Source organism: Ctenopharyngodon idella, chromosome 18 (genome assembly GCF_019924925.1).
Source record: "Ctenopharyngodon idella isolate HZGC_01 chromosome 18, HZGC01, whole genome shotgun sequence".
Taxonomy (NCBI): Eukaryota; Metazoa; Chordata; class Actinopteri; order Cypriniformes; family Xenocyprididae; genus Ctenopharyngodon; species Ctenopharyngodon idella.
In genome coordinates this window covers 3,118,572-3,239,559 of record NC_067237.1, presented here as the reverse complement: position 1 = coordinate 3,239,559, position 120,988 = coordinate 3,118,572, and the positions used below count along the sequence as shown (strand labels likewise).

General features: G+C 37.7%; 1 protein-coding gene across 2 annotated transcripts; it reads right to left on the bottom strand.

Moving 5' to 3' along the window:
• Positions 1-23,729: 23,729 nt before the first annotated feature.
• Positions 23,730-118,590, bottom strand: clmpb (CXADR like membrane protein b). 2 transcript variants are annotated; one of them, XM_051870461.1, is made up of 7 exons: positions 118,056-118,590; positions 47,965-48,122; positions 42,463-42,658; positions 39,820-39,987; positions 36,455-36,577; positions 32,339-32,480; positions 23,730-31,398 (listed from the first exon to the last, which is right to left on the bottom strand). In XM_051870461.1, exons 1-7 carry the CDS (start codon positions 118,084-118,086, stop codon positions 31,059-31,061), a joined length of 1,158 nt encoding a protein of 385 aa, XP_051726421.1. In that variant the 5' UTR covers positions 118,087-118,590; the 3' UTR covers positions 23,730-31,058. The 2 variants fall into 2 exon arrangements, with proteins under 2 accessions (XP_051726421.1, XP_051726420.1); XM_051870460.1 differs by lacking the exon at positions 118,056-118,590 and adding an exon at positions 51,177-51,390.
• Between the last annotated feature and the right edge of the window lie 2,398 nt (positions 118,591-120,988).

Sequence of the window (120,988 nt, the reverse complement as noted above, 5' to 3'; positions counted from 1 at the left end):
GTTGGTGTTAATTAGTTGCATGACACAGAATGTGTCTTGTTGAGCCTTGATTAAAATAAAATTCTGGCATACAAATAAAGCAAACTATTTAATCGAAAAACACAACATGTGAAAGCATGGGGACAGATCTTGAGAATCTCTAAGTGCAATTGCTATGGATACCAATGGAAATGGGCCCATGCATCTCATTGGAGAGCTCTAACAGTAATGTTCATGTCATGGACAAGCACCAAGCATGTCAAAGGTCATCACTGAGCATGTTTACATGCACACCAATACGCTGAAAACTATTACAAATCAGCTTATTAATATATTCCATTTTACCAAATTACATGCAAACTAAAAACCTAGAAATGCAAGAAAAACATACAGATAAAGCATTTTGACTTTACCACTTATACTTCAGCAACATGTGATGAGAAAACATTTTTCATTCTTGGGTCAAGAAAGAGTCTTTCTTGACTTTTTCCTCCCCAACCGCAAAACACTCAGCCTGGCTTGATGCGCTTAAATCTGCAGTGAGGACGCTTTCCTTTATTTCAATAAGCCAATAAACGAAGGTTAAGCTGTTTACATGCTGGGCAATGGGGTAAAAATCTAGCTGTGTAAATCGGTTTACGCTTAAGGAAAATGGGTTAAAGTGTTTACATGACCACACACATTGTTGGCTTATTAGGCATAATTGGGTTAAGAACATACATGTAAACATGCTAACATGTTGCATGCACACAGACAGGTCTTAGCAGGAACAAGAAAGCAGGAACATGAAAAGACATTATATTCTGCAGTGACGTTCACACACTGTAATTGTGTTTGGATTCAGTACAGTCTGACTTCTGCAAGTAAGATTCAGAGGTCAAAGTCATCTTCACCCCTTGATTTATCCATTTATCCAAATGGGCGCCCTCACACATTCTTCTATGTGAAGAAGTAATGCATGAGATATAAAAAGATTTACTTTTCTTTCTGTCAGTTGCTTAGTTATCCATGATGGTGAAATTGGATTGTTCAGTAACCTTTATTACAAAGAAAGGTAGAGATGACTACCCAGTGTTGAAATATAATGAATAAAAGAGTTTGGAGCCTAAAATAAAATTAATTGTTGTGATACAATTCTTTCTTTCTATCCATCTATCTATCATCTATCTATCTATCTATCTATCTATCTATCTATCTATCAGAATCTAAATGTACAGTATAAAATATAGTGTGATTTTCTAAGAAGCACTACATATCTAAATTTGGAGTTGAAATAAAATCCTACCAGTAAACAGCATAAATACTGTCATTTTGTAAAAGTACAAACAAATAGTAGGGTCCAACAGCATAAGACCACATTAAAAATGTGGCATTCAAAATTTACACAAACTTGAGGAGTTCATGCAGTTTGAGTGCTGCTGTCATTAAACCAATAGGGGGACAAACCACATAGAGTAAGTGGTCTTAAAAGTTTTGCAGTTCATCCTCAACTTAACCACAGGCTCTACTGTTCACCACAATGGTAACAGAACCCACTGTAAATCCCAACATAACACAACAGTAAACACTAACTTATGTCTCCCTATGCTATGCAAAAACACACAAAATAACACTTAATTTCAACATTTATTTTCCTTATCCAGTCTGACGCAAAGCATACTGGGAATTAGAAATCTGCTGCTACTCAATCATATTAAGTTCAGCTTGCAATCACATTTTGAGTTCATGCAACTTTGATTAATATTTGAGTGAAACAAACTCATTTAATTTAATTAATTTCATTGTTCGGTTTTACAGTGTAGCTGACATCTTTGCAATCTTTAAGTAGGAGTGCTATGAATTCATGAAACGTCCTATGCATAGAAAAACCCTTTTAATGTAGAGAAAGTGCAATTCCAGGCTCCTCTGAGCTATATCTCAGTTAGACCATTTCCTAAATACATCCAGTGAAATGAAGGATAAAGAGCATATTCTCTACGTCCTGTCAGAAAAGCTTGTTTTAGAAAAAGAAATCAGTCTGGGTGATAAGAAAGTGCTTTCAGCCATTTCAGAAGCCTTTAACGTTTCTTTCATTCCCCTTTTGAAATTATATACTAACACCTGTGATCTGACATCATCCAGTACAGGAATATCTGAAGAAATCTGGCAGGGTGAAAGAAAAGTTTTCACACGTACACAGCACAGGAACATGATGTTTTGTTGAAAGATTTAAAATCGTATTAATTGCATGCATTCATCTCCACTGACACAAATTTACAGCAGATGCAATTAAGACACACTGTTATCCATGGCGAATTTCATGGCGAGTGTGAATAGCGGTTTTAAAATAAATGCCAAATAACACAGCATACCAGAGTGACTAAAACACACTTTGCAAGATTAGATATACTTGAAACTGTTTAAATTGTTTGCTCATGGAGTGAGCTGCATAAGCCCGCAAGAGCATATCAGGAATAATGCTATTCATTAAGAATGCAGAGAATGCAGGAGAAAATATGAGTGAAATCACAAAGCACAATGTAGTTACTGAGAGTAAAAACATGCCAGGTCATTATGCGGTTGCTAGGGTGTTCTTAGTGATTGGCAGGGCATTATGCGGTTACTAAGGTGTTCAGGAAGGTTGCTAGGTGGTTGCTGACTGGCTCAAGTAAAAAGAGATGATTTAAAGACTTTATGACATTTTGGTCACTTCAATTCAAGTTTATGGTGATCTTTTGTTGAACTTAGTATGATTGCTTTGAAAAGCAAGCGCACACCTCTTCTCAACGATTCGCAGGATTTGAGGTATCATTCATGTCTATATCAGAAATGCTGAAGGAAGAGTTGAGTGCTAACATTTAGATTACAAAACAGATGTTTTTTTAATGATAACTGGGATTTGTGCCTACATGAACCTCATACAGTACTTTTAGGAGGGCATGTAAAACGTGTTCCAGATGTGATGATGAAGATCATGCTTTTTTATTTGCTGTTGACTCAGGATTATTATTTATAGCATTGGTCTGTTGTTTTGCACTGTTGTCCAACAGGAGAATGGAGATAGATTTGCATATCAAATGAAATATCCATAATTTGGCATGAATGAGATTTGTGGATGGCTAATACTGAGAGACAACAATGAATCTTCTTTAGTCCTGTTTTCCATCTCAGACTTTGAGCGATTGTGTTATAAATCAATTTATTCAACACGCCCAATGCAGATATAAATAAGGAATTTTTAATTCTTTTCTGGGATAATGCTGCCAGTTCTGTCAGATAACAAAAAGAGTGGTAACATCTAGATTAACTGGTTTTATTCAAGTCAAAATTTTAGAAACAATTTTTAGAAGTGATATAACATAGAAATAGCCAAAATAATTTTTAAAACAAATTTTAGATAGTTTAGTATAATTTGTGTATTAAAACATTTCTACTACGGTAGCATTAAACATGAGTTATCTCAAGTATGTAAAATCTTTCTTTTAAAAATTACATTCAAAATTAAATAAGTAATAAAAACTTAAAACTAGCCTGTACTGAGATGACTTCCAGATGCATCCATACTCTTTCAAAATGGTGACATTGTAATTATGTAATTATGGTGCGTGATGCTGATTTAAGGGGATTTTGTGGCATTAGGAAAGATTTCTATTAAATGATCTTATTTATTATTTAAGCTGGCTGTCATGCCAATAAAAAAACTAAAAATAAATCATGAAAACTGACTTAATTATGAATATGATCTGAGTACACATCATCTGTATAAATAACCACAACACATTCATCTGGAATGTTTTGTGAAAGCGAGTGTGAAAGTTGTACAGTTGGTAGTATGAGCTGACAGATCTTCTATATGCAATACATGGTTCAAGACGGCAGCAAATCTAATGTTTTTTTTTTTTAAAGAAAAAAGGTATGGAGGGGCACAGAGCTTCCCCCTCCACCTACTACAGTATGCATGAAATCAATAGGATACAAGATCTTGGTTGCTGTTAAGGTCAACAGAAAAATAATGAGAATAAAGTGAACACAAAAGCTGATATTTTGTGAAAAATGAAATCATATTGCATTGTCAGCTGCTGACATCATCAAAAAGTCTCACAAGAGCTTATAAAACACTGTGACTGTGATGGGAAAATCAACCTCTTGTGGCCTTTCAATATCAAGGGCGGGTGATTCTGGCAATAAACAATGGCCTCGTATGAAAGAATGAAACTTCTTATGAAAGAATGACATTTCTGGCCATAAAGAGAATGTTATGAATCATTCTCAGCTTGACGTTCCGTTCCGTCTGTGTTGATCAGGAAGACTCTTGGAGATGAGGGGGCATTCGTCATCAATGTTTCAAAGCAGCCGTCAGCTACTGATATGTTAATGTACAAAGTGCCTGTGCAAATAAATCAGAGGATGTTTGTGCCCGATTCAAAGCTGCTTTATAACCATGAGCAAGAACATGTCTTCTGCATCTTCAGCTCAGCCACAGAAAGAACAATCTGAATATCCAAAACATCAAAAAAAAACCTGTGCTAAAATAAGTGTTTTAAACTTTAAACAAAATAACTGAATAATTTGAAAGTGCCCATACAAATACATGCAGTTAGGAAGGCGTAGGACGTAGCGTAAGCGTTTTGAAATGCGAGAAGCGCTACACTTTCTTCATAAGTAGAGTACAGAAGGCGGTCTGGCGGAAGCTAGATATTTTACTTCATAACTTGTTAAATATGGACATTTTTTTACACAAATGCATCGATTTGCTTCAGAAGGCTTTTATTGACACCCCGGAGCCGTGTGGAGTACGTTTTAATGATGGATTGATGTGGACATTTTGATGATGGATTGATGTGGACGTTTTGATGATGGATTGATGTGGACGGAGACACTTTCTTCAGCTCATACTCATTGTTCCACTCACTGCCATTATAAAGCTCGGATGCGTCAGAATCCTTTAATTATTGCACTTTTACAGTTTGCAGAATTCACAATCAAGCCTTCTGTCTCCATGCCAAGAGAACCCAATTATATTTTCCCAGACCAATTCTTAGAAACAAGCAAAGTCACTGGATCAAAAAGTCACCGACCCTTCCTTATTTAAACCCAGCAGGAAGCAGTGGCTCAATGCCCACTAAACCAGACACAGTACACTGCACTCCATACTACATTCATTCGATCAGAAAAAAATAACAATGTGTGTTTGCGTGTATTACTGCTAAAAAGATTAATAAAGTATACAAGTACATTTTTCAAGCAAAACATTTCACAAAAGAAGTTTGCCGTTCAAAAGAGAGGGGTCAGTATTTTATTTATTTTTTTTTTTTTAATGAATTTACTTCAACATTGATAATAATAAAAAATGTTTCTTGAGCAGCAAATCAGCATATTAGAATGATTTCTGAAGGATCATGTGACACTGAAGACTGGAGTAATGATGCTGAAAATTCAGCTTTGATCACAGGAATAAATTACCTTTTTTAAACAATCACATAGAAAAAAGTTCACAATATTACTGTTTTTACTGTATTTATGCTTCTTTTTAAATGTTCAATCTTTTGAACAGTAGTGTACTATTTAAAATTAGTGTTAAATCTGTATCATGTTGAAAGTTAATATAATTAAATACACCTGCACATCGGTCACTCTGATAGGACACCAGTGTGAACATAAGAACTGACTTCATACATCCACTAAAAAAAAAAAAAAATAATAATAATAATAATAATAATTCACAGAAGAACCAGATGTTTAAAAGTCATTGCCTCACCAGATTACAAAACTCTGAAAAATTACATTAGTTCTGAGAAATGCTCATAAATGTTTTCTTTGCAGATGCCACTTGGTTAAGTTGGCGTAATATTTGAATGCAATGAACCCTGTCCCATTTTTCTGCATTCCTCTGCAGTCTTTGTGCAAGTCTGACACCAAGTGGCTAAAAGGATTTGTTGCAGAATGGCCAAGTACCTTTTCTGTGCCACCTACCACAGTAACCAAGATTGTGTTATATTAAAAATGCTGTTCAATTATCAGAAATGAAAGACATTAGAGTGACAGCACAGAGAGAGAGAGATGATAGATAAATATATAAACATAGAGGCAAACTAAAAGAATGAGACTGAGTCACCAAAGGTAAATTAATTTCCATATATATATATATATATGTGTGTGTGTGTGTGTTAGCGCCTCACGGCTCTTCTCTTGTTCCCGCATCAACACCTTCTTGTTTGACTGTTCAAAGACTTTGTATTTTTCATTTTTTATTCAATCTCTTACTGTCCAACAAATCATTTAATGCTGTAAACCCCATCTAACCGTTTGCTGCTCCAGCCCACGAGACCATCACCAGCACAACCAGAAGACTTCTAGAAAAGAAGATCTAAGTCACTGGCCTCCTCTCATCTTTTGCTTTCTCTCTCTCCCTCGCTCACTTAAGCTGCCATGAAAAAGGTAATCCTGTAGTTCACAGAGCTCGGCGCACAGAGAGGACCTCAGAGAAAGAGAGTTGGAAATTTAAAATTCACAGTCGTGTTGCTTTGAAGTCGGCACAGCCAAAAGCTAATCAGAGAAAGCTGGCATGCTAGATTTGGCAGGATAAAGGTTTATGATTATGTTTACTGAAACCCAGCGCTGGGTCTCGTACCTCGAGGGCTTTAATTGAGTTCTCACAGCAGGCTGCCAACAGCAGAAGATTTGAAACAGAAAAATGAGGCCTACAGTAGAGATCTGTTTTGGTAGAATATGTCTCCTGAGGTAACTAGGCATATTAGCGCCTCATGACTCTTCTCTTGTTACCGCATCCACGCATTCTTGTTTGACTGTTCAAAGACTTTGTGTATAACTCCCAATGAGCATTACAAGAGTCTGTTAGTACAGTTCTGTTATTTTTCAAAAATGAAGTAACTTATCTTTAAAATGGAATTTTGAATGTGACTGTAGCCCCTAAACTAGTCTGAATCATAGATACGTGTATTTACTGTACTTATTAATTGCATTAGTGCCCGTCCACTTTTTCAGCAGCTTTTGTTCTGGTGACAAAAAGCCTTCTCAAAGAAGTTATAAACCAAGAACCAAATCAATTAGTTAAAAGGTGAATCACAAATTTACAAACTTTGATTTGAAGCAAAAAAGTATTTGTAAATCAGACAAAAAGACAAAGGCACAAGACTATGACCTTAACGGCTTTAATGAGGGAAAGGACTAAGGAAAGGTAATTGTGGTTTTTTATCTTGCAATTGTTCTTCAGCTTCTTTTCTCTGTGAGATATAAACACAATTACAATCAATAAAGTCCGACTTTATTTCTCACAATTGCGTGTTACAAAGTCATAAATGTGAGATATAAACTCACAGTTCTGAGGAAAAAAGTCAGAATTGTGAGTTTATATCATGCAATTCTGACTTTATACCTTACAATTCTGACTTTATAACTCACAATTCTGATGTTATTTCTCACAATTGCGTGTTATAAAGTCCAATTGCGAGATATAAACTCACAATTCTGAGAAAGAGTCAGAATTGTGAGATAAAAAGCAATTATTTTTTTGTTTTTTATTCAGTGGTGGAAACAAGCTTCTGTGTGTGTGTGTGTGTGTGTGTGTGTGTGTGTGTGTGTGTGTGTGTTTGTTTATTTTAAGTTAATTGCAAAATATGCACATATATACAAATATTAAAGAATATTTTAGAGCGTAGGGAGCATATGGTGGAGATTTCTTTGAAGAATTATGGGTATTATAGTTAATCCACTGTTAAACACAATTAAAATAATGCAAACGAAAGGCTTCAACAAAAGCAAATACCATTGATTAACAACCATTGCTCACAGTAGGTCTGTCTTGAAATATTTATAAATTATTGTTAAAAATCAATTCCCCTTTGGTGAAAATGAATGTTTTTTGTTTTTTTTGGAACCTGACTGTTGTACTCTATTAGACAGCTTTCTGGAATACTTGATTCTGATTGGTCAATTATAGCATTGAGCAGTCAGATATTTTCCTATATAATAACTGTATAACTGAATATATACCTGTGGCATCACACAATGGGCTGCGTTTACACACTCGTGTACTTCCCTCAGAAGTGTGTTCAACTTCGTCAAGTGGGCAAGGGTAGTTTATTTGGACAGACCCTCGACCCCTCGATTTCAACCGAGGAAGCGAGACTACTCATTTGTACACTTCAGGCAGATCCATAGACCACAATGCAACATGACTGTGATGTCACAACAGCAACTCGCACTCCGTAGCAGATTCCAAGTGATCAAGGGCTTAAAGAGTTAGCTCACCCATAACATAAATGAAGATATTTTAATGAAATCCGAGAGATTTCTGTCTCTCCATTGACAGTCTATGCAACTACCACTTTGACGCTTCAAAAAGTTCATAAAGAGATCGTAAAACTAATCCGTATGTATTGAGTGGATTAGTCAAAATTTTCTGAAGAGACTCGATCATTTTATAAGATGAACAGAGTGAATTTAGGCTTTTATTAAACGAACTGTGATTGGTTGCTTTGCATGTCAGTGAAATATCCTCTTGGCCAATGAAAGCCGCTATGGCTCTTTACATAAGAACGGAAGTTAGCTCATTGGCACCACCTTGTGACTAAAAATGGTATTACAATGACTAATGATGTCAGTAAAAAAATGTCCTTTTAATAGCACAAAATCTTAATTATTAACTGCATTTTCCAACTTTGAAGCTTGTCACAAAAATAATGACATCATGGACATATACAAGAAAAATATTAGGAGTAAAAGTAATAATTGTATATAAGTCTCCCCTGGATTATTATTAATACATTTAATTAGAAGTAGGCTTGTAAAATGATTCAGCAAAAAACAAACAAACAAACAAAACAAAAAACAGTGTATTTTTTTCCCTTCCATAATCTTTTTTTTCTCCTCATATGCCCTTGGAATTGGCTCCCCCAGTAAGCCGCTTAATTGGTCAATTTAATGAGAGTGCTTTAAAACAACCTGCTTTAAAAATATGAAAGAAGAACTTTAGACTCAATGATTGTATTGCAAGAGGGAAAAAAAGATTAAAAGATAACCAAAATCCACCCACTGAATAATATATCTCCCTCAACAATCAAATCAAATCAATCAAAGCATATATCAATGAGAGCAGAGCTAACGTTTTTTACCCTGGCACTGGCAGGAGGAGAGCAGTTCTCTCTCATACAGTAGAAGCTCATTTATTCTGGAGAGAAGACAGCTTGCACTGTTACAGGCTTTTCAGAGTGACTGATGAGTTCAGCTGAAAACAACCATAAATCTGCTTGTATAGAAATGTGAAGTTATGGCATCATGAGAGCATTGAAGAAAGTGCCAGATGTGGGTTGGGAAAACCGTGGCGTTCTTGTGATCATTATGCATTCAAGATGAACTTTCAAGGCAAATTTAGTTTTCAAAAGCACCCTAATATGAGCATATCTTATTCATATGCATACAGTATAGGGAGAATTGTTATCTGATTCCCATTAACAGTACTGGTTCCGTTAACAATTCTTTTAGTACTTTTGAGGAATATATATATATAAAAAAAAAAAAAAAAAAAAAAAAAAATTGCTATTCATTGAAAGAATCGGCTCATAAGAGTTGTTTGTTCGGGAATCAGACTACACTGGTCATAAAGTACAATATGTTTTTGATTCACTAAAAAGAACCAGCTCATAAAAGTCTTTTGTTTGGTGATCAAACCACAATGGTTGAGCTGTGTGATTTTGATTTACTAAAAAAAAATGTCTCATAAGAGTCATTTGTTCAGGAACTGATCACATGCACAGTTACTTCCTGGTTTTCCTTAAGCCAGTTTGGGCATTTCCGGTGTCATTCTGTACTCACTGTACATTGACACAAGACTTTTTAAAGTTGTATTTATATTTTAATGCAGTTATCACATACAGTATGCCTAATTTGCCAATAAACCAGTTCTATTGATTGCAGTAAAGATAAAGCTAATAGGAACATTTGAATAAGAAACGCGGTGTCTGTAATTAGACATGCACACGCAACAACATTTTTCCAGCACTTCAAATGTTATTTTTAATGTGATGACCACAAATATTATTTGTTCATCCTTCTGAGATCGTCCCCATTTGTAAAACCGAACGTTTCAAGATGTAGGAAATCCAATATTTGATAGAAAACACTTTTATTTAAAAATAAAACAGACATTAATTACTGTTATAACCATCAGATGGCGGCAGAGGAGAATTAATTGGCTCATAATAGCCATTTCCTTTAAGTTTTTCAATCAGTTTCGCTTTTGAATAAATATTAAACATTATAAAATCACTAGGTTTAAAAATACATTTTGTCAAGTATGAAGTACTCACAAAATCTCATGAAAAACAATAACTTTTCTCATAGGCGGAGGGTGAACCAACTCTAAGGTAAGGCTAGATGCGATTCCTCCATAAAAACACTTGTCTATGTCATGAAATAAACATGAAAATCGCCTATCAGCAACCTACACATCCCAGCATAAACGCAAAAAAATATGTTATCTTCAAATTCTGAATGAATTAGGCCTAGAAAGCGTGCATAAAACCGCTTCCTTTATAATCACTAAGCTGTCACTCATAATTCATCGCGATCTCACAAAGTTCTGCTAAACAATTAAGCTGACTGTACAATATCTTATTTGGCCTACATAATAACTATACTTTTTTGTTAAAAGTTACATTATAACGAGAGGATTTGAGTGTGCAGATCTCAGCACTGGACAAGAAATCATCAGATATGTTTGTGATTGGCTACATTGCTCAACGCTGCAAAAATACGTTGTAAATAGAAAAACCTGTTTATATTAGTTTCGACGCTCTCAAGAGCACAATCTCCAAATCTGTTTATGTTTATCTGTTTATGATGAGACTGAGAGCATTAGCAAGAGTGCAAAATTCAGTCAGAATTCCGAGTTCAGCTCGCGCACTGAACAAAACTCCGGCAATTCAGCGATGTCTAATCTGAACACCTCTGATTGGCCATTGCAATTGTAAGATCAACAGAATTGTGCGTGATTGGTTATAGAGCGCAATGCTGTAAAACACGTAAAAAGTATAACACAACATGAGCAGATGATCTATATTAAATGCCGCAATCGACACTTTATTTAATTTTCATTTTCACTTTATTACTAGATTTAGTTTAAATGTGCAGCTGCATTTTTGGCCAAGCCCTAGTTAATTTTTGACCCATGGCCAGAGGAAGGCTAAGCCTTCCCCAGCCTTACACACACTCTGCCTATGACTTTTCTTGTGAATGAATTACACAGAAAGCAAGCACCACTCTCCCTCCCTTTATATTCACTGACTGAAGCTGTCAGAAAACTCCCATTTTGTTCAATGAATCTAAAGTGCACAATAAATCAGTGTGTTGACACTTTTTTCACACGAAAGTGTGAAAACTGATGGTCGAATTAAATTTTGCCAAGGAGGAACACTGAGTGGGCAAAGTTACTTTTAAAAGTAATGCATTACAATATTGCATTACTCCCTAAAAAAGTAACTAATTGCGTTACTTAGTTACTTTTTATGAAAAGTAATGCATTACATTACTTTTTGCACTATTTTTTCCTCACCTGGGCTGAGCTTGCTTGTTTGTTTTTTTATTAACAACAAAAAAAGTTCTATTTTTGGCAAATGTAAAGGCCCTTTTACACCAAAAGTGAAATGAATAAGCCTCAGGCTGAAGGAAATTGTCACAAACGACACTCCGGGTTTTTTCCTGTGTTTTGCCTTCCCGTGGATTACCTTTGGACTGTTTATTCTCTTTGTGATTCTCTGCTGCCTGCCCTGGACTGTTTTCTATCATGGACTGATTTTTGATTGTTTGCTGCCTGCCCTGACCTTATGCCTGGATTTCTGGATTACGAGCTTCCTTATCTCTACTGTTGTGTTTGCTGGTGATTGACCTTGATTGTACGACCAAGTTTATAATAAAGCTGCAAATGGATCCTAACTTCGCTGAAGTTTCCTTACAGAAATGCATATTTACGCCTGTACAGTAGAGGGCGCAGCCCAAACAAACCTTTCAGTTGTGCTGCCATTCTGCATTAAAGAAGAATAGGATACAGAAGAAGAAAGTTCAATACTCTTATTTCTAAATCTAATCTAAAGTAATTTTTGCTTATTAGTATGGTTGAATTAGATCATTAAAGGTCAGCAGCAAAGACATTGGTTAGTAAAGGGAGATTAAATACATAAAGTATATTTGTGTCATTTAATATATTTAATTATTAAAGGTTTGAGTAAAATTCTGAGATTGCATTTCACTATTCCTCACATTTTGAGGAATACTGCCTCTGCACTTACCCTATTTCTCTCAACATGGGGACAGCTGTCTGTCAATAAACTTGCGTTACTTACTTGAAAAAATAACTTAGATATTTTGTTGTAAATTGAAAAAGTAATGTGTTACTTTACTAGTTACTTAAAAAAAATTATCTGTTTACATAACTCAAGTTACTTGTAATGCGTTACCCCCAACACTGGGCCTGACTATATTCTTTTTATAAACTAAGTATTACACTATTGATGCTGTTAAAGCTACCTCAGGACATTAAAGATACCGACACACCAACAAGTGACATTTCATCTGAAGTTTTCCGGCTGGCTTATATTATTGGGGAGGTTCTTAAGAACATTAGAGTGGTCTTTTGGTTCACTGGCCTGGAAAAGTTGGCAAATCCAGTTACTACTTCATATTCAAATGTGTTCATTATGTCAAATCAATACCTCAGAACCATGCTTTATTTCCAGGCCAGCCAATCAGATTTTAACTAACGATTTCTGCTAGCACTTGACATTTTTATGTTCAATATGCATCAGTAAAACAAGAATTGACTGTGGGCAAGCCACTAGCATATCATTAACCCAGTAATGAACGCTATCTTCTTAAAGTTCGCCTAGAGCTTTTGCTTTAGAATTAAAACCAATTACTGTGAGGCAGAACAAATCAAATGCAAAATGTCCCAATAACTATAAAGCAAAACAACTGAGTATGAGTGAAGAGTAGAGAAGGCGTTTCAGGCTCAGAAGGATCTGGAATAGAAATAAACTAAGGGTGCTGATGAGCTAAAGTGTCTCTGAAGAATTCTCTTCTCTATTACGGGACTTGCGATGGCAAAGAGGCTTAACAATATTGGTTATGGGATTTGAAATGATCTAGGGACAGGCTGCTTTTATTAAGCATGAGGAGGGAGTTATTAGTCTCTTATATCTCTCTTCTCTGTGCTTGAACAAAGGTGCCCTTCAAAATCCTCAGCCCTCAGCTAAGAAATCTATTTCTGTACAAGTCTTGCTATACTTGTTCACCTGGAATTTACATCCTGAAATGTGCCTGTGCGATCTCTGAAGAATCTTTAGTTGAAAGTCACACTCTCAACTGGCCTCCTGCATCAAATTCAAGGCCTTGATGCTACAGGACCACCTAAACACTCTCATTCAACTCCCACATTTCACACAAACACATTCAGTCGACTCTGTAATCTCGAACTGAGACTTAGATTGGATAATTATAGAGCCCTGCAGCAGATGACGGGAATTATGTATCATTATTAGGGATTCAGAGAGTATAATGCACCCAACAAATCATACAGCCAAAACAACATAATTATAACACTGATTTCAGAAAGAACTGAATATGATATAACATTAATAACAATTTCCATGGGTATTTAAGGAAGGAATAGTCAAGATGGACATATGAAATCACACAGAGCACTGCCCAAAAAATTTAAATTATGTAATAATATACCTAAATATCATTAATATATTGAAATATGCCATGTGAAGATGACAAATTCCACTGGTTATCGTGTCACATGACATACCGTATGAGAGTTACGCCAATGATTTAAATTGTGGCCTGTACAGAAAAAGAAATAACCCGCAAAACTTTATCTAACAAAACATTTTGATCAAAATATTTTACCATTTCAAAAAACATTCAATTTTAAAAACTGTTCCTCATACAAAGCTACTGTATGGCTTCAGAAGATATACAAACATCTTTTATGGTGTTATTTTTCCATTTTGAGCTTGACAGCCTGGCCGTTGTACGGAAAAGAGCAGCATTAACATTCTTCTAGACATCTAAAGGTGTGAAATTTCACAGACAAAAAAGATCAATGTGGTGAATACACACGTCCAACTTGAGCTAGCTGCCAAATCTGAGCTGGGAAATATTTTGCTTTCACAATTGGATTCCTACTGAAATTGCTGATTTCAGCCACAAAAATTCACAGTGAACACCCTATAAAATAAGGTCGTAAAACAAGGAAGTAGAAGTAGTACAGCTTTTTAATGCCATGTCAGCAACTGAGGCTATCTTCATGGAAAAACGGAGTTACAAAAATACAAGAGTTGCAAAAATACAATAAAAATAAAAACCAAACATGATTCTGGATATGACTCTACAAAGCCACTTCATTACAACCCGTCAAAGGCCTGCAAGTATCCGCCCTTCAGCTCAACCATTGATTTTCTTTCATTTTTGGAACCTCAAAAGCAGGACATCCCATTGGGAGTCCTGTGCGAGTGGATAAAATAATACGTCCAAACAAAAAGCCCAAGAGAGCCAGACAGCATAGTCCAGAATGATGGTCTGGAACAGCAGGTGTGCAAAGCACTCGTATGACCCACAGCTCTCCTGTCACAAAGCAAAGACAAATGGCAGGACATCAAGGGCCGAGAATAAATACGTAACAGCCACGCTGCCGCAAAAGGCTTCCGTTCAAGACCAAGGTACGGCAGAGGAAGAGCTAGCGGCAGATCGGTCACAGTGCAATGCAGCAGCACAATGAACATTTATAGTGACTGAATCCAAAAATGCCCATATTATGGATATGTATAATATGAGTCAGATGAAAACAGACAAAAAGGACCAAACAAAACTAAAAGAATTAAAAAAAAAAAAAAAAGTTAATAAACTTCACAATTAGGTGTCAGTATAAAGTCCAAGACCACTAGAATGAAGAGCAAGTGAAATAAAAAAAACTGATTGCACCTTTAAAGTCACCATGAAATTAAAATTACAATTCTTGTTTATATATATATATATATATATATATATATATATATATATATATATATATATATATATATATATATATATATATATATATATATATATAGAATATTGCAGTATTTTTTCTAAATGATTTTTCCATGCAATTTTTTTTTTTTTTTTTTTTTAATTTATGTGCCTCGTAATCTTGAATCAAAATAACTTCCCCTCCCTCTTGCAGCAACATCTCTTCTCTTCTCTGATGACAAGGGCGGGGCAACCTGTCACTCACATGAGACCAACCAATAGCAAACCACAACCATCCAATCAATTCCTCATGGACAAAATCGAGTCCCGCCTAGTGTTGTCAAAAGTACTGACTGCGATACCAAGTTGATACTGAAATTTTAAAAATGTGACGCTTTGAGCGCTGTTGAGCGGATTCGTAAACACCTCCGATTGGCCATTGTGTTCACGCGCTCATCAGATATGTCTGTGATTGGCTACAATGATCAGCGCACAGGAGCATTTGAAAGCACACGGGAGTGTTTGGATTTGAAAGTGTTTTAAAAGCCGGAGCAGGAGCGTTTAGAAACAGGTGGGTAATCACCTGTGTGAGCCTCATTGATGTCTATTTACAACATGTTTTTGAAGCAATGATCATTGTAGCCAATCACAGACATATCTGATGAGCACGTGAAAACAATGGCCAATCAGAGGTGTTTACAAATCCGCTCAACAGTGATCAAAGCATCGCATTTTTAAAATTTCAGTACCGACTTGGTATCGCGCTCGGTACTTTTCACAACACTAGTCCCACCCTACATTTGTTCTTGTATGAGAAGCCATTTCACTCGGATATTGCTCAGAAAAAAAGACTATCACAACTTCCATTTCATGCTGACTTTAAATTTCAATGATAAAAATACAAAAGAATAGTTCTCCAACTCTTTCTTGTTTTACTATTGGCTTCCTGCTCTGGAAAAGATGTAAGATGTTTTGTGGTTTTTGAGGAGCTGAGATTACAAAAAGTGTTTGAATATGCAGCGAACTAAAACTAAGCACTTTGGCCTTAAGTAATTAGATAGTTAAAGCAAAAACAGCAAACCACTGGTCTTTGTTAACCCCATTTTCCAAACTGCATTACTCAACAAAGTGCTGTGCCTGTAAACATTGGCAGGAAACCTGCCAGGCTGGCACTTAAGATCAGTCAATAACTACAAGTAATGTAAATAACAGTTACATAAAATCACTGTGTAGCATATCAATGCGCAAGATTGTATTAATGTAGACTCTCTTTTGGGGTGTGCGATATGTAACATCTATGATAATATCGTAGTTGTTGTTTTAACAATGTGGAAGCTGACATTATTGAGTATGTCACTTTGGACAAAAACAGTTCAAACATGCTTCAAAATATCTTCTTTGTGTGGAAGAAACACAATCATACAGGTTTGATTTGGGTGAGTAAATCATGACTATAAATCATGAACTATCTCTTTAACTCCAGTTGTATGAGTCTCTGGATTATACAGTTGCTGTCACAATTGCTTTGTTGACCGGTATAAGAATCATTTAGGTGACCTTTGCTTTTACAGTCCATACACTGTATTTCAAAGCACAAGCCCATGGAAAAAAACTTTAGATAAACAGAAAAGCCAGGTATGAAATCGCCATTAGTCCCTGAAAGAGCAGATTGGGTCCTAGTTATTGCCTTTCTGTGGGCAAACATATAAAATGTCCTAAAGAGGCCTAAAAGCTGTGCTCTATTAAATTGGAATGGATGATCACATCTAATGTTACAGTCTCATGAAGCATCAATACCATAGAGTGTAAGTCTCTAAAAGGCTGTTTTAAGCATGTCTCACGTGAGTGCTGCTCTTCAGGATCAATGGCACGGCTCAAAGTGTAATTTGTGATCCCCAACACGGACAAGATGAGATTATCGGGGCAAATTGATTTTCTTGTTGGACATGTCTCTGTCTAGCAAGAGTTTCAAGAAATGTGATGAAATTTTCAGACAGCTTTCCCTAAACTGAGCACATTCTTGAGGTGCACATAGAATAAGAATATTGGCTTTTCTCCAGCACGGTGGTGGTTTATTGACTACCATCAATTACAGGTCTGAGCAGGGGAGTAATAAAGCTAATGTATGAAAATGACAATAATGTCTGATGTGTCCTAAGTTTTCCTAATTTCTTACATAAATTGGACAAATTATTTGTATATTAATTAATGATTTAAATTATATAATATTTTAATAATATTAACGTTTTCTAACAATCCTACAGCAGTGTGAGTGTAACTTGTGTCTTACCTGTGCTGTTTTCTGCTCTTCCCAGGTGAGCTGCCGTGTTTCTGCACATGTGTGAAGGGTCTCAGAGTGTTCTTCAGCAAACTGTCCTCCTCCAGCTTCAGCTGGGGTATAAGGTGTCCAAACGCCATCTATCCCCTGTGAGTCTCTCTTTGAGTCCTTAGATCAGTGATGAACTGAGCAGAAAACAGGGTTAGTTTCGAGTAGTGCAGCTGTCATTCAGAGCTATAGATTAGCGCTCGCGCTGCACAGAGGAAACAGCACATATTTTCCGTCCGTGGCGGGACAGTAAGTGATGAAACGGCGGTGTGATGCTCTGCAGACTCCTTCATCAGCTTTTCCCAGCGGTTTAAAAAGGAGAGCACTCCATCCATCCGCCGTTCTCGGGATTACCGGGAAAATTAAAGGAGAGTGTCATGCGATCACCGACGCGCATGCGTGTCTGCATCAGGTGCAGCGAACTTCTTCAAGGCTATGAAATCAAAGACCATTTTTCTAGAAATCATATTATACTAATTTGATTGTTGTTGGATTACAAAAAAACACTAATGCTGTTTCTGGGTAAATCCGTTGTTTGTAAGTGTAAGTGTATGAAAAAAAAAAAACTTATTTTCTGTATTTAAAAATAATTTTTTTTAGGTTAAAATATAAGGTGAAAACAGGCCTGCAAATTTGCTGGGATGGCAAGAAGAGACTAATTTATTTGAAAATTAATGACTTTTTTATTTGTATTTTTTTGTGCCTTGTTTTTTCATTTATTTATTTATTTATTTGCGCTTATATATTTATTATTTATTTATTTACATTTTGGCATTATAAATGTATATTTTGTTTATAAAAAAAATTAAGAAGAAAAAGAAAAGAAATTAAAGGCCATGAAATCGAATCTTACAAAATTAATAATAATAATAATAATAATAATAATAATAATAAAAAATAAAAAAAAATCTACACAAATTTTAACTCTATGTTATGCATTTAAGCTAGTGTACAACTAAAAATTGACAAAATTATCCTTTTAAAATTTACAGGCTTTCTTTTCCACAAAAATGGATTAAAAATATTTAACAGTCTTCCTGCATAAATGCTGATAGTTTTTAAATATGTTCTATTTGTTTAAGTAATTAAAATATTTAAGTAATTTCTACATTTGGTAAACCATGCAAAAAGAAAGTCATAGCCTGTAAATCTGTAAATCTTGCTTTTGTGTGTGTGTGTATGTGTGTGTGTGTGTGTGTGTGTGTGTGTGTGTGTGTGTGTGTGTGTGTGTAAATTGCTATTTATTTTCGTTGTATAATTGCTATGCAAGGAACCTATTAAAAAAAAAAAAAAAAAAAAAAGAATTATTTTAGGTTGTCAAATGGCACAACAAACCTCATGAACTTGATGATAAATATTTATTTATTTATTTATTTTATTTTATTATTATTATTTTTTTTTTCATGAGTATTATGAATCAAACATAATACTCATGAAAAAAAAATATATATATATTTTTTGTTTTGTTTTTTTCCTACCAAATGTTTGGAGATATTATTTTGGAAAATAATTATAAAGTTTTTACACTCACATCATGTATTCAAGGTGTCAGGAATTTTATTTTTACTATTAAAAATATACTTTTTACTAGATGGTTGTGCCGCTTGACACATCTCGATATAATAATCAAAAGTTTGTAGAAAAAGTTTTTTTTTTTTTTTTTGCAAAGTTTTCTGTAATGCAGCTTTCCTTCCACATCCTTTCCTCTCCCATCAGTCACTAACCTCAAAAAGTATAATTAGGGTGAAAATTTCAATGTACTTTCCACAAATGGGCCACAGGTCTCTGGTGACAGCTCACTCAAACTAAGCCATTAATCTTTAGAAATGTAAGACTTGAAAGAAGCCGACCCACTGAACTCAATGAGCAACTGTATTTCCCTCATCTGACAGAGTTGCATTCATTTACACTCCAGAAGCCACAAATGAATGCAGCTGAGAAGTGAGCGGGCAGAACGGCGTCTGAGCGCTTTGTTGGCGTGTAGATTTTTAAAAGGAGGATCATGCAGAAAGGCTGTTAAATATAACATCCCATTAACTTCCCAATTTGACTTTATAGCTGTTGCATAATTAGGCGGCTCTACAGACGGTGAAATGTGCTTTAATTTGGGTCACAAAATGTGATCTTCATCATCCAAAGTGTCACAAGAGACAAGAGAAAAGAGATTGGAAAAAGGTAGTGTGCAAAAATACACACAGAATATGTGAATATGAGTGGTAGAAAAATAGTCAATATAGTTGTTTCAATATAATGTTGGTTTAAAGGGGTCCTATAATGCCCCTTTTACAAGATGTAATATAAGTCTCTGATGTCCCCAGAATGTGTCTGTGATGTTTCAGCTCAAAATACCCCACAGATCATTTATTACAGATTGTCAAATTTGCCCCTATTGGGTGTGAGCAAAAACACGCTGTTTTCGTGTGTGTCCCTTTAAATGCAAATGAGCTGCTGCTCCCGGCCCCCTTTCCAGAAGAGGGCGGAGCTTTAACAGCTCGTGCTTCGGTCGCTCAACAACAACAAAGCTGGAGAATCTCACGCAGCCAAAATGAGGATTGTCAGTAACGGTGTTCAGCCTTACATTGTTCAAACCGGAGTCGGACACTGATGGAGAGACTCAGGAAGAAGTTACAACTTTTAGAATGAAACTGGACGTTTCTGAATGGTTAGTGGATAAATTTACGTAGTTGCTGTGGAGTTGATTCAACTCATCGACTAGCATGTGCCGTCATGTTAATCTTTTGTGCAAATCCAGCATTTAATTGACCCTCGTTTGTGAAGCAGTCCGGCGTAAAATGATGGCATGAAAACAACACTCTACTACAACAACTCTTCCTCTTCTCTAAAGCAGCCCAACATGGCCTCACCCTCTTTGTTGTGTGTTGATATTCAACAGTGTTTTGATCTGCCTGCATTGACACCATTGTATGCGAACTGAACTGAGCTGGATGATGACATCACTGTTTACTCCAGTGCTGATATAGATAAATTAACTAAATTAATAACTATTGATTCTGACAAGCCGTGGTTTACAGTTACATTATTAAGCCATTAGATGGCGGCAAAGATTGTCTTTATGGTTTAAAAGCCGTGGCTTACAGTTACATTATTAAGCCATTAGATGGCGGCAAAGATTGTCTTTATGAGCGAGTCACTCGCAAAGACTTTTATGTTGAAACTTGTTGTGAACACGGAACAAGACGCAAATGACAAATGCTTTGACTAGCGCTGTCAGTCACAGGAAAACCCCTTAACTGTTAAAAGGACAAGATATCGCAGCAGACATTCAAACAGATTTTTTATTATGAACATAGGACTGACCTGAATGGATTGAATCAATACTGAATTTACTTAAGCTGGACAATGACACCATTTTCTTTAAGAGCTGATGTGCAGCCAAAAATTATTACAGTTGTCACTGTAAAGCTGCTTTGACACAATCTGCATTGTAAAAAGCGCTATATAAATAAAGGTGACTTGACTTGACTTGACTTCTCGGGGGCAGGGTTTATTAAAGCAATAAGCCCCAAGAAGCCGTGGTTTACAGTTACATTATTAAGCCATTAGATGGTGGCAAAGATTGTCTTTATGAGTGAGTCACTCACTCGCAAAGACTTTTATGTTGAAACTTGTTGTGAACACGGAACAAGACGCAAATGACAAATGCTTTGACTAGTGCTGTCAGTCACAGGAAAACCCCTTAACTGTTAAAAGGACAAGATATCGCAGCAGGCATTCAAACAGATTTTTTATTATGAACATAGGACTGACCTGAAGGAAAATGCTAAACTGAATGCAGATAATACACTCGGTCACCTGATATCTCTCTCACAATACTCTTCTACATAATACAGTAAGCTTCAATGAACAAAATCATTAGAGAACAAACATATGTTTACATTGCTAAGAGTGGTTGCTAAGACAGACGAAGCAACATATATACATTCAGTGGCGCAGCGATACTTATGTAATGCGGTCAGCTGTATGTTTTCAGGAATTTTACAATGGCTCAACCAATCAGAATCAAGGGCCAGAACTATCCGTTTTATAAGTAAATTTTGTAACCTGGGAAGAAGCTCGTTGTAGTCCCTACCAGCCATTTGTTGTAGTCCTTAAACAGCGAATTCTTTGAAAGAAAATATCTCCCTTTGCATTGAACTTTGAGCGTCGTAACTTTGCAGATGTTGTTTATGCTCAAACAGCAACATTACACACTAACTAAAGTTAAAAAAGTTAAAACCCCTTTAAATGAGAGTTTTCTTAGTAAGTGATGTTTTTTTCTCTGTGCTAGAACAGATGAACTGAAAGGAGCTTTGCTGTTTCTTTATATATATATATATATATATATATATATATATTATCTATACCTTTTATATATATATATATATACCTTTTTTATATATATGTTTTATATATAAACATATTTTATGTATTAAAGGGATGATTTATGTGAATGTTGTTCATCAGCACTCAGTATATGATCCCACAGAACTGGGAAAGCATCCTAGAATATTAAACCAATTGAGCCGCAGTTACGCAAATCAGCCTCCTTACACAATGGCTTAATTATCTTAAGTATCTGTTGGTTTATTTTTATTTTTGTTTGGCATTTTGGTTGAAAAATGTATTTTTGTCAAAATGGCCATTATCTGTAAATTTGGAGTCACTTTGACATTTCAAACACTAGGGAGCAGAGTTTTACAATAAATGTACCAATTGAGCTAACTGTATATATACAGTTTATCATACAAATATAAACACTAATATCTATAGAATAAAACATTAATTTACTATATTAATATTACAATAATAATAATGAAACACATAGAGGTTGGGCTCAAACCCTGTTACATTTAAAGTAGTCCAGGAAATAATTTTTATATTATTATCTTGTGTAGTATTCATGGTTTTAAGGGCGAGTCATGCAACCTGCCTAATTTGATTACATGACAAATTAATTTGCATTTGAATTTGTCAGTTGTTTTATATGTTATATATGTTTTGCTGCTAATATATTTATAATGTTTGTTGTTGTTGTTGTTGTTTGGATATGCCCTGTGTCCGAATATGCATACTACTTATAAAGTAGGTGAAAAACAGTACATGACAAGATTAGTATGTCCAAAATCATATCCATAAAACAGTATAGGCGAAAAGTACCTGGATGAACTACTACTTCCACAGAAATTTTGAAGTGCTCATCTGATGGACACTTTACTATGCCATGAGGCCACAGGAGAGCTGTGAATGATAGGGAAATGACGATGCCATAAATCACATTACAATGACAACATGACCAGATTTCATTTCACACATTCATACTATATAGAATGTACTTATCACAACAGTGGCCAAAAGTGATGTGAGGAGGGGATATTTGTTTTTAATGACCCTACAGGTTTGATTAAAACATCAAAAATATTTTATAGTTTTTAAATATTTTAAATATGAGAGAAGAACAAAACACTAAACTTTTTTAAGGTATTTATATGAGAAAATGATTTGGCAAAAAAGGCAAACTACAGCTACAGGTTTTATTTTACTATGCAAAAAAATAAAAGATGCAAAGAAAAACAAAAAGCTCACAAAAAAAGGCATACATTGACTAGAACATAATATGTTTTTAATATTGTTTGCACTTTATTTTACAGTACGCGCACTTCCGTGTACTTACAGTGTACTTACCTAAGAAAATACTGGGTAATATAAGGTAACTACAGGGGTTAAGTTTAGGTTTAGAACTAGTTTCATGGTTATTACCTAGTTATTACCCAGTTATTGTAATTACTATAATAAGTACGTAGTATGTACATAGGGAACAGGACTGTAAAATAGAGTGCTACCTTAATATTTTGTATATTATATATTACAGTAATATTCATAATTTCTTTGTATAACAGCCTGCCAACAATGATGTCTGCACAGTTTGGCATGTTTCATTGCGTTATCACAAATAAAACAATTGACTCCAGCTATGAAATATGCTTACAAAATCTTTAACAAATCCTTAATATTTGAATTAAAATTTTTCTAGGCTTTGGCCACTACTGCATACATTAACAAACAAATCCAGGCCTTCGACTGATGAAAGTTCCACTTCAAAAAAAGGTGTGTTTGAAAAGTCACGACAACAATGCAAATGTCATCTTCATTTAAATGATAATTTGCTGAATCAAGGATGCATGAAAATGGAGAACATTATCAGTGTCTAATGACATCAATTGTTTCACACATTTCACTATGTCTACATAATAGCTCAAATCAAATTATAATATTTTTGAATAATATTTGAATTATGCCTCTTTTGTTTCCAGCATCATTTCCACATGACTGCTCACGATAAAGGTAAATTCAACCACAAATATTCTCTCTCTCTCTCAATGCATGTTGTTTCACTTTAATCAAATAATGGGCTGCCAAATAGCTTGTCATTGAATATTTTATTTGCAAATGAAGTATTAATAACTCAGAGTCCGTAAAAATATACAATTTTTTACTTGTAGAGGGACATATTTACAAGAATGGATCTTCTTCAAAATGAACAAACTGGTTTACAAAACTCAAAATGTGTGCAACCACAAAGAGAAAGAAAGATCATGAGTATTTTCCCTTCATTCTCAGCAGACAGGGACTCTTGGGCAAATACAGGCCCAAGTTCCTACATTTACAACAGTAAAATAATAACAAAAACCCCTCAAGATAACAGAGGAAAGCACAGTAAATGTTAAAAAAGCAATGTGGGAAAAAAAAAGAGACAAACTCACAGAGAAGATGTGTCATATTTACACTTACATATTCAGCCGAATACAGGTATGAACACAGAAGCAAAGCATTCCCAATATCTGACCTGTAGGCCATAACATGCAATCCCTTTGCTTTTCCAATGGAAAGAATTCCCTTTTTACACCCCTCAAAGTAACACATACTGCTACAGTTTCTAAGAGGAGTCGAAGGAGCCTTTTTTAGACATCCAGCATTATTTTAATAACAACCATGTTGAGTAACAATGATCAGGCTACATAGATAGTCAACGTCTTTTAAATAAGAGCGTTATGTCAAAAATACCTTGCAGATGGACCTTAACTGTTTTCCTGGCCTGAGCTCCCTTTCAAAACTGAATGCCCTCATGCAATGTGAGCAACACTTCAGAATGCATTGGCGGCTCTAAGGAAGAGATGCTTTCTAAATACCACATTTAGCAGTGTTGAAATAAAAGCCACTATAGATTAATTGTCTGAGGAAATAGACCGGTTCTTCTTGTTGAGAGGAGAGGAGGCCCTCGGGAGGGCTCATAAAGGAATAAAAATGACCTTAAGTGCCAAAACATAGGAACGGAACTGCTGGAAGGCAGCTTTCAATCAGCCTTCCCAGTAATATATTGGTCTGATCTTGGCTAGTTTTGGTGCTGTAATGTCCAAAGGACCAACATAAAGGACCAACATAAAACAATGGCTCTGTCCCAAAACCTAGAGAGCTGCCCATGTAGGCAGCATTTTAAAGCTTTTAAGGCTGTTCCAAAAGGTTTCGAGATACCTTTTTCTGGCCCAATTGTAAGGCAGCATCACCTGAATCTTTATAATTCATTCCAATAAGAAATATGTTGATTAATAACTGAAACCTAACTTCTAACCACGCTTCAGTTTCAGCTCGGATGCCCGTCACCTATTTAGGCAGTAGACAGCAAGGCAGCATTTCATGTATACTTATATTGCAATCACCTTGATGCATTGCAACAACCAGAGAGAAAAAATCCATCCAAGATGGTAGACAAAGAGTGAAAAATGACTATAAGTAATTAATTTAATACCAAAATGTACCGATAAAAAGTTCTAATTAAAAATGTCTGTGCCTGCTATATATTTTAAACTAAGAGTATTGTGGTTTCAATTTAGCTAAACTCTTAAAAATCACGAGTCACCACATGAGTCTTGTGAGGTTGCATTTCAATAAAGTGCAACAGTTGGGTTCTGGAAGTAAAAATCCCATTAATTTTCTCCAAAGGGAAACTGAATTTTTATGATAACTTATAAACCTTTAAAGACAGACCCACTATGAGCTACGAGATTATTAATCAATGATATATGCTTTTGTTGAAGCCATCAGCCCGCATTATTTAAACATATATATATATATATTTTTTAATAAGCACATTTAAAGGGATAGTTCACCCAACAATTACATTTCTGTGATCATTTACTAACTCTCATATCATTCCAAACTTGTATGACTTTCTGTGGAACATAAAATATATTTGGAGAATTTTTTTTCCAGTGGAAACCAAGGTGGGAACCAAGACGGTTTGGTTACCAAAATCAATCAAAATATCTTCCTTTATGAATGATGATGAGTAAATGATGACAAATTTTTCATTTTTGGGTGATCTACACCTTTAAAGGATTAGTTCACATCAGAATTCAAATTTCCTGATAATTTACTCACCCCCATACCACCCAAGATGTTTATGTCTTTCTTTCTTCAGTCAAAAAGAAATGAAGGTTTTTGAGAAAAACATTCCAAATTATCAGGAAATTTGAATTCTGAAGTGAACTAATCCTTTAAGAAGAGAATTTGTGGTGAAAAACTACATGATTCTGTAAAGAAAGCTCCACCAATCAGAGAATCGCAACAAGTGGTGTGTTCGACTAAAAGCAGCGTTGCAGAGACCGATCGTTCATCAAAGTATCGTGAGAGCGATTCAAAAGCACCGATCGGTCTGCACAGCTCCGCTTCAAGTCGAACACACCTATTCTCTTAAGCACCCACCTACTCCCATGAAGCAGTCAATTAAGAGTCAGTTTTCCTACGCTTTCAAATGACTTAAATATGTGTTTATATATAGATATTTTGCAATAAAAACAAGATACTTTTTGTCCAATTTTCCAATATTTTTTGTAACATTTTTATTCACCTCGTAAGTTCATAACTACAGTAGTTGGATTGATTCATGGCTTATGTCTATTGGAAAAATGCTTCCAGAGCCAAGGCCGCTGAAAGTGCGCAGACACTGTTGCACTCTATTAAGATGCTAACCTTTGAGCCAGCTACCTATATAGGCAGTAGACAGCAAGGCAGCTCACTAGGTTTTTGGAACAGAGCAAATATATTAGACTACAGAGTTACTGCCTACAAAAACAGATGTATTGTGAAGGCCCAATTGGATGGGTTTGGTCTTGGTCTCTGTTTGAAGGAAAGGGTAGTGGAGAACCTCTGTAGGGTTTGGACCCACAGAACTCTGCATGTGTTCTCCTTACAATTCCCATCATTCACTCCCCACACTGCATGACAGCTCATCCATCACACTTACTGACAACAGTTCACCCAGCAACACCGCCTACACCGCCTTGTGGAGAATGTGGCTCTGGAGAGCACGTCTCGAGTGTGTCTCTATTTATGAGGTCGTGTTAGACTGTGCACACTTGGGAAGAAGTGTTTCGGTGTGTATCAAACACAATTGTTGGGGAAGGTAACAGGAAGGCGGTGAATTGGCATAGGCAGCACTCGGCTACACTACAGACTCAAATACATCTGCAACCAATAAGAATGATGAACAAGGTTATTCTGCTTGGCATATACACTTGTGAAGATGAAAGTGGCCCGAGAACATTGACAAGGGCATATGGGGACAGAGTGTTGGGTAATTGCGTTGTATGCTCGCTCATGTCTTATGGCTTTACCTCTCTTAGATATATTTTAAAAGTCCATCAATGGCAGATATACAAGTAGCCTTTAAGAAGGAAATGATTTTACTTATTAAAGGGAGCTTAGCGGGTCAGGGGCTACAATGACCAATTATTACTCTCTGAAAATGCATAATACCTCATCTACAACTTTATTATGGCCTATAACCCCAATCTTCAACCGATAACTTAAAGAATATTGTGTGCGTATATTTATCTGTATGTACAATATAAAACAGCATCATGACTACAGAGTGTACATTATTCGTGTGGCTGTGTTTGGACTGCCTCTTTGTGCCAGAAGGCTCTCCCTCCACTGACGGGAGCCATTTTACACATGGCTTCCTGTTTTTGTCTGGTACATTGCGAAGGACAAAAGCAATCTCAGGGGAAGAATTCACTGTGAAGGCACACAAAACAGGCAACTTGTCCATTTCAAATTTCACAAATGCACCAAGCAAGGTCTTCCCAGGGGCTTAGAGACACCGCTAATGGAGAGGGGTTTGACAGCGCTTGGCGGAGGAAGCCGTGGGGCGGCTGGCACAAAAAGGCAGCCATCTTGAGACAGCCTGTTGTTAGAGGGTCCTAGGAGAGTCCTCGGACGGTACCATGGTGCATACACAAACTAGAAGGAGTACCGCAAATCCGCACACACCATCACACACACGAATTTCACACACACTCTGTACATAACTCCCTGTTATGGCATTCCCTTTCATTTACTTATCCACAGTACTGTGAGATTATAGTAAAAAGTTACTTGTGCCTCATATGCTATTACGTAGTACCACTGGGTATTATAGAAAAGAAGGAAAAATATAAATAAAACCCCAAACTATCTTTGATTTATACACATTCATAGTATTCGTGACAGATTTTGGTTTCAGTATCATTGGAAATACAGCTGTAACAAATATACCGCGGTCGGTATGTAATACAAACTGAAATTGTCCATGAAGCGGTGAGAATGACATCTGAAACCAGACTGCGGACTTTCTGTCAAGTACGTACTCTCCATGTATATACACAGATGCAAAAATTCATATCAGTGTGTAACAATGCGGTCACCGTGATTTTGCCAAGTAAGACGTGTTCCTGGATCAACACATTTTGTTGATCCTGGAACAACATTCCTGTCCAAAAATTTAGTCCTAACCCTATCTCTACCCTAAACCTAACCCTACCCATAACTTATCCCTAAAATCAGAAGGAAATGATAGGTGAATAAAACTGATGTAGAAGCACCTAACCCTGGTTGTAAGCCTAAACTTAACATAAACTGTAAACTTGTCCCTCAAATCTGATTGGTTAATTGGAATGTTGTCCCAGTATCAATTTCGTGATTTTGCCAAGTAAGACATGTTCCTGGATCAACATCTTTTGTTGATCCTGGAACAACATTCTTGTCCAAAAACATAGTCCTAACCCTATCCCTACCCCTAAACCTAACCCTTCCCATAACTTGTGGCACTTTTCCACTGCATGATACGGCTCGGTATGACATGGTACAGCTTGCTTAAAGGATTAGTTCATTTTGAAATGAAAATTAGCCCAAGTTTTACTCACCCTCAAGCCATCCTAGGTGTTTATGACTTTCTTCTTTCTGATGAACATAATTGCAGAAATATTATTAAATATCCTTATGCATCCGAGCTTTATAATGGCAGTGACAGGGTTCAATGAGTATGAGCTGAAGAAACTGCTTCCATCCACATGCACCCATCATAAATATGTACTCCACACGGCTCCGAAGTGTTAATAAAGGCCTTCTGAAGAGAAACGATGCGTTTGTGTAAAAAAATATCCATATTTTTTCTCCATACCAAGTTATGAAGTCAAATATCGAGCTACCACCAGATTGCCTCATACTCATACTCATACTCATAGAACCCTCTCACTGCCATTATAAAGCCCGGATGCGTCAGGATATTTATTGATATTTCTTCGATTACGTTCATCAGGAACAAGAAAGTCACATACACCTAGGATGGCTTGAGGGTGAGTAAAGCTTGGGCTAATTTTCATACGAAAGTGAACTAATCCTTTAAATAGTACCACCTCAGTTGAGGTTCCTAGCAAGCCGAATTGATATTAAAATGTGATGTGTAAACACTGTAGATCACTGATTGGTCGGAGAGAATTGTCACTACTAGCGTCATTGGATTTGAAACACGAGACACCAAACCCACTAGATGTAAATAGTCAGTAACAGCCACCACAGTATTATTTGTTTGCATTACTTTTTTAAACGACTTGCTTTAAACGACTGTCGCACGCAACTTGAAAAAAGAAATGGCTGCATCATGGTCAGTAGACCAGGTGCAGACGTTCCTCTCATTGGTAGCCAAGGAGCGGATCCACGGTAGTAGAAGCGGTGCGACTATAGCGATCAGTGTATAATCCCAACCACTTTGAAGTGGTACTAAACTGCATTGGAAAAGCAAACCGAAAGTAAAGCGAGCCGAGCTGAGCCAAGCCAAGTCATGCCACGCAGTGGAAAAGCGCCATTATTCACCTATCATTTCCCTCTGATTTTAGAGATAAGAATGGTGTAGAAGCCCCTAACCCTTGTCGTAAGCCTAAACTTGACATTAACTATAAACCTTTCCCTCAAATCTGATTGGTTGATTGGAATGTTATTTCTGGATCAACAAGGATTTTGATCCAGGAACATGTTGTACTGGGTGAAATCACGTTCACTTAGTTGACACACAGGGGGAATTCACCAAGAATCAATTGCACCCACATTGTTTTAACATCTAATTCACTAATCTAGTTATCCAAATCACATAATAGTTGTAACAATTTAAACGCTGCAATTACGCAGGTCGGTTCTGAGCTCTAGGTTGTGAAGGATACAGCAGACTACCGCAATCTGGCATACCTTACTGGGAACGTACATACAGGAACTCTATGCATCTGAAAAGGTGATTAAAGTGCGCTCGACTGCATGACACTTTGGGATAAAATGCTCTTCACCATCATTTAATCATCATTTGAAGTCATTTGCAAGAAAATTTTCTTGGACAAAATCTCCTATACATTTCTTTTACCGTGTACTTTCTGTAGGCAGTAATAGCAAAACTTTGCAGCAGGCATATACAGTAGCACTGATTTTTGGTGAAAAGTTACATTAATTTGCCTGATTTACTTACTCGTTTTTAGGTTTGCACAAAAAAAACAAATGACAACGACATTATTTAAATACAGTTAAACTGGACAGTGGGTGGTTTTTGTGAAATATAGCACGTTAAGGTATAGCGCAACCATTCAGTGAATTCACCCCATAGTGTGTTCTGCATTAACTGAACCATTAAAGTCTCTCTATGCCACTACATCAATGACACGCTGTCATCCACTGGAATGTCCATCGAGGAGTCATCTTTTCCAATCACTTCAAGTTTTCTTCTTAGTGGTTTTGATAAGATTGCCTTTGATTTTGATGTCTGGGCCATGGTCAATGTTTGCATTGCATTCTGGAAAAAAATGAATGGGAACTTTGCAAATGAAATGGATTGTTCGTATTCCCAGAGCCGCCCCCTCGCTATCAACAGGTTCTTCCTTCATTTCTCTTCATAGGGGCAGTCGCTGGACCTTCCCCTCTCCATCGTGTTTCATCAACCCAGCCTGCCCTTGGCCCTTTAACCTCTCTGATTCAATAAATAAATAAACTGCACTTGGGGAACTCTTTCCACCCCACTGCCCACAAAGCCTGTAAGAGTTCAAAAAGAGAAGCAAATAATGTGAAAAAAGGGTCAGACTGTGCCATGAGATCAGAAGGAGAGAGAACCAAAGAATGAGAATAAAAAATTCTTGTTCTTTAGTTCCTGTCTTGTTTTCTTTTAATACATCAGAAGGGGGCAAGCATTTTGTATTTTCCCTTGTAAATATGCATTCAACTTTTTAGATTTTATATGATTGATTTTATTTTGACTTACATCCTTTAATTATGTTTTTATTTTATAGTTTTTTGTGTGTGTGTGTATTTTTTCCAATCGTAGTTGCAACTTTTGGAAGAGTCACTGTGGGTGTCTTGTACAGACGCCTGCATCAGGCTGCGTTTCCTTTACTCTCTACACTGTCTGAAAGGCCTTGCTTTGAGCCGGGACCATGACTCCTGCCGGGATGGCCATGCCCACCGGAGGGTTAGGGGGTCTGAATTTTGGGGTGGCAGGGGGTTCTGGGGTTTTAGGCACGACCTGCGTGTAGGCCGGGGGAGACTGGGGGAAGCCGTGGGGCTGTCCGTTCTCCTTGAGGGCGGCGACAGCGGGTGGCCGTGGACGTTGGCTTCGGGCTACGCTGTTGTGCACCATGGACTGTGTAGAGGAAGCACCGGAGCGGGAGCTGCCAGAGCGGGACGAGGAGAGGGAGTTGGGCTTCACCAGCTTGGCTTTTGGAGCTTCTGCATCCTCTCTACAAAAGTAATGGAAATAGAGATATTGGTTAGAGAGGTCAATATTAAAATAATAAAACAAAACAAAACAAAACAAAACCATTGTAGTCTGGACCTGGAGCAGCCATTGTACGTAAGTGCACTGTCATTTTAAATACATTTAAAATAATTATAAATAAATGTAAAATAATTATGAATACATTTAAAATAATGATAAAAAACAAATTAAAAATATTATACATACATACATATGCAAGAAAGAATAAATTAATAAATAATAAAAAAATAAATAAATGCCAGTCTTTATACAGGATCAGTATTTGTGTTTTACATTTAAATATATTATAATTTTATTTTCATTTTTTGAACATTTACTTAAATATTTGATGCTGATAGACAAAAAAAAAAAAAAAAAAATTCAAGAACTATTTACTCTATTAATCTAATAAATATCATATTTTTAAATAAAGAAGAGAGTTCAATAGCATATTAGTATTTTTTTTTTTTTTTTAATGGAACTGATAAAAGAAATTTCAGTTGTATGGTATCAACTGGATATATTTGGTATCATGACAAACATGGCAGGTTATAGACATCAGCAATTAATGTTTGCAGGGAATTTCCTTACTATAAGGTTACCTCCAGTATTACAAAACTAGTAAGTTAGTAGTAAAACTTGCTAAACTGGGATAATACTCCAAAACTGAACATAGTGAGAGATCATGACAGTCATTGTGCACAAGAACGGTCCCAGTGTAGAGCTTACTTTTGTTTGTGTGTGTTCTGTCACTATAGGCCTAAATAACAGCTGTCTGATGTATTATGAAGATTGTCCTGAAGACAATATCAAGCATATGTTCCATCCTGAACATATGCAAAAACCTAGTCAAAGTCGCTGCTCTAGGTAATATTAAGAGTGAAAGTGGAGCTATAAAAACACAATCAATACTGAGATCTCACCTGATTTCATTAGGTGTCTCCTCCTCCTCATATTTCTTCTTCTCCTTCTTGCGGAAGACCAGCCAGATGATGAGAATGAGAAGCAGAACTCCGAATGAAACGCCAACCACAGCACCAGCCACCACACCCATGCCTCGCACATCTAAACACACAGAAGGACATTTTTGTCATATTGTCACATGTCATTACATCACGTCGCATTTGCCACATTCATATAAGTTAAATAAATACATTTTAAAAAAAAAAAACTATTAAAAAATCATTACAAATCATACTATCAGCAAAATAATTTGAGTGAAAATTAACTTTTTTTTTTTTTTACATACAAATATGTTACATTTACATATACATAAATGTGTAACATTGATTTTACTCTGGAAAGGGGTGTTTATAGGCATGATGCAAAGCAGAGAGTCATTTGGCTGTGGTAAAATGACTTGTCTCTCAGTTTACATTTATATTGAAATGAAAAAAAAAAAAAAAATCCATACAGCCCTGAACATGTACATCAATAGTAAAATGATTTGCTACAACATAAAATGAGCAGTCATTATATTCTAAACCTAATTTCAGCTATGACTGAATGTCTACAAGCCATGTTACATTTTATTCAAATGTAATTGTTTTACACCAATGCACATGGATATAAATCATTTGTGCACCAACTTGGCTCTCAAAATATGTATCTGAAAGTAAGGAACAAATAACATCTGTTTGACATGCAATGATGTACTAACAAATATTGCATTTAGCCAAAAAAAAAAAAACAAACAAAAAAAAAAAAAATCACATAAGGTATTTTTCCTTCATTAAAACCCCCAGTCATATTAAAAGTATAATAACAGCAATTTTTGGTAACACTTTACAATAAGGTTCTATTGTTAACATTGGTTAACATTAAATAACATATTCTAAAGCATTTATTAAGCTTTCGACATTTACTAAATCATTAATAAACTCATAAATTGTATCTGTTAACATGAGATAACTTGAACAGTGAACAGTTGTATTTTTATTAACTATTAAAGCAAAGATTCATTGTTAACAAAGATTAATAAATACTGTAACAAATGTATAGCTCATTGTTAGTTAATGTTGGTTAACGCATTAACTAATGGGACCTTATTGTAAAGTGTTACCTTTTTTTTTTTTTTTTTTTTACATAAAGCAAGTCACCTCATGAGGCAGCCAAACTGAGATCACATGACAGTCACATCTGGTTTGTACTGGTGTCTGAAACTATATTGGACATTACCGAGTGCACTCATTTAATCCCACAATGAGCTGCAATAACGAGTGTACAACCGATGTACGCTCATCGGCTAGAGAATACCCATAATGTACTGTGAGAGTTGTGCGCCAAATGACTTCCCACGTTAGACCAGAAGATGGCGCCCACAGCTGAATCATCTATCTATCAATTTTCCAAACCGCTGGTCCAATGTGGGTACAGCATAATATCATACAGGTATAAATTCCTTTTTAATTCATTAACAAATTGTTTAATTAAGGTTTATACATAGTTTCCATAATAGAGTAATAGGGCCCTATTTTAACGATTAACGAAAAATGGTCGGCGTGCCTGGCATATGATCTAAAAGGGTTGTACCTAGTCTCTTAATAAGTCATGGGTGTAACATGCAATAAACCAATCAGTGTCATCTCCCATTCCCTTTAAAAGCTTGTTGTGCTTGCACCATGGTGGATTCACTATTTACATGGCGGAATTTGCAAGCAGAAAAACTGAACGCTTCTCCAGAGAGGAATCCTTATATTTTTAATATTTAAAAATGTTTGTGCTGCTGCACGTCCCTGTGCGTGTAATAAGCAGAGTGTATGCGCTTTGTGCACCCACCTATAGATGCATATTACTAACGCACCCTTTATATAACACAAAAATACTGTGGCATTGACTTTAGACCAGGTTTTTGTTGGTCAATGGCACAGTCATTTTCAGTTGCCTAAAAATATCAACACGCCAACAATGCACCTGATCACACCTCGTTTTCAGACCAGCACGGCCACGGGCAAACAGATGGGCGCGAGTGCAATTGCTATTTAAACAATGTGGCACTGGACGTGAAAATGATAACTGCATCGGGCTGAAATTAGCAAAAAAACACTTGCGTCATGCCTGGCGTTGCCGGGTGTATGATAAGGCCCATAGAGTCTTACTACTGGAGCTGAAAGTTTCAAATAATTATTAAACAGCAAGCACAAACTATGCAAAAGCGACAGCCCTTCCGGTGCACTCAGTGTACGAATTTGCTCACTTGTTTTCATTCACTCCTTCAAGTTAACTATATTAGCGGACTAATGTAGGGAATAGTAAATGAGGAGCGATTTCGGACACAGGCTTTGAGTTAGTTTTGCACTGTTCTCAGTTCAGTTTCCTGTGTTTTCTTTGTTCATGCTCTGCTGTTGCCATGGTTTTTGATTTGCCCTCATGTGTCTCACCTGTGTCTTGTTAATTACCTCGATTAGTCTCTAGTGTTTTTTGGTGTACTTACAGCCATCAGTTTGTGTTTTCAGTTGTCCATTATTGTCTACATTTGTTGGTTATTCTGTTCCTGTTTTTTGATTTCTGACATTTATGGGAATCCTGAGTATTTGTGTTATTTTTGAATTTTGGGTTAATAAAAGACTGCTGCACATAGATCCTGCTGCAACCACTGCTGTGACATTGACCAGCCAAATATTACTACTAAATATTATTACTTCATCTCAGCAAATAATTGGTTATTTCACTCAGTTAATAAATGAATCATGTCTGACTACTAACAGCACATTTCTACAACGCCAACGGTACCTGAAAACCTTTGCTTTTGTGTGATTCTACATTCATGCCACTGGGTGACAGTATTTACTTCTAAAGGTGACTGCCATATTGGCCAGCACAACATAAATAAAAATGTACTAAGTGCACCTTTAAGAGCCATAAATTTTTGTTTGACAAAGAGCTTTTGATTTGTTCATTGTTTAAACATTATATTAGCAGGGGAGCCCATATGGTAGTTACACTTCATTAGTGTTCTCATGAGATATCTTGCAAGTAAAACCGAATAAGGCAGACCCAAATTAAACTTTGCCAGCCACAACTGTGAAACGCCTCTTTCACATTTTATTTCCTTTGTTGTGAAAGACTAGAACAAGGCCTAAGTGTAGGACAGTTGTCAAGAGTTTATTTAACGCTCTCCATCTTTTCCTCTGGTGAGCATTAAATTCTTCTGCCTCTTCCAAAACCATTACACACAAACACTGAAGGATGGCTATTTGAGCAAGACCAATGACAAATGGCCACATTCTGGCTTTCTTTAGTTCCCAGTGCTCAGTAAAAGAGAGAGAGCATGTGTGTGTGTTTACAGGTTTGGCTATACTTGTGAAGGCCACATGTCCTCACTTATATAGTGAAATATTATGACAACCGACTAGTAAGGGCATTTCACTGGTCCTCACTAGTTAAAAGGCTTATAAATTGGCCAAAACATGTATTTTTAATTAAAATTTAGTGTTTTAGGTTTAGGAGTAGGGGATGGGTTAGGTGATAGAAAATATCATTAACCTGATAAAATCAATGGAAGCATATGCAAAGCCTTCACTAATACATTGAAACAAACTTGTGTGTGTGCGTGTGTGTACGTGTGTGTGGTCCTGGTATTCCCTACGTTATGGGGACCAAATGTCTCCACAAGGATAGCAATACCAGTAACTTTTGATCTTGTGGGGACATTTTTTGGTCCCCATGAGGAAAACAGCTTATCAATCATACCGAATGATGTGTTTTAAAAATGTAAAAAAAAGCAGAAAGTTTTTTCTCAAGATAACAAAGTAGGAAAATGGTACTTTATTTTTAAGATAGTAACACTAACTAACTAAATAAAACTCCTCAATATTTAAACTGCACGAGTCAAAACAATGGAAACAATTGTGTCATACCCATGATACCCATAATACACAAATACAAGCTCTCTGCAGTGTGGAAACAGCCTCCATCCGTCACACTGAGGCTCTAGCTCCAAGCTAAAAGCGCCACCACCCACTGATCCGAGATCAGAGTATCATAACATCCACACTAATTACACCCAGAGCACAGGCTGACCTCAGAGCAGAACTCACATTGCATTGTGACCTCGATGATACAGTTCTCCTCTCCTACATCGTTGCTGGCGGTGCACTTGTAGACCCCGGAGCTGTCCTGCGTCAAGTTCTTCAAGGTCACGATCTCTGGGTTCTTCAGATCTGAAAATAGAAAAAAATATTTATATACCTAAATGTATATAAGCTGAGGTATAACTACAATCTATCAGGTAATTAGGTAGACGTGTTGGCATTTGTAAACTATACATTTCTTTAGTCACACAGCTAGAGTATATGACAATTATTCAGTACATTTAGAAAAAGGAATGTTTTGAATATAATATAATATAATATAATAATATAATATAATATAATATAATATATTAAAATATTTATCTTCTGATGCTTTTGAATTTAAAATAATGACACTACAAAGTATATTATCATTAACACAAGTAAAAAAAAAACAAAAAACTGTATGACTGAATTATTTAACTTTATTACTTGATTTTACTTTACATAATTATAATGTTGTACACTATATCCACTAAGACGGAATCGGGCAATTATAACAGACTTACTTCTTGTATTAAATTCAGTTATCATCTTTTTAATTATAATTCTATAAATGGTAACATTTACTTTTGCCGCACCAAACGATTAGATCTACAAAAGAAAATGTTATAAAAGACAAATTATTATGAATGATTCATCCATGCATATGTTAGATTTTTTTGACCTTGTAATTTTGAACCAAATTCTTCCAGCGAAAATGACTTATGCTGGACTTCTCCAATCATTTAGTCCACTTAAACCCCGCCCCTTTCCTACAATTGGCCGCAAGTTTACATTCAGATCTGCCTCCATCCAATCAGCTGATGCATAGAACCAAGTCCCCACCCTATATTACTTTCTTTTTGAACACAATACACAATATCTGCCACTACTTGTGTTACATTGTGACTTTAAAGGGTTAAAATTGCCACCAATCTTCCCAACTTCACAAGAAGAATTAGATATTGGTGTTTTTGTCATATTTTGTTAGCTTTGTTTGTTTTCTTGTGTATTGTGTTGTGTGCATTGCTCAAGGACACAATGCTGATGAAGCAGGATTATGGTATGAGTAACTCTCCTCCAGTTCCCGACTCATCCTGAACCTACAAAACAGCGTTAGCAGTGTTACCCATCTTTTACGACTTCCTTTACTACACTATTTTACAGGTTTCAATCAAACAGAGTGTTTTCATCAGAGAGCAAGCCCAGTAAAGTGTGTGCGCTTATGTGAATGAATTAGTGTTTGTGTGTGTCAGGGTGATTCATAGTTCTGCTGGAACTCCAGCAGATGAGATAAACAGTAAATGTTTCCCTGTAGCCTGTGAGAAAGCGCTTGTGTCTTGAGAATCGAGAACCGCGCTTGCATCTTCAGCCGAGGAGCGTTTGTCAGCTAGAGTTATTTGAGTCGCCTGCATCATTTACACATCCAGGATGTTATGCCTCCTCTTTCATCCCCACATTCCTGTCCCATCATCCCTCTTCTCATCCACTGTCTGCAGTGAATTCTGGGGTGGTGGAATGTTTATCGGCCAAAGAAAGCTTATTAGAGTGAGCAGGTGGTCATTGATGAGGGTGGTTAATTGTTGAGCTCGGGCGACGGCACGGTTCATCTCTCTTGCAGCACTGACTGCATACGGCTAAATAGATTGTAAAACAATATGGGGCTCTGATGATCCAGTGTCAGCAGGAGAAATCACTCTGAAACAGAGCATTACTCTGTCCCATCTGCAAAGCCATATTACACTCGAATATTGTATAGTTCTTGCACTTTTGATAAGTTTTTTTTTTTTTTTTTTCCCCAAGCAGAACCCAATGAGATCAAATTCTAACAATAGCCAAAGGCTGTCGAACATAATCTTTGCTGTATTTTGTTGTTATGTAGTCTAGACTATGTTAACTCATTGTTTTGCTACCCAAGATCTACTGTATATGATACATATTAAAGGTTCAGCAGACGTGATTGCTACCCAATGAGTTAAAGGCACAATATGTACAGAAATTAGGGCAGAAATTATGTTCATAGATGAGATTATTAACGTTACTGTAGTATGAAGCAGAGCAAGGCCGAGTGCTGTGAGAGCAGAAACGAGGCCACTGGAGCGATTACTAATGAGAGACGAGCGCGACACGGCTCGAGAGCAGCAGAACTTTTATTATGCCACAGTCGCTGCTTCCGCTTCTTCCGGTCAAGCGTATGTGGGGTAACGCAGCGCTGTTTTATCATATTAGATACATTTGTGTGTTGAAAGTTGTTACAGTGCTACTCTGCATTCGCTCGGCGGCTACTATGAGACACTTAATGCACACTGCAGTAAGCTAGATCGAAATTATGCATGGTAAAACATGGTATTCAAGAAAACGAGATTTAAACAATAAGACTAAATGTGTTGAGCTATATAACAATGATTAGTTTTCTGTCCATGAATGCATCCAAACAGTTGCTCACCTGTCTAATAAAACACATAATATATTAAAGCGTCTTTAGTGTTTCCATGGTTTTTACAAAATAAAACCGGAAATCGACGATAGACACCGCACGGACACAGTCCGTATGCTGATTAAAATTGCTTATTTCTCTGGAGTTAAACATTCTTGGAAACATTTGGGATAATGTAAGTACACAAGCCAACAAAATATATAACATTGTTCTAGTGTTTTTTGGATATTTTCATCCAAAAATCTTACATATAGTGCCTTTAAAGACCTATCAACCTGCGCCATCTAGAGTTTCATGCCAGAACTAGGTAATTATTTTTAAACTGTAAAAAAAAATTCACAAAATATTACTGATTTTACTGTATTTTTGATCGAATAAATGCAGCCTTGCTAAGCATAAGAGACTTCTTTTAAAAACATAGTAATAAGTAGAAAAAATAGTACTTTTGAACAGAAGTAAATCTATATATACTGTATATAGTATATATTTGAAAGCATGTTTGATTGCAAATTAGTTAAATTCAGTTTGCAGAGTAGGTTATAGTTTTCAGCTTGTGTTATATAGGTCTGAATCTCTGCCGCTTGACACATCTAATGTTATGTATCATCTTACCGCACGACCCTATAATGCATATTGTGGACTAATATCACTAGAGCTGTTGAAATCTGTTCTAATTTCATTGCCTGTTTGCCACGCATCGCTTGAGAGTCAATATGCACAGGTTTAATCTGCTAAAATCAGCACTTCTGTAAAGAACTAGGCGATGCATTTGTGTGTGAAGTTCATGGAATCAGATCTTTGAAAGACATTCAACACTATTATTTGAGACAGTTAGCAGCAAGTAACTGTACAAACCCCTTTCTGTCCAGAATAAGGTATGATATGATCCAGTCTGTTTGGGTGTTTGACTCACCGATGAGGGTGAAGGGAGGCAGTTTTCCCACACTCTTGCCTTTATCCGGTACTCTCTCCCATTTGTACTGAATGGGGTCAGATCCATCTGAAGACTTACAGCTCAGTTTCACATCACTGCCCTCCAGAAGCCGGCCCTCCATCCAGCACCGGGGTTTAGAGGGCTTCACTGTAAACGAGGAAACACAAATGTGTGTTAATGTAAAGTTAACTAATTAGTTGTTTAATATTGTTATCCACAACAGCTTACTATAGAAACAGTCCCCCAGGATCAAGTATCAATCCTTGTGGTGTTTGAACCAACTACCTTTTAGTTACCAGCCCAGATTTTTGGTGAATGGGTCACACCACCTAGTGGTTAAAGGGATAGTTCACCCAAAAATTAAAATTCTGTCATTAATTACTCATCCTCATGTCGTTCCAAACCCTTAAGACTTTTGTTCATCTTCAGAACACAAATGAAGATCTTTTTGATGAAATTTGAGAGCTCTCTGTCCCTCCATAGACAGCTACACAACTGAAACTTTGACACTCCAAAAAGTTCACAAAGAGATTGTAAAACTAAATATTGTTTGACACTTTGAAGCAGTATTTTGAAATTATATTTGAAACTAAAACTCGCAAACACAGCACACTGCAATTTTTTTTTTTTTGGAGGGAAATAAATATCAAAGAGGCAATCCATCTCAACTGTGTCATTCAGGGGAGGCAAGGGTCAGGGTTTGGGCAAAGGTCAGAATTTGTTGTTCTGTGCACTGACTGGTTTGAACTCCCCTCTGACCAAACGCAGCAGATCTGAATGGACACAGAAGCAAAATCAAAGACCACACTGCCTCACAACAGTTACCAAGTGACCTCAGACCGGTCCCACTGGCATCCTGCATACCGCAGCACTGCTCTAAACTGTTCTGGGGTCAGTTAGATGAGCCTGTCCAGAGGGATCTGTCTGGAGGCTGAATGGCAGTTAAGAGACAGCCTGTAGACCTCTGTGGCCCTTTCTGGCCCTACTGACCCCGTCTATAAACACACAAACACATCAGAAGGACATAGGAACCAATTCAGCTAAGATGTGTCAGGTTATGGAGTTACTGTTAGTGTATATTTCTATGTCTTTGCTCCACATTCAAAACATTATTTAACCAACATAGAAAGGATATACTGTTCCAAGATGTGGTCCTCATCTTATAAAATAATCAGCGAAAAAGATTTTTCACAGCTTAAGCTCCATACTGAAAATCAATGAACATGCGGATGGACTCCAATTGAAACAATGCCCATTCGTTTAGATCTGTTTCAAGAAATCTCAGGAAACAAGCAGAGCTTAGTGGGACCATCATTCACAGTAGCTGCATGAAAAGTTTTAGCCTAGTGATTAGCACATGTGCGAAATGCATCATTTCTACCCATCCTGATTTTGCAGAGATAGACGCGATCTAGGGTGAACATATTTTGTTGATCCTGGAACAACATTCCTATCACAAAATGTGGTCCTAACCCCTAAACCTAACCCTACCCATAACTGATCCCTAAAACCAAAGGGAAATGATAGATGAATAACACTGATGTACAAGCACCAAACCCTAGTTGTAAGCGTGAACTTGACATAAACTGTAAACTTGTCCCTCGAATCTGATTAGGTAATTGAAATGTTGTTCCAGGATCAACAAGGATAATGATCCAGGAACATGTTTCACATGTTGAAATCAGGTCCTGTGTCATTTCCTGTCAACTGCAAATTTCGATAAAAGCAAAATACAGGCTGAAGATAACATCATAATGTGAACACTAACTCGCTGTAATGTGTTTATAGAGTGACGGAGAGGAAATATAAAAGAAGAGTAGCGAGAGAGACAGGGGGTGGAGAATGAGGATTATGGGAAGGCAGTATTGAGCTAATCTTCTGTGATATGCTAATACTGTACATGAGAGAAACTTTAGGGTAGAGGCCGGATTTACATCAATTCATCCTCCTATTTCTCTTTCTTTCAACTTTACACCAATATCCTGTCCCTCTGTGGCTAGTGTACTAATCTGGTAATAAAATGATTTAGGAAATAAAATTAGGACGTGATTTACAACTTCAAACTGCTTGGCATAAGCTGAGAGTCCTTGAAAATAGGAACTATGCAACAAAAGCATATAGAGATGAGTCTAAATAAAAAGAAACATCTTTCTTTCCACTTCTTCTCTTGGCTGAGCGCTGTGGTGTCAGAGATACTGCATTTGAATGACGGTTTGGAAACCCTGCGGTCTAATAATGGAAACCAGACATAACAAAATATCAAATCATAAGAAGCTCATCTGAACCTCATTTGGGATGACAGTAAACTGTTTTGCTAGAAGAAGAGAAATCGCATAAGCTCCTAATTCTGTCTCTTCTGTTTTTAAGAGATAGAGCTCAATCAATGTGCACTCATCCCACCATTTCAAATTAACATCCTCTCGATTTACCATCCAAAGTGAAGCAAACATAACCAGCCACCAGAGTTGAGAGTGACTGGCCAGCAAATACAACCAATCATATTTCTAGATTATGTCAATGATGGCCAAATGTTGTAATCTGAATGATCATCAAATTGAATCATAGTGAGACTGGCTGATGGAGGAAATGGTTCAGAGCTGATTCCAGGAAGATGAGCCTTACCCAGCACAATGAGGTTGACTTGGCTCCAGTGGTATTTGCCGCCGGTCTTGACCTTACAGTGGTATTCTCCAGAGTCTGTCAGCTGCAGATCACTGATCAGGAGAGAGGCGTCTCCGTTCAGGTAGTCCCCCGCGAAGGACAGACGACTGGCATGGTTGTCGTTAGTGTAGACCTCATTGTTGAAGAATGTGATGATCTGAAATGTAACAGCGAGAGAAACAGAAAGAGTTGTCATATAAATAAAAGAAATCAATGGAATCAGTAGGGATGTAACGGTACATGTGTTCCTCCTAAACCGTAGCACATAGCCTTACATTTACCTCAGGCATTTAGTATCGACAGCATGCTAGTTTACTAGAGAAATAAAAAATCTATAGAGAGGAGCATTTTGTATATATAAATCCACAGTTTAAAAAATAAATAAATAAAAAATGATGTTTAGTTTTCCACCCCCCTGATGTACCGAACCCGTACCAAACCGCGACTTCAAAACCGAGGTACGTACCGAACTGTTATGTTTGTGTACAATTACACCCCTAGGAATCAGATATCTATTTCAGTTGATGCCAAAGGGACGATAAAACAGGAAAAAAAATCTAGAAACTAGAATATCATAGATGGCTGTTTCTATGGGCTGCTATACATAAGCAGTCCGCCATGTTGGAACGGTCAAAGCCAGTCCGTGAACACTTGAGAACAAGTTGACTGTGTGTCTGCAACCATAGTTATACGCAAGTATGGATATCTATATCTGCATAGACTTCAGCAGATGATTTTCATAGGATTTATTACAACAATATGAAGGATTTAATACAATACGAAGGCATCAGCTAACATATTACATAACATTAAAAAGTTTCCAAAGTTTAAAAACCTGTAATATTGAGTTAATATACATAAAAAAAAATTTGAGTTTAGGTATAGTGGTGCAGAGCCAGTGGTTGTTCTGTAGGCAAACATTAGAGCCTTGAATTGGGTGCGAGCAGCTATTGGCAGCCAATGCAAACTGATGAAGAGAGGTGTGACATGTGCTCTCTTCAGTTCGTTAAAGACCAGTCTTGCTGCAGCATTCTGGATCAGTTGTAGAGGCTTGACAGTGCATGCTGGAAGGCCTGCCAAGAGAGCATTACAATAGTCCAGTCTGGATAGAACAAGAGCTTGGACAAGAATTTGTGTGGAATGCTCCGATAGGAAGGGTCTAATCTTCCTAATGTTGTACAAGGCAAATCTGCAGGGCCGGGCCGTTGTAGCGATATGATCTGTGAAGCTTAAACAATCATCCATCATCACACCAAGGTTCCTGGCCATTCTGGAAGGAGTTATGGTTGACGACCCAAGTTGAATGGAAAGGTTATGATGAAGTGTTGGGTTGGCACCGACCACAAGCAGTTCCGTTTTTGCAAGTTTGAGTTGAAGGTGGTGGTCCTTCATCTAGGCAGAAAGGGCTGTCAGGCAGGCTGCGATGCGACCAGCAACCGTCGGATCATCTGGTTGGAATGAGAGGTACAGTTGTGTGTCATCAGCATAACAGTGATAGGAAAAACCATTTTCCTGAATGACAGACCTAGTGATGACATGTAGATGGAGAAGAGAAGTGGTCCAAGCACTGAGCCCTGAGGTACCCCAGTAGCAAGATGATGTGACTTGGACACCTCACCTCTCCAAGATACCTTGAAGGACCTACCTGAGAGGTAAGACTTGAATCACTGGAGTGTGGTTCCTGAGATGCCCTTCGACATGAGGGTTGACAGGAGGATCTGGTGGTTAACTGTGTCAAAAGCTTTGCAAAGTATATTTCTTTTGACTCGTACACGTCACAGGTGTTTGACGCATGCACAGTTTTGAGCAATAATTTCACCACGAGTTACAGCCCATATAAATACAAAAAAAAAAATTATATATATATAACAACAAAATTAAAAAAAAAAAATTAAAAGCGCATGTGCGTACAAAGTATGCGTGGTTACAAAAATCCGGCACTGCACATACAGTACGTGCATACTCTTCTGATGACGAAATTCGTGTTACTCGCACTGTATGCTGACCCTTGTGTATGTGTAAAAAGTGAAGTATACTTTGGGCTTAATGCCTTAGCATCCACTGCTAGCAACCCTGTAGCCACGTAGTAAAATGCTAAAAACACTCAGAACATCTCAGAAACAGATGCCTACCCAACTAGCAGGGCCCTTACAACTCTAGTAGCCTCATGGCAACATGCTTAAACACACCATAAAAACACAGCAACATCTCAGAAAAAAACACATAATGCCCTAGCAACTACCCAAAACAACTAAACCAACCAGAATAAATTAAGTCAAAGAGCGAAATGCTGAAAACACTCAAAATCCATCAGGAACTCATAGCAGCGCCCTGACAACTGCCTGCAACACTCAGAAAAGAAAACTTAGCATTTTCATTTTCTTCAGAAAATGTACAAACAAACGTTTCTTCTACTTCGCGACAACTGTACCTATTCGGTACAAAAGACAAAAGGGTATTTCTAATATAAAGAACTTCTACCTGAGCTGACTACCCTGGAAAAGATGCTAAATGGCTGTCGCACACAAACACAGCTGCCAACACACACATTCACACACAGTTTGACTGTGACAGCCTCCTGAATGCCTGAGGTAAAGAACTAAACACTGATGCCACGACACATCAGCAGACCTGCAGATGGGTTCACCTGCCGAAGCTGTCTGCGATGACTGCTCGTTTCACACACACACACACACATAGACATGAGAAAGCTCCACTGCAAAACTCATTAGCATTTCTGGCCAAAACATCTGTGATTCTTATTGTGTGCATCCAGTATCACTGACAGTCATGATGCTCTTTGTCATATTTATTTATTTAGATTACAATTGATGCAAGAATAATCTTCTCTAACATAATCTTCTCTAACATGAGTAACATCTGAGTCACGGGTTATGGCTTCACTTCAAAGAAAGAGGTTGTTTGCATTAGCCAAGTATATAGCTGAAGAGAGCTCTGTTAGCATTTCCGTTCATCTCAATAACAGCTGCATGGATGTCGTATGGATGTATGTGACCTACATGCTACATATGCTACACATGAACATGCAAAGTCAAAGACAAGTACGCATTGCTGGTTTTCTGGTCGAAAACGTCTGGTTTGTTAGCAATTTCTTAAAGTTTTTTTGGGGGTACTATTCAGCTGGTCAAGCTGGGAGACCAACCTAAGACTAGCAAAATTAGTTTAGGGTGGCTTAAGCAGATTTTCTAATTTCTAATTTCAGTTTCTAGTATAATATAACAAAATATCTGTGGTTCACACTACCATTCAAAAGTTTGGGGTCAGTAGTTTTTTTTTTTTTTTTTTTCTGACCATTGTAAAGACTTTTAGTAAAGTGTCACGGATGGTTTCCACAAAAATCTGCAAATCAACATATTAGAATGATTTCTGAAGGATTATGTGACACTGAAGACTGGAGTAATGATGCTGATTTATGTAGTATTTATGCATGCTGAGTAATGATTTATAAATTAAATGCAGCCTTAGTGAGCATAGAAATCTTGGACTACATGATTACTTTAAAAACATATGGTATAGTTACAGCCTCTACCAGCAGGGGCTAACTGGGCCATGCTAACCATGTAAACCCATTGACCCACTGGCATTATCAATAGCATTCTTGTGAATACAACCCCTTAGAGTCTACAACACATTGCTAAACAAGCTGTGGCTAAATGTTGACAAGCTGAATGCTTCTAGTTACACAAGCCTTTGAGAGGAACAAAGGAATGACTTATTCATTATGCCAGAGGCTCGGTTTTATTCCTAATCACATTTTCAGACATTTGATTTTAATTAATGACGTCTCAACTGTTATCTTTCCGTTAAATATTACATGCGATGGGCAACCCGTCCCAAAGGTTTCGAAGACTCTTGATGCGAGATTCTTTTTTAGGCCTTTCTTTCTTCTGAAATGAAATCTCAACTGATTCTGAACAGATCTGTGTTGACTTTCAAACAAAGGAAAGATCGCTGTCTGTTATGTGGGGGAATAAAAAGTCTTATCGCGATCAGATAATTAAATGAATCTGAAAGTATATCGCCTGACTGACACGTATTGACTTCCCCCTGATGAATTATTGTGCGCTGCTACATAAAGAGTATCTAAACTTGAAGTGTGTTCAAACAATGTTAGTTTCACAGTGAAAGATTCTGACTTCAGGCAGATAAGACGAAGCTCTTATCTGAATGTGTTTATGTGAGAGCGAGGGAGAAAGAGAGATGGGTGAAGCGTCTGTTAGGTGTACTGATACATGCGTATACAGACGGGTGTGTATTTCAAAGAGAGATGTGTAGATAAAGCTGATTTAGACCTGTGACAAGACGACAGGAACGCAGAGAGAAGCGCTGTGCTCACAAGCCTCAGACTACGAAACCATGAAGGCAGTCATTGTGACTGCTGTGTCACCGAGAGAGAGCGACGGTTAAAACTAGGCGGTTGCTATGGCTGTTCTGAGAGATTGCTTGATGGTATAGCTTGCAAGGTTGAGATTTTATGATTGTTCCCTACTGACAAACAATTAAGAGTTAAGAGGAGACGTTCACTTGTCCCAGAAGAGTGTATATATATATATATATATATATATATATATATATATATATCGTGGCAACAAAAAAGTCAAACCACAGCTACAGGTTTTATTTTACTATGCCCAAAATAAATGCAGAGAAAAACAGGAATTGACTACAACATAATCAGTTATCAATATTTCGTTGGTTCTCACTAGTTTTTGCATGTGTTCATAATATCTTTGTGTGACAGCCTGGCCAAAAGTATGTCTGCACAATTTGCCCTGTTTCATTGTGTTATCACAAATAAAACATTTGACTCCAAGCACAACTTTGCAATATGCTTACATCATTTTAATGATATTTGAATAAAGGGTGCAGATGTCAATTTTCCTAGGGCAGACATCACTTTTAGCCACTACTATATATTTATTTATTTTTGGTGCCGAGAGTACTTTCAATAGGAAAAAAATTGGCCTGTATGCACATTTTTTGTGCATATTTTGCTCATACAGTGAAGACAGGTCAGAAAAATAAAATAAATACTAAAATAAGCTTAGTAGAATATGAGCCCTACAACTTAGTTGTCAAAAATGAAACATTATGAAACATTTTTTGGACCATTTGAGCAATACAACACCCTGGCCAAACTACATAGCAAGTAACTCTAGTATTTTTTTCAGTGTGTAGGGACTAAAACACTGACATTTTATAATATAAAATAAGCTTGCTGACTAGTATCTGTAAGGCTTTAATCACCTCACACGTTTCTCAAACAGTTATCATCCAAATAGAACATGGTTTGACCATGCAGGTGACTGGAAGGAGACCAAGAGGACAGACAAAAGGCATGAGAGGTATAATGCAAAAACAAAACTCATGTCCAGAGGGAGAGAGAGAGAGAGAGAGAGAAGACAAATTGTGAGAGAGGGTTTAAAGCAAAAGATTCCTCACCACACGCTGTTTGACGTTGGGTTTCTGCAGGAGCCACTCGATGTCCAGTGTTTGTCCATTCGACTGCCAGAACTGGTGATGGCAAGGCAATGTGGCGTTGTCCCCGACAACCCGCTTCATCTCGGTCTGAGCCCTAGTCGAGAGCAAACTCAACAGCACTGCAGAGAAAGACACAAACACAACATGTCTGTGAGATCATGCAATGGACTGGTGGACAACTCCACCATTAGGACATTTTAAATGATCAAATTATGCATGTTTTGCGACACTGTCCAAGTGAAACGTCCAATGAGTGGCACTAACAGCGTGTTCGGTTTTATCTGAAACAAATGAATGTGATTCTGTCAACGTTTTATTACACTGGTTGCACGTATCACAGCAGTTCAGAAGTGAAATGTCTGGAAAGTGCCACTAAAAAGTTAATGCTCTATCACATTCAATGTGCAGCAATTATTGGGGTTCGAGCACTTTAAGGCCTTTATGCATAAAAAGGTATTATGTTTATACAGGTAGTTTACCAGGAAATATATGTTTTTTTAAAGCTTTTTAACAGTTATAGCACCACCTATGGGCCATAAAAGTTGGTGTGCTTCTTTAGAGTCATATGCTGAATGTGCTCACCTATTTCCGTGAAGTTCCGAGTTTTCGTTTAGAAATAAGGCTTGTTCGAGATGCATCGGTGCTGCACAGACCGATGGGCTTATGACATCAAAGTACTGCGAGAGCGATAGTCAAGTCAAGTCACCTTTATTTATATAACGCTTTTTACAATGTAGATTGTGTCAAAGCAGCTTTACATTGATAACTGGTACATTATTTGGCTGCACAGCAGCTCTTAAAGAATAGTGTCAATGCAGGCAGATCAAAGCACTGTTGAATATCAAATGTCAAGTTAAATGTCAAGTGTCCCCAACTAAGCAAGCCAAAGGCGACAGCGGCAAGGAACCCAAACTCCATCAGGTGACATCAGGTACAACAGCATAGGAGTCGTATGCTCTCCAAACGCTTTTGCGGTACTTTGTTTTGTGTGCTGTATTGTTTTGTGTGCTGTAGCGCCACCGTCAGGCCGATTGGGGTGATACTCTGTGATACTGTGATACTCTCTCCCCAAATTAAGACCTACCATCTGGCCAAGTTTCAAGTCTCTATAGCACTTACAGTTTGGTCTGCATGATCAGTTTTACGGCGGAATAATAATAATAATAAAAATCCTAACAATTACAATAGGGTTTCAGCGCTATGTGCTTGAACCCCAGATTAATTGTTAATCTTCCCCTGTGATTATAATTTGTGTAAAAAGGATTAAAAATTGTTGGTGTTTCACTGCCACTAGTGGTCATTTCAGCTGGAAATGTGATGGATAAAATTCCTCGCTTGCACCATTTCTCACTAAATGTTTCACTTGGGAATGCATTACATTTCAGGACCAACATGTGTTGTGAATGTCATTTCATGTTTTTTTTAACAGGTTCAACGAAAAATAGTTCCACTGCAAGACTGGCATGGGCATCAGTATTTATCATGCAGTCTAACAAGACACATGGTAACAACACAAAAATACCTTAGTACAACTTTGGAAGGTTAGCAAGTCCCAAAACCCCAGATAGGTACATTTTCACACCCTTCTACATTTACAAATGCACCACAAAACGGCAAGTCCACATCAAGTACACTATTTCAGAACCCATAGTTCTTTCTGCCACTGGGATCCTGGCTAATTTACTTGAGGCTGTCGGACATTGCCGGAGGCTTGAGTAGCATTACAGTCAGGCGTCGTGGGGATTTGCAGACTAGTTAGGTCCCATGAGGCAGGAATAGGACGAGATGAGCAATTCCTTCCACCTGGTGAGAGGAGCTTGCAATACAAACAATGCAGCATAACTCACAGCTTCACCGGTCTTATACCAACAGATATTTATGGAGCTCCGGCATTAGCATAACATTACACTTAATCTGCTGTCGAATATCACAAATAGCTGCAGACTCTTCACTTATGCAACAGTTGCTAAAATGATGCCAACATACAGATTCATCCTGCTTCTGTAAATATTATGACATTTCCTCATTTTAGCTCTTCAACTCAAGGGAATAGGGAAGCTTTATTGCTAAACACATGCTTTGGGTTTGATGGACGTGCCGTTTTAAGTGTGTTTTGTCTAGCTGTGCTCATTTGGCAATCACCACATCATGGTAAGAATGCATGCGCCACGTGTCGCCAACAAAGCACTCGTGATTAGTTGACTGACATGCATGAGTGACTGTCCGCTACCCATGAGACACCACCTGTGCCAAAACGCTGGTCCTACTGCGTCATGATACAGAATCAACGGGCTGTAATGCATCCGATTTATTGTTTGGTCTTCCTGGAGATCACCAGGGCATGCGGCCAGGTGACTGCCACAACACTTCATCACAATACACAAATACACACTTGAGTTTTAAGTTAAGATTTTGGAACTGGTTGTTAAGATGCAAAGCCAGATTTGCTTCAAAAGTATGCTGGAAATGTATTGAGCCTTCCTATTATTAATGCTAATGTGGGTGACTTGGGTCTGACATTTTTTGTTAGTATTTTCAAACTAACATTTTTTGAGCTTGTTGTAAAGTCAAATACAAACCTGTACATCGTTTTCCAGAGCTGTGATGGTTAGCACATGAGCTCTAATATATTAAGCTTTAATGCTAATTCTAATGTGGATGACTTGAGTCTAAAGATTTTGCCAGCATTTTAAGATGTTCAAACAACCATTTTTGGAGCCTGTTGTCAAAATTTAAAGCCAAATACTCTCTAGTACATTGTTTTTCAGAGCTGTGGCTTAACGGTTAGAACATGAGATCCAATGCATTGAGCTTTAATGCTAATGCTAATGCTAACGGAGATGACTTGAGTCTGATACTTTTGTCAGCATTTCATATTCAAACAAACATAGTTTTAGGTTAATGTGCAAAGCCACAAACACTTTAAAAGTATGTTGTTTGTCAGATCCGAGGCCTCATTTTTAACATATGCTTTGAAATTTTTGAGCTTTGATGCTAACATGAGTTGCTTGAGTTTTAGTTAGGCAAATGATGTTTCCCCATCATCTCTCTCTGTTCCTATAAATAAAATTGTATGTTTAAACTATTCTTCAACATATTGTACCTGCACATATTATTCTTCAAACAGTAAGAACTGAATTAGCATAATGTGGAAATGTTGATATATGTAGTACCTGCACCCATTTTGGAGATGTATAATGAGAGAACCCAGAAGAGATCTGCATGGGTCTCTTCAGGGTACATCCTGAAGTCATTCTCATTAAAGTTGTGTTTCTGATTCAGCTCTATGATCTCAAAGGCCTTAATAGGCTGCAGGCAGTGAGAAGAATTAGAGAAATTACTGCGCTGCCATGGCTCTTTGTCTCTTCGTGTGAACTGCCAAACTAAAACAATGAGTCAGCAGAAAGCAGCATGAAGCTCCCCTGCAGTCAGCCCTGCTCATGATTTTTTAATGCATTGCTTGCATCCTCCATCATCTGGTGTGATCTTCACAGTCAGGCGTGTGAGAGAAACACTGAAGTCAATTGATTTCAGGGGGGATGGTACGGCTCAAGAATGCAAAAGAAAAATGCAAGTGTTTATGAAAGTAAAGTTGAAAAGTTACGGAATTTTAAACTAACTAGCATCCATTTCTATCCATCAAGTGCCCCATCAGAGCTTTCTTTAGGTGCTCAATGGGACTTGTCAGCAAAGTGGTGTTGTTTGAGTGATTCTGAATGTGTTCATTTGATTTCAACAATATATGTCTTTTGCTAACATATAACACACATTTATTACCATTATTTCAGCCAGCATATTGGCATCAGTTATTGAAAAACCAATTTTAGTTGACCACTATTGATGATTTTTTCCTAATTGTCTGTGTTGAGAAGAAGCAGACACAAGAGTGGTTCATTCTGTCGGGCCAGACTGGGTCTCCTGGGAGGTTCTCACTGGTTTAGCTCTGTGCTGATAAATGCTAAATGCCCTTATTCTCTCTCACCCACGTCTGAACTCAGAAATATGCGATTAAAGCTATGCTATAACTATCGTTCCTGTCCTCTGTGCACATCCAGGTCTCGAGGTGAGAGGTGTGTCTCTATGCTCAGACCTTTGACAGCATATTTTCTCAGGCACTTTGTAACTCAGCTTGCTGAGTCATTCCTCGCCTGCTACCGTTACGGATGGACATAATAATGTGTTGGAACAAGCTGGCAAGATATCAAAGAACAGAATGAAAGCAGTTTTAATTTCATCCTCCTTCAAGGAAGGTAAAGCTCAGCAGCAAAAATATCCAGCATACTGCCAGCCAGGTGGTTTAATAGCACTGCTTCACATGTTAGTCTGCTTTATACTTCAGTTCAGGCTAAAATGAAGAGCTACGTGATGTTGAAATTGGAAACTGTGCTTTTTAAGCACACTTTTGATGCGTGCTTTATTCTTTCCATGATGCAAAGCAATAAAATGTCAAATGAGATATCTTTGGAATCGGCAAAAACCAACAAACGGATCAAAATCAAGAACATGCAACATTTTCATAGGTTATTAGCATTTTGGTAAAAAGCTTATTTCTTCCGAATGCTAGGTGGGGCTATCTTCAAACTTTTCAGGCACCTTCAGGACATTTTGATGATGATGTCTACCAATTTTTATGAAAATAGGTCAAAGAGTTTAAAAAATATTACAGTTTATGTCAAAATTCAAAATGGTGGAAAGGCGAATGGTCCAATTCTACAAAATTGGTATTGATGGATTCATCATGACCAAAGGTATCTGATCGTTTTTCTGTTTTAGAGTCAACTTTAAATCAGAATGGACCCTTTGTATTTATATGTTTGTCATCATATTTTGAATGATTCCTTGATACATATATTCTAAAGAGAAAAGATCTTTTTGATCTTTCATCAAAATGCAAAAACTTGCTCCAATTCTGAAATGATTTTCATCACAAATCCCTCCCCTCAACACCCTGGCTCTGGTAATTAAAGACCACTTTCAAATCCAATCAAATCCCATTGTATACGATCAAGTCCTACATTTTTCCTTTTTAAATATCCTATTTTACTCGATACATCGCAATATGGATGTAAAATGGATTGAGATCAGGGTTTCATGTCAACTTTAAGCTTAAATAGCTACAATCTTACTGTTACTGTATATTTTCTGTGTACACTATCTTGCTACCTGACAACTTAGCAAACATCTACAGTACTTTTTATGTGTGAAGCCTTGACATGAGTGAAAGAGTCTTCAAAGCAAGTATAGTTAGCATAGAAAGCTCCTGGTTTCTTTGGCTTGTGTTCCCACTTCTGCTGCAGGTGTTTAAATTGTCATTTTACTGCATTCAATTGCCCTTTAGACTAAACTACCTTTTAAGAGGAAATGTAACAAAGGGAAATAGAAATGAAATGGATTTTAAGAGAGAGAGAGAGAAAGAGAGAGAGAGAGAGAGTTCTGTGAAAATGCCCTAGGGGGAGTTGTGCTCCATTAAATTCACCCCTCTCTCACACTCTATAAAAAGCATCTCCTTTGCTAGTCACCACACCGTCACCAACCAATACCTCAAAATCTTGTCCTTAAACTCCTTAACCCCTCAACCCTACAAAAAAAAGCCTGCAAATCTAATGTACGGCCACATCCATCCCTGGATTACATTCAGAGCACAAAGGCAGTAAAGGAGATTCCGTGCTGACCAAAACAATGACTGCTAATAAGCAATAATCTCATAATTCAATCTGAAGCACTAGCCAAAAAACAAACTTCCAGGCTATCCGAGTCAGAATTTAAATTCGATTCAGTACTGCAAAGCAATCCCTCTTTAACCCACATGCCATTTGAAACTCACTGTCCCAGTGAACCGGCACAAAAGCAAATCAAACTATGTCCAACATAAGTCTTTCTACATTAGCTATAGGGCCTAAACTGAGAACCTTTGACCTCTAAGAGTCTTACTTTAAGAACAGATCAAGAAGAGCTTACACATCTTAATGCTGCTCGTCTTGTTATCCGCGATCTCTCGTGAGCTCTCAGTCTGCTGGGAGGCTCAGGGACAATTGCTGGCATGTAAAGTAACACACAATGAAACGGACTTCCTGATGAATTTAACAGAATAATCAATATGTGCTGTTAACTAACAGGCTGTTAAGCAAGGCATTGTCTAAGCATGTATACCTTTACAGCATGTACTAAATATCTCAGATTTAAAACTATATATATGGTTCAAGAATCTGTTATATACTTGTGGTTACTTTTATACACTATATGCACTACGGTTCAAAGTTATTACAATTTAAAATAACTCTTCTCTATTTTAATATACTTAAACCAAATTTATTCCTTTCATCAAAGCTGAATTTTCAGCATCAGTCTTCAGTGTCACATGATCCTTCAGAAATCATTCTAATATGCTGATTTGCTGCTCAAGAAACATTTCTTAATATTATCAATGTTGAAAACAGTTGTGCTGTTTCATATTTTTGTGCAAACCATGATACATTTTTTTTTAGGATACTTTGTTGAATAGAAAGTTCAAAAGAACAGCATTTATTTGAAATAGAAATCTTTAACATTTTTAAATGTCTTTACTGTCACTTCTGTCTTTACTGTTACTAAATGATAATGATCCTTAAAGTTCACTTATACTGTTAGCCAGGAAACTTACACCAAATTGTTTTAAATGAGCATTTTCTTGAATTAAACAGGTGATTTTATGTGCTGTGCTTTTATAAAACTTTATGTAAATTATGTCTTTTGTGATTGGCTAACCTCCAAGCTCCAGTGTAGTTCACACTGGCAGGCCATGTTTCGAAATACTGAATAGGCAATGATATGTAAATATGCTCAGTCACCCGATTTAATGTCAAGACCAAACTGTTTTCTGAATGACTCATGGTGCAGTTTTCATCAACGATCTCTGACTGAGGAGAGAGGTTTGCATCGTTAAGTACATCAACATAGCACATGAAACTCTTTATTTCTAAAGAGCAAGGACAATCTTGTTCTCCATGGTGCCTTTAAAAGCCGTTCAACTCTTAAACATCCTCAGACCCCTGATGCTGCTTTGCCCAGTCTTACATCTCAACTGAACTCAATTCAATTCATTTATGAAAATAAATTCATGGGCGCTGCTGACATCTAGCACACATCATCTGATTCTCTCTGACACATGATAATGTGCCGTCGCAGATGAGAAAACATGGAAATATTCAGGCCTCCGGGGCGGTAGAGCACTACAGCACTTCCAGACAGGTGGCAGAATTAACAGACAAAACAGCATTTTTTTTGTCCTTTGGAAGCTTGGCTGGATGTGTTTAAGAGATCATGACAAAACCAGGTGAGAAAAAAGTACCTCAGCAACAGGACTTGTGTATGTCTGTGTGAGGAGAAACCAATACAAAATAGTCCAATTATATGATTTCTGAAGGATCATGTGACACTGAAGACAACAAATGACGTTTAATACATTCAAATATAAAACTGTTCTTTTAAATTGTAATGATATTTCACAATATTTCTGTTTTTACTGTGATCTAATAAATGCAGACTTCTTTCAAAAACATGAACAAAAATGGAAATGTTTATAAATAAATAAACCTTGATTAAAAAAAAAAAAAAAAAAAAAAACAATAATCCACACATTCATGATTATTCAGATGATTTTGAATGATGCGTGAAAGTTAAGTCACACTTGAATGTGCTGGATGTACAGAAATGATAAGTTGTGCACACACTGTATGCAAGCATAAAATCACACAAACAGACTTTCCATCTGCTGTTTTGAAGGCTCAGAACTTGTTCTTCAGTGAGATCATCTGTAGCCTTCATCTGTTAGGAAGTTTATTAGCTTCCAACATCGTCCTTCCCAGTTTTTAAAATACACATCGCAGGTTCTCTACAGACGATACCAGCAGGCACACCCTTAATCAAAAACATTTCATCAGCCAAACGTCTGCTACCGTTTACACATACACACATGGCTTTCCATGTTTCATGGGGACTTTTCATAGACATAATGATTTTTATACTGTACAAACTGTATATTCTATCTCCTAACCCTAACCCTACCCATCACAGAAAATTTTCTGCATTTTTACATTTTCAGAAAACATAATTCTGTATGATTTATAAGCTGTTTTACTCAAGGGGACCAAAAAATGTCCCCACAAGGTCAAAAATTTATGGTATTAAGGTAGCGAATACCTGAACCACACATACACACATACTGTAGGGCCCAGTGCGAGTTGGTGTTTGTGGTCCCCCTCTGTCCTTTTGCCATGGGGCCGGTTTGCACCACCCTAAGGACACCCCTGCACACACAAGCTAGCTATTTCTGATTGGACTGAACTATTCCTTCAGACTAAAGACGGTTCTTTGATGGAATAATGTACCATAATCCTCTTCATGTCATGGGTGGTCACTGTAACCTCAGCAGGGTCCTCTCATTTACACTCCACTAATACCAGCAGAGCTCGTCCTTGAGAAACGACTGTGGGGGTTGTGATAGCTGTAATGCTAATAATGAAGGATGTGAATAACAGACTTCAGTAGGGTGACCGGACATTTACCCTGGTTTCACAAGGTGTGTTGTATCCTCAAAGCCTTTCTAGATACTTTTTTGTTGTTTTTTTGTTATCCCATTGTGAAAAAAAGTGTGCTTAATTGTATTGAATGTGCACTTGTATTGTACTTCAAATTTTAATAGTATTTAAAAAAACTTTAGTAATAAAAGGCCACTTAAAGAGTACACTTTCATGTCTATTTCTTAACACACTTAAGTACCCTTTTAAAAAATGCACTTTGTAATGATGTCAAATTAAAAGTTTTACTTGAAAGTACATTTTAAATGTTTACTTGTAATAATCTTTTATTGTGCCTTAAAGAAGTACACTTATTTTGATTTGTTGACATACTAAAGCACATGTGAAATACTTGATTATAATTTGAACTGTAGTGTGTTTTTAGATATAAAGTTATTATACAGTATTTTAAATGTACTAAATTGCAACTTCATCATTGCAAATGTGTAATTACACATTTATTTAAATTAAAGACAAACAAGTTTAAATAGGAATAACATTAAAGTATATTTTTGTTCACCATCAATGCTTTCGGCAGTACACTTTAACCATATGTGACCCTAAACCACAAGGGTCAATTTTTTGAAATTTCCATTGATGTATGGTTTGTTAGGACATGACAATATTTGTCCGAGATACAACTATTTGAAAATCTGGAATCTGAGGGTGTGAAAAAATCAAAATATTGAGAAACTTGCCTTTAAAGTTGTCCAAATGAAGTCCTTAGCAATGCATATCCACTCACAAATATATATATATATATATATATATATATATATTTTTTTTTATATTTACAGTAGGAAATTTGCAAAATATCTTCGTGGAACATGATCTTTACTTAATATCCTAATGATTTTTGGCATAAAAGAAAAATCGATAATTTTGACCTATGTATTGTTGGCTATTGCCACAAATATACTCATGCAACTTATGACTGGTTTTGTGGTCCAGGGTCACATATTTATTTCAAAGACAATAGAAGTAATTATGAAATTATACACTTAAATCTCACTTTAATGGATCAAAAAAAAGCACTCTTAAGTTGAACTAAATGCAATTAAAAAATATAAATTGAAACTATATTACATTTTCATTTATTTATAAATAACGTGCTTTTAAACGTACAAAAACATTACATTCAGTTAATTTTTTTAAAAGTATACTATTTCCATAATAGGTATTCCTTTGTACTTCCTTTTCTCAAGAGATTGCAAGTTAATTTTTTGAGATTCTCAGTTAGTGAGCTAGGGGACTAAAGGACTAAAGGAGACCTCAAAATGACTTGAAATTATATAAATTTTATAATCAAAATAATAAGTCTGATCTAGATTTGCCAACAATTTCATATGCTTGCTGTTGCTCTCGGTTGTCCCATCTTCTCAGTGCAAGAAGCTCAAGATACATAACATGAACCCTGACTGAAGTCACTTGTCTTTCTGATCCTTCATAACAAACACACTCAAAACCACTAACAGTGTGGCTTTCTTCGCTGGAACTTACTTCATCTGCTTCCCATTAAAACACCAAAAAAACAGCACAATACTTTTGCCAAAATCCATTAAGCTCACATTCAATCACTCCTATTGATTAAATACTGAAATAATCAAATATTAATCCAATCTGGATTTAATCTGTAACTAGGAAACCAGTCCATGTTTTTACTGCAATGAATCCAGCAGGAGTCTGTCCCCTCTGGAATGCATCTGGATCATGGAAAACCTGGCCATGTGGTCAAAATTCACGTCACACGGACTGCTTTGTGCACAAGAAGAGAGAACGAGGGTTACTCATATACAACGCTCCCAAAAACACCGTCAGATTTCCCATCATGCTTTGGCACACTGCCTTCGTCTCTCTGTGTTTGTAAACCTGAAACACGCTCATGACAAAATGGAAAAGGGTAGAGGACATTTGAAGCTCAATCCTCACACCCACGTCCCAGCGCAGAGCTCCCTGCCCACGGTCGTTCGGCTGACGTTTCACTCAAAGCCGGTTAGACATTTTGTGGAATGGATGTTCAGCATTTACATTTTAATTATGCCTATGAATCTTTGAGTGTTCTGTCAAACTCTGAGACTAATCTGTGGATGCCTTTAAGCTATGAAAGCTTTGAAACAAATGGCCGCCAAATAATGGCTGGTCAACACAACCTTGTTTTACAGATTTTAAAGCCGCAGTGTGTCTTTTCTGCACCAAACCGAACTGATGCTCAAAGTTCAATGCAAAGGAAGGTATTTTCTTTTAAAGAATTCTCTGTTTAAGGACTACAACAAACGACTGGTAGGGACTACAACGAGCTTCTTCCTGGGTTAGTGATATCACAAACCCCAAAATTTACATAAACCCCGCCCCCGAGAACACACAACAAAGGGGGTGAGGTCATGTTGGGCTGCTTTAGAGAAGAGGAAGAGTTGTTGTAGTAGAGTGTTGTTGACATGCCGTCATTTTACACCGGGCTGCTTCACAAACAAGGGTCAATTCAACACTGGATTTGCACAAAAGATTAACATGACGGCACATGCTAGTCGATCAGTTGAATTCAGAAATGTCCAGTTTCATTCTAAAAGTTGTGACTTCTTCCTGAGTCTCTCCATCAGTGTCGACTCCGGTTTGAACAGTGTAAGGCTGAACACCATTACTGACAATCCTCATTTTGGCTGTGTGAGATTCTCCAGCTTTGTTGTTATTGAGTTAAAGCTCCGCCCTCTTCTAGAAAGTGGGCCAGGAGCAGCAGCTCATTTGCATTTAAAGGGACACACACAAAAATGGTGTGTTTTTGCTCACACCCCAATAGGGGCAAATTTGACAAGCTATAATAAATGATTTGTGGGGTATTTTGAGCTGAAACTTCACAGGCACATTCTGGAGACGTACATTACATCTTGTAAAAGGGGCATTATAGGTCCCCTTTAAAAATATACTCAAAAAAGTTCTTGCAGATAATATAATATTAATGAAATAAAAGCCACTTAAGTGCACTTAAAGATTTTCAAAGTGCACTTTGTAATGTCAAAAGTTTTAAATCATGTTTTAATAATCTTTTGTCATGCTTTAAAGAAGTACACTTATTTTGATGTGTTGACTAACACACTGAGTAAAGTGTGTATTAAAAGTAAATATACTAAATTGCAACTTCATCATTAGCAATGTGTAATTTTAATAATATTGAAATAAATGACATACACAATTAAACAGAACAGACATTAAAGTATATTTTAGTCAGTAGTATTTTAGTCTCCGTAATAAGTGCTCTTTTTAAAAGTATGCTAAAGTGTACTTTTTCACAAGGGATAATATAAAACCATCAAAGCAAACATTTACTTAGCTATCATTCAGGTAACCATGTAAACATGTGTGTGGGTCAGAAGAAATAAAGCTCTGTGTAGAGACTCTCCACATACTCATCATCTGTGTAAACGGTAAGCTTATTTCTGGAAAGGACGCATTACTTTCATCTCCTCCCTGTGACAAAGCAACATTTTTTCAGGATATCTAGACACTTTTGTTTTCAGTAAAGCACCAACCTCAGGATGACAGTCTGTTATTTTCCCTGGCAGACATTTCGTTTTGTGAAAATGAAAAGTAAATATCCATTACCGGAAGCTTATTGATGAAGGAAAGCTCTACAACAGCCTTTCCATTTCTCACTCCTGGTGTCTTTTTCTCTCTCACACACTCAGACACGTATGTCCCTGCAAAGTTCAGGTTTATTCTTGACCGTGACATCCAAACAGATGGTCTGGGCTCTGAGGAGGACAAAAACTGAGGGAAAGAGAGAGAAGCACACTCTCCTGCTCAACTGGACTTCACTTGTCAGCCAAAATACTGTTTGGGGGGATTAGAAAACTAAAATGTGAAAGACATAAGAAATCTGCATATACCCACATTGAAGGTGGAACACAAGTTTCTTTCCTACACATAATATCTCAGTTGTTTCTCTTAGATAATATAAGGGTTATTTTAGTATTAATTATACTTTTATAGTTGTTAATAATATTTTGAATCAGCTGTTATTTTGATATTTTCAAATTCAAATTTTATTAAAATTTGTAGTAATTTTGTTTTGTGCCTCTTTTTAAATATTACTTTTTAGGTTATTTATTTATTTATTTATTTTTAATTCAGTGTTAGTTTTTACTTATTGACAGTTAGTCATTTTAGTGCTTTAACTTAAACCTTTTTTTTTTTTATGTTTTTCATCTAATATTTATTAGATGATATATTATTTTTACCTAGTTTTAGTTAAAGATAATAACAAGATAGCAAGGTATACCTCACCAAAGGTAAAAAAAAAAAAAAAAAAAAAGAAGAAAGAAAGAAATCAAAATTCTGTCATCAGTGAAATATAGCACATAAGTCATATTGATCATTTTTATGATCCTTTTATGGTGCTTTTTTCATAATTTTAGAGCTTGACAGCCAAGGTCCCTTTTAACTCTTTCCCTGCCATTGACAGAATTTTCCATCATTTATGAAACAATGCCTCCCCACCATTGACGGAAATTTCCGGCAATCCATGTTTTTACTGTTATACGGTAGGGGGCGCTATCAAAACACAGACAAAGAAGCAGAAACAAGTGATATAAGCAAGTGCAGTGCTTCAAAATATCTCCATTTTCAATGGAAGAAAGTCATAAAGGTTTCCAAAACTATTAGGGTGAATGATTTTTGGGCAAACTATTTCTTTAAATATAGAAAAAATGGAGACCTTTCTCAGATTCATCTCACAAATTCATCTCTACAGTTTCAACAATGTCTGTCTCATACTGTTCTGAGGATTTCTCAAAGAACTGAAGAGTCTGAGAACTCAACATGACCTCAAACATTTCTCATAAAATTCTTCTGAAACCAAATTTTCTGAGCTATGCTGTCCTCATTCATATTGCTCTGTGTCAACATTTGTCTTCTTTGGGTCTATTTTTATTTCTCCTAAGGATTTTTTTGCAATCTCTGAGCCATAAAAATCTCCTTTGGGTAAGTTCAAACCTGGCTGCAATATCATAATAAAGTTTTGCTGTCAAGAAAGATGGAAGGTGGCCTCTCAGTTCCATGACTAAAAAGTGCAAGCACTGTCTGCGGCACAAAAAAATATCACTACTGAACATCTCTGAACTTTTTTCATGACTTCAGCAGAATCCGTCACAAAACGGATTCATTACCCAGCACAGAAAACACTCAAACCACTGACACAGGCCGTTCTGTTTCCATCTCCCACCTGACGTTTAAAGCCACAGTGGGCACCGTTCCACCTGATCTGAGACGCCTGAAAGAAGGACACCTCCTGTTTTTTTATTGATAGCGTCTCATCTCCATTTCTGGCGGGCGGCTTCTGATCCTGTCGCACATTGTAGGAGCTGAATTTCAGCAGTGACCTCCCTGGATCGATACTTAATAAGCTTTTGTGCAGTCAAGCCCATTTTGCTGCAATCTGCAATTTTTTTTTATGTCCATTATGGGAAATCCAGCTGACTAGGTGTATGAAGTGGAGTTGCAGAATGTATCTGCATCTCACAGCTATTGGTTGATGGATGCCCTGTAACTGCAGCAGGCCAATGCAAACGTGAAATACTGTCATCCTATCCACTGCCTCTCTCTCTCTCACCCGGTATTATGAGTAATTCAATACTCTGGAGGGTTTAAAAATGAGCCAGTGGCACTGTTCACGCCTCATAAACAACTAAGTAAAAAAATAAAAACGAGAAATGTTTGAACATAAAAGCTAATTGACAGTAAGTCCCATTATTCATATCTGATTGAGTCTAGGGCTGGGAAATATATAATGGAATATTTGTATTATACAGTATTCCTGACCATTTTGCTGATTATATAAAATTAATGCATTTTTTATTTAAATGCACTTTTTGATTTGCTCTTTCATAAAGATGCAAGCGAAAACGGTTTACCAGTTCTAAGGCCATGGCAGAAGTTCGAGCAGAGCATGCTAACTGTTCTGTCGTTGGCTGCACAGATGAGGACAGAACACTATTTAGAGTCTCGTTAGCTTGGATAGCCTGCAAGTTGACCCTTGCAAGCTCAATTGCTAAAAAAGGAGTGTTTCTGTCCGAGCGATATTTTGGAAAAAATATTAGACCATTCACAGCATTTGATAACAATCATAAACGTTAGCCTGGTGCGCCCATACAGGTTTTGCACAAAAGATTAACATGACGGCACATGCTAGTCGATGAGTTGAATCAACTGTATAGCAGCTACATAAATTTATATGTATAGCAACTACATAAATTTATCCACTAACCGTTCAGAAACGTCCAGTTTCATTCTAAAAGTTGTAACTTCTTCCTGAGTCTCTCCATCAACCTGGTTTGAACAATGTAAGGCTGAACACCGTTACTGACAATCCTCATTTTGGCTGCGTGAGATTCTCCAGCTTTGTTGTTGTTGAGCAACAGAAGCGCGAGCTGTTAAAGCTCCACCCTCTTCTGGAAAGTGGGCCAGAAGCAGCAGCTCATTTGCATTTAAAGGGACACACACACACACACAAAAAAAAAAATAGGGGCAAATTTGACAAGCTATAATAAATGATCTGTGGGGTATTTTGAGCTGAAACTTATTATCACAAACACTGATAATAAGAACTATTATTAATTATTGAGAACCAATAATAATTGATAATTATTTTGCAGTAAATCAGCATATTAGAATGATTCCTGAAGGATCATGTGACACTGAAGACTGGAGTAATGATGCTGAAAATTCAGCTTTAATCACAGGAATAAATTACACTTTAAAATATATTCAAATAGAAAACAGTTAATTTAAGATGTAATAATTTTCACAATGTTGGGTGCTGTCCCTTTAAGGACATTCTGTGGGCTCATGTGGTCGCCTGGGTAATAGGCGTGTTCTCATTTTGTTTCATGGTGAGACCTGCTGAATTTCTGTAACAATTCCAGATTAAACTATAATCGAGAAGGATCTATTCCCAGCTTGTTTGACCACATAAATGTGCACATAAATACTTAAAACTACAACAATAACAACTAAATGTGTGCATTGTGAGTTCTGCACAACAGGAATAAAAGACAAATTTTAAATCCAAATTAATGTTATCATGTAACACAATTTTACAGTTTTTAAATGCAGCCTTGGTGAGCATAAGAGACTTCTTTTAAAAACATTAAATAAATTATAATTATTCCAAACGTTTGACCAGTAGTGTATATCGCTCATCTCTAGATGATTGACAGTTGCGTGTTACGTTATAACGATGACTTTTATCACATAAGCAGCCTTTCCTCTAGTCTAACTGAAGCCTATCAGTGCTGGACTCTGACGACATAGGAGAGTGAGACACGATGACAATGCGACAGGACAGTTCACATGTTGCACGTCTAACTGGCTAATTAGCAACAGACGGAGCACCAGCATTCCCATTACCCAGCATGAGGGAAATACTGAAGCTGTCTTTGACTCCACTTATCTGTGGATCATTTCAGCGAGATGGTCACCTGCAACAGGAGCTGGGCGTTTGGAGAAGAAAGCAAACGAGATTGATGAGGCATGTTCAGTCGGTGGGTTTCGTTGGCATCAGCTGTGCCCCTGGAGTTGAGCTGGTGTCAAGGCTTTATGTGCTACAAATATGAGCGCATCTTTGATGTGAAGGTAGTGTGACAGTGACGAACTGCCACCTGTCCTGCCATGGCAAAGAGAGGCTTATATGAAGGTCCCATTAAAGCAGAGATGATCACTAATAGAGCAGGTTACCATCTGTCCTGTCGACGACTACTCTTTCACCCTCTGTTTCAACTTCGTTTATACCCCAATCTTATGGATGGCCAATTATTTTACACTGAAAATGTCATTTTTTGCCACACAAATAGTCAAGAATTTACTATTTAAAATGGGTTCTTTACCATTGTAAGTAATTTAATACAGAGGGTTTAAGAACCACTCATTGCTATATTTCAATCTTTAAGGGGCCGTTCACACAGAACACATTTTTGTAATCCTCTGCGCTGCTTTTTCTTAGTTTTTTGTATGTAAACACGCACTAGACAGACATGTTGGACTGTTGCCCTCCTGTTGTGTGCAAACATGTGGCACTCGAGTTAAAGAAGTTCAACTCATTTTTAGACAGTTTTTTTTTTTTTAGTTTCTACACCACACATTTTAAAACGCAAAAATGAGCTCTGTGTGAACGTCCCCGTCTAACTGTCTTTCTTCTTCTCATTGACCCGCACAAGTCCCAACTCTCTGCTGACTCCCTCTCTGTCCCTGATAAGAATGCCCACGCGGCCACATCCGGAGGAGGAAAGCCGAGAAGATTGAAAGCAGATGAAGGAGGCGCTGGAGCGGCGGGTGTGGCAGCCTCATATTTCACTCCCTAAAGGCTGATTAAAAGGCCACGCGGAGACTCTGGCTCTCTGGGCAGACTCTGCTGCTTTCTGACTGACGTCCCTGCCGCTTTGATTCCTCAGTGCGAGAGCGAGCGAGCCATCCAAGCTCTTTCTCGCTTTCTCTCGCTCTTCGATTGGCCCTCTTGACCTTCTATTCCAGTCTGAGAGGATGATAAACACTGAAAAACAAACCAGTCTTCACATTTAACTTGGAAACATTGCTGCTGTGTAGGGGAGACATTTTTACATTTTCCTTTTGCCATTTTAGCATAAAAGCCATACATTGTATGTGTGCCGTTTTAAGTCAACTTCAACTCCTAACAAAGTAAAACCAAAACAACATTCTATCATGACGACTTGGAAGATTTTCAGCATGGTAATGAATAAGACAATGTTAATGTTTTTGGTCTTGGGGGAGACAAATGAGCTGCTGCTCCCGGCCCACTTTCCAGAAGAGGGCGGAGCTTTAACAGCTCGCACTTCACTTGCTCAACAACAACAAAGCTGGAGAATCTCACGCAGCCAAAATGAGGATTGTCAGTAACGGTGTTCAGCCTTATATTGTTCAAACCAGAGTCGGACACTGATGGAGAGACTTAGGAAGAAGTTACAACTTTTAGAATGCATCTGGACGTTTCTGAACAGTTAGTGGATAAATTTATGTAGTTGCTGTGGAGTTGATTCAACTCATCGACTAGCATGTGCCGTCATGTTGATCTTTTGTGCAAAACCTATATGGATGCACCAGGCTAACGTTTATGTTTGCTATCTGTGAATGCTGTGAATGGTCTAATATTTTTTCCAAAATATCACTCGGACAGAGACACTTTTTTAGCAATTGAGCTTGCCAGGGTCAACTTGCAGGCTATCCGAGTTAACAGGACTCTAAACAGTGTTCTGTCCTCATCTGTGCAGCCAACGACAGAACAGTTAGCATGCTTTGCTCAAACTTTTGCCATGGCCTTAGAACTGGTACACCGTTTTCGCTTGCGAAAACAAAATTACGGCGCCGTGGGTGGAAACGTACAGATTAAGGGGCGGCAATATTATAATAAGATCCCCTTCCTATACATCACAAGGGGAGCGAAATCTGAGCGGCTCGTTTTTTCACACGCTTGCAGAGAAAGGCTTGCCAAAATAAAGTTACTGGGTTGTCATTTTTCACGTTTTCTGGGTTGCTAGATGCACCGGGGACCCGATTATAGCACTTAAACGCAGAAAAAATCAGATTTTCATGATATGTCCCCTTTAACCAACATTTACATAAAAAAAAACCCCTTCAGAATCATCTTTTTCTCATACAGTGATATGATCACACTTTTTTTTTTTCTTTTCTCAGGTAGTGTGAGAACTTCAGTGAGTATATACTGAATGAACATCAACTTTTAGAAATTTAGGGTGCTACAACGCCCCCGGTCTCATGAGTTTAATTTAAAAAAAGTTGGTTTAGCTGCATAGCTGCATGATGCATTGTGTTATTTTTTCTAAATGTAGGCCAATGGGTTGGAAATAATATGATGAGATACTTCCATAAAATTGAGGACAAACTGTAAGAATTTTTGGAAGTTTTCTTTAAACTGGAACGACTGGTGATGAAGTGAAGTGGCAGTGAATAGAAACGTAATTCTGTACAAATGTGCAGTCCTTTTCTTCTTACTGAACAAAGCGTTGCCCTTGTGGTGCAAAGCTTGACTAGCAGACGTTCTGCAACCCACAATTGTAATGGATTGAGCAACTTGGCCTATTTCCTTCTGGTCTTTACATTCCCTGAAGGACAGAAGAAAACAAATAAAGAGTGGAGGTCTTGTTTTTCCAGTCGGCTGGCCAGTGGATGGCCGAGCAGCGGCTGCCACGTGTCCCTGTGTGGAGGCTGGCGTGTTGCCGGACCTCTGCGCACACAGAACAGCAGTGCTGGGGTTGGGTGTGGGTGACTGGAAGTCTTGTTTGCAGTGCCATTGCACAGCCGACAGCCCCTCTGGGGAGGCACTGCTGTGTTTTTTTTTCCCCTCTCTGGATCCAAGACTCTTTTCTCTCACTTACTTACACAGCTGGTCTGAGCAGCACCACTGTGCAGCTCGTACCAACCAGCTATGCACATTCCTATGACATTGCAGCAATGTCACGATGCAGCTGCTGCAGCACAGCATAGAGATGCAGCCATCTACTGTACATAACACTTGTGAAAAAAATATGTTTGATGTGTTCATGAAAAAAAAAAAAAAATGTATATTAATAATGGATTACAAGATTAAGTATACTGGGATAAACTATTTATTCATGGTAACATGCAATCAACAACCTAGAAAAAACACATTTTGAGGTTTACATTAAAAAGTATGAAAATTAAGATATGGCAACACTTAAAAGAGTTTCCATAGCAAGTTTTTGCCTAAATACTTTTAAAAAATAATAGTTTCTTTATTAAATAATAGTTAATAAATGCTTCTTACACTGAAAAAAATATATTAATTTATTATGATTTTTCAATAGTAATAATAATTGTAGTAATTATAGATCAATATATTAGTCAATCCGATTAATCAGCCGATATTTTGTCTATGCTAACAGGAATGTTTGGCATGGTAATGGATATGACTATATTGATATGTATTACCTGTAGCAGATCTATACAGATGGAGCTAGGGAAGGTAGAGGGTTTTTGAAAACGCGAATGCTTACCAAGTATTTGAAGGTTGAGCAGTGAGTTTATTGGCTACTGATACAGCAGGAACCAATCAGCTGTGCCCTATAGAGAATGATGTGATTGTAAGCAGATTGAGTTAAGGACCTATCAGCCTGTGCCAACTCCTCTCTGAGGCCTGACACCACACCAACCATGCTTCCCTCACCACACTTGGGTATTCGATTTTATTGACTCTATTTATTCATTATTGAGTGTGCAATATTTGGCACAGAAGTAGTGTCATAAATGGAAGGTTAATCACATTTGTTTCTGGAGAAAACCACAGGCATTGCTCTGTCATGAGGAACACAGTGCACTAAACATGCTGTTGTTTTGGAAGAGTGCTACAAGTCACAACCCCTTAAGTGAGCTCAGCATGTCAGATCCACAAGCACTTGATCCAATAAAGATCACAGCCCTCCACGCCACTGAGCCAAAGAGCCATTCACTAAAGCTAATGACTCATTACAAAAGCAGAGCAGAGAGACAAGGAGTTTTCCCAAAGAAGAAGTGAGTAGAAGATCTGTCCATGTGGTTCCCATCATGCCGAGGGAGAGGAAGCCATGCTAATATTCTACCTGCTGAGAGAAACTGTTTTACGGGAGTCTTGTTCCCACAATACAAGTGTAGGCCAATTAGTCTTCTAATCAACTTAATAGGACTAAGGGCTGCTTCTTATTCACCTTCATCCCTCTTTCCTCCTGCTATGAATCATAGCCAAGCGTTTTGTGGGTTTTAATTTATGTCTGTTAGCTCTGATGTCATTACATGCTAGTGTACTTTAAAAAGTCAACAAAATAAACCACGGTTGTTCTCTTCCAGGTAAATGGACCACAACATTTACCATGCAGGGGACTATACAACATCGTGTCCCATTCACTTCAATAGCAGCAATAGCTGTTTGCTCATGGACGCTCACTTCTGGCCCATTTTTAAATGTAATTTCAGCCATAAATGCCATGAGGTTAAAAAAATATGTCCTTATAATGCTGATGGTACCACAAGAGCAGTCCCAAACTCTTCATTAGCGACCTTCCTGCCAGTAAATATATATCCACATATGATACCGAATTATACAGTGTATTATGCCAATTTATTGGGACTTCATTGACAAGCATAAGCTATTATATATCAATCCTAAAAGTAGTTACTATAAAATACTGTTCATTGTTATTATGTTATGCTTATATTACTGCCATTCATTTGTCAAAACACTCTTACACTTTCCTGCCCCAAACAGTCAATCAATCAATCAATCAATCAATCAATCAATCAATCAATCAACCAATCACTAACCACCCACCCAATCAATCAATCAATCAATCAATCAATCAATCAATCTTTAAAGAAAGCCATTCGCTCAAACTTCCTCCTTCAGTAGTAAACACACCAACACATCAGGAAAACGAGTTATTACTCGTCGAGTAATAACACGGGATCAGCCTGCTTCCCCTGTGGCACCACTGAAGAAAGATCAGTGAACAAAGCTAACATCTCCCTCCATCTCCCACCAAATGAAGCTCTTGATTATTAATGAATGCAGCTCATGTGCTCATGCACTGCAGGAATGAAAAAGAATACATTTGGAGATGATCACATTTGAGATGCATTCGTAATGTTGGCTTTTGGGAGATAAAAGAAAACATAATTATCGCTTCCTATCAGACTCTGTCTTTTCCTTCCCTGATTTATTTCTTCCCTTCACTTTTCATTCCTTTTGTCTACTTTTATTGTTTTATAATATAAATCAAGCCTTCAATCTTCTCATTTCAATATGCCTCCCCAGCCTTAAAAAGCAACAGAGAACAGAAAGAGAGAGAAAGGAAAGCACGTAAAAGACAGAGCAAGAGAAAGAGAGCGAGTGCATTACGTTAATCAGAGCAAGCCCCCTCTCAGCCATGAGAAAGCATGCCCTGGAGTCCTACATAAATGAGGTTTATTTTTGGCAACAGAATGAAGAATCTTATTTAAGGCTAGACATTTTAAATGCCTTGTCTTTTATGTATCAGCCCAAGGGTAATGTTTTTGGCGGAATTTTAAGGGAAATAAGGTGCAGCGGCTTGCAGCCTAAAGCTGGCGTGGCGACTGCTGGCTTTGTGTGGAAAAAAAAAAAAAAGCCAAAAAATGCCATCTTTGGACACAGTCCCTTCTCCCTCCTCGGCTCAAACCTCGATTCTGCTGATGCAAGAGCTTTGTCCGAAGATTAATGACAGGCATTTGGCTTCCTGAATCCAACACAGAGGTTAAAAAACAACCCCCCTCCAGAAAAGCCCACCGACTTTGTGAAGCAATTTCTCCCTCTCCACCATTTTATAGCAATATCAAATAAACAACAATAGAGCAGGTCTACTTCAGAGGCAGGAAATCGGATTTGGACTGCACTGAAATGGCGATGACAGTCAGATCCAATAATGTTGTATGTTTGAGACCTCCCTTCAACTACATCGTCTATTTGACATCCGCATAGACGTGCTGCGTTCCATAGAGTCAGATAGTGGGAGAGTCCTACACGAGACCGCCATTGATAAAGAACATATAAAGAAAAGATGATGCTAGCTTTTATTTTGCAGGTGTGTCCGTATCAACAACAAAGATAATTAATTGTGTTTCGTAAACCTTATAATACTTGACAGAGCTCAACGATATAGGATTTTTTTCTGCCTGTCCAGTAGTTCAGAGTTCTACTTGCCTTTCCAAAAAAAAAAAAACAGCAATCTGCTATTTCTGCTCCCATAAAAGTGTAATATTTTACATTTTTCAAACATGCAATGCTATTTTCTTTTTTTAACAAATGTTACGTTTTTACATAAATATTTATATAAGATTTCATTGCTGTTCACCTCAACATAACCATGCTGTTTTTGGAAAACAGATATATGTTCTTTCAAAAAGTTTCAAAGCTGTATGTCCAACATCAAGTAGTTTCAAGTAGTTCCGTTGCACTTTTACAAATAGGAAGTTAGGATTTCTGCCTTTTGATTGAATGCAATGCAATGCCAGTACTCTAAGCAGAGGACTGTGGGTATTGTGGTGTATTTATTTCCTTCTCAGCGGAAGGCAGAATCATACAGAATAGTCTCAAAGGATATTTATTAATTCATAGCAAAATAAGTGCACTTCAGAGAGGAGCGAGGAGGAGAACAGAAGGCTTGACCCTAACGGTCTCAGATAACTGAACCCCGGAGACTCTCGCTGTGTCCTTCGTACAATATATAAAGTGCATACTGCACGGTTAAGGTATTATGATATTATATAAGTGTATTGTGATATTATCATCACAATACTTCAGTGCAAATGTTTTGCTCTAACACTATGGGTTGCCTACAGAGTCAAAGCCTGGTTCTCATTGGCGTCTGCTCACTGTCATCACCAACAGATGCAACATTTCAACAGAACCATATACTCTGAGATTGATCTGCCTCTTTTGCTCTCTGTTTGCTCAGTCGCATGAATCCGTCTTGAAAATCTGCCAAACAAGCCCAGTGTCGTACATTCTTCCCTCCTCTGGTCCAGACTGTATTTGTGTCAACACTGAGTAACATTACTTTTGGCTTCACATGCATGGCTGAGTTTACTGCATTGACAACACTCCCAGTGGACGATTAAATACGGCATGAAAACAAAAATAAAGTTTTGTGGCTTTTAGTCCATGTGTATTAGCTTTAAATGTCATCAATACAATAACGTACAGTTAAAAAATGATTTAAAATGACAGTCTGGAAAAGGACCAAAGGTATTGATGACTCATCCTGCACTGAAGGGCGTGTCCAAATATTTGTCCAATTAAATGTGCTCTAGAATGAGAATGCCCTTTCCCCTAATATCACCAGCCACTGACTATTAATAAAAAAGTAGTGTCATGCCTCAAACATACACTAATGTTTAAAAGTTTGTGGTCAGTAAGATTTTTTAAAAAGAAATTAATACTTTTTTTCAACAAGGATGCATTACATTGATCAAAAGTAACAGTAAAGACATTTATACAGTTAAAAAAAAATTCTATTACAAAAAATGTTGTTCTTTTGAATCCCGCAAAAATGTATCACGGTTTTCACAAAAATATGAAGCAGAACAACAACACTTTGAACACTGATATTGAGAAATGATTCTAGAGCAGCAAATCACATATTAGAATGATTTCTGAAAGATCATGTGACACTCAAGACTGGAGTAATGATGCTGGAAATTCAGCTTTGTATCAAAGGAATAAATTATATTTTAATATATATTCAGACAGAAAACAGTTATTTAGATTACCCATATTCTCGGTGGATTAGTCGGGCCTAATCTGCTCAGCAGCCCAAGCATCGCTCCAGTATTTGTATTTCCATCATTCCAGGCACGGACAGCCTCCTGTGCAGCACGTCACAAGTCGCCTCATATGGAGGAGTCCGCTAATGGGGTCGTGAGAGGAGAAGCTATATGCTACAAGAGACTCAATTTTCTTGTACGTCGTTATCTCGGCCCTTTTTCATTAGCTGTCTCTCTTTTCACCCAATTTCTGTAGGTCTCGGGTTCTCGCTTACAACCCGTCTCATTTGTAAACATGCCTGCGCTCCATTCATTCTCTCTTTCCCTCTGTGGTGCTGATGTAGCTGACTTTGTGAATGTGGCTTAAGAAACATGTCTCCTCAATTCATGCTCACAATCACAGTAAGATTACCCAGAATCCCTCCGGTGAGGAAGAGGGAGACACAGCAGGCATGATTTAATGAGCAGCGGAGGCTTCCCTAGAGCAAACACACACATATACCGCCATGTTTACACACGTGTACACACCATCGGCCGGAGCTGTGCTGAGGCCTCTGGGGAAAGAGCAACACACAATCCATGATATGACCTTCAAGCCCAAGTGTCTCTCCTGGTCCAGATAACGGTGGGATACTTGTAAACTGCCAGTCAAACAAAAAGGCAGGGATATTTGCATAAGCGTGAAGGGCAGGGTGATCTTGACTTTCTGTCATACTGCGTGAATCAAACTGGCCGCTACTGCGGATACGGACAACGAGTGTCAGAGAACACTGCCAAACAAAAATGTGCTGCCCAGAGGAACAATTTACTGTTCAGAGCTTGCTCTTTCATAGCTCTGGAGACTGCTGTTTCATTTACAGTAGTTATTTTGTCTCAGACATTTCTCCTAAACTTCCTTCCTGACTCCAAACAGACTCAATTTGCTCTTATTTTCAGCTTATTGCTGTCTAGGAGAAACTATTTAGATATTAAAGAGATGTGAAGAGATGTTTTTTTTTTTTTTTTTTCTATTGGTATTTATAAAACCATATTAAAGGGGTCCTTGATTATGATTTCACTTTTTTAACTTTAGTTAGTGTGTAATGTTGCTGTTTGAGCATAAACAACATCTGCAAAGTTACGACACTCAAAGTTTAATGCAAAGGGAGATATTTTCTTTTACAGAAATCGCTTTTTAAGGACTACAACAAACAGCTGGTAGGGACTACAACGAGCTTCTTCCCGGGTTAGTGACATCACAAACCACAAAATTTACATTTTGAGTACATGCAACAAAGGGGGTGAGGCCATGTTGGGCTGCTTTAGAGAAGAGGAAGAGTTGTTGTAGATTAACATTGATTAGCATGACGGCACATGCTAGACGATGAGTTGAACTCCACAGCAACTACATAAATTTATCCACTAACCATTCAGAAACGTCCAGTTTCATTCTAAAAGTTGTAACTTCTTCCTGAGTCTCTCCATCAGTGTCGACTCCGGTTTGAACAATGTAAGGCTGAACAATGTTACTGACAATCCTCATTTTGTCTGCGTGAGATTCTCCAGCTTTGTTGTTGTTGAACAACCGAAGCGCAAGCTGTTAAAGCTCCGCCCTCTTCTGGAAAGGGGGCCGGGAGCAGCAGCTCATTTGCATTTAAAGGGACACACACAAAAACAGCGTGTTTTTGCTCAAATAGGGACAAATTTGACAAGCTATAATAAATGATCTGTGGGGTATTTTGAGCTGAAAATTCACAGACACGTCCTGGGGACACCAGAGACTTATATTACATCTTGTAAAGGGGGCATTATAGGTCCCCTTTAAGCTTTGGTCACAATAGACTTTGAGTATGTGAAATTTCTACGGATTCTGCAATGGTTGTGATATGGATGCTACACTGTGGCGTCTAAACATAATTCAACATAGAATACATCCAAAATGTAAAAAATGCAATCTATTCCACTTTACTGTAACACTGCAATCCTACAGATTTAAAGTTATTTTAATTCAGCAAACAGGTTACGCTGTGATGTATCAGTCTTATATTGGTCACACGTCTTCACATGATACGAATTCTCAGGGCAGAGATTCATGCTGAATCACCCAGCATAAACCAGCACGAATTCCATGTTGGTCTAAGCTGGTTTATGCTGGTTAGACCTGGTATAATGCTGGTGGAGTCATGCTGTTCTCAAGCAAATCTGAGTAGGTGTAGCTGATCCACCAGAACTCCTGCTTCCCATGCTGTATGCAAAACTTAATTTATGCTGGTGACCAGCAATGCTGATTTTTCAGCAGGGTTCACCAAACTTCGGAACACAGCAAAATTCACATAAGCTTGTGTCTCCCACGTTTGCACGCGTAAGAATGGAAGTCAATGGAATGAAAAGTGTAGTGTGACCACCCCTTTACATGAAAAAGGAAAGAGTAAGAAAAAAGCATTGTTTGATCATCTAAATTTCTTACACATGCACACTCGAGGAATAAACTTGAATGACATTTACATCAAAATCCTCTTGACGACTCAAGGATAAACTCATGTAGTTGCCCGGAGTGTGACAGCAATAAAGGTGTGTGTGAGCTTTCAGCAAGTGATCAGCAGCGTAATGTCACTGGCTTTTATAAGAAATTAATCTTAATGTCACTCTGCCCATATACTCTGAATGTCAGTGCCGTTTAATTGGCTGCTCAAATGGCACTGTTGTTTGTGTCCAAAGGCAACATGAGATACGGACAAATAAGGAAACTTAAAAAAAAAAAAAAAAATTCTATATTGGTCTTTCTAGTGTAGCGTCACACTCTGCTGGCTCGCTACTGCTGAGGTGAATGTTTCGATGACAAAACCAAAAGGAAAATGTCACTGCTGCTATGATTAAAATAGAGGTCACATGCTGTTTATAAGCTGTTATATATACAAGGCCTGACAACAAGCAATCAGTATGAGTTACAGTAACATTTAATTTTACCACCACATAATACTAAAACAATTAAAAGAAAAACAAAATAAAAGAAAAATGAAAAGAAAAAAAAATGTTTTAGAAGTTGAAGAAAAAGCCACAAGCAGTGCTTTACAGTAATGTATCATGGGTAAGGGTTTGTGGGATTAATTCCTCATTCATCATTTTTATTATTAATAATATTCTTTTTTATTAGTAGCACTAGACGACATTTGTAGTAATAATAATAATAATAATAATAAGAAGAAGAAATAATTATCAATAATTATGTTTATTATTATTATTATAAGCAGTTTGTGATTGTTAAAGGGAACCTATAATGCCCCTTTTACAAGATGTAATATAAGTCTCTGGTGTCCCCAGAATTTGTCTGTGAAGTTTCAACTCAAAATGCTCCACAGATCATTTCTTATAGATTGTCAAATTTGCCCCTATTTGGGTGTGAGCAAAAACACGCCGTTTTTGAGTGTGTCCCTTTAAATGCAAATAAGCTGCTGCTCCCTTTCCAGCAGAGGGCGGAGCTTTAACAGCTCATGCTTCGGTTACTCAACGACAACAAAGCTGGAGAATCTCACGCAACCAAAATGAGGATTGTCAGTAACGTGTTCAGCCTTACATTGTTCAAACCGGAGTCGACACTGATGGAGAGACTCAGGAAGAAGTTACAACTTTTAGAATGAAACTGGATGTTTCTGAATGGTTAGTGGATAAATTTATGCAGTTGCTGTGGAGTTGATTCAACTCATCGACTAGCATGTGCCGTCATGTTAATCTTTTGTGCAAATTCAGCGTTGAATTGACCCTTGTTTGTGAAGCAGTCTGAAGTAAAATGACGGCATGAAAACAACACTCTACTACAACAACTCTTCCTCTTCTCTAAAGCAGCAAAACATGGCCACGCCCCCTTTGTTGCGTGTTCTCGGGGGCGGGGTTTATGTAAATTTTAGGGTTAGTGATGTCACTAACCCAGGAAGAAGCTTGTTGTAGTCCCTACCAGCCGTTTGTTGTAGTCCTTAAACAGATAATTCTTTTTAAAAGAAAATATCTCCCTTTGTATTTTAACTAAAGTTAAAAAAGTGAAATCATAATCAACCACCCTTTGTCAGCTTTGTCAGACTGTCCGATATAAACCAATTATTTTTTTAATCACAGTTTTTGAGAAACATTTCTCCTTTACATGTCGTCATGGCAATGGCTTTAAAACAGGTAAGGGCATCAGGCCTAAAGACTCCACTATGAATTTGCAGTGACTCCATGGGACATTTCCACCTTCACAAAACAATTTCAAGTTCCCACAGCTGTAGGTTAGTGGCACCCAAAAAGTCACTTAGCCGTGACAATTACCTGTCCTTTCCAGTATCAATAAATGTGAATTAAACACAGCAGGCCTTTATTTAATCAAGCTTGGAACAAATATTGTTTATAGAGTAAAATGTCCTGGACTGTATTATCAACTTAACAGATACTATAGAGGAAATGAGGTGAGAGTGTGAAAGGGCCAAGTCTTCACATCTTCAGTACAAAACTATATACAGACCAGTACTGCCAATACTGAGGCCTATGCTCACATCAAGCATTCACCTGAACATAACACATTGTAGAAAACATAGTCTTTACACTCTTAAGGCATTAAAAAAAGACAAATATACTGAAAACAAACTCATGTGTGCTAACACAAACATTCCCGTTGTTGGATTAAACAAAGTAGACCTGAACCTGTCAAGGGGAACAGCGTGGTGTCTGTGAGAGCCGCACATTTCCTGTTAAGTCTCACAGACACACACACTCCTGTCACACAGCTGAACAGCTTCTCTCTACTCAAACCATATACAGGCATGATGGGAAGCCCTTGCCTTTCATGGGAGAGAAAAGGCTGGAAGGAAGAGGGGGAAGAGAGAGAACGAAAAAGAGAGACAGCGAGAGATAAGTCTAATCAGCCAGGACTTTTGTCATGTGTTATTTTCCATGCTCATATCAATCACGTCACACAGAAAGGAACTGACGTAAGAGGTAGGTGAAGGGAGAGAGGAATACATGAGTAAATAAAAGGCCTTGTTTTCATGCCTTCTTCTGGTTTACACAACTTAATACTTTGCAAACTTGAAATTCAACCAATGCATTGTGTGCAATACCGTTTTGGATTTTTGAATTTTGCCTTATCCCTGGAGTATTTACATAAACTTGGGGGTGAAATAAGCATTTCATTTAATAAAAGCAAGTCGTGAACAGAACCAAAATCCTTCTATTTCTTCTCTGCCTCTCTCTTCTTTTCTAGCTTGCTTCCTAATCTAGTGGTCTAATAAACCTGGCGTTGTTACGGATATCATTGGCTTTGCTTGTGTCATTTTGGATTAAAGCATCTGCTAAAATGGATAAATGTAAATGTAACAGCAATCGCAGCAAGTTTCAATAATTAGAAAAGGTCTCCTTGCGGGACTAACCCCTGTTGAAATGATGCTAGTGTCTTTAGCTAGCTTAACCATGAGGGCTATACTGGTCAACTAACTTCACCAGAAACACCATGCTGATTCACCAGCTTCACCACCTAAGTACTGTTAGAGAGCACTTATGTTTTCCAAGCTGTTCCATTGGCTAACCAGCTGGAGACATGAGAAAAGGGATTCCTGGAGTCGCCAGTAGACTTCTTAACTATAGCTTAACCAGCAGGTCAACCTGTTCTACAAGTTATTCTGGTAAACAGCATCACGTTTGCTGGTTCAGAAGGCAGACCAGCACCAAATAAGCAGCCTGGATTCCTAATTCACTATTAAGCCAAACAGTGAAAGTGATTAAAAGAAATGAGCTTGTTTCTCTCAAATAATAATGAAAGTTTATTATACTTAAAGGATTAGTTCACCCAAAAATGAAAATTCTGTCATTTATTACTCACGCTCATGCCGTTCCATACCCGTAAGACCTTCGTTAATCTTCGGAACGCAAATTGAGATATTTTTGTTGAAATCCGATGGCTCCGTGAGGCCTACATAGGGAGCAATGACATTTCCTCTCTCAAGATCCATAAAGGTACTAAAAACATATTTAAATCAGTTCATGTGAGTACAGTGGTTCAATATTAATATTATAAAGCGACAAGAATATTTTTGGTGTGCCAAAAAAAACAAAATAATGAATTATTTAGTGATGGCCGATTTCAAAACACTGCTTCAGGAAGCTTCGGAGCATAATGAATCAGCGTGTCAAATCCACAGTTCGGAGCACCAAAGTCATGTGATTTCAGCAGTGTGGCGGTTTGACACGTGATCCGAATCATGATTCGACACGCTGATTCATAACGCTCCGAATCTTCCTGAAGCAGTGTTTTGAAATCGGCCATCACTAAATAATTCGTTATTTTGTTTTTTTTGGCGCACCAAAAATATTCTTGTCGCTTTATAATATTAATATTGAACCACTGTACTCACATGAACTGATTTAAATATGTTTTTAGTACCTTTATGGATCTTGAGAGAGGAAATGTCATTGCTCCCTATGTAGGCCTCACGGAGCCATCGGATTTAAACAAAAATATCTTAATTTGTGTTCCGAAGATCAACGAAGGTCTTACGGGTATAAAACGGCACGAGGGTGAGTAATTAATGACAGAATTTTCATTTTTTGGTGAACTAACCTTTTAATAGAAAAAAGTTGTGTGAACTCAAAATTTCATTGTAGTAAGCTGAACTTAATATGATTGAGTTGAGTTGCAGCAGATGTCTATTTCCCAGCATGCTTTGCATCAGACTTTATAAATAAATGTTGAAATTAAGTGTTATTTTGTGTGTTTTTGTACAAGATTAACATAGGGCATAAGTTAGTGTTTAATGTTGGGATTTACAGGGGGTTCTGTTATGTTAGTTTTGTAGGGTTACCGTTGTGGTGAAGAGTAGAGCCTGTGGTTAGGTTGAGGATGAGCTGCAAAACTTTTAAGACCACATATACTCTATGTTGTTTGATTATATACATGCAAGTACATAATGACAGTCTCTTTGATAGTTATAATAGCATGTGTTATTTGCTCTCTAACATTTAACCAAGATCTGAATGTGATGTTTATGTAAATGAACGGTATGTAATTAACATTATAATGAGTTGGGCGAGGCTGAGAACTGTGGGGGTGAAGGGATGCTGGTGACGTGATTGTTAATGAGAGACACCTGTGCACCACACTGGCCTTGTTCCGCTTCCACAGCTCTCGGCCTCGCCCCACTTGTCACAAAAATGTTAAGTTCTACTAGCTTAAAAAAAATGAGTTAGGTTACTTAAATATTTTGAGTTAATAAGTTTCCTTAAATGTTTTGAGTATTCTGAAATTATTGAGTTTTACAGTGTACAACAGCTGCTCCGTCTCAGCAAGAATTGTGACTTAACCATGACACAGAGCAGATTCTTCTGTCCTATAGGACGATCTGCCTGACTGCACTTTACGAGTTTGCTCTCCACACTGCAACTCTGGGGAACAGCGCAGGCTCATTATAAATGGATGACAATAACTGCTGCCACACATGCACATTAGAACTGACATACCTTAATGGAGGCAGTTAAAAAGCCACAACATTTTAAACAAGTTATGGGAATTACAACTGCCTTATTGATTTGCGCTCACAGTAAACCAAGTGGCTTCACTTGTTACAGCAATGATAAGACATGATTGCACAGATGTGGAAAAGACACTGAGGAACAACAGCACAACAAAAATAACCAAACAAAATCTGATTATTTATTGCATAGAACATACAATATGTGCATGTCAATGATGCAGGAGTGGAGGAACCAAATCGACTTCTGTCCTGTGATGGATGACTTACTCTAAGCCACGGTCTGTTGCATGTATGTGCAGGTTAAAAGGGCCCAGATATGAGACAGAAGTGTGTGATGTCTTCCCAGTGAACACAATACAACCTGACAGCTCAAGCAGGACTTTGGCAATGCAGTGAGGGAAATTCTACCATTTCGTAACATAAATCCCCATTTGCAAAGAACTTCCAAGAAGGAATAATCTCCACGCTCAGTTTAAAACTCTCCTGCTATTCATATAGTTTGATTAAACATATCTGACATTTTTCCCAAAGTTTCCCACAATCCTGTAATCACGGTACTTTCTAGTTTAAGGCTAGTTTACAGTGTCCAACAAACAGAAATCCAATGGTTGTGGGGTTTTGTTGCATCAATGTTGACCCCTTTGGTGTCTGTTTACCTTGTCTACCCCTAAAAGGTGCATACTCCCTGTTGAAAAAAAAACAGTATATGTTGGTAAGGTATGTTTTGATGCATGGCAGCTGGTCATGAGCTGGAGCTAGTTGCTTAGGACCAGATTAGGACCAGCACTTGACCAGCATAAACCAGCTCATGACCAGCTAAGGACCAACTAAGTACCAGCTTAAACCAGCTGCCATGCTTCAAAACATACCTAACCAGCATATGCTGTTTTTTTTTCAACAGGGCTGTTTGTCTCGATAAAACAGAAGTAGCGACAGACATTTTCTTACATATTTCAATGTAACAGATTATGGAGAAAAAGGCCATTGCACGCAAAAGTGGAGGTAGACGACTGCAAGCTTTCAATTATCTCCAAACGATCAAGGAAGTCTTGCATACGTCACCAAAGAGAAGTCTGTCATTTGCCCCAGTAACATGATGTTGCACTATGCAAAATGCTGTTGTACTAAAGGTAATTTTTTTTTTTAACAGCGCAGATTATACAAGGTACTGGTATATATCAAAGTATCATGGCATATATCAAAGTGCGCACGGATGCACTATCACTGTACCATGTTTTTTTGTAAGTTGCATGGGTTGTTTCACCTACCATAGTCTACATTTCCCCCTACAGTCCTGTTGAGAAAATAATGTACCTTCCCATCAGTCATCTGAGGCTGAGTTTCCCAGCTGCCCTTCCTTGGATTCACAACCATCCATCTCTTTAGCTGCTGCCTGGTGAGCCACAGCAAGTGGTGAGTTTCTATCTTCCTCTCTCTCTCTGCTCTCTTTCTCTCGGTGTAGAGTGAACAGATGGATCGCTGGCATCAGCAGTAAGTCAAGAGCCCACAAACAGGTAAATGGGACCACAAGGGGTCTGACTTTACATAGTCAAAACCGCCTTGCTCTAATGTTTAGCGTGGATGTAAGGGATATTTGTGCTCTTAAAACTGGGGCACATATGGTTTTGGTATGTCTGGCTGTGATATAGTTTGGAAAATTCAATTAGCCATTAAAAGAATCTATATTTTTCCTCTTCACCAGACTTGGGCCTTGTTTCAGGATAATGGTCAATCCAATTACAAAAAGTAACAAAATTACAATTTACATACATTTACAAGCAGAGAGAATTTCATAAAAAATAGCCTGGGCTTTCTTGATCCTTGCGGGAAAATCCTGCTTAAGCTAGTACTGTAGCTGTGTTTGGAATATGGTAGCTGGTTTCTACATGGCCCATCTTGATGCAATAACAAACCAGACAAGCTACCGGTTGTACCAGTCAAATGTGGTCAAACTGTATTTTGGCAGATGGTGGCTTGGAACCAGCTAATGATTAGTTCAGACTGGTTAATGTCTACTTTGAACCAGCTAATGACCAGTTTGGACTGGCTAATGACTAGCTTGAACCAGCCAATAGCCAGTTCAGATCAGCTAATAAGTAGCTTAAAGTAGCCAATGACCAGTTTGGATCAACTAATGACTAGGTTGAACCAGCTTATGACCAGTTAGGATCAGATAATGATGGGGTTGAACCAGCTAATTACCAGTTGGATCAGCTAGAATTCAGTTACCATGTTGCAAAACACTGCTACCATCTTAAAGGGATAGTTCACCCAAAAATGAAAATTATCCCATGATTTACTCACCCTCAAGCCATCCTAGGTGTATATATCTTCTTTCAGACTAACACAGCTGGAGATATATTTAAAAACATCCTGGCTCTTCCATGCATTATAATGGTAGTGAACGGGGGGCGTGGTTTGAAGCCCAAAATAAATGCATCCATCCATCATAAATATAATCCATACGACTCCAGGGGGTTAATAAAGGCCTTCTAAAGCGAAGCGATGGGTTTTTGTAAGAAAAATATCCATATTTAAAACTTTATAAATTAAAATAAATAGCTTCAGCCAGACGACCATACGCATACTGCGCAAGATGACTTGCACCAAATGAGTAACCCGTGACGCAATGTATGACTTAGGTAGGAGTATGTAGGAGTATGACTTATGTAGGAGTAGTGTAAGCTTAGATGCCTCTCGCGGTTCAAACAAATAGCGCTGGGCAACAAACTCAAGCTAATCTTCTCTTATATTGAAATCCTCCAACATTTCTCTTTAAAAATTCTCATTTTAGACTTCCAATTAATGACCGGTGTTTTGTTTTGCTCTACTCTCTGCGCTTCCGCATTCGTCATTACGTCATGTGTTGGGTCAGGGGTCACTCTTCCACCACAAATTGATGCAAACGGCCGTCTGCCTGAAGCTAGTTTTTTACTTTATAAAGTTTTAAATATGAATATTTTTCTTACAAAAACCCATCACTTCATTTCAGAAGGCCTTTATTAACCCCCTGGAGCCGTATGAATTATTTTTTATGATGGATGGATGCATTTTCTTGGGCTTCAAAACAGGCCCCCCTTTCACTAGCATTATAAAGCTGGGAAGAGCCAGGATATTTTTAAATATATCTCCAATTGTTTTCGTCTGAAAGAAGATAGACATATACACCTATGATGGCTTGAGGGTGAGTAAATCATGGGATAATTTTCATTTTTGGGTGAACTATCCTTTTAAGCTGTACTTTTTACTGGTCAGGCAGGTATAAAGCATGATACACTCCTAATAATGTCCTCTTTGATTACTGCATCAGCCTTCTCCCTTCATCTTCATTCTTTCCGTTATCTGTCTCTTCTGAACATTCCTCCACCCTCGTTCTCTCACTCTTTCATTAGCTGTCACACAGAGATGTTCCCCTGAGAGCTGCAGATAAAAGCTAGTGAGCGTAGCATGTTGCAGTGACCCTCCCGTAACCGTGTGGACCATTATCAGTGACAAGCTTTCATCCTCAGACCTGCTCTCACCTCGCCCGAGGCCCAAGGGTCTCATTCTCATCGTAAATACTGCACTGCTTAACCCTGCCAGAATCAGTGAGGCCACAAGGTTAACAGAGCAATGGGTGGCCATCTTTTTTCCCTCTGCTCTTACCACTTGGAGTCTTAGGGTGGAAATCAGATGGGGGCTGGAAGCATCGTGGTGTAAGTAAGTCCTTGAGGTTTGGCCATAAATACAAGGCTTTACCTTCTGTTCACATTAGATGCTAGGACTAATGGCCCCATGCTGTGACATAAACAGCTACCGTTTATCACTGGGGACAGGAGCTTTCGCATTTATCAGGCACGCTTAAGTAACTCCTATGACCCCGGAAGCTTTGCACGGGTTCAATGACCAGGTGACAAAGATCAGATTTGGGTTATCTACTGTTAACAAACATTTCATCAGCTCCTTCATCACATTCAGGCAGTTTAAGGTGCTTTATTAGAGCTGAGAGGTCTGTGACGGTAAATCTTCATTTCTGATTAATTCAGTTGCCACACCAGGACTTGATGAGACTTGAAGCAATTTAATCACACAGATGAGAAAGCCAGCCATCCCATTCTGCATTTAAAATAAAAAAAGAAAATTCTAAGGGTCCCTGAATAGGGCCCCTGAATCAGCAGTCATTCAGAGCAGCAGAGCCACAATGTGCCAATTAAGAGTCGCTTTTCGGTAGGTTAGCCTGTCTTTAGAGGGGAAAGGGACACGCATCTGAATAAGAGGGGGATTTAATTGCTTTTGCTTTTAAGTCTTGATTTGGTGAAGGAGAAACCCTGATTCAGAAGATGAGAGGATGAAAACAGAGTGACTGAGAGAAAGTTGGCATCTCCTAGATTGCACTGCTCAGGCAGAGAGAAGGCCTTGCTTTGCCAAGGAGAAAACACAGTGAGCCGTGCCAAACCTTCTCACATCTGGGACTGAGAGCAAGTGGGCTGCGTACGCTCATCCCCTCCCATCAACCATTCCTCCTCACACTATAAACATCTGGTGTCCAAACCGCACATTGAAACCTGATCCCCAGACTAAGACTTAAAGCCAACATCGGGTCAATTGATTGGCTGAGAGTGGGCCTGGGCATTCCAATGATTCACTCCCACCAATAAGACTTGATGATTCTGCAGGGTGTCATTGGAAGGCTAGTTGTTATTCTGAATGTTCCAGGCATGAAAAAAAAACATATACAGAGAAGCAATGAACCAATGAAACATGCTCTCTCTGAGGACAAATGCCATAAAAAAAAAAATGACAGAGTAAGCCAAGCATACCTCATTTTACTTACTAGACATTCTCACACACAAATGACTGTCAATTTACACATTTAGTAATTTTGTGAACTTTGAATCATTCTCCACTGACAGTGATGAGCTTCACAAATTCCTCAAGGGGCGAATAGCTTCAGCAGTAATTTCTTCGAAATTACATTGCCATGTTTCTGCTCAGTACTCTTTCCTTCTACATAGAGGCGGCAATTGTTCAAACAGTTGATTTGCTGCAAATGGTATTCCTGGTAAAAGCATCCGGAGACAGAAGTGTCCATCATTCCACTTCAGTCATTCCCAGTTTTTCCATGATTAGCGCATTAGTCGTGATGATGATGAGGAACGGCATCTGTGTCGTGATTATCTGCCTGAAGTCTGTGCACGAATTGACCTCGCAAGAGAGCAGATCAGTCTGATTTCTTATGACATGAAAGAGGGTAAATTATCAAAGTTGATTTATTTTATCTATTTATATCTCAGTTCAGGCTAAACTCGTAGCTTATCAAGGTCTACAAGTCCTCACTAAATCAGATTCATTTATGATAGGCCCAACTAAACTAAATACAATCCATATTTCATAATTTGATAAAAAGATAAGTCTGGGAATTATACTACATCAGGTTCCCACACATAACCATTTAGGCTGATGAAAATCAATCTGAGTTTTATATTTTTTAATATTAAAAAAGCATATAAAAAGATATCCTGAAAAAAAAAAAAACACAATGACCACATGCTATTCAAAGTGGTGGTTGATTATGATTTCACTTTTTTAACTTTAGTTAGTGTGTAATGTTGCTGTTTGAGCATAAACAACATCTGCAAAGTTACGACGCTCAAAGTTCAATGGAAAGCGAGATATTTTCTTTTACAGAGATCGCTTTTTAAGGACTACAACAAACGGCTGGTAGGGACTACAACAAGCTTCTTCCTGGGTTAGTGACATCACAAACCCTAAAATTTACATAAACCCCGCCCCCCAGAACACGCAACAAAGGGTGTGAGGCCATGTTGGGCTGCTTTAGAGAAGAGGAAGAGTTGTTGTAGTAGAGCGTTGTTGTCATGCCGTCATTTTACGCTGGACTGCTTCACAAACGAGGGTCAATTCAACGCTGGATTTGCACAAAAGATTAACATGATGGCACATGCTAGTGGATGAGTTGAATCAACTCCACAGCAACTACATAAATTTATCCACTAACCGTTCAGAAACGTCCAGATGCATTCTAAAAGTTGTAACTTCTTCCCGAGTCTCTCCATCAGTGTCCAACTCCGGTTTGAACACTTGAACGACTTCCATTTTCTTATATTTCTATTATGTATTTTATTTGTAAGAAAATTTAAGAACATTTGAACTTGTCTTGCTCTGTATCATCAAATTCACGCTTCTTCGCCACTCTCTGCAATCCTGCCCATTACACAAACAGATTTACCATATATGCCACCCAAACACATGCAAATTCACCAATCATAGCACTGATTCACCAACCTGAACACTAATCTCTCTCAACACGCTCTCTGTCTGAACGAAGAGATACTTAATTAATTCATTCTTTGGTGTCTCTCTGTGTTGTCTTATGCTAATGTTTTCATCACCACTCACTGTATCATTTCGTTATCATTCATTTCAGTAATAATCCTCCAGTGAAGCTGCAGCTGGGGTTGTGTGCTCTGCTGAACCTCCCCAACCCCACACTCACACTCCTGCAGACTGGTCCAAGGCAAACACAATCAGATTGATTCGGAAGTCATTGAAGTAGAGGTGCACAGATGTACTTGTTTAGGCTGGATTACTCTCCATTAAGAGAGTGTGAGGACAGAGGTGACCTGCCACACTTACCACAGTAGCAAAGGACAGTGTCTAAGTGATGGAACAAAACAGGTGCTGTTTACTTTGTGTTGAACAGGGATCTGCTGCACAAACACGACATGTCTTGAGACTCACGCATAAGTTAAAAATTCTTTCTTTAAAAATGTAAAAAAAAAAAAATAAATAAAAAAAAATACAAAAACCTCAAAAGTTCACAATGACTCCAGTAGTTACTAGAGAGTTATCATGTTTCTCACTTTAGAATACTGATCCAAATATTTAGTAATTCCTTCTGAAGGATTTGGTAATACTTCAGTCATTACTAGTGGGTTACCATGACCTTTACTTCAGAATTAATTATACATTATGCATCATTCATGTTAATTATGAACCTGTATATAGTAGTTCTTAGTAGTTCTCTGGGATGTTTGAAAAAAATAGTAGTTACTGATTAGCTAATAGTGAACTACCACCTTCAACTGAGCACTATTACTTACTAATTCATTAATCAGAGTTTCTTGTTAGTTAATAGTAGTTATTAGAGTGTTAATAATGCATTACTCATTTGTTCCTGTGTAGTTATTCATTAATGAAGGATCAGTATTCTAAAGTGTTACAAGATTTATCAATAGGATTAAAAAAAAAGACATTTTCAGTTTTACTACATGATTTTGCTTCTCAAGCAAATGTATGTTTCTTTAAGGATGTTTTGATATTTTTAGACCAAAATAAGTCCAAAAAACTAATTAAAAACATAATTTTCTACAACCGATATTGGGCATTTATTTACAGATCGGCTAGTGCAGACGCAAGCCCACTCAGTTGTGTCTGTACCAATGCAGTAAATTGAAATTTTATTGAGAAGCCAATATAAATGTCCCTATAAGCCCACCCATTTTTGGAGGCCCATCCAAATGGCAAATCCTTGATATGCGTGTTTAGAAACACTAAAAAAAAGAGTTTGTTTTCAAAAATACTGCATTTTGCTTCTGGTTCAAAAAATGGAAATATTAAAGCTGTTAAAATGACTACAGGGATTTCTTTTGCAAGCTAAAGACCTTGCTGTTTTAACTCATGTGTGGTGGTTTTTAAGAATTATGAAATGAGTGAACAAACAGCGCTAAACAAAATGTTCCAGTGTTCTGCACTAATTCATTTAGAGCTAAATTGCACCGTTGTGAATGATTCCCCCGGGGCGTCTCTCCATGAAGCTAATTGAGCACTTGAGGAGCTCAAACTTGCAGCTACTCCTGATTAATGTACCTGTGACCATTTGTAAGAAGGGGAGATCTGAGAGAATATGAATGAGTCAGAGTGCGGTAGGAAAAGGGGTCATTCAGACTGTTAAGAGACAAATTAGCATTCCTGTTAATCGCACAAAGAGGCAGACAGGGAGACGGAGAACTCTCGAAGGCGCTATCATTAAGAACTGCTAAACAGCTTTTCATTAGCGCGTGAAACGCCGAGGTCCGTGTGTCTGCATGGGCGAACAACTGAAAAGACTGAACTCTGTGACCGAAGAAATGTTCTGGACTGGCAACTGCCCTGAGAAATGAGCGATACGATCGCTTTCCCACCGAGGGACATTTCGTTATCACACCATCATTACAAACGGCTCGCTACAACACAAAAAAGCCAGGAACCAGCGCACAATGAGGTCTTTACTCACGTCTCCACCCTGCCTCTATAATTTATTTAACTATTTACTGTGGTTAATGATGTTACTTTTAAAGATGTAATTACACACTCCTCACTATATTTTCCAGCAAATAAGGAAGCAGCTTAATCGAGGAATAAAATTAGGCAACCAGCAAAATAGACTTGGTCCATTTTATTGCTCTTGCAGAGGTTTGCTCTTTTATCACTCAAGATAATTAATAAGAGATGTCTGTTATGTTTCCGTACTTTGTCTCAGAGATTGCTCCTAAAATTGCTTAGCATAAATAAAAATACACAGTGGTATTTAAGATTATTGCCATATCAGCTTCAGGCTATTTCATGGTCGATACAGATTCAACATTCAGCATACAATAACAACACAATAAATTAAAAAACATTTAATAACTGTAGAAGAAAAAATAAAAAATAGAGCTATAAAAGAGCTATAAAATGAACGCGTACGCATAACAATTGGTTTTGGAGGAATTTGATTAGTGTTTGGGTTTGTATTGAGATGTCTGACAGTAGAGACAAAAACAAAAGTCTCCATTAGCTAAGAGAAACAATTAAGATACTACACCACAAAAATGACTTGCTTCAATTAAAGGCAGAATATGTAAGATTTTTGGATTAAAATATCCAAAAACCACTAGAACAATGTTATATATTTTGTTGATTTTGTACTTACATTATCCCAAATGTTTTCAAGAATGTTTCCAAACACCAAAGACGCTTTAATATATTATCCCCCAGTTTCACAGACAAGGCTTAAGCTAGTCCTAGACTAAAATGCATGTTTTAGCTGTCTTAACTGAAAGTAACTTGGACTGACATATCTTAAAATATGTCAGTGCCATTGTTTTGTCTTATGATGCACACCAGCAATGTTTTTTTCTAGGGTACATTTATAAAAACTACTTAAATACCCTAACTGAACTAAGGCCTAATCCTGGTTTAGGCTAAGCCCTGTCTGTGAAACCGGGACTATGTGTTTTATTAGACAAGTGAGCAACTGTTTGGATACAATCATCGACAGAAAACTAACCATGTTATATAGCTCAACACAGTAAGTCTTATTGTTTAAATCTCGTTTTCTTGATTTACCGCGAATAGCATGTTTTACCATGCCTAATATCGATCTAGATTGCTGCAGTGTGCAACAAGTGTCTCAAATAGCAGCTGCCGAGCGAATGCAGAGTAGCATTATAACAACTTTCAACACATAAATGTATCTAATATGATGAACAGCGCTGCGTTATCCCACATAAGCATGACCGGAAGAAACAGTCATAATAAAAGCTCTCGAGCCGTGTGTCGCGCTCGTCTCTCATTAACAATCGCTCCAGCGGCCTCGTTCCACTCCAACGGCTTTAAGCCACACCCTGCTTCATACTACAGTGATGTTAATAAATCTTTAATACATTAGCTCCTCAATTAATAAGATTTCTGCCCGAGTCCCATCGGATTCTTTTCCACCGGCTGTAGACATGAAGACTACACCTCCCATGATTCCACAAAATCAAGGCGCCATCAAGCTATGCCTTTGTTTTGAATAAGCGACCCCTAGTGGCGAAAATTACATACTGTGCCTTTAACTTACCGCAAAATAAGACAAAAATACTGTTTTCAAGAAAGAAATTTTGCAGTGAAGAAACAAAACATCTCATTGATGTGAGGAGAAACATTTGAGATTTGTCTTTCCTATGGGCAACAGTGTGAATATTAAAGCATTTTGATTTTTCAGTCTTTGAATTCATTCTGATTGTGGATAAATGTCAGCTGGAGTTCAGCATCTTAAGTTTGTTTTGTTAGTACCACAGAGCTGAGATGGAGAAAATATGGAGCAAAGGGAAGAGAAAAACACAGAGGAACATCAAAGGTCTGCTCCAAACCCAAGAAAAACCCATGTTCTCCGAAGAACCCCAAGAGACAGACAGAAGAACAGAGCGCTGTGACTGTAATATGTGATATTTAGGTGAACGGAGAGGGAATAAAGCACATACACACATAAACAGGGCTCAGCTCTTTTTTTGAAGGGCTCAGCTTTTGTCCTCTAATGAAACAGTTCCAGCACACCAACCATAGAGGCTATGTGTGTTTATGAGAGATGGCCACGTAATTCCTTTACTGTGTATCTGTTGTGTGTTGTGAATGGCTCAGCGTGAGGCAGCAGGTGCACCGGCACTGTTCATTATGACTGACTGACTGAACTGACAACTCCCACTTAACTGATACACATACACACACACACACACACACACACACATACACTAGTATGCGTTCTTTGTTCTCCCTGTTTCTGTGATTGAAACTGTACATAGCATGCCGGCCTCTGCTCAAACAAACACACAGACAGTCAGTTTTCAGGTGGGCAGCTTTCCCACGCAATGCAACTACATTTAGGACCACAAAATTACCTTTTTAAACCTCAGATCACTGCAGAGATGATAACATATGTATATGCAATGTCTAGGCTAAGTTCCAAATAGCATACTAGTATTACTGTACTATAATTAGTGCAGTATACAATACGTAAATATTCTCTATGCAGACAAACTGCTACATTTAGCAAAAAGTGCAGTGTACAATAGGGCACGCTTAACTGGAGGAAATATCCGACACAGCCATCTTGACTCATTTCACTGGACTGCCAAAAGTTAACACATTTTACAAAAATATGCCATAAAATGCAAAATAAGCACATTTACGTCCTGCATGATAACTAGATGCCATTTGAATAATTGAATATGCAACGTGATGAGGTCATGTGACAGTAATGTTGCATGCTACAGTTCAAAAGCTTGTTGAATAATGCATGCTGTTCTGTTTTTACATGGTATTTCAAAAAATACAAAGCAGTAAGTAGCAGGCTTACTACACTTACAGTATTTGGATTTGAATAGGGTTCAATTGGGTTTCCCAAATGGAGGTTTGTGAGGGAACTGCAGCGGTTTCTGAGTTGATGTAAAGCTAATTTTTTTTTTTTTTTACAGAATGTTGCAGTGTTTATCATAAATGATTTGTCTGTGCACATTATTATTAATTATTTATTTTTTAAATTCATGTGCACTCGAAATATCTTCCACAACTGACTGCAAACTGACATTCAGATCTGCCTTCATTTAGTAAGAAACGTTCAACTTTCTACAATCCAATCAATTCCCAAGGATGAAATCAAGTCTTGAAGTCATTTCACTTGGTTATACATCACAATATGGCAGTGCAAATTTGCGTAGGGTCGCAAACAAGGGCAAAGTGGCTTAAACCATGCTTTTTTGGGGCATTAAATAATGGCGAAAATACCAGAAAATTGACTAGTGCAAACCTTAGTAAATCACGTTGCATGATTCATTTAAATACTCTCCTCCCATAAATATTGAGTCTGAAAGGGAAACTCCTGCAATGTATATGCAATAAGGTCAGCTGCAAAAATAATAGTGTTCACGCCTTTTCAGGGCTAATTTCTTACTGAGTAAATCCTGACAGTAGTTTTTTTCTAAAAAGGGGTTTGCGTTGGCGCGAGCTGTTAGTAAATCTGGCCCTAAATATTTTATCTGTTTTCCTGCATGTAATTTGACCATTAACCAACATCAGAGAACCGTAATTATGCAAATATGTTTTTTAAATGATTGAAACATTAACTTAAAATCTCAGTAAATATATTACATCTAAGGGGTTTGGCTGATAAAAAAGTTTTGGAACCCCTGGTACAGAACATTGATATAAAACATGCTGGTGTTCCTGAGATGGACATTTTTTCCCTTACATTTCTATACTGCTAAATTTTTTCGGTGGAGAAAGATGACTGACAGAGCGGGTGGATTAACGCACTGATCCTCCTGCTCGTATCATGACCTCTATCCTTTAAGTGCATTGTGGATTATTGAATGAAGTGACATATGCCACCCCATAAAAAAAAAAAAAAAAAAGATTACTGTTCCTCGATAAGCCAATGGCATGTGCTATTCACCACTTTGTTACACATGACTGAAACATGGAGTCTCTTACGTCTGGAAGGGAGAACTCACTGAAGGATGATATGTGCATTATTTATTCCTGAAGCTGTTTCAACGTGTACAAAAAAATCAGCCACATTAGCGTTCAGACGTACGTGTGGATCAGGGGAAAGCCTGGGAAATTCATAGACTCTCGAAGCTTGGCGAAGCTATCTAGTATTGATTCATGGGCAGGAAGCAAGTCTTTTGAAGTTACTCCCCTGGCGAACTAAACACAACTGTGCAATTGAATCCAGATCAATTCAGACAACCAAAGAATTTTGTGTAGTAAGAGGGTGGGCGAGAGAAAATAAATACATGTGCATGTGTGGTAAAAACTGGAAGGATGTACTTGACTTGAGGTTGAATTCTGAGCAGATGTAATAAAATCGGTGAAGGCCAGGATTTTAATGACGCATCTATGACCAATAATCTGTTTTACTGCTTACATGGTAAATTATAGGGTTGAGACAGAGAAGTCAAAGAGACAAAGGAGGTATAAGAAAGACTGGATGGATGGATGGATGGATGAATGGATGGATGGATGGATGGATAGATAGATAGATAGATAGATAGATAGATAGATAGATAGATAGATAGATAGATAGATAGATATGTCTGTTATCTTTTCGTTCCTTTGCTTCAATTTCTGTCTCCTACAGTGTGTCTCCTCTGGACGGTGTGAAGAGGAAAGGGCATTGAGCATTCAAAAACTAGCACTGACCTTGGCCCACCCATCCCATCTGAGACAGGAGGAATGAATTTCATATCATGCACCTGTACAGTACGTGCACACAAACACACACACACACACACACACACACAAACACACACACACACACACACACACACACACATACACACATACACACATACACACACACACACACACACACACACACACACACACACACACACACACACACACACAAACACACACTTCTCTCCAGTGACTGGGTCTTGCTGATTCACACATTGGTTGGAGTGGGGAACGTGACCTCCCAAGGTTACCACACTGCCTGCACATATTTACAAACACAAAAGAACTAAAGCTGGGCAATATCTGATATACTTAGTATAAATTCACAATCATTTTGCTGATTTAAGCAGCATTTTTAACATTGCAATGACTTTTATGAATCAGTTCAAAATTCGAATTCAATTAATCGTTTGTAACATTACTCAAAAATCTCTTTTTAACAGTTTTCATATTTCATTTTACATATTATAAAGTAAACTATTTGCAGATAAACAACTGCTATTTATTACTATGCATTGTAATATTATGATTTTTTATTACGTTTTGTAGTATTTTTGTTCATTAAACATTTTGAATGAATGAATTTTAATGAACAAGCTACAAGCTACTGAAGAGAGCTGTTTGATTAAAATAATGGTTCATGTGACTGCAAAAACAAAACTCTTTTAAAGGTGGCAAAGTTTTGTTTTTTGGCTCTACTAGAATAGGTTTTCATGCTTGAATGTTCAAAAAACATTCAAATTCATTGTGATTGGTCAACCGTTTTGAGCTTGTTTCAGAAATGTCATGCCCCCCACCATAACCGCAAGTTTCAACAAACTATTAACTCAACCAGGCCCCGCCCCCTTTTTTTGCATATGCATTGGGTAGGAATTATTTAAATGAGTAATATTGTGACTGTTCGTTCCCAGAAGAAAATTCAAGACTACAATCAAGGCGTTTCAGGGAGTTCAGGGAACTTCTTCATGCTCAAACAGCAACATTACACACTAAATAAAGTTGAACATGTACTATAAATAAGCATAATAGGACCCCTTTAAGTCATATCAGAGATCAAATGGATATAAGAATTCTTCTATTCCTGTAGCGATCTTGTTTTTAAATGACTTATTGTAATGTGTGTGTTATTGTAGGTGTGTTGTGTTGCTGTACATGTATGTATGCTGCTGTCTACATAAACTGCCTTTCAAGGACAATAAAGTGAAGAGTAAATTCATTAGATATTTAAAATCCAAACACTATTATTTTGCTATATTGCCCTTCCCTAATCTGAAACAGTACAGAGTCTTGTAAAGATCTTCTCATACACAAACACACACAACTTTTCATAGTCATTTTTTTGTACCGACTCATTTTTCTGATCACATTATCAGAATGACACTGTGTGTTTGTACAATTTCTCAGAGGGTTCTCAGGCCAAGATGCCATGTGATGGATGATGTTACATGACTCTCTCTCTCTCTCTAGATCACGTCCACGTATAACTGCACACAGCCTTGACTCTGTGGTACCTGTTTTCATCCCCATCAGATCGACACGTGAGCTGCTCTACTAGGCAGGACTCAAAGCGATTATGAGGATCCATCATCATCATTTTCATTGCTCTGCCCCCTGCAGCAGCACGTATCACACACAGCAGGAGTGCAAGAGAGCGGCGGCCGCATGTTTGAGATCAGAAAAATGTGGTGATGGAAACGTTTCCTCATACAGGTGGATGTCAAAGGGAACAATACCAATTCAGAGAGTGAATCGGGGCTGTCCCTTTAGATCGATGGAGTGAGAAGTGTGATAGAACAGTGTGTGTGTGAGGCTCACAGGAGTGTTAATGTGGACATTTTGAAGTGTGGCGCCCTTGAAATGACAGGTATTCACCACAGCCTGATGTTTTAAGTACACAGGGGGATCAGGTCAGACCCGAAACCCTGCTGTCATTGAGCACAGGCGCCTAAAGGGCAAACTACAGCGATCCTCATTTAACTGTGTCCTTCCTGCCACAACACACATGCACACATGGGACTCCTAATGATGAGGTCTTTCTACCAATCAATTCACAGGAAGGTAATGATTTGATGCTCAATCCATGAACGATCTCCAAGTGATAAGCAGAAACTAGTTGAAAAAGAGAGTTTAAAATAAAAAAAGAGAGGGAAAAAAATAATACGGGCTTTGAAAACCCAACATATGTCGCCCTGTGGTCAATGGATGCTAATGCATTCACACGATAATGCGTCAATTGATAAATCAAAATGTCTGCCTGCAGGACACAATGGGTTAAATGCTTTTCTCTATGCAGCAGGAATATCCTTCTGAATCAATAGTGGGAAGTGATTAAATATAGAATAAAATGCCAGGGAATAATACAAGGTGAGTGGCAATGACACTGAATGGAGGGTCGAGAAAAAGACATTTGAGTTAACCATGTCAAGCCTGACATATGAAATAATAGTCATATATATATATATATACAGCCAATCAGAAGAGATGTGGACATGTGAGCGGAGTCTCTCTCAGCACACTGCACTCAAAAAAAAAAAAAGTACATAAAAGTACATAATCAAATTCATAAATATTACACCATTTTATCATTATTTAAAGTACATACTGAGAGGCTGAAACAATCATAGAATAGAGTTCATAGAATGTATTTTCAAAATCTGAGGTGAATTATCCATTGTTGCTTTCAGTATGGCTTTAACAGTCATGCACATTGCTATTCAAACTCACATTAGATGCTTTTATGCTTTTAACAATAAATAAAGCACATAAACAGTAAAGTACATAAACAGATTATCATTGCCATATTTTGCATGTTGTTGTTCAAGCCATCACAGAAAAATAGAAACTACTATTTACACTCTAGAATGAGTGTAAATACACTGCACATTTTGCATGTCTCCTTTGTCTGACACACCCATTTCAGGTCTTGGAGTCTTAACTAATGGAATGGAACAATTCCATGGATGTTAAAGGTTATTCATGGAACCATTAATACTGATAAAGAATCTTCAATTTTAAGAGTGCAGAGGCCCAAACTGAGCAAAAATATGCAATTTGGTGCAGTTGTTGTTATTTATATGGCCAAAAAGTAAGATGAAATTCTGATAGCTTGTAATGTAAATGATATCTGAATAACAGTATAGCAGACTAACAGAAAATGTATATACATATCAGTTGTCACTCTATATCTCCCATGTCTGTAAGATGATATTTAAATGCTTAGTTTTATTACCAAAGCTCTGTAGTGTTTATTGTGTTGGGCAAAACTAATAATGCAACGCAATACAATGATGACTGAGAGATGAACAAACAAACAATCCTCAAAAGCCTGATGTATGTATCATACTTGATACACCAATTGGTAACACTTTATTTTAAGGTATTACATATGTTACATGTAGTTACTATAGTAATAACTATAAATTATGCATAATTACATGCAACTAACCATAAACCAAACCAAACCTTAATCCTAACCCTATTGTAAGTACATGTAATTTCTTAATATTACTCAGAACTTAAATGTATAATTACAGTGACAAAGACACCTTAAAATAAAGTGAGTATATGCTTAAGTCCAGTAAATGTTCATCTTTAAATATTACTAACAATATAAAAAGATATTCTTACATTTACTTGATAAAAATCATGAAAGATTTCACAGCAAAAAGACACATGTACCATGACCTGAAGGGGATGTTTTTACAATTATACTTAGACAATTGTAGAACATTTAGAACAAATAAACAGAGCAATGTTTTGATAGCACAACTGTTTACACCTGAATGGCTTGAAAAAAAAAAAAAAATGCATTCATAACACATTTTGCTTGACATAAATCAGAGTGAAACACATAACTCAATAACAAAAAATGCAGGACTCGATTTTATCCATCATGAATTTTTACCGGATTAGGGCCTAAAACATAGACTAAATATCTGTTTGGCTGTTGGTTAATATTAACCATTAACTGTACCTGTGCGATCTATGGAGGAGCGGAGCTAGTTACTAGATTTTGATGGAAGTGTCTAACACAACAAAAAATGCATTAAGAATACATTAAATGTGTCTAATTTTCATTCACGTTGACATTAAAAGGACAGGTTAGTGATGTTAGCTCCCCACAACAATGAGGATGCTGTTGTTGGAATGAATTCAACGCTTCCCGGCAGAAGTCTAGAGCGGTAACCAGCTGGTCAATATTCCCGTCCCCTTCATGCCTCAATGTGCCTGTTACTGATGCTGCAGCTAAAAAGGTGCCATGTTGTCGATCCATCTTCAATTCGATTGTTAGATCTTGCTAACAAGTACATGTCAATCACTCGTTACAGCCGAGACTCCAAAGTCAGGTCTTGACATACCCAAAGAGCAAGTAATGTCTTACACTGTTAAAGCCAGACATACATCTAACTCTCCAAGGCACATCAACTTCAATTCAAGTCTTTTGTAATGAAACAGGCCAACACAGCCACGCTACGAAGCAGAACCTTGGCATGGAGTCGGATGTTTCTTTGAAACTCAAGAGGGAATAACTTCCCTGAATGCCCTACAGGGCCATAAATACATCCGTGCTGGAAGGATGACCTTCCTCTTGCCATGATAGAATTGATGTGCTCAGCCGCTGCAAACCAGAGCACTTTCAAGGACCCGTCCTTGCACCCTAAAGCTGACCTTTAGAAGCCGGACCGCCTTTCCGTCCCCTTTCTGTCACTGAATACAGGGCAGTGATTTCTGGGTATTGATTCAGGTCACATGATCCAAAGATCAATATGCACCATATATCACCCCACAGGGTGTTCTGAGATGCTAAAGGCAACCAAGGATGAGTTAGTTGCCTAGCATGGGTCTAAGGAAACAGACAAAAGCTAATTACACAGATCTTTCAGTGCAATGCAGCTTTAAAACCCAAAACCGCTGCACGCTGAGATGTACAATGTTCTGTGTTGTGTGTCAGTGACAAATAAGAGTGCCCATGATAAAGAAAAGGAATAAATAAATAAATAAGGTAATACTTTAGTTTAGGGTCCAATTCTCTCTATTAACTAGTTGCTTAATAGCATGCATATTACTAGGATTTTGGCTGTTTATTAGTACTTATAAAGCACATATTATTCTGCATGACCATATTCTACATCCCTTAATTCTACCCAATACCTAAACTTAACAACTACCTTACTAACTATTAATAAGCAGTAAATAGGAGTTTATTGAGACAAATGTCATAGTTAATAGTTAGTTAATAGTGAGAATTGGACCCTAAACTAAAGTGTGACCATAAATAAATAAAATTGAAAGTTGCAATAGCAAGTGTTCTATTACACATCACTAAGTCATGTTATGCATATGTTTTCTCCTTACTTTAACTAATCAAAATAATCTACCAGTTTCAACTTTCAACATTAAGGTACATGAGATTCAACAAGACAAGATTTTTTTTTTTTTTTTTAAAGTTAAAAGGACGTGTGCAGCCATTTTATTTGTGGCAGCAACAGAACTAAACTTAAATTAGGTGAACATTTTAACAGTGCAGTTAAACAGTGTACTCTTTGTATTTATGTGCCTTTAAAAAAAATTGTGCAACCATAAAGTGAAAATGATCAACATTTTCCTCACATCTTAAATGCGCCTTAAAGGGTTAAATTATGGCCCTTTTCACAAGATGTAATACAAGTCTCCGGTGTCCCCAGAATGTGTCTGTAAAGTTTCAGCTCAAATTACCTCACAGATCTTAGCTTGTCAAATTTGCCCCAATTTGGGTGCAAGCAAAAACACGCCATTTTTGTGTGTGTCCCTTTAAATGCAAATGATTTTTTGTATTTTGTAGTCCTTAAACAGAGAATTCTTTAAAAGAACTTGTATTGAACTTTGAGCATTGTAACTTTGCAGATGTTGTTTATGCTCAAACAGCAACATTACACACTAACTAAAGAAAAAAAAAAGTGAAATCATAATCAAATACCACTTTAAATAAACACAAATACAGTATTCACATCATGACATCAAAAATGTTTGTTAAATATATTTCTTCAAGATAAATATAATTAATTATTAATTCATAAATATCATATTTTGGCGACTCTCATCACATGGTGTTTTACAACCGGAACTAACCTTAACTTGTCACAAAAGGTCAAATTATCTGATATATAAGAGATGTATTAACTACAGAGCATCATGAACGTCTGTGATATCATTTCCTGTTTTTTTTTTTTCTGCATATTGGTTGCACCATATGACTTTGATATTGTGGAAACTTTTGCAGAAACAAAACTCTTTCAAATGCAGTGAAGTAATTTTAGTAAAAATGTTGTTTTTCAAAATAATAATGAAAGATTATGCCAAAATAATCTGGATAAAAAAACAAATAATACAAAAATACTTTAAAACAACAACAGATCCAGATTTAAAAATGGAAATCAAGTCATTTACCCACTAGAGACTGTCTGCAGAAGAAGACACAATAACACAACACAGTCTTGTGACATGCGAGACAGACAACAATTCTGTCCGTTCTTGACAGGTTCTCCCGTCGCGTGCTGTCCAGACCCCACCTGTGTGGCGATAATGAGCCCTGTTCTGCATCACTCAGCACGAGACGCTGCCTTTCATACATTCTGCCTAAAAAGAGGGGGAATCTGTTGGATAAGCTGCACATTATAAGACAGACAGCTATACTCCGTAATTCCTTCAGAGTAGCTGTAAGCCTGTCGTTATCAGTCGGCACATTCGTTTTAATTGTGTCTGCTTTAAACACATTAGCCTGGTGCCCTAATGCGAACTCCGTCATGGCGTAACACTACAGTGAACCGCACTGCTAGCAGCTAATTGATGTCACTAATTAAATCGCACAAAAGGAGGCACTTTATTTCCACAATTCTCAACTTGCGACACGGTGTAAACAATCAGAATCAAACCATGAATAATATCAGATGGCCAGATGGGAGAGAAACTGCTCTGCAATACTTCTGTCCTGGAGTTAAAGTGCTGTAGAGGTCAGAATGAGGTGAGAAACAAAAAATGAAATACAAAAAAGATTGCTTCCCCTACCCACAGAGGTGCGGACTCTGCGGTTTACATGGGCATACGTTTTCTTTCTGAAGTGTAGCGGCTCGCACTGTGCTATGAATAAGTCATAGAGGTAGAGGGAGGGAAGGTAAACACTCTCCTCGAGGAGGGAGCGGAGGGCTCAGTGACCGCTTCCTAGATGCTTCGGCTGTGTTTGCCTGGGTCAAGCGCTCCTAAATAGCCAAGTACACACAGACCCAAGGACAGCAATCGGGTAGAGGAGATGATGTGCTAAACTGGCTTCAGCCGACAAACACCAACTGTGAAGCTCAGCGCCTGTGGGAAATGTTATCCACTTAAAAAGCTCACTAAAAACTACTCTATACCCAAAAAAGAAGCATTTGCTGTGACAACTACAAGGATCTGGAACAGGACATGCTCATTACAAATAACATCAGCTAGAGAAGAAAAGTAACCAGCACTTGTTTTTACACAATATGGGCCCTATCATACACCCGGCGCAATGAGATGCCAGGTGCGACGCAACTGTTTTTTTGCTAGTTTCAGCCCGACGCAGTTATCATTTTCACGTTCAGCGCCCACATTGTTTAAATAGCAAATGCACTCGCACCTATCTGTTCGCCCATTGGGGGTGGGGGGGGGGACCAACTGAAACCTGGTCTAAAGTCAATGGCACAGTATTTTGACCATTTTTTCTGTTGTTAAACTAGCAAAAGTGGATTTGGACATGCCCATAAGTGCACCTGCGCCATGCGCTTCAGACCATGTGCTTAGATCGTTAAAATAGGGCCCTATGTCTTCTGATTGTTCACTTTTTTTACTAGTAGGACCACAAACCCTGCTGTACAAGAAAAACAACATTACTAATCAAGGAAGGTTGTCGCCAGTAGTTAGTCTGCTGAAAAGACTAGCATAGCTGTTTCCCATCAATGTTTTGGTGATTTTTGTTAAAATTACTGATCAACATTGTTCTGAACTTAGCTGAATAACGACACTATTGTCTTCTGTAGAGCTGCTTTATACCTGAATTGAACTAATTTCATACTGTAATTGATGAATCTACACATTATTGAACTGACTTAAGCTGAAAAATGACACTAATGCCTTCTGTAGAGCTGCTTTACGACAGAAAGCGAATTTTTCTTTTACAATATTTGATAAAGTTTGCATAATGGATCGTTATTTTCCTGTTTATACTTTAAAGTTGCTTTGAAACAATCTGTTTTGTATAGCACTTAGAAATCAAGGCGACTTCATTTGACAATCGAACTTCTGCATTTTTGTATTCCTGCCCATAGACAGTCAGAGCAGGGGTGGAGCCAAAATCAAAAGTGCATTATGTGAGTTTAAGGTTTTGACAAAATGGAAAGCCACAACCCCTTTTCTGTTTTCTCTAGTCACGTATCAATGATTTCAAAACAAATAGGCTTTTCTATTGCATAGACAGTCACATTTTATAAAAACTTGCCAGTGGTGAACTATTGCTTTAAAGGTAAAGCATGTAGCTTTTGCAACACTAGTGGCACCTAGAGGAATTAAAAAAATAAAGCTAACGGGGACTTGTGATGGCTTTTCTATATGTTCGTGACCTGTTCATTTTTGAAGGTCTAAAAGCAGTGACTGTTGGCTTGCACTTTTGTAACCGAAGCTGAATATCTTTTCCCATGTAACGCATCAGCCATGGTCCCACACCGACTAAACACTCCCTAGCTCCACCTGCTGCAGTAGCCACACCCCAAACTCTTGCTATTGGTTGAGCTGGAAAGAGATTGGAAGATCTTAGCAAACCGCTCTCAATGTTTTGATGGTGCCTGAGGGACTCGATGTTTACACTTTTGTGGTTAAACCTATGAATGGCATACTAATAGTAGTCCATGAACAATAACAACAATTAAGAGAATCTATTTTAACATAAAAAATCTTACATACTTCACATTTAACTAGCAACTACCTTAGTCAATCAGCAAAAAAACATTCAAAGTGGCACCAACCACCACTAAACATAAAGGAAATTCATGTGACAATCTTGTTTGCTGTTGAAAATCTTGGGTGAGCAAATCTCGGTCAAGAACATGTTCTAAATTTTAAGATTGTGAGTAGAGCTTGGCCATTTTGGTGGTTGTCAGTGTGCTCTGATTGATTAAATGCATTTCTATATGGTTTCTATGGTGTTCTGGGTGGTTGCTTCCTGGACAAAATCAAAAGAGAGCACCTCGATATGGCTAGAGTCCCTCTTCCTATGTTTTATCTTCTATCAGGTCTGAGATTTGAAGTTGCCGAAGTTGTGCAAATTTGTAACCTTAAGTATAAGCCATCATATCATCATTTGCATACTAACCAGGGTTTGTTCTTAGACTAACATCCAGATCTCATTGCAATAAGTCTGGGAATTTCACAAGAAAAGGAAAATGGCAAACCATTCGATGGATTTGAATTGTTAGCACGATTCAATTCAAGTACTGTACGTGGATATGTGATGGGATTGTGTAGCACCCAGCAGAGCTCCACTTCTGCATTCAAATGGAATTTAGTGGTGCTCTGGGCTGTTCTTTGCTGAGACAGCACACTCCCTTTCCTCCCTCATTCCCAGCCCTCTGCACCACGACACCAGGGATTTAATTGCCTCATTAGCACAGTGCCTGGTGAAGAGCTGAATCCACCACATTGCTCAATGTCAAAAGAGCATCCAAGAGGAAAGGTTAACCAACTAAGAGATCACATGCCCTTTCACATCACAGTGTGTTCGTTTTGCATAATCAAGGCCAGAAGATCCTAAGAGCAAACAAAGACCAGAGCAACTACGAGTTAACAGATGTATGGACTCCCGTGAGGAGCTGAAAATAATAAAATTGGCACTGGTGCTCCATATGTTGCAATATATCAAAAGTCAGAGTCAATAAGACTGTTTACTGAAGCTGTAAAGCATTGTTTAAGGTCTGCTGCAGTCCTCGCTCGGGTTTTAATTATTCTGAAAGCCTCATTTTGCAAACGTAGCTATTTCTTTCCCCACCAAGTCTCTCTGGACCAAGGCTAACAAATCATGCCAAATCAGAGTACTCCACATCCTTTGTCTGTACAAAAATTCACAGCAAACTAAATTATGAAATTTAAAATGGGATTTAATTTTACTGTACCTGCAACTAGTCCTGAAATGTAATTTCAAGTCAATAGTGAACAAGAACAATGTGTAAGAGCTTTGAAAAATTAGATGTCCAAAAATACAGCTGTCAAAATTGTAAGCATAGGTTTAAGGCTTCGGTTCTTTGTAAATGAAATGCCACATCAGATCCGCTTTTCTGTTGTCATATGAGACAGTGTCATCTGAGAACAAATATCAACTCAATGGAACCCCATCTTTTCTTCACAGTGTAAATGTGGCTATAAAAGAAAGAATGCAAATCAGTATGCAAATAAATGCAAGAAAGAAGTGATGCAATTCTGTATGCAAATATCACATTGACTGTAGGTTACACTTGGAGTGTCAAGCATTCTTTCAGGTCAGCGCAAGATTTTAAACATTTCTCAAACTTTTATAAAGTGTGTTAAGTGGTTCAGACTCAATTAATTTCAAAAGTTTTTGGAGTAAATTTCTAACTAAAATGTTTGAAAAAGATCATACAGTGTTGTTGGGGGTTGTTGTCATTGGGTTAGGGTTGTTGTCATACACTCCACACAACTCTGCTGAACACTCTGAATCAAACTTCCCATATTCTGCCAAAAACTTCATTCTGTCTGTTTTTCTGAGAGAGCAATAGCTTTTTAAGTAGAGTATTTGCTTAAATTTTGCTAATTTCCTGACCAATAATTTGTGGTTAAAGGGGACATATCATGAAAATCTGACTTTTTCCATGTTTAAGTGCTATAATCGGGTCCCCGATGCATCTAACAACCCAGAAAACGTGAAAAAGGACAACCCAGTAACTTTGTTTTGGTAAGACTTTCTCTGCAAGCATGTGAAAAAACAAGCCACTCAGATTTAGACCGTCCCTGAGCTTGTGATATGTCTCAGCTATGTAAACATTATCACTGATCTGTTAACGGCTATAATAGTAAACATGAGTCTCCATAAACTCCGGGCATCTGAGCCACTAAGGACACAGTGGTGTAATTTTATTTATGAAGGGAATGTGTCCAGATAAATTCATATACCAGTATGTGCAAGTCATTTTACACCAGACTGCTTTGCACACGAGGGTCAGTAATACACAGGATTTGCACAGAAGTTGATTCTCAATGATGAATCGATACCAACTGTTCATGATCCAATTTCATATATATTTCGTGATGTTTGCAAATCGTCTTTCTGAATGTTTTGTTAGCACGTTGCTAATGTAATGTTAAATGTGGCTAAAGTTTCTTCCTGTATTCACGGATACCAGAGCCATGTTGTTATTTTAATTTTTTAACCCGAAAACGCTTGCAGTCTATATAATTCATAAACGCATCTTCATTCTTATTGAGTCTCTGCAACAGTGTTTAGCTTTATCCACGTTAGCCGTGCAGCACGTTATCAAACTCATTCAGAATCGAATGTTAGCAAACGTCCATCACAAACAGTTTGTAATGATCCATTTTGAGAGTTATATTTGCTGTGTGAGCTTCTCCTATATTGTTTATGGCTCAGTGCATTGGAATCGCAAGCTTGGGGGCGGGGAGCATGAGTTCATTTGCATTTAAAGGTACACACACCAAATCAGTGTATTTTTTCTCCCACCCAAAAACAAGCAGTTAAAACATGGTATAATAAAAAATCCATTAGGTATTTTGAGCTGAAACTTTACAGATATATTCTGGGGACACCTGAGACTTATATTACATCTTGTGAAAAGGGCATGATAGGTCACCATTTAAGACAATTAAAAGCTTAGTGTTTAGCCATTTCTTTTGGCCAGGAGTGTATATATAACATTTTATATAACATTTTAGGAAAACACATCTGGATCTGGGAAAAGTTTCAACAAAAAAATGCAGTCATTTATGTGTAGTCTAGGCGAGAGTACAACTTTAGACAGTGTAAGGAAATGTTTGCAGAGAGTGATGAATGACTGAACAGGAGAGGTTGTGTGGAAAGCCTTTATATGGAGATAATCGCATGCACCATCATTTAGAATAATCCGGATTCATCAACATTAAAAGAAGGCCAAGAACAAATTCAACACACGTACGTACCTGTTCCGAGAGAGCATTTTCTGCACACACAAGAACACTTGTGTGCAATTAATAGTCAATGTGTGCAAATATGCATTATGCATTTTTAGAATTTCTGACTTGCAAAACTGCACTGCTTATTTTCCATCTATTCCAAGCATAGCTCCCTCTGAAATTTTACTGTTTTCTAGTTTGATGGAGACAGCTATCCTACATGAAAATCATAAATAATCATCTATAAAGAGACACAAGGGAGGCCAAAAAGACTAAACAATTAAGCATGTACAGAGGAATATGGCTGCAGGCTGGGACTCAGGAAGAGAACGGCTTTAATGTTTGATCCCTGAGGTGCGGTAAGCTTGTTATGCCAGACGCAGACCCAGTCTCAAGGTCTCAATGTGGGAGTGTGGCTGTTTCAACCAAACAGAGTAACAACCAAAGGCTTTGGCTGCATCTCTAAGTAAATCTGCTGTGTTTAGACGCTAACAGCGAAGGCCTCTGTCAGATGTTGTGTAACGTAGGTGCTGTCGGCTATATAGCGCTTCCTGCACCTGGTATGCAAGGACACGGAAGATATATTAAACCGTAAAGATACACATCTGCATGAGCAGGGTAGCGGAAGGTCTCCATTTCATCAACAAGTCAAGTCTAACGACTCGTAAAAAAATGAGGGTGGGTACGCCATCTGTTCTGAAACCATTTCCGAAGAATAAAGAGGGAAGATGGGTGCTTTTTACAGCAGAGTAGTGCACAATACCGTTTTTTCAAGGTGAAAGCTCCTGGACAAGGGGCTTAATCTTGAGTGCAAACAGTGAGTGTGTGCAGTGGCTGGCTGTTTAAAAGGTTGAGGCACTTAGTTAAACGGGCACACTGGAGTCAGTGTAATCAGGCGCATTAGGGAGTTAATTGCAGACAGGCTTGCGATTGATCAGCGATACTCCTTTATGCAATGTTTTTGCTCTAGTATGAAGAACGAAATGTCTGACACTGAGGCCTGATAATTAAGCCATTCATCACCCAAGCCTATTACTTCCGTCTACAAGTACCATTTAGGAACTCTCCAGATTCGCCAAATAAAATCCATTTAACTTGGATGAACAAAAAGTAGCCATCCATGAAATTATGAAGAAAATATTTTGTAATTTTTTTATTTTTTTTTTTAAATATGAGGGAAGAACAAAACACTTGGTTAAGGTATTTATGTAACAAAATTATTTGGCAAAAAAAAAAAAAGTAAACTACTGTACAGCTACCGGTTTTATTTTACTATGCAATAAAAAAAAAAAAAAGCATGGGGAAAAAAAAAGCGTACAGTAGTTGCGTCCCAAATGACACACTATACAATATGCACTTATACACTATGTACTTATGCACTATGTACTCATCCATGTAGTGCGTGAATGTATAAGGTTATTTTGTCATTTAAAAATGGAGTCCGATACCCCCTCCCCCTCTGCAACATAATTAAAGCTGCGAAAGTTGAGTGAATGAAGTGTCCAACATTCCACACTTCGTTTTTTCCGTTAATTTAGTGTATCATCCGAGTATTTAAAGTGCACTTTTTCTTTTTGTAATTTTCTGTGTGAACGCACTACTCGCACTATTTGTACTTAAAAACGTCACAGAATAGTGCATAAGTATGCGAACTGGGATGCACCTATTGACTACAACATAATCAGTTATTAATAATTAATTGGTTCTCTCTTGTTTTTGTATGTGTTCATAATTTCTTTGTATGACAGCCTGGGCAAAAATTATATCTGCACAATTTGGCATGTTTCATTGTGTTATCACAAATAAAACAATTGACTCCAAGCATAACTACGCAATATACTTACAAAATCTTTATAAAATTTTCAATAGTATTTGAATAAAGGGTGAAGATGTCCATTTTCCTAGGCCAAACATCACTTTTGGCAACTACTGTATTTGGTTTATGGCCAACATTTTATATTATAATATGAGTACTTTTATTTCAGTGCACTATATATTGTGGTCTAAATATTACGTCCAAACAGCATACTACACAATACCATAACGTTCTACGCTACACCATGATGTACTATGCTATGTCCTATGCTATAACGTGTAGTACGTCATGTCATTGTGTACGTTGCGGAAGTTAACGCTTTTTGGACATACGTCAAATGCGTACGGCTGTCGCACCGGAAGCTCGTTATTTTACTTAATAAAGTTTTAAATAAGGATATTTGTCTAACACAAATGCATCGGTTTGCTTTAGAAGGCCTTTATTAACCCCCCGGAGCTGTGTGGAGTATGTTTTATGATTAATGGATGCACTTTTTTGGACTTCAAAAACTCATCCTCCAATCACTCCCATTATAAAGCTTGGACGAGCCAGGATATTTTTAATATAACTCTGATTGTGTTTGGCTGAAAGAAGATAGTCATATACACCTAGGATGGCTTGAGGGTGAGTAAATTATGGGGTAATTTTCATTTTTGGGTAAACAATCCCTTTAATGTCTGTCTCATTTATATACCCCTTAATTTTAAATTCATAAAGGTCCATTAAGGGAACTGTGAATATATAACGGTCATCGTCTTGTAAGTACAAACATCAACTTTAGAACACATATTGTAAAATCTTCAGTCCTGGCCTGCATCTCATCAATCAGTTCAATAACAGATCGATGCAATCATATTCTGCTTGTGCAGATCTCTTTCACTAATTAATGACCTTTCAGAGGTAAAACAAAGCATTCGCCAACAACCAATGAGTCATTCCGGATTCCTTTTCCATTTCGCAATGTGATTTTTGAAGTAACCTACATTTCTGTAATGCTTATATAAGCTTGAATGTTTTTGCAAGATTTTTACTTGCTCTGATATCATTCATTATGTCACTTAAAATGACAGTTCACTATTATTTTGAGGTCAATACGTGGTTTTAAGCATTTAATAAGCAAATCTGTATGACTGGCTACAAATGCAAATGCAAAAAAACAAAAAAAACACACATTTACAGTACTCTTAAAACAATTAGAAAATAATGACTCAATTGCTACCTTTTAACAGATCATGACTAAATTTACTGTCGATGAGAAGAAACCTGTGGACCAGCAGAAACCAGGTGGTCAAGGATAAGCACAAGTGAGGTGGAGGAGATTTTGGCTAGAATGATGGAAATGAAGTGAGACCCTAGAGCGAGCCAGTTCAAAACAGCAAATGAAGTGGCCTGCTAGCAGAGCTAATAGACTGTTTCAAATTGAAAGGAACAGCAGGTGTCTAAATAGAGCGACGTGGAACATTTCCCCTCACATTCCATCTCCAGAACAAAGAGAAAAAGATACGAGCAACAAAAAGAGTCTAAAGGCCGCGCTCTGCATGGAGAAACATGCGTCTGCAGTGGAGAAGATATTTATCTATCTATAATCAATTCAATTCAATTACAGCTGCCTGTCAAACCAATGGAAACAAAGCTGGAGTCTCATGCTAATGAATTCCTGGTGGGAGACAGAAGATGCTTTCCTGCCTGAGGATGAAACATCCCTTCCTGCTGTAATAGAATATCTCGCTTTGAGGCATTCTGTGCATTGGCAATGAAAACATTAAACAATCAAAACATAAGCAGCCTCTTCTGATTTCCCTGTAAGCAGACGGCTCTCATATAGCAATTATCAGTGGATTTGGATGGAGATACAAAAACTTGTGGCAATGCTACAAAAAAAGAGGGAAAAACTAATTTGGAAGACATTGCATCATTGCAACAGACACCACTGCAGGTGCATGCAATCTTATCAGAAAATACATACAAAAGCACAGTGGAAAGCAGCAGGAAAACAAAGAGAAATGCCAAACTGGGCAAGTAAATTAGTACAGAGCATCAGTGCAAAAACACATTATGCCTATGAGTGCAAAACAACTGCTGCATGAAATCAGATCAGAGTAGCAAATAAAAGCTTAATAAAAGAATAAACAACTCTAAAAGCTAACCACATACCTCGGAAATGCCATCATCCATATTTTAAAAGAATAGTTCACCCAAGAAACTTCATTTTGTCATCAAATTAAGTCATTCTCAGTGGGGAAGAAACAAGCCACGCCCTCTATTTTTCTCATTCAATATTCCACTTCTCTCTGAAAATACGTCAGTAAAGTAAAGTCAGTCGCAACTTCCGGTTCACGGTGATTATGAATGACTTATAAGATAACTATAATTTTCTTGACAGTATGTGATCTTGTGACAACACGGAGGAACATTTGCCATCACAGCTCTAGTCTCTAGCTTCACTTACCAGACAAACCCATTTCTCTAGCTCCAACAAAACCGCCTCGGCGGATCAACAAAGCTGTATCTCTCAGAATAGAGCAGGTTATCTCCTGGGTATTCTTTCCTGAGCAAACACTTACTTTTATATCCATGATCCTTGTGTACACTCTTCAAATTTTGAAAAGATAGGCTTTTTTTTCTTCTAGAGCATTTGCTATCTTTTTGGCAATCGGTTTTATTTATTTATTTTTTGTCTCTCTGAATAGACAGATCACTGTTCCTTACTGAAAACGAAAATTTATACCTGCATCCCTCCCAAAAAAAAGTCTAGATCAAAAGCTGCTTGAGCTCAGAATAGACAAGCACGCCAGCCTCATCCATGTCTGCATGGTTTCACTGAGGTACTGCTTCCTTTCTCGAGAGGAAGTAAGCAAAGCCTCTGGCTCAGGCGGAGAGTGTTCAGTCAGTATACATCCATGATGAAATCACTCCTGTCACATGATGCAAAAGCTGAGACACTGTTCTCATTTGGTCTTTCTGGATGTTTTAAGAAAGCGAATACATGCAGATTGTGTTTTACATCATACGGGTGATGAAAAAGATTTACATCTTAAACACAAAAGGGGGAATTTGCTAAGGAACTGATAGCATTGTTTATTTACATAAACTGTACACGATAACATGACTGTGTGATATTTAAAGGGTTAGTTCACCCAAAAATGAAAATTCTGTCATTAATTACTCACCCTCATGTCCTTCGAAGCAGTGTTTTGAAATCAGCCATCACTAGATATTGTTGAAAAGTGGTTATTTTGTTTTTTTGGCGCACAAAAAGTATTCTCGTCACTTTATAACATTAAGGTTGAACCACTGTAGTCATATGAACTGTTTTAAATATGTTTTTAGTAGCTTTCTGGGTATCTGAAAGTGTTATCTTGCTGGCAATGGAGGCCTCACTGAGCCATCGGGTTTTATCAAAAATATCTTAATTTGTGTTCTGAAGATGAAGGTCTTACAGGTGTGGAACGACATGAGGGTGAGTAATTAATGACATAGGGTGACTTAACCATTTAACTAACTTACATTTTACTTTGTCTGTTTTAGTTTTACCCATGAAAATAGCTCCAAACAAAGTCAAAGCCAAATTAGCACATCTCCAGACAACACAAATTACTGGTGATCCTGGATGAGTCAGTGTTTCTGAACGAATCGGCTGAGTCAATGATTCACTCAAAGACAGTATGTGCGTTCTGTTTGACCGTAAGTGTACTGCAAAGTGGACTTCACAGGGTGTTTCGTCATCTTAAAGTTACCATGAAATCAAAACTGACAATTCTTATTTCTTTATGGAATATTGCAGTATTTATTGTGAATGATTTATCCATGCAGTTCACATCATTATTTTTATTTTTTTAATTCCCCTCCCTCTTGCAGTGACATCTCTTCTCTTCTCTGATGATGTGTTTACTGGTGTGAGGGCGGGACAACCTGTCACTCTAATGAAATCCACCAGTAGCAAACCACAACCATCCAACCATCCAATCAACTCTCCATGGTCAAAATTTGATATACATCACAATGGGGAAGGAAAGACTGTTGCGACTTCAGTTTCATGCCGAATTTAAGTGAGATTCCAATCCGAAGGGAGCGTTCAGTTCAAAGGACACGGCAAATGACATAGGGAATAGGGAAACATCATACATCACTTCACATGAAGTGAAGAGGGAAATTAATCATTGCACAGCACTCCAACACCTGAGTAGTTTGAGTAAAAATAAGGGCAATATGGAAATACATATGCTGACAGGCAGGTAGGACATCGGATCATTGCATTCGGACCGGTCAGATTTATATGAGTTATATTTACATGAATACATATGGGTATATTATATAGTACGCATGTATTACATGTGTAGCCTATATTACACAGTTTCCCCCCCCCCCCCCCCGAAATACAAAGTGACACAACCGTTCAGTAAATTATCTCCACAATATTCATTGTTTGGTTCATTGGCAATTCTTCAGGCTATATTGTTTATCATTGTGCTAATCTCAGCTCCTCATTGAGGACCCTCATCAAACTGTTTACACTCACTACAAACAAAGTACTTCCAGGAATCAGGGAAAAAGTAATTGCCCTTGCGCTATTGACTTTCATAGCTATTTACTGCATCAAATAATGCATACAATCCTCTATTCTTTCCCTTGCAAATAAGCATGGAGGTGGCGATTAGCAAAATCCTGTTGGGCCATGCAATTCTGGAAGCCAAAACCTGCATATCAGGGCTGAGTGAGGGGCGGGGGCCGCTCGTGGCCAATGACTTATGTAAGCGAGCTGGGCTTTGCTACACCAAGATGCAGCTGGATTGAATTATTGTCAAACCGGACCATTCATGAACATCTGTCAAAGGTTAGCCATAAAGGAAAATAGGCAGTTCCTGTTGAGCGGCTCCAAAGTAATCTGGGAGTAATTTAGCCAAGGGAGTCAAAAGAGTCTGAGATTTATAGGCTAGAGAACGACTCAAACCTGGCCTGGTGTTTACTGTGGGTTCCTTTGATTTTTTTCAGTCAAGGAGTGTGTTATAGTTGTTCATTGTTGCAAACATTAAAGTTTTCCTCATAATTAAAGGTTTTATTTTTATAATTAAGATAAATACAGCTAACATTTACTTATAGATATGAGACAGCAGCTGAGGGAAGGGTAGTTTGAAATGCCAGAAATGATTAAACAAACATTTCCTTGAATGGATATGATTTGTTTTTTGTTTTGTTTTTTTTAATTAAGGAATGATATTCCTATGATTGGCCATTGGTTGGACAAACAGAGAGTCCTGTCCCATACACTAACGTTCAAAATTTTGGGCTCACGTAAAATGATTTCTGAAGGATCATATGACACTGAAGAATGAAAATTCAGCTTTTCATCACAGGAATGAATTACATTTTAGAATACAGTTAGAAATGCAGTTCAATTAGAAAACAATTATTTCAAATTGTAATAATATTTCACTAATATTATTGTTTTTACTGCATTTTTTGATCAATAATATGTATTGTATATGTATTGTATTGTAATATGTAATGTATAATTTACATCTTTAACATATTTTAACTTAAATGACGCAATCAACCCAAAAAAAACCCCACATCACATAGATGAAGCACCTCCCACAGACCGAGTCATAGCATATTTACAAAAAGAAACAGCACCACATGTTCCTCAAGGCCAAACAAGTAGAATAACACATCTGGAGAACTCTTCAAGCTGTTTATCTGCTCTGTGAGGAGCGGTGGCGTGACAGCACAGGGAGAATATTGAATTTCAGTACAGAGTTGAGACAATGTCACCTCAGATGTGCTGCAGCAGGAGACAAGCACACTGTCTTTCAGGAGAAGGTTGTTATAACAGCACTGCACCAGCTAACTAGAAGCTCTGAGTCCATAATGTAGAGGCCTGTCATATCATCCCATGACATAGAGAATATCCAATGGCCGAGATAAGGAGGAAAAACATAGGTTAAACCTGGAGTACTGTGTTTTTGTAAGGCCCTAAATGCAGTTAGACTTGATTTGGATGACATCCTGATGGAAAACCTCAGGAATGTTCATGTCACTGCAGAGCCAGACACCCAAACCACTTCGGGAAAACTGCAACGCTATTTATGTTGCCTAACCAAACATCTGAGATTCAGTAAACAAGGCAAACAAAACTCCAAATCTCCAGATGAAAATTTCAGCCACTTGAACCCACTCAAATCATTCTGCACATACTAAATTAAAGTCTGCAAAAGTTTTCTCATAAATATTTATTGTAACGAAAATGTAATATACATCCTAAGAACGTTCAGTTTCACCATGTTTAGAAGAAAAATGTATTACAGCTCTCATCACTACGCAACATTTTATCGTAAGTGTTTGTAAGTGTAACTTCGTATGCTTATTCATTCTGTGCGCATTTCCTGTGATTCAGGGATGTACGCATCGAGATGTCATTTTATAACCTTTGGGTCTGCAGTGTCCTGTCATTCTCAGCTGTGAGAGATCTTCTTACTGCCTGTGGTTATCAGCCAAATATAGCACAGGATGAGAAAATGAGTTACTTTAACCAACACTTTTTCGTGTTAGTGTACCTAATGGCAACTTGAATTTAAAAACAAGCACTGCATTCATTCAATGTATTATGGAAAAGTCAAATATCTAGTGGTCGAGCCACGTTCACACATTAACAGAATACGGTTGTCAGTCATGTATTTGGCTATGTTCACACTGCAGGTAAATGTGGCCCAAATCTGATTTTTTTTGTCCACATGTGACTCATATCTGTTTTCCCCATGACGGTGTGAACAGTACAAACCACATGGAATCTGATCTTTTCAATTCCAGTTTGTGCCACTTCCATATGTGATACTAAATCCGATACAGGTCAGATGTTTTGTAATGCGACCGCAGCGTGAACAGTCATATCGGAATTCATGTGATTATTACATCACTCGAGATCAACATTCGTCACGATCCTGCGCTCATGGGAGTCAATTATTCAAATATTTTACATACCCAACATTATCAAGACAGTTGAGAAAGGTAGTCAGTAGAAGGACAGTGATGTGTCAGAACTCGACAGCCAAGCAAAACATCATAAAAGTTTCAAAACTCTGATCTCTGTTGTCACATCATTGTCTTTATTTTTCATATTGCCTGTGCATAATTTCGCTGGCTTCCGCAGCAGATCACACTATAAATAAACGCGTAATTGCTTACTTTAATGCCTTCTGTGTTCACTTCTGTATTACTTCCTGTGTGTGTTGCCAAGTCTGCGATTTTCCCACAAAATTGGGTTACTTTTTCACTGTTGCCGCGGATTATTTTGCTACTCCGTGGTTGAAGCGACCGCACTAACGCGATATTTAACCCCCAGAATGTGATTTTTACTGGGATACCCCACAGGACACGATTGTGCTAGTTTTGGACTAGTTTTGAGAAGCAATCGAGTGGATTTTGTGGTAAAAACCTGGCAACCACAGTTGTATGATCTGTTCACACTGGAAATCTGATATTGGCCACACTTAAAACAACAATGTGAACAGTCAGCTATACATAAAAATCAGATCTAAGTAAAAATCAGAATTGAGCATTAAGGATTGCAGTGTGAACGTAGCCTTTGAGTCCTTAATACGGTTACGTTCACACACAGTCCAGTAATTTACCAAACTCACAACAGTAAATTTTCTGGACTCGCAACCGCATTCTCGTAAAACAGAATCGGACTGGACAACTAGGTGTCTGTCTTGTCATACAGTCCGAGAGAGCCGTTCTGCGCTGCACAAACGCATGTCTATCGTGTTTGTTGGGTTTTTGTGTGTGGTTTCGCTTTCAGTAACTTACAGTGACGGAGATATGATGAGCATCTGAAGGTTTTGTTCTTCACACGTCAGTTTTGTGTTTTACACACAACTCAAATGCTCTGCTGTCCACGCAGATAAAAGCTGCTAATGAAAATTTGACGGATGAACTTATGGCTCGATTGGACTCTTGTATCAAATGTGATCAAACTTTTAAGTTTTACAGACATCGCCATCTTTGATATTAGCTACTTTGGTCATTGTCGCAATGGTTACTGGTAAGAGAATATGGGCTTGACTCCTGTTTCACGTTCATTTAGGACATTTCGAGACTCGCAGCTGGAAGTAAATGCGGTTGTCAATCCCAAAAACTGACAGTGTGATGAGTCTCGGCTATGCTGGATGAGCATTAATCACGTAACATGGAGAAAGTTCTTTATAATGGTTCCATTACATTTCTGACAAGTAAATTACAATCTGTTATTACTACTTCCCAGACTTACCATTTAACGTTTTTCATTCAAGTCAGTTGGTGTTAGAGGGGTTAGTCTTGTGATTTATCATCCATGTGGTTTGCCATGATTTCTGCACGGTTTGCTTGGTTCGTCCTTTTTTAGCTCATTTCCAGATAGTAACAGCACCAGCTCATTTTTGCAATAAGACTTTTAAATAAATATTACTTTCCTCCAGGGTGCTAGACTTAAGTAATATAAGATCTTTGAAAGCATCAAATGAAATGAAATGGAAATTACACCATTATGCACCATTGATTCAGTCTATCATTGAGAATTTTCTGCAATGAGATGAGCTCTACATGCCAAACATACCAGTTTAAAAGCTTTTTTCCATTAATGGAGTTATACATTCTTGAAGAAATTGACTTATAATGACACTACAAGGCTATTTCATTTAACTAATTTAATGCACAAACCAATGGGATTTACTACAAGCACAGTGCCAGTTCTCAATCCATTCCTCTCTCACAACACAGACCAAGATAATCATTAACCAAATAACACATTAAAATGATCTAATATTATGTCTGACAATAATTAAGGCTCAGTCGATGCGTAAAGACAAAAAACAATGACAAACAATAGCAAATAAGCATGACCTTTAAAAATGCAGTAATCTGATTGATAAATCAATATCACAATAGTGCATGTGATACCATCCCTTTAAATTGCATTTAAATAGGTAATTATGCTTAGAAATTATTACTGTGAATATCTGTTTATTTTGGATATGTTTGAAGCAAATACAAATGCGCAAACATGAAGGATTTCATTCTTTACACTGAAAAATATTTCCCATGAACTAGATACACGTGTCAGGGCACATGTAAAACACCCTCCGTCTTCTCTTGCCATCTTGCCATTACCCTATAATGGGATTACGCCAACTAGCAGCATCCCATAGGTGTGTGGGTTACAGTTTCAGCACTATAAGCAATGCACTGGTAACACTTTACATTGCAGTGTAGGTATTAAACATGTCATATATAAATAAAGGCTAACTAATTATTATAGCAATAATTTCATATTAAGTATGCAATTAATTGCAAATTAAGTCATGGACACTAATGTAAAGTGTGACCACGTATTTTATATTCCTATACGACAGATGTGGGCTAGTTAGTTGTAACATGCCTCTTGAATTACAAAGATTTTATCCTCAAAATTAAAATAACAGTAACATTATATTTCGCTTTATATTTTGAGTAAACAAGTAAAACATACTGGGTTACATTAAAACAAGGGTTCGAGTATAAAATGAAAGCAGATTTTAAGTATTTTTTGATTTTGATGTTTAGCATTGGAGAATTGTTCATTGTTGTGTCATCAGAATGTCACATTTTATTAAGTAGGCCTATGTTACACTCTAAAAAAAAATGCTGGGTTAAAAACAACCCAAGTTGGGTCGACAAACCCAATGGACAAACCCAGCGGTTGGGTTAAATGTTTGCCCAATGCACTGGGCAGTTTTATTTAACCCAGCTATTGTTTAAAAATGACTATATGGCTGTCTTAAAATGAACCCAAAATATGTTGGAAATTAAAAATCAGACACATAATTACTAGAGGCAACAATAATAATCAAAAGGTGAACATTTATTAATAAGCAATTTAATAAATGTTTATTGTTTAATTATTATTCATTAAACTTATTAATAAATGCTCATTTATTAAACATTAATAAATGTTCATTTCCAACATACTTTGGGTTCATTTTAAGCAAGCAATACACTAATTATTAAACAATAGTTGGGTTAAATAAAACTACCCAACTGCTGGGTTTGTCCATTTTCAACCCAACTTGGGTTGTTTTTAACCCAGCATTTTTTAGAGTGTAATTAAAATTATATTAGTTGGCCAAAACAATGTATTTTAGTCTACCTTTTACATTTTTGCTCACCTATCATTTTGTATCTCGTAATTGTTTTATTATAGCCGAAAACTCATGAAATCCTAGTCTTTAGTATGTTATATAGGCTCCCAACGTGACAACTTACCCCAGACAGTGTGACAATGCCTATAGCCCATATGGATGTATTTGTTATACAGCTTTTTTTGTGTAAAGAAGACTTTATGGTATATAACGACACAGAGAGACTGACTCTCAAAACCAAACCAATTCTGGGCAATATTCGTAGAAGCCAAATAACACTTTACTGAAACCTTTGAGAAAAATGAAAGCATGAATTATGCTGATATAAAATAATAGTGTGAGGAGATGTTGTCGGTAAGCTGATGCTTCTGTCACGGGTGTTACAGCAGCGTTGACCTTCTCAACACGCCACGGAGAATGCGCGAGGAATTTTAATACAGCGTATCATACATTTAGGGAGCACAATAGCCAGTTACTGGACTCAACACACACCGCTTCCATCCTGCATCATATAGACGCGTAGAGGACACGAAAGATGGGACAAAGTTTGGCGCAGTGATTATAATAAACGACGGGTCACGCGCACTAAACTCCCGTTACAAACGTGCGAGCAGCCCGAGAATCGGACAATGAACCGCGAGCGAGACGGTGGAGGACTCCGAATGTGACCCATGGATGCATGCATGCTTTCACACATCCTCCCGGGGTCTGACTCCAGCACACGCGGACACGCGAGACCCTCGTGCCCACCGGACACCAGCGGCTCGCGCCACCGGCTCACCACTGGACGTTTAACATGAGGATCTATTTTTGCCATCCGATGTCACAACAAATTAAGAGATCTGGATTGGGCGACGTGCCCTGTCTTTGTTCCGCTCTGCAAAGAACGTTAAATTTAGTGCCGTAGCACAAATATAATTAGGTACTAACAAATGCTACAATTTGTTAGTATTTGGATGAAGCATAATCATCATCAAAGTCATGCTTTATGCTTTAATATTCCATAAATGCACATTGTATTGTCTCTCCCCGTATCCTTATGGTATTGGGGTCTCACACACAAACACAATAAAGGTCCTCAGGTTCGTCATAAAATCACTGAAAAACACATTTTTGTTATGGCATTTTTGAGTTGAGCTAAATGGTTCAGACCTTGATTTTTCATTAGTAGTTAGGTTCTTCAGCCTTTTGGTTTCTGGGTTCATTAAAGCACCAGAACATGATGGTTTTCTAAAGAACTAGTGAATTAAAAGTTCTCCATGCAACTTTTGGTTCTGGAACCTTTTATTGTCCAGAGTTGTCTGTCTGAAGGGTGTAACTCATCAGAACCATCTGGATTTGATTTACTCAACTGGGTGGGGGTCTTGTTATGAACAGTACTTCTGACTATTCTGTAAAGCGTAGGTAAAATTTGTTACATTTATGCTTTCTATTGAAGACTTTATCCACTGCTCATGCTTGAACTTATTTGACATGGATGAAGGTGAAGAATATGCTACTAACGAACAACTTGGAACATAAGGTCAGATTTCCAAAAATGAAACAGCATACTCTAAAGAAATAAATAACTCAGTTTACTTACAAAGGAATAAGGAGCGGTATGTTGCAGACATCACGAATCCCGTATGAACTGGAAGTCCTTTAATATAATGATGATTGAAAAAACAAACAATGCGCCCCGCTTCCTTCACTGTTCTTCACACCGACTCAAGTGTTCAATCACAAAAGCTGTAGTAAAGCAGAAGTACTTGAGAAGAAAAATGGATCAGCAGTCTATTAGGAGACGAGCACAAGGACAGCATAGCTGGACATACTGAAAGACGAATCCATCATCAACGACTGGAACATCATCTCCACGTTTCCATCGGTTTCACCGTCAAATCATCAAAGTTCCCGTTCGCACTGAGGGAGGACACGCGTCTCAGGTTGCCGTTGCGCGGTGTCCTCTGTCTCTCCCTTTCTGTCTCTCTCTCTCCCTCCCTCCCTCTCTTTCTCTCTGAGTCTGTGGCCGATGCAGAAGAATGCACAGCGCGTGTGTGGATGCTGAAGGATGGAGACCTCTAGAGTCTGAAGTACACTCGCACTGTCTGGATGGAGAGGGGCAGAGCACATGTGCTCTGATGGAAGCGGATGCAAAAACCACAGTGTAAGCAGGGCCGGATTTACCTCATATTGTGGCCAGAGTTGGGCAAGTTACTTCCAAAATGTAATAGGCTACATTATATATTACTAGTTACTGTCATTTGAAAGTAATTAGTTACATTACAATATTACTGTCTCTGAATTGTAATGCGTTACACTACTTGTGCATTACTTTTGAGTTACTTTCACCAAAATAACCACAGAAGTATAAAATGCTAAAATGTAGTTTATTGCTGCTCATTATCAGTGTTGGGAGTAACGCATTACGAAAGTAATTATATTAGGCTACAGTAATATATTACTTTTTGCTGTAACGCAGTAATATAACGCATTGCTAATAAAATTTGGGTAATATTATACTCGTTACGATCTCAGTAACGCAGTTACAACAACGCATTTTAACCCGAAATTAAAAATTGAAATTATGTTTAAGTTATCTCCAAGCCCCCTCTGGAGGACCACTGGCATTATGCTATACCACATCGCCCTCCACTGGATGTATAATGAGCAGCAATAAACTACATTTTAGCATTTTATGCCGTCATACTTCTGTGGTTATTTTGGTGAAAGTAACTCAAAAGTAATGCACAAGTAGTGTAACGCATTGCAATTCAGAGACAGTAATATTGTAATGTAACTAATTACTTTCAAATGACAGTAACTAGTAATATATAATGTATTACATTTTGGAAGTAACTTGCCCAACTCTGCTCATTATACATCCAGTGGAGGGCGATGTAGTATAGCATAATGCCAGTGGTCCTCCAGGGAGGCTTGGAGATATATTAATATATTTAAATTATTTTTAAGTTAATTCATTAATTGTATTATTAATACGTTAAATTAAATATTAACAAACACCACCTCTTTGCGTATTCTGCGATTGTTTCGGAGCAGCCCACGCCGTTTCTCATCGCGCTGTGTGAAATACTGACTGAATGGCGGCTCAAAACACCCAACCGCATCAGTAACATTATACGCAAACTACATCTCTCAGTTGGATAAAGAAAACCAGTGTCGCTATTAAAGTTTTGATGGATAACGATTGTAATGAAGGTAAAGACGATTACAGTGACATACAGGAGTCGTACATTAGGCATGCGCGAGTCCGTTATTATTGATGCGCGAACAAACCGTGTATGTGAGCTCGCGGCTCACTGATATTTCTGCATCTGTTGCTTTGTCTTGCCCGCGCTCTCGTCTGACGCAATCTTTCTCTTCTCCGACCCTGAAGCTCTCTTGGTTATCTAGTGTTAGCGTGGCACCGGTTCAGGTGTTCAAGTGCTATTTCTAGAAAGTTCCCTCAGTGCCGCACATAGATTGCAATATTGCACTTGACCATTACATTCTTGTCCTTTTCTCTTAAAATAATGGGAGTTATTTGCGCGTGGCTCCTCATCAGAAGATGCACGACTTCGAGGCGATTCTGTCCGAGCAGGTAGGCCTATACGTCTATACAGGTGTTGTGGCAAATTTCGAGCCCCTGCCAAATTATTACCCCCCTCAATGAAGTCGCTATCTGATTGCCTAATCTTAACCCCATTGCTTACATTTACAAAATGAGTCAACTCTAGCAGAATTAAGCCCTTTTACTGAAGATAAAGGTTCATATGTTTAATAAAAATGTTAAATAAATTAAATTAAATTAAAATGTTTAATTAAATTAGAAAATATTTAAGAGATTGTTGTTTAATTTAGTTTTATACATATGTTCTCATATCCATATATTTTGTTTTAATGTCACAAGTAATAATTGTAAGGTTTAATGTGTTTTACACGATTCTTTGGTTCTTTTGTAGTGTGGCTTTGGTAAGTGTAATAAAAACAAACTTCGTCACGTGTGTACCTTATTTTTTCTCACCGCTGCTTCCTGATGGTTTAGAGGACAATTACTCCGAGTCACCCCCTGTCGTTTCAAGGAATAGTACAACAGCGAGCACGTCAAATGCCTCGTCCATTTTGGGAGTTGCGCGCGCAGTCAGCAGAGTGCGGAGCCAGATGAAAGTACAAGCAAGGCTTAAGACAGCATTGGCTGTGACTCGATCACAAATGCTTCTCCGCTCTTCAAATACATAAAACATTAGCCTTTATATAGTGTTTCTTGAGTAAAGGAAATGCAGTACTAATTCAAACAAACAGTTCTTTATTTACCCTTGCATTGCAAACAAGCAGAGACGGTCCAAAATGCGTGATAGAGCGGGGGCGGAGTTATGAGGTTTGACTGACAGTTTGAGGATCCAATGGAGTTATGAGGTTTAGTCACAAGCTCTTTTTAATATATTTCTTTGGTTAAATATTTGCAAAGCCCACAGACAGACAAGGGTGACTAATAGTAATAATTTAAGTATATTAGAGAATAGATTGTTGAAATGA

Bases quoted from the DNA above. Each gene is read 5' to 3' on its own strand.
- clmpb (XM_051870460.1), bottom strand. From the start codon at position 51,246: ATGTACCCTGAAGAGACCCATGCAGATCTCTTCTGGGTTCTCTCATTA. The intron at 48,123-51,176 runs GTACTACATATA...CTTTCTCTGCAG, and splicing joins CATCTCCAAAATGGGTGCAG to TGCTGTTGAGTTTGCTCTCG. The intron at 42,659-47,964 runs GTGAGGAATCTT...GTTACATTTCAG, and splicing joins CCAACGTCAAACAGCGTGTG to ATCATCACATTCTTCAACAA.